General features: G+C 42.4%; 4 protein-coding genes, 1 non-coding gene and 1 pseudogene across 8 annotated transcripts in view; 5 read left to right on the forward strand and 1 right to left on the reverse strand.

Moving 5' to 3' along the window:
- The first annotated feature begins 4,056 nt into the window (after positions 1–4,056).
- On the forward strand, positions 4,057–39,134 carry SLC33A1 (solute carrier family 33 member 1). Of its 2 annotated transcripts, XM_007521084.3 has the most exons (7): positions 4,057–5,366; positions 26,568–26,758; positions 31,488–31,672; positions 32,228–32,345; positions 35,353–35,568; positions 37,141–37,336; positions 38,854–39,134. In XM_007521084.3, exons 1-6 carry the CDS (start codon positions 4,589–4,591, stop codon positions 37,306–37,308), a joined length of 1,656 nt encoding a protein of 551 aa, XP_007521146.1. In that variant the 5' UTR covers positions 4,057–4,588; the 3' UTR covers positions 37,309–37,336; positions 38,854–39,134. The 2 variants fall into 2 exon arrangements, with proteins under 2 accessions (XP_007521146.1, XP_016042739.1); XM_016187253.2 differs by having other exon boundaries at positions 4,058–5,366; positions 37,141–39,134.
- On the reverse strand, positions 11,280–11,930 carry LOC103111756 (ubiquitin-conjugating enzyme E2 B-like; annotated as a pseudogene).
- On the forward strand, positions 29,439–30,159 carry LOC103111746 (ubiquitin-conjugating enzyme E2 N-like). Its single transcript, XM_016187254.2, has one exon. It carries the CDS (start codon positions 29,512–29,514, stop codon positions 29,869–29,871), a length of 360 nt encoding a protein of 119 aa, XP_016042740.1. The 5' UTR covers positions 29,439–29,511; the 3' UTR covers positions 29,872–30,159.
- Positions 39,135–43,894: 4,760 nt separating the features above from the next.
- On the forward strand, positions 43,895–44,001 carry LOC132540554 (U6 spliceosomal RNA). The gene has a single exon (XR_009551752.1). It is a non-coding gene; the product is annotated as a U6 spliceosomal RNA (small nuclear RNA).
- A 3,410-nt stretch (positions 44,002–47,411) lies between these two features.
- C9H3orf33 (chromosome 9 C3orf33 homolog) lies at positions 47,412–66,856 on the forward strand. Its single transcript, XM_007521098.3, has 5 exons — positions 47,412–47,567; positions 49,455–49,514; positions 55,329–55,476; positions 61,531–61,691; positions 66,052–66,856. Exons 1-5 carry the CDS (start codon positions 47,454–47,456, stop codon positions 66,451–66,453), a joined length of 885 nt encoding a protein of 294 aa, XP_007521160.2. The 5' UTR covers positions 47,412–47,453; the 3' UTR covers positions 66,454–66,856.
- A 25,797-nt stretch (positions 66,857–92,653) lies between these two features.
- PLCH1 (phospholipase C eta 1) overlaps positions 92,654–143,764 on the forward strand; it is a 247,157-nt gene continuing 196,046 nt past the window's right edge. For 2 of the 3 annotated variants that reach the window (XM_060197617.1, XM_060197618.1), the window contains exons 1-2: positions 99,650–99,846; positions 120,697–120,815. In XM_060197617.1, the coding sequence (XP_060053600.1) occupies positions 120,737–120,815 (79 nt within the window). In that variant the 5' untranslated portion in view covers positions 99,650–99,846; positions 120,697–120,736. Of the gene's footprint in view, positions 92,853–99,649; positions 99,847–120,696; positions 120,816–143,764 lie in introns of those variants that run through there. The other variant, XM_060197616.1, reaches the window with a different exon arrangement.

A 143,764-nucleotide genomic window follows, 5' to 3' on the forward strand; every position in this document is an offset into this window, starting at 1 on the left:
GATGAGGCTAGTTCCATAGCCCCTCTCAGGTTTTAGCACCAAATGTCAGAATTATGAGATGCTGAAAATGAGTCAAGTAGATCCCGTGGAGTGTAGACAGACAAAGGAAACTTTAATGTGGTAGCCAGGGGGAAGCTGAGGAGCCTCTGTTTGGATCAACTGAGCCCAGCTCGGGGGAGGTAAGAAGCCCCAGGTGAGATCGGTTGTCGGCCTTTATATAGAGCCCTGCTACTTTTACTGGCATGGGAAGGATCAAGGCCTGGGTCATAGGATTTATGATCCATTTCTGGTTGGAGGTGTCCAGTGCAGGCAGGACTTCCTGTGTGGGTGAGGGGTCTGCTTATCCTCACCACATCCCCTTTAGTTTGTTTCAACAATATAAGTTCTTCTCATGAGAGTAGGGGGTCAGGCCTCAGCATATTTCCTTCAATGTGTATCAGAATAATGCTCTGGTTCTCTCTCACTAATATATATATATATTTTTGCCACCAGGGTTATTGCTGTGGCTTGGTGCTGGCACTACAAATCCACCGCTCCTTGAGGAAATTTTCCCCCTCATTTTATTGCATAGGGAAGAGAGAAACTGAGAGAAGGGTAAAGAGGAGAAAGAGAGACACTTGCAGATCTGCTGTGCCGCTTGTGAAGCAACCCCCCTGCAGGTAGGGAGCTGGTGGCTTGAACCCAGATCCTTGTGTGGGTCCTTGCAATTGTATGTACTTAGCTGGGTGTGCCACCACCCAGCCACCTAATAAAATCTTTAAAAAAGAGGTGCCAGGAGGAGGTGGCACAATGGTAGAGCTTTGAATTTACAAATATGAGGCACTGAACTCGATTCCCAACACTGCTACTGATGCTGTTCATCAACAGATGCTATTGATGCTCCGATTCTCCCTCTCTAGTGAAATAAATAAATCTCTAAATATGAAAGACACCAGTACACTGCCCAGCTCTGACATACACCATGTAATCAGGTAAATTCTGTGCTCTACTGTTGAGCTATGCCTCTGGTCCTAGGTATGTTTCACATTTAAAGTACAGATTTTTTCTTTTGTTTTTAGTACTCATGAAACTACTACAAAGAGAGAGGTCTGGGGCAAGTGTGTTGTCTTGAGCAGACTGCAGGAACTCCTTTGCAAAGGGACTACTGCCATGCTAAAACTGAATTTGAAAACAAAAGGGCATATATGATTCAAATTCCCACTTTAGTTCCCGCTTCCCTCACTTTGATGAAAATTAATAGTTAAGATTAACTACAAAGCTAGTGAAATAGTTTACTTGGATAGTGTGCTGCTTTGCCATGTGAGCAAAGTTTGAACCTGCCCTTCCTCACACAGAAGGAAACTCTGTTGCTGTGTTTCATGTTCTCTCTCTGCCTTCCTGTCTCTATTATAAAATAAAATCACAAGCTTTGTTCGAGGAGGTTTGAGGAGCTACTGTCCAGCCAGTAGCAAGATCTGAAGGTCTTCAAATCCCTCCCTGATTGACCCTAAGTCCAATTCCTAAGTTTCCAGTCCTGTATATAAAGCTGACATTCTGGGGTGGGGTCCTGGTGTGTTGTTTTCGCCGCGCTGGCTTCACGGGCGGTTAACAGACGACCAGGGACTCATGGTTGAGCTGTAGGCAGTATCTCTTTATTCATGCAGGACGCAGCACAATCTAAGCTGAGCTAAGCTAAACTAAACTAAAGTACCGTAAAACTCACAATGCTGTCTTTATATATACTTGCCAAGTAGGGTGGAAACAGGATGTGACATAGAGAGGGTGGAGAGAAACGTGACTGGTGAAAATCAAGTGTGACAAGGAGGGGGCGGAGCAGGCGAGAATCCTATCACTGAACCACCAATGCCCTGGAGGGAGGGTGGTGCTTGTTAACAGTGGTTATGTAAATAGAATGCAGTGGTTATGTAAATAGAATAGTGTTAAGCAGGGGGGATTTAAACCAAATGAAACAGAAGGGGTCTCATGCATACCAACACTGGTGCACCTGGTTGAGTACATATAATAGTGTGCAAAGGACTGGGTTCTAGCCTCTGGCCCCCACCTATAGGGGTAAAGCTTTGCCAGTGGTGAAGCAGTGTTGCAGGTGTCTTTCTTATCTCCCCTCCCCCTCTCAATTTCTGGCTATCTCTATCCAATAAATAAAGACAAAAAAATTTTAAAATATATAAATCTGGCACTTTTTAAAATCTTTATTTCTTGGACAGAAACATACAGAAACCAAGAGGGCAGGATTACAGAGAGGGAAAGAGACAGAGAGGCACCTGTAGCACTACTTGCAAAGCTTTTCCACTGTAGGATAGGATAGGGCTAGAACCCAGGTCCTTGTGTGCTGGGCTAGCACGGGGGTGCCTCTTTCCGGGCGTGTACTCTCTGGGTTGGAGAGAACGCTACCGGAGCCAGCCTGGGCTGCTGGGCTGCTACTCACTCAACGAAGCAGGAGAGATGACTCAGGAATAGACTTGTGGAGGCGAGGCAATTCGATTCTTCATTGATCAGAGAGTCAAGGCTTTCAAAGGGCAGACCCGGAAGTGGCAAGTCAGAAACAGAAATGGCTTGTCATGGTTTGGAAAGGGGCAGAGAAAGACAAAAGGGGATTGGGAGAAGTAGGAACTTCCTTAGCAACTGTTGTGAGGGTTTTAACTGGTAGGATGAATACTATCCTGCAGGCAGGGAGGTTCTTGAAGGTAGAAAGAAGATAGATCAAAGGAATGGAATGGGTGGGGATCTTTCAGGCAAAACAATTATTATGTAGATAATAAGTCTGCTAAGACGAGAGGATGAATGTCCCCTCAAATCAAGCCCTGCCAAGCTCAACCACATCCTCACAATTTCCCGACACTTGCGCACTGTAACATGTGCACTCAACCAGATGCGCCACCACCTGACCCCAGAGCTGGTAACCTTTTTTAAAAAAAATATCTATTTATGTGGTCCGGGAGGTGGTGCAGTGGATAAGGCAATGGACTCTCAAGCATGAGGTCCTGAGTTGGATCCCCGGCAACACATGTACCAGAGTGATGTCTGGCTCTTTCTCCTCCTAGGTTTCTCATAAATAAATAAATAAGTAAATAAATAAAATCTTTAAGAAATATCTATTTATTTATTATTGGATAGAAACTGAGAAAAATTGAGGGGGGAGGAGACAGAGGTACACCAGCAGACATGCCTCACACCTTGTGACGCTTCTGCCATACAGGTGGGGACCAGGGGTCTTGAACTTGGGTCCTTGCGCACTGTAATGTGAGTGCTTAATCAGGGGCACCACTACCTGGCCCCAAAGCTGGCGTTCTTTTTCTTTTTAAATGTCTATTTATTATTGGGTAGAAACAGAGAAAAACTGAGAGGCTTTTTTTGTGGCGCTGGGCATCAAACCCATGTTCTGTTTTAGTCAGCCAACCAGTGGATAACAACATCTATGTATCTTTCTATAAACTTCCACAGGTGAAGAATTTTCTATAGAGTACAAACATACTGGTTTCCTAAGGTTATCTTCACTTACTTCAATGTAAGTTTATCAACATAGAAAAAGGAAGAAAAAGGATGCGTCTTACAACTCATTCATCCACTGAGGTTGCTCAGACACCAGTTCCCTACAATCCTCTCATCACAGCAGAGCACAGCTTTTGGGGCAGTTTCATCCGCTCGAGAAATAGCAGACCCAGTTCACTGCTTTCCCCTGTCAGCCAGGTTTCAACCCCCCCTTCGAGGGACACAAAGGCCCTTGCCTGTTCATAAAGAAATTTCATCACCTGACTGTCCTCCCCATTTCTGCCTACGAAAGGAGTGGCTTCACATAAGCCACAGGTGTAGTTTGGACACGGCCTTCGAAACGAGGAGAGGAGTCATTCCAGGTCGGCGCAGCTCCAGAGTCTCAGGGAACCAGCATCCCGCCCTGAGTTTACAGATGCCAACAGCCCTCACATGACAGCGCCGACCAATCAGTACGGCCCACGCCTTCCAGCTCGCCGCGGGCGCTCACAGCGCCGGCGCTCTAACGGTGTTTCAACACGGCGGCGCCGTGCGCCCGCCTCAGTCCTCCCACTAGATTCCGGCCGCTGAGCTTTGCAAGTTCCTACCGATCATAGTGTTCAGAACGCGATCCCGAGAGTGCCACCTGATTGGTTGACTCTGGAGGCGGGTACCGGACCTTTTTGAAGCCTGGAGCGCTTCCGGAAGCACGAAGCAGGAAGTCCTCAGCGCTTCTCCCGAGTGCTGCCGAGAAGGTGCTGTCAGCTCAGGTGCTGCTGACCGGACAGTGGCGGGTCTTTCTGGCCGCAGCCGGGGCCGTCTCTCCACAGCATCACGGCTCGGTCTTCTGTTCCCGAGCCGGGCGCGGCCGCCCCCGGAGCTTCTGCCGGCTCCTTGACCCCGCTTTCCGGGGCACCCACCTGGGGGCATCGCCTGGGCCTCCAGCCGGGGGGACTGGCTCCCGGCTCCAGAGAGGGGCGCCCCGCTCAGCCGGCGCCCTGTCCCCCTCCCTGAGCCCTGGGGATCCCGGTCCAGAGCGTCAGCCTGGGACCTGGGACTCGACGCCTCCAAGACGCTCAGCCCCGACCCCCTCGCGACGGGGCTCTGCATCGTGCCCGCCATGTCGCCCACCGTGTCGCACAAGGACAGCAGCCGGCAGCGGCGGCCGGGGACCTTCAGTCACTCCCTGGACATGAAGAGCGGGTCTGCGCCGCAGGGCGGCTGGGAAGACAGCCCCCCGGACCTGGTGGGAAGGGAAGAGGACAAAGAAGCCCTCCTGCCCGCCGCCGGCTCGGGAGGCGACTTGCCCCGACGCGCTCGGAGCTACCGGGCCGAGCTGAGCAGCATCTTGCTGTTGCTCTTCCTCTACGTGCTGCAGGGCATCCCTCTGGGCCTGGCGGGCAGCATCCCGCTCATTCTGCAGAGCAAAAACGTGAGCTATACCGACCAGGCCTTCTTCAGTTTCGTCTTCTGGCCCTTCAGCCTCAAACTGCTCTGGGCCCCGCTGGTGGACGCCGTCTACTTGAGGAGCTTCGGTCGCCGCAAATCGTGGCTCGTCCCGACCCAGTACATCCTGGGGCTCTTCATGATCTACTTGTCCACGCAGGTGGACCGTTTGCTCGGGAATCCCGAGGGCGGGACCCCCGACGTGGTGGCCCTGACCGTCACCTTCTTTTTGTTTGAGTTTCTGGCCGCCACGCAGGACATCGCGGTGGACGGCTGGGCCTTGACGATGTTGTCCCGCGAAAACGTGGGTTACGCTTCCACCTGCAACTCGGTGGGCCAGACAGCCGGCTACTTTTTGGGCAACGTTTTGTTTTTGGCCCTCGAGTCTGCAGACTTCTGTAACAAGTATTTGCGGCTTCAGCCTCAGCCCAGGGGGATCGTGACTCTCTCAGGTACTGTATTTGGAATGGTTATGCACTTAGGTTGATTATTATTATTATTATTTTACACACGCGAGATGTTTGGGCAGAGTGACTGGAGGTCAGTTTTCTGTTTTCACTGAGATGAGCTTCAGCCAGGCTGACTACTACCGTGGAGCAGTCATAATTGGTCTGTATTCTGCAATTCAGCCAGTAGCATTGTTGGGTCATAGCAAACCAAAAGGAACCGGGCGACCTTGCGGACTACCCTGGTACATACGAGCAGCTTTTTTTTTGTTGTTGTTTGTTTGGTTTTGGTTTAGTTTTTTAGTTTTTAATTTTTTTTTACAGAATTTATTTATTCATGAGAAAGATAGAAGGAGAGAAAGAAGCAGACATCACTTTGGTACACGTGCTGTCGGGGATCGAACTCAGGACCCCATGGTTGAGAATCCAATGCTTTGTCCACTGCGCCACCTCCCGGACCACTGTTTTAATTTTATTATTATTATTATTATTTTTAACCAGAGCACTGTTCAGCTCTTGCTTATGGTGGTGCGGGGGAATTGAACTGTTCAGCTCTTGCTTATGGTGGTGCGGGGGGATTGAACGTGGGACTTTGTAGCCTCAGGCATGAGAGACAGTTTGCCATAACCATTATGCTATCTATCCTCCGCCCTTTGGCCCTTTGTTTTGTTTTTCAAGTACGCCTAGTGTGAAGACAGACATGAATCCAGTCTGCCTCCTGTAGTTCATCTTTTTCCTAGTTGATTTCTAGTTCCGTGTTTTCTGGCCCATTTCCTACATCCAGCCTCCCCCCCCCACCACACACACACCTTTTCCCCCTTTATCTGGTGAATGGGCTCATTCGATCAAACATGAGTGAGTTGCCTAAGTGATAAGAGTTCTGAGAGCCTCCTAATGAGGAAAGCAGAGAAATCGAAAGTAATAGAAGGTCACTTGAGAGGAGCCCAGGATGGCCAGAGCGCCTACAGCTTGTGGGAGTCAGTCTGTACCTGGGCGAGGCAGCAAGTGCGGGCAGCTCCAGGGAGAGGGGGGTTGCTGGGCTAATGTAAAGCAGCCCAGTGAGTGGATCCAAGACTAGAGACTGGGAGCGGGCACTGGTGACCTGGAATATTGAAGTACTACAAGGAGTTGTATGGCTTATCTCCTGAGACCTTACACACCCCCGCATACCACCAGTACACCCTGTAAGACACCCCCTCTTCACGATGATAGCCACTTCTGCCCGTGAAAGAAATGCACGTTAGACTTTTTCTTCAACTTGTTTAAGGACAAAAATGGTTGTAAGATTCTGCTTTGCACCTAAACAGTTTTGTCCCTGCTTGTTCTAGGGTCACACTCCTACGTCCCTGGCTGGCACCACATGTACCAACATAGCACTATGCTGGCTTCTCTCTTTCTTGCATGTTTTTCTCAAGATATATATATATATATATGTATATACATATATATATTCTTATATGTTATATATATTACATATATTCTCTTAGCGAGCAGGATTAAAATTGTGCCAGTGAATTTTGATGTACACTGAATAGCTGTTCTGTAGAATTTGAACTTTGATCTCCAAGGAACTGTAACAGACTTACTTTTTATTTATTTATTTATTTATTTATTTTCCCTTTTGTTGCCCTTGTTGTTTTTCATTGTTATAGTTATTATTGTTGTTATTGATGTTGTCGTCGTTGGGTAGGACAGAGAGAAATGAAGAGAGGAGGGGAAGACAGAGAGGGGGAGAGAAAGACAGACACCTGCAGACCTGCTTCACCGCCTGTGAAGCGACTCCCCTGCAGGTGGGGAGCCGGGGGCTCGAACCGGTGTCCTTACACCGGTCCTTGCACTTGGCGTCACCTGTGCTTAAGTTAACCCTCTGCGCTACCCATCCCACTAGCTTACTTTTTAATTTAATCTTTTATATCTGTAGTAAACCATGGTGTTTATGACGGGTATTTTAGAAAGCTAAGAATTGAAACGTCCCTGTGTTTTCCTTCACTTTTATTTTTATGACTGGACATGTCACATGTGTGGCCTTGTACTTATTGAAATTTTGTGTAATTAATTATAAAGCAGTGTTTTGAGGAATTCAATAGTTACATAGATAATAAAAGACAGCCAAATAGTGAGGTTGATGCTTAGAAAATTAAGGGAAAAATTTATTTATTCCCTTTGTTGCCCTTTTTTTTTATTGTTGTATTGTTGTTGTTGTTATTGATGTCATTGTTGGATAGGACAGAGAGAAATGGAAAGAGGAGGGAAAGACAGAGGGAGAGAAAGATAGACACCTGCAGACCTGCCTCACCACCTATGAAGCAACCCCCCTGCAGGTGGGGAGCCAGGGACTTGAACCGGGATCCTTATACTGATCCTTGCACTTTTTGCCACATGCACTTAACCCGCTGCAATACCACCCAACTCCTCCAAATTTTTTAAAATATTAAAATATAGTCTGTTGCTTTGAATTGAGACACATACAGATAAATTACACTGAGAAGAAATAATTTTGCCATCTTGAGAGCAGTAATTTGAACCCGAATAATAAGATGAAAATAGAATCCTTTACAGACAGAAACTTTAGCTATGCTAAGATTGGCATGCCTTTAGATTATACTAAGATTTAGTACCTTGGGGACCTGGAATGGTCCTGACCTCTGAAGTGGCTTTTTCCTGCCTTGTTCCCTTTGGTTTTCAGAATCTTGTAGTTAAAAGGGGTGATTTTTTTTTTTGTAGATGCAATTTTTAAAATATTTATTTATTTGTTTATTCCCTTTTGTTGCCCTTGTTTTATTGTTGTTGTTATTGATGTCTTTGTTGGATAGGACAGAGAGAAATGGAGATGGAGAGAGGAGGGGAAGACAGGGGGAGAGAAAGACAGACACCTGCAGACCTGCTTCACCACCTGTGAAGTGACTCCCCTGCAAGTGGGGAGCTGGGGGCTCGAACCGGGATCCTTACTCTAGTCTTTGCGCTTTTGCACCACCTGCGTTTAACCCACTGCACTACCGCCTGACTCCCTAAAAGGGATGATCTTTTTAGCTGCAAGAAATGATGAAACTGACCATAAGAACATAGAAATTAGAGCTTGAAATTTCATGATCTGAAAACTTCAAATATTTCTATTCATTCTTATAGAGGGAGAAACAGATCGAGTGGCAAATTAGAGGTAAGACACACACATACAGCTTGGGTTGCTGAGGTTTTCTGACTCCTAAAATGGTGTTTTCCTTATAGTTGGCAGGAAAAGTAGGGAAAACCTCAGGGAATAATATGTGCCAACTGGGTTTTTGGACCAAGGCAAAGTAGCACTTTAACCACTGATGTCTAAAAAGCGTCAGCCCCTCTTAAAGTGCCTTATGCTCAAAAGTGACACTTTTTAATTGACCCGTGTCACTTAGGTGACTCAGCATTGGATACCTGTTTGGTGTGCTAGCCATGTGATAGACGTAATTGATGAAATCACCCTGGAAGCTCCCTGCTCCAAGGAATTCATAGTCTATCACGGAAGATTCAGATTTTTTCCTTAAAGCTAGAGGATGAGAGACAGAATCAGAATAGGACAGACATTACAGCACTACCCTACCTCCTGAAACTTCCCCTTTTCACGTGACACCAGTCTGATGCCCAGAGCTGAGATCTGGATCGTCAGGTAAGGTAGAAATGTGCTCTACCAGGTGAGCTATTTCTCAGGCTTCTGAGCTGCAGTTCTTATTCCTTGAACAGTCTTAGAACTTTGCATTCTTTAATTTCCCTTAATTAAAAAAAAATTTTTTTTCCTGTCACAGGGTGGAAAGAAATGTTTTGTGCTGTTCCCTTCCCTAATTGTTTAAATCTGACATAGCTATGATACAATGTCAAAAAAAAAAAAAAGTGGCTTTGGTATGAGCCATAGAGCTTATTCGGTTTTCACCAATTTTATATGTACTCCTGTGTGTTCATTAGCTCTTCTCCATCTCACCACAACCCAAATATTCAGCTGGACAGTCACCACAGGGCTACTTTGTGTGGACTCTATAGTGACATTTGGCAGCCTCTAGTCTGTTTTCCATCTATGTCACTGATTTCAGAGCTGTAACGTAAGTGAGATGATGTTCTGTGCATCTTTTGGAGATTGCCTTTTTTCACTCAGCATGTTTTGAGACACAGCCAGTCTGTTGCGTGAATCACTGATTTGTTCTTTTATTTTTATGAGAGTACTCCAGCTTTTAGACACAGCAGAGTTTATGTCATCTACTGAAGTCGTCCACTGAAGGAACATTGGGTAGTTTTCAGTGTTTGACTGCTCCATTTCTCTGAAATGCCCAGAGTACCAGTGCTGGTTGCAGTAAGATCATAGTTCTGAGAGGAACTGCCCAATAATTTCAAAATGGTTCTCTCATATATCATATATGTCAACCATATGTGAGTGATCCGGTTTCTCTGATTCTTGCCACTATTTGATGTTATCATTTTTTTGTTTTAGCTGTTTTCATGTACTCTGAATCTTCATGTGATAGTTTGGAGTGTTCACTATCTGAATGCAGTTTCTAAAAAGTGACTTAGGAATGTAAGGATACAGATTGTACAAAAGTTGAATGCAAGAATTTTCCTTTTTTTTTTTTTTTTTTTTAACCAAAGCACAGCTCAGCTGAGGCTTATGGTGATGCTAGGGGTTGAACCTGGGACCTTTGGTGCCTCAGTCATACAGATCTTTTTGCATAACCATTATACTTTCTCCCCAGCCTTGGAAGGGCTATCATAGTTTAAGACTAAATCAACCTGTGGGCCGGGCTGTAGTGCATCAGGTTAAGCGTACGTGGCACAAAATGTAAGGATCCTGGCTCTAGCCCCCAGCTCCAGGGGGGTTGTGTCACAAGTGGTGAAGCAGGTCTGTAGATGTCTTATCTTTCTCTCCCCTTCTCTGTTTTTTCTTCCTCTCTTTGATTTTTCTCTGTTCTGTTCAATAGCAATATCAACAATAACAACAAGGGCAACAAAATGGGAAAAATGGCCTCCAGGAGGAGTGGATCCATAGTGGACTGGCTAAAGGATCCCCGTTCGAGCCCCTGGCTCCCCTTGTGCAGGAGAGTCGCTTCACAGGTGGTGAAGCAGGTCTGCAGGTGTCTGTCTTTCTCTCCCCCCTCTGTCTTCCCCTCCTCTTTCCATTTCTCTCTGTCCTATCCAACAACGACATCAATAACTACAACAGTAATAAAACAAGAGCAACAAAAGGGAATAAATAAATAAAAATTTAAAAATAAAATAAACGTTTAATTGAAAGACAGCTGCTTAGTCAGGTGCATGCTTGAAGAAACAATATCTTCTACCTGGAGGAGACATGATAGTTGGAATTAATGAAAAGGTAAACAGCTTGGTGTGGTATTTCAAACATGGTACCTCCCTACTGTGCTTAACCCGGTGCACCACCGCCCAAATTCCTCCCTACATGGTGCTTCCTAAGGAGTTAGGAAAACAAGAGCTTAGCAAGATTTCAAAATTGGTTTTGTATTTACTTGATTTTTTGCATTACATGCTGTCTTTTTTTTTTTTTTGCACTTTTTTTTACGTATTTTAACAGCTTTACATGTAATATTCATATATTAAAATTTTAAAGTGCTTTTCTCCAATTAAAAATCTAAAGAATTAAAAAATAAGGCATTCAATATTTGAAAAAGTACAGATTTACAAAATGTGTATATTCTGCCATGAAAACTCCACACCAACATTATACACTTGGAAAAAAATACAAACAGGATATATTACAAATTTATGTAAGCAATAACTTAGTTCACACCATGCAATAAAAAATACATTAATCAAGATACACAAGCTTTTGTAGGCTCTAAACTGAAGGACCTTTTCTTTTTTCTGCAGAATCCTTAAAACCTGTGGCACTTAAAATCTGTTAGCCTTTCTACTGAGAGGTTAATTATACACAGCAATGATGAAAAAGATTAACAGACCAGTTGTCTATTATGGATCATTCCAGCTTTGTTCAACAATGGCCGAAACTCTTTTCTCATATTCTCATTTGTTTTTCTGATAAAGCTGTGCTGCCTGGCTGTTGGCTAGACTTTTTGGATTCACTTCATCCAAAAGAGACTGAATTGATGTTAGAATAGAAGATACATCATATGTTGGACTCCATCGATTCTAAAGGATATCTAAACATATGCTACCATCAGCATACACATTTGGATGAAACATTTTGGATAAAAACCTAACAGTTGGTGCTTTATTTGGATATTCTTCAGAAAGTTAAATTACTAGTTTAAAAGTACCATCTTCAAAGGGTGTCCCTTCTGGTCCAAATATAACTGCATTCCACTGCACCATGTTTTCAGATGGTGCGCCACTGACACCCACAGGTGGGTTCTCTTGCAATCGATTGCAATCCTGCATGAGCCTCCTCCAGGCCAGGGTTGACATGCTCCCCAGCTGCCCCACCATCAGTCTGCTTTTTTTTTTTTTTAACCAGAGCACTGCTCAGCTCTGGCTTATGGTACTGCAGGGGATTGAACCTGGGACTTTGGAGCCTTAGGCGTGAGAGTCTGTTTGCATAACCATTATGCTATCTACTCCTGCCCACATGCTGTCTTTTAATCCCCAACTAGCATAAAACTATGTTGTGTAATTAAAAAAGTATTTTCTGGGAGTACTCTTCAGCAGCAGATGCTTAAGGATTTGGTTTGTGGAATAGAAGAAAGATCTCTTTTTGCTAAGACTCAGCTGCAGACCCAGAGCCAGCAGTTGGACATTGTTGGTTTGGACTGGTGGTTGCGTAACAAACACCCTTTCATGCTCTAACTTGTTAAGTAGAGAGCTGCACCAAAGGCATGAAGTTGAAAGGAGCCTGGCAAGTTATCTAGAATGAACTGAGAGTTTGTATTCCCACATGGAATCCTGAAGGACTTTGTAAAGTGAATTTCAGAAAATCTGATTGGAGCCATAGATGGTTGTATCAGACTGTACTAATTGTGTTTTCAGGAATTTTAAACTTTATTTTGGAAAATTGAGGACACCCACATGTTGGAGTACATGTGGGACAGGAGAGGGAGTGAGAGAGAGAGAGAACAAGCGCCTGAGATCCCTTTACTCGCATGATGGCAGGCCCACCTACGCATGAAGAGCCTAATTTTTTAATCTTTCCTTAAGTTTTATCTTTGAAATTTTGCCTTCTCCACAATACTTTTTCACATTAAAACATTTCTTCTTAAATTATTAGATAGAATGAACAATACAAAGCTATACAAGGTGTATTTATTCTATAGCTTTGCTTTCCTTTTTTAAAAAAAAAAAACTTATTTACTTATTTATTCCTTTTTGTTGCCCTTGTTTATCATCATTGTTATTGTGATTGCTGTCATTGTTGTTGGATAGGACAGAGAAAAATTGAGAAAGGAGGGGAAGATAGAGAGGGGGAATGATAGACACTTGCAGACCTGCTTCACCACCTGTGAAGCGACTCCCCTGCAGGTGGGGAGCCAGGGGCTTGAACCAGGATCTTTATACGCTGGTCCTTCTGCTTTGTGCCACCTGCGCTTAACCCGCTGCGCTACCACCCGACTCCCTGCTTTCCTTTTTTTTTTTTCTTTTATTTAAGAAAGGAGACATTGGGAGTCGGGCGGTAGCGCAGCGGGTTAAGCGCAGGTGGCGCAAAGCACAAGGACCGGCATAAGGATCCCGGTTCGAACCCTGGCTCCCCACCTGCAGGGGAGTCGCTTCACAGGCGGTGAAGCAGGTCTGCAGGTGTCTATCTTTCTCTCCCCCTCTCTGTCTTCCCCTCCTCTCTCCATTTCTCTCTGTCCTATCCAACAACAACAACAATAATAACTACAACAATAAAACAACAAGGGCAATAAAAGGGAATAAATAAATAAATATAAAAAAATTTTTTAAAAATCTTTAAAAAAAAAAAGGAGACATTAACAAAACCATAGAATAAGAGGGGTACAATTCCCATAATCCAATCTCCACATGCCACCCCCTCCCCTGATAGCCTTCCCATTCTCTATCTCTCTGGGAGTATGGATCCAGGGTCCTTGTGGGTTGCAGAGGGTGGAAGGTCTGGCTTCTGTAATTGCTTCCCCGCTGAACATGGGCGTTGACTGGTCGATCCATACGCCCAGTCAGCCTCTCTCTTTCCCTAGTACAGTGGGGCTCTGAGGAAGTGGAGCTCCAGTACACATTGGTGGTCTGTTCAGGGAAGTCTGGTCAGCATCTTGCTGGCATCTGGAACCTGGTGGCTGAAAAGAGAGTTAACATACAAAGCCAAACAAATTGTTGAACAATCATGGACCTAAAGACTGGAATAGTGCAGATGAAGTGTTTGGGGGGGGGGGGGGTATTCCCTGCATGCTCTTGTGTACTTCTGCTTTCAGATATATATTTTTCCCCTAGTTTATGGGCACGGGTGAACCTATGCCCTATCTCAGGGGACCTGGTCTATATATATCTAGGTTTGGGGACTTTATTGGGGAGTGGAACACCTGGAATGGAATTAGAGAATACTATGAAAGGAAAGGTCTCACCCGAGTGATGAAGCTGAAGGGTTGCCATTCCACACCTGAAGTCTCTGGTCACAGTCTAAGGTGAAGCATGCTGGGGTGGCACTCGTTGCCTGCTTTCCTTTTTATATTCTATCTCCAGTGGGGAGATGGAGGTGAGAAGGAATACAAGTAGCCAGTTAAAGTAGTGTACTTAAGTGCCTGCATTTCATACTTTGTTTGGGGCTAATATATAGCCTTTTTTTTTTTCCTCAAGTGCATCTGGTGAATAGGAAAGAATGCTGGGGCCGGGTGGTAGTGTCCCCGGTTGAGTGCACATGTTGCAATGCCAAGGACCTGGGTTTGAGCCCTTGACCCCAGCTGCATGGGGAAAGCTTTGTGAGTGGTCAAACAGTGTTATAGCTGTCTCTTTCTCTCTGTGTGTCTCTCTTTCTATCACCCCCTTCCCTCTTGGTTTCTGGCTGTCTATCCAATAAAGAGATGATAAAATAAAATAAAAGAATAATAATAATTAAAAAAAGAGAGTGCTTACTTGCTAGAGGTTTATCTAGGTAACAGAATGGAAAATGTTCTTACTTTATAATCAGACATGAGTTTGATTTCTACCTCTGGTGCTCTGGCTTATGATGCCATTTCACTGTGAAGCAGCAATAGTGAGTGACTCTTGTCTTGGAGAATGAGTTCCAGTGTTTGGACTCATCGTAGGAACCCAGGCACTAGCTTTATCCTTGTTTACTGGTAAATTGTTGCATCCTCTTAAAGTTTGTTTGTTGCCTGCCATCTGGGGGGCTTCACCACTGCAGGTGGCTTTTTATAGAGAGACAGGGAGAGAGGGAAAGAGATAACAGCACCAAAGCACCTTCCAGTGCAGTGGAGGCCGGGCTCAAACTTGGGTTGTGTATTCATTTATTTATTAACAAATACTTTTTAACTTTTTTAAAAAAAGATTTTTATTTATTAAAACATAGAAACATAGGTGGAGAGAGAAAGCCAGACTTCACTCTGGTACATGTGCTCCTGGTGATGGAACTCAGGACCTCATGCTTGAGAGCTTGATGCTTTAGCCACTGCGCCACCTCCCAGACCACGGGTTGTGTATTTAGTGAATAACCTGTCAAGTGAGCTATCTTGCTGGACTTCTTGATTTTTGCATTCTTGGGTACACAGATTAAGATCTAATCACCACATCTGAATATTTAGTTATTTATGGCATAAAACTTGACAATAAGCATTGACTTTTTTTTTTAAAGATTTTTTAAGGGTTTTTTTTTTTTAAAGGGGAGGTTGGTCAGAACATTATTCTGGCACATGTAGTGCCAGAGATCAAACTTGCTTGAGAGTCCAGTGCTTTTCCACTCTGCCACCTTCCAAGCTACAACCATTTTTTTTTCTTCAAATTTGACCTTTTGTATTTACATTATTTTATATGAGATACATATAGAAAGTTTCACATGGGAGAAAGAAGTCAAATCACCACTCCAGCATATGGAACTAGGAAACTTTGACTTGCAAATTATGTTCTGCCGGCTGAGCAATTTCCTGAACCACACAGAGTTATTTATTTATTTATAGCCAGAGACTGCTCAGCTCTGGTTTATGGTGGTGTTGGGGATTGAATTTGAGACCTTGGAGCTTCAGGCATAAAAGTCTTTTGCATAACCACTATATTATCTCCCCAAACCTCCACAAAGATCAATCGATAGGTTGGAGAGAAAGGAATCAGAGCTTCACTCTGCACATATCCACACTCAAATCCTGCGTGCCATGCCTACCACTGAGTCACTTCCCCAATAATTACACCCCCCCCTTTTTAATGGTCTTTGACATTGATTCCTTTTCTCTATTTATTTATTTATTTATTTATTTATTTATTTATTACTGAGTAGAGAGAGAAATTGAGAGGGGAGGGGAGACAAGAAGAGAGATACCTGCAGCCCTACTTCACCACTTGTGAAGCTATCCCCCTGCAGGTGGGGACCAGGGACTTGAACCTGAATCCTTGTGCACTGTAATGTGTGCTCTTAACCAGGTATGCCACTGCCTGGCCCCGGCATTGATTCCTTTTTTTTTTTTTTTTTTTAGTATATTGCTAGAGCACTGCTCAGCTCTGTCTTATGGTAATGTGGGGTAAAGGGACATAACTGATTCAGGCTTGAAAGCCTTTTTGCATAGCCATTATGTTATTTTCCCCACCTTTAAAATTTTTTTTTAATAGTAAGAGACAGAGAGGGAGAGAGAAACAGAAAGGAGAGATACTTGCAGCACTGTTCCACAGCTTGTGAAACTTCCCTACAAGGGAAGCTTGGGGTCCACATGCCTGGGTGGAGTGTGTGTTCTAGTGGGTGTGCCACCATCCAGCTCCTTTTCCCATTTTGATCCTGCATTTTATTTTTATTTATTTTGCCTCCAGGGTTATTGCTGGGGCTTGGTGCCTGCACCAGGAATCTACTGCTCTTGGAGGCTATTTTTTCCCTTTTTGTTGCCCTGGTTGTTTTATCACTGTTGTGGTTATTAGTATTGTTGTTATTGATGTTGTTGTTGGATAGGACAGAGAGAAATGGAGATGGAGAAGGAGGGGAAGACAGAGGGGGAGAGAAAGACAGACAGAAGGGGAGAGAAAGACACCTGCAGACCTGCTTCACCGCCTGTGAATCGACTCTCCTGCAGGTGGGGAGCCAGGGGCTGGAACAAGGATCCTGATGTGGGTCCTTGGGCCTTGCTCCAGTCCTTTGTCCTTGCGCTTTGCACCACATGTGCTTAACCTGCCTGACCCCCGATCCTACATTTTCATATTGTAATGCTTCTGCACAAAAAACCACAATAACCCAGAGTGTTAGGTAAGCAAACATGTTTAGATTATTTTTGGTAATGTCTTTCTTTTTCTTTCTTTTTTTTTTTTTTATAGAGGTTGAGAGACAGCGAAGAGAGACACCTGTGGCACTGTTTCACTGCTGGTGAAACCTTCCTCCTGCAAGTGGGGACCAGGGACATGACGCCAGGTTTTCATGTGTGGTTATCATGTGCTTTACTGCAGGTGGTCCATCACTTAGTCCCTTGGTAATGTCTTTTATTTTTTTGAATTTATTTATTGACTAGAGGCAGAGATTGAAAAGAAGGGAGGAGTGACTAGAGGCAGAGATTGAGAAGAGGTGGGGAGTGGCTTGGGAGGTGGTACGATCGATAAAGTGTTGGACTCTCAAGCATGAGATCTTGAGTTTGATTCCTGGCAGCACATGTATCAGATGTCTGGTTCTTTCTCTCCCCTCTCCTATCCCTTTCGTTAATAAACAAATAATTGAGAGAGAGAGAGAGAGAGACTTGCAGCACTGTTTTAGGGCTCATGAAGCTTTCCCTCTGCGGGTGGGGACCTGAGGCTTAAACTCGGGTCCTTGTGCGCTCAACTGAGTATATACCACCAGCACTTGGACCCCTGATAATGCCTTTACACTGGTTGGTATATCAGACTCTGGATGTTCCCTAGCATTGGAACATTGTTCATAAAACTTCTCATTAAATTTGGCTGACTTTAGCCGAGCCTCTGTATGCTACTAGCTTCATCTGTCTGATGATCTGTAAAAATCCTTGGAGTTAGGGCTCAGTGAGTGAGGCATTGTCACTGTTCCCATCTTTCACGTACTGCAACTTTAGGCTCAGTGCACAAAGAAGTTAGTCATAATCTCACCTGCAAATAATACTGAAATCTTACCTGCAGATAATACCAAAACCTGTTTAACATGCTCTTATTTTTCTTTCTTTTGTCATTAGTGCCAAGTAGCTTCATTCTAGATGATTTTGTTTATTAAAACCGGGAGAATATACTAATAACCAAATTAAAAGTACTTAAAAGATCTGGAACTCAATGGAGTATATAGCTGAAAACATTTTCACTTCACATTTATATGCAAAGACCATGACTTGAAATTTCTGGTGACAGTTTCTTAAACAGTTGATATAAACAAAATGATAAACAAGTGCTTCCTCAATGAGGACAACAGATGAAAGTCTGTAGGCAAGTCGTTTGTCACATTTCACTGAGGAAATTAAGAAAGCAAAGATCTTAGTGCTAGAGGCAACAAAGGTCCTAGGTTTAGTCCTCAGCAGTACCATAAGCCAGAGATGGGGTGGGGGGGGATGCAAAGATAATGAATATTATATTCACTTAAAAATTGTTGTTCATTCCTTTTGAGACATATTCTAAAACAGTGAAAACAAGAAACTACATGGGACCAGGTGGTGGTACATACACCTGGTTGAGCACACACATTACAGTGTGCAAGGACCCAGGTTCAAGCTCCTGGTCTCCACCTGCAGGGGAGGATCTTCATGAGTGGTGAAGTAGGGCTACAGGTCTCTCTCTGTGTCTTTCCCTCTCTACTTCCTCCTCCCCTCTCAATTTCTCTGTCTTTGTCCAATAATAAGTAAATAAATAAATAGAAGGTAAAACTACATTATGATGGAGATTAACTACCGAAAGGTTTTTAATTTTTTTTTAGTTGAGTAGAGACAGAGAAATTGAGAGGGAAGGGAGAGAGAGAAAGACACCTGCAGCACTGCTTTAGCACTCATGAAGCTTCCCCCTGGAGCTGGGGACTGGGGACTGGAACCCAGGTCCTTGTACATTGTAGATTGTGCTCTCAACTGGGTACTGTACTGCCCAGACCCCCTAAAAGGCTTTTATTTTCTTCTTTCTTCCTTTTCTTTCCCTCTTTCCTTCCTCCTTTCTTCCTTTTCTTTCTTTCTTTCTTTCTTTCTTTCTTTCTTTCTTTCTTTCTTTCTTTCACCAGAGCACTGCTCAACTCTGGCTTATGGTGGTACAGGGGGTTGAATCTGAGACTTTGGAGCCTCAAACATGAGAGTCTCTGTGCATAACTATTATGCTATCTACCCCCACCCAGAACTGGAGTTTTGTACAATTTCACTGCACCAGGGTACTTTTTTATTATTCATATAAAAAAATGTAGGGGAACAGACCCCGGCACCTCCCATGTTGTGCCTGTACTCTAACATGGGCTGTACACATGGCAAGGTACATATCCTACATACTGAGCTATTTCTGGCTGTGTCACTATATTAAAATGGAAATCTGGGAGTATGGCGGTAGCTCAGCGGGTTAAGCGCAGGTGGCGCAAAGCACAAGGACTGGCGAAAGGATCCCGGTTCGAGCCCCCAGCTCCCCATCTGCAGGGGAGTCGCTTCACAGGCGATGAAGCAGGTCTGCAGTTAACTTTCTTTCTTTCTATCTTTCTCTCCCCCTCTGTCTTTCCCATCTCTCTCCATTTCTCTCTGTCCTATCCAACAAGGATGACATCAACAAGTACAATAATAAACACAGCAACAATGAAAAACAAGGGCAACAGAAGGGAAGGGAACAACAGAAGGGAAAATACATAAATCTAAAAAATGAAATAAAATGGAAATCTTTGTGTCTAAGAATGTTTTGTCTTGGGGAGGCAGGTGGTGGCATACCTGGTTGAGTGTACATGCTTCAGTGCACAAGACCTGGATTCAAACCCCTGGCCCCCACCTGCAGGGGCAAAGCTCCACGAGTGGTAAAGCAGTGCTGCAGGTATCGCTGTCTCTCTCACCCTCTTCTCTCCACCCCTCTTGATTTTTTTGTCAAATGGAGTCGAGTGGTAGCGCAGCAGGTTAAGCGCACATGACGTGAAGTGCAAGGACTGGCTTAAGGATCCCGGTTCCAGCCCCCGGCTCCCCACCTGCAGGGGAGTTGCTTCAGGTGAAGCAGGTCTGCAGGTGTCTGTCTATCTTTCTCTCCCCTTCTCTTGTCTTCCCCTCCTCTCTCCATTTCTCTCTGTCCTATGTAACAATGACGACATCAGTAACAATAACAATAATAACTACAACAACAACAAAAAACAAGGGCAACAAAAGGGAAAATAAATTTTAAGAAGTTGAAAAAAAAATGTTTTGTCTCTAGGGTCCAGAACATGGCTCACCCAGTAGAGGTGTGTGCCCTAGGCCTCAGACTTGAGCTGTGAGTTTAGGAATACTCCAGCATCAAGGGAAGTTCTGTAAGAGGCAGATTGGTGCAGTGGTGTCTCTTTCCCTGTCTGAAATATTAATGAAGTAATATACCCAAGAGCAGCAGTACATGCATGAGGCCCCAGTAAAAAATGTTTATCTGGGGGCAGGGGTAGATAGCATAATGATTATGCAAAGAGACTCATGCTTGAGATTCCAAAAGTCTCAGGTTCAATCCCCCGCACCACCATAAGCCAGAGCTGTGCATTGTGCTGGTATTTCTCTGCATCTCTCTCAAAAATAAATAAAATATTAGAAGAAGAGAAGAAAGCAGGCCACAAAATGGTCTTTTTAGCAGAAGTTTAATTTTTTTTTTTAAATGTTTATCTGGCGTTTTAGGTTTCCCACAGTGGAAAAACTCATTCAGGGTGGGGGTGGATAGCATAATGGTTATGCTAACAGACTCTCATGCCTGAGACTTCAGAGTCCCTGGTTCAGTCCAGTGTTCTGGAAGAAAAAAGGTGGTGCACCTGGTTAAACACACGTATGAAACACAAGGATTTGTGCAAGGATCTCTTAAGGATATCTGTTCCAGACCCTGGCTCCCCGCCTGCAGGGGGACGGTGGAAGCAGGTCTGCTGGGTGTCTGTCTTTCTCTTTCTTTTGCCTCCATTGTTATCTCTGGAGCTCAGTGCCTGCTCTAGGAATCCACTGCTCCTGGAGGCCATTTTTTCCATTTTGTTGCCCTTGTTGTTATTGTTGGATAGGACAAAGAGAAAACGGGGGGGGGGGGGGGGGCGGGGAGGGAAAGATAGACACCTGCAGATTTGCTTCTCTGCTTATGACCCTCCCATCCTCCGCAGGTGGGGAGCCGAGGGCTCGAACCTGGATCCTTACTCCGGTCTATGCGCTTTGTGCCACATTGCTCTATTTCCCGGGCCCCTCTGCCTTTCTCTATCTACTCTTCCCTCTCAATTTCTCTGTCTTATTGAGAAAAAAAAAAAAAAAAGCCACTAGAAGTGGTGGATTTGTAGTGCTGGCGCCAAGCCCCAGCAACTGGAGACAAAAAAAGGGAGAGGGGGGCTAATTTAACGAGTGTATCAATTTCTGTATGTGTATAAACATTTTTTTTTTTCCTCCAGGGTTATTGCTGGTCTCGGTGCCCGCACCATGAATCCACTGCTCCTGGAGGCCATTTTTCCCCCTTTTTGTTGCCCTAGTTGTTGCAGCCTCGTTGCGGTTATTATTGCCATTGTTGACATTGCTTTGTTGTTGGATAGGACAGAGAGAAATGGAGACAGGAGGGGAAGACAGAGAGGGGAGAGAAAGATAGACACCTACAGACCTGCTTCACCGCCCGTGAAGCGACTCCCCTGCAGGTGGGAAGCCGGGGGCTCCAACCGGGATCCTTACGCCGGTCCCTGCGCTTTGCGCCACGTGCGCTTAACCCACTGCGCCACCGCCCGACTCCCATGTATAAACATTTTAACTTGTGTAGTTTGTATAGTTACATAACAGGGTCTTTGACTTTGGTTAGTCTTATGAACACTAAATAATTAGCCACTTCACCCAGCGTCCCAACTGCTCTAAGTTGTTCTTCAAGCCCGCAAGCTTCTTCTTTTCTGAAATAATATGAAATAATAGTAATTAACCATTCTGTAGATTCTTTTTTTTTTTTTTTTTTTTTTTTTTTACCAGGGCACTGTTCAGCTCTGGCTTATGGTGGTGCAGGGGATTGAGCTTTGGGGGATTGGACTTTGGAACATCAGGCATGGGAATCTCTTTGCATAACCTTTATGCTATCTACCCCCATTCCCATTCTGTATATTCTTATTTGAACATTAATTTAAAAACATTTCTACAGGAAGTATGAAATAATGGGAAGAATATGAAACCTCGATTCAGAAGATTTAGGTTCAAATTTTGCCTCTGCTTTGCTGGAGCTTTTGTGACATACTTTAGAAATACTCTTTTTTTAAAATTAAAAAAAATTTTTTAAATTATATTTATTTATTTATTGGATAGAGACCGGTAGAACTCGAGAGGGAAGGGGATGATAGGGAGGGAGAGAGACAGAGAGACACCTGCAGCCCTGCTTCACCACTTGTGAAGCTTTCCCCCTGCAGGTGAGAACCAGGGGATCGAACATGGGTCCTTGCGCGTTGTAACATGTGTGCTCAACCAAGTGCGCCACCACTTGGCCCCTAGAAATACTCTTAATAGTAATAATGGCTGCTTTGCCTCTCTCATGTTTGCTATGAAAATCAAATGAGTTAGCATACAAGGAAGGAGTAATTAAATACCAAGGTGGACTTAATGTATCCAGGAGTGAAGTTTATGTAAACAAATGCATCATCAGTGAACTGTCAGCTGCAGTGAAACGCTCAAGCTAGCTCAGCACCAGGAACAAGACCAGATCCAAGGAAAAGCATGAAGAACAGTCATGATTCAAGGGTGGCTTGACCCCATGAACAATTAATTGTGCTGCATGAGCAATAAAACAAAACCACGTGAAACCGTACAAATCTAAAATATCAGCACTAGTGAGCACCTGGAATTTTCTGTCCTAGACTGCTTTATTTTTTGGCTGAAGAAAGCGAGATAAGGTTTTCCAGTGGCAAACTAGGATGAATTTCTCAGGCTGATTAGAGTTACCACTTTTAAAATGATGGTTTTACCACTGTTTTAGAACATAACTTCTCTAAACTCATTTCTTTCTTTTTTTTTCTTTTTCTTTTTCTTTTCTTCTTCTTTTTTTTTTTTTTTTTTTGCCTCTAGGGTTATTGCTGGGGCTCCAAAGTGCACCAAAGTAAAGACTTTGGGGTGGGGGTTTCATGTCCTGGAACATGATGACAGAGGAGGACCTAGTGGGGGTTGGATTGTTATGTGGAAAACTGGGAAATGTTATGCATGTACAAACTACTGTATTTTGCCATCCACTGTAAACCATTAGTCCTCCAATAAAGAAATTTAAAATATATATTTTTTACTTAATGGAAAGCAGAGACCATCACTAGCTTATGCAGTGCTGGGAGTCTAACTTGGAATCTCTTGCATACAAATCCTGCCCTCTCACTCATGAGCCACTTTCTCGGCCTACATTATACCCATTTCTTCAAAATTTGGGGCTAATAATAACTTAATCTGTTTAGTATTATCTTAATATGTATTTATTCATTATTGGATAGAGACAGAGAAATTGAGAGGGGGAGGTAGAGAGGGAAAGAGAGAAGAGAGACACCTGCAGCACTGCTTCGCCACTTGTGAAGCTTTCTCCCTGCAGGTGAGGACCAAGGGCTTGAACCTGGGTCCTTGCGCACTGTAATAATATGTGTGCTTAACCAGGTGTGCTACCTCCTGGTCCTTTTAGGTCCCGGAGTCACCTTTTATAGGTATTAAATGCTCCTCAGTGTTCTTATGGCAGATGCTATACACTTAGTAGTGGTCCCTTTGTTGTGACCATTTTAGTTATTATGTAGAGTCTTCCAGAACATTATTCACTGCCTCCACTAATTCTTTTCAAAGTAATAACTCATCTATCTGTTAGAAATAACACAAACTGTCCTCATGTGTCTCCATGGTGTACCTACAAGGATAAGGTGTTGAAAATAGAAGGTTATTCCTTATAAAAATTAAAATGAATTTATTTACTAGGTAGAGACAGAAATTGAGCGAGAAAGGAGAAATTGAGAGTGAGAGAAGGAGATCCATGACACTGCTTCATTGTTCTAATGCTTTCCCCCCCGCATGTGGGGACAGGGTCTTGAACCCTGGTCCTTGTATATGGTCACATATGCGCCACCACCTGGCCATGCGGTTGTTCTTTTTAAACTTTCTCTCTCTCTCTCTCTATTTTTTTTTTTTTAAGATTATTTATTTATTAATGAGAAAGATAGGAAGAGAGAGAAAGAACCAGACATCACTCTAGTACATGTGCTGTAGGGGATTGAACTCGGGACCTCATGCTTGAGAATCCAATGCTTTACCAGTGCGCCACCTCCCGGACCACATTAAACATTCATTTAATTTAATTCATGAGAGAAGCCACCACATCACACTAGTATGCAGTGTTGGGTAACTGGTAACCTGACCCATACTAGTCCTGTGCTCTCCTGGCTGAGCTGTGTGCACATGCATGCATGGTCACACACACACTTAAAAAATTAGAATATTTCAAAACGTTAGAAAATATAACATAAACAGTCATCTGATGTCAAAGTTGTCATTGTTAAATATATATCTATATATGTGTGTGTGTGTGTGTGTGTGTGTGTGTGTGTGTGTGTGTGTTGGGTAGTATGCCAGCTCCCCCCCCTTAAAGCCTCTGCCTCTAATCCTGTTTAACTAAGCACTGCCATGCCTCCAGGGCATTGGTTTGATCCCACTTAAAGCTGCGGTCTCTTTACATAAACCACTGTTAACTAAGCACCGCCCTGCCTTTAGGACATTGGTTTAATCCTGCTGGTTCATACTCTTTTTGCTCCATCCCCTCTCCTTGTCACACCCAGATTTCCACCAATTTCTTTTTGCTCCACCCTCTGTTTCCACCCTACTTGCGAGCATATATACAGCTGCTCTTCTGTTTTAACACACTTGGGATTGCCTTCGGGCAAGAGTTCCAGAGTGTATCTCCTGCGATGCTAGCTTGGCACGAGTTCCTGATCCCTCTCCCACGCAGCAGCTTAGGTTGGCTCCAGTTGAGTTCTCTCCAACCCAGAGAGCACTTGCTCAGGAAGAAGCACCCTTAGGCTATCCCAGCATATATATTATTTATATATTAATAAGAGGGAGAGGAGGAGAGAGAAAGAAAACTCAGGACCTTCTGCCTGAAAGCTCAGCCAGTACCTTATCCATTGTGCCACCTCCCTCCCTGACCACAGACTTGGCATTTTTTTAAAGGCTTATTTTATTAATGAGAGCGAGAGAGGACAGAACTGTAGCACCACTCTGGTACAAGCGATGCAAAGGAATGAACTCTGGACCTCAAGTTGGAGAGTCCCAATGTTTTATCCACTGCACCACTTCCTGGGCTAATAAGCTGTCATAATTTAATAAGGAACTGAAATGGCTTAGGTGCCTGAAATGAATGATGACTCTTACGGCATATGACAGGTATCCTCCACTTGTTCCACTTCCCTTGAATAAAGTGATGCCAGCGACTTTTGTTTCATTCTACTCTGTTGTACTCTGTGTATCTTTCTTATTTTCTTTCCCTCATTAAAAAAAAATTAATACTGTTTGTCTATGTAATGTCACAGGGCTGCCCTGTTGATGCTCTGTGTATGATATAGTGCCTTGAACATAATAGGCATCTAAAAGTTAGTGTTTTTAAAAAACAGATTTTCAGGGTGGTAGTGCAGCAGCCTAAGCGCACATGGCGCAAAGTGCAGGGACTGGCATAAAGATCCCGGTTCCAGCACCAGCTCCCCACCTGCAGGGAGGTCACTTCATAAGCGGTGAAGCAGGTCTGCAGGTATCTTTCTCTCTCCCTTTGTCTTCCCCTCTCTCAATTTCTTTTTGTCCTATCCAACAATAGCAGTGGCAACAATAAAAATAAATACAACAACAAGGGCAACAAAAATGGGGAGAAATGGCCTCTAGGAGCAGTGAATTCGTAGTGCAGGCACTGAGCCCCAACAATAATCCTAGAGGCAAAATATAACTAACAGATTTGCAGTTTAGGAAAAGTTTTATGCAGAATTACTTCATGTTCAGTCCTTAAACAAATAGAATTAGAATTAACCTTATAATCGGCAATACCACTCTTACACATTTATCCAGAGGATACATGAACACTAATCTGAAGGAACATAATGCACACCTGTATTCAAAGCTGCATTATTCACAATAGCTGGAGAGTGGAATCAGCCTAAATGCCCATCAACAGATTGGATAGAGGCTCCAAAGTTCCAGGTTGAATCTCCTACACCACCAGAAGCCAGAGCTAAACAGTGCTCTGGTTTAAAAAAAAAAAAAAAATACGGGATAGAGGCCACATGGTGGCATAGCTATTTAGGTGCATGTTACTATGCTCCAGGACCCTGGTTCAAATCCCTGGTCCCCATCTACAGGGAGAAAGCGTGTCTCTGGCTTCTTTCTCTTTAAATTTTATTTATTTATTAATAGATAGAGATAAAGAAATTGAGAGTGGGAGGGGGGAGATAGAGAAGGAGAGAGACACCTGCAGACCTGCTTCACCGCTTGTGAAACTTTCCCCCTGCAGGTGAGGACCAGGGGCTTCAACCTGGGTCCTTGCACACTGTAGTGTGCGTGCTTAACCAGGTACACCACTGACTGCCCCTTTCTGATGAGGGAATGTGGATAGAGAAAGAAGGCAGAGATGATATGAGAATTGTGAGAACTGTAGTGATTGTCTTTGGGAGGTGGGAGGGTGGGAACACAACTTGGGTGGTGGATGTGGTGTGGAATTATACATTTTAGTTTTACAACCTTCTAACCTATTATTAATCACAAATAAAAAGAATTACTCATTTCAGAAAAGGGCAGGAGGGGCTGAAGAGAATCTTAGGGTTCTGGTACCTGGTGATATAAGAAGAACTAGTTGTAGGGGAGAGTGTTCTACAGAGAACTTTCATGGAGAGATGAGAACTTGTTCCCAGGTGTCAAGGATTACACTGTATACTATTAACCCCATCTCCCATAAGAATTATTTAAAAATTCCTCCATATCAATGAAGATATATATATACCATTTCAAAAACATTAAATATTTAAAATTTTCTTAATTTCAGATTTCCTTTTTTTCTGGGGAACTGTATTTTTAATAACAACAACATTAGTTGCCCTTCTGAAGAAAGAAAACAAGGAGTCATCTGCAGTAAAAGAAGAAACCAAAGGAATCACAGATACTTACAAGCTGCTTTTTGCAATTATAAAAATGCCAGCAGTTCTGACATTTTGCCTTTTGATTCTAACTGCAAAGGTAAGAGACTGTAAAGCAAACTTACTATGTTCTAAGTACCAATTTATGGAATATTTTCTTTTCCTTTTATATTGTAGGTCTACTACCTTCATAATGCAACAATGTGCAACGTCTTCTGTTTGTTATGTATTTTTTAAAAGGTGTGGTATCAAATATACCTTCCTAGTAGACTAAATAGCTTGGAATCCTGAAAAGAATCATCCCACTATGAAGTACTTCTAAGAAATGTGAATTTTTATTTTACTAATGCTAATGCCTAATTAGAATGGAAATTAATGCTGCATTAAAAAAAATAACTTGTTAAAATGTGTTCACAGTTTAATGTCAGAATTAGAGAAATTATTTACTTAAAATGTAATTTGCAAAGATATATAAATATATTAGAAGTATACTAGAGACCAGGTAATGGCACACCCATTAGAGCACACAAGTTACAACGTGCAAGGACCTGGCTTCTTCCGCTGAAGAGGGGGAAGCTTCACGAGCACTGTAGCAGTGCTGCAGGTGTCTTTCTCACTTTTTTTTAAAATCATCTCTGTTTATTGGATAGAGACAGCCAGAAATTGAGAGGAGGGGGCAGAGACAGAAACACCTGCAACGAGCTTCACTACTCGCGAAGCTTTCCCCTTTGCAGGTGGGGACTGGGAAGCTCGAACTTGGGTCCTTGCACATTTGGAACATGTGCATTCAACCAGGTGCGCCACCACCTGACCCCTTTCTCACTCACTCTCTTTTGATGTTTTTTCTTTTTTCTTAATATTTTTTATTTAATTATTTATTATGGGATAGAGACAGAGAAATTGAGAGGAGAGGGAGAGAGACACCTGCAGCCCTGCTTCACCACTTGCAAAGCTTTCCTTCTGCAGGTGGGACCAGGGGTTTGAACCTGGGTCCTTGCGCACTATAATGTGTGCGCTTAACCAGGTGTGCCACCGCCCGGCCCCTCTCTCACTCTGTCTCCCCCTTCCCTCTTGATTCCTCTCTGTCTCTATCCAGTAAGCAAATAAATATTATATTTAAAAAATAAGTATATTTAATCATCAGTTGAATTTTTTTTAGCACTAGAAGGCAATAGATCCTCAAATAAATGGGGACTTTGGTGACTATATTCTCATCTGTATGTTTTCTGTATTGTGATGAATGTTGAAATTCTAAAATAGTGTATTTTCTTAATCATTTATTGGATAGAGACAGAAATCAAAGGGAGGGGGTAGATAGAAAGAAAGATACAGGAGCCAGTCGGTGGTGCAGCAGGTTAAGCGCACATGGCAGGCACGGACCGGCGTAAGCTCCCTACCTGCAGGGGGGTCGATTCACAGGTGGTGAAGCAGGTCTGCAAATGTCTAAAAAAAAAACAAAGAAATACACAGACAGCAGGGCTTGAGTCCAAGTCCTTGTGCATTGAACCAGGGGTACCATTGCCTAGCCCCCCAAAATATTTTTAAGTATTTAATTTATGTATTGGAAAGAGACAGAAGTCAAATAGAGAAAGGGAGAGAGAAAGAGAAAGGAACACCTGCTTTACCACTCATGAAGCCTTCCCCTTGCAGGTTGGGGCTGGAAGCTTGAACCTGGGTCCTTGAGCATGGTAACATGGGTGCTTTACTAGGTACACCACTCTCCAGCCCCTCCTATTTTGAAATAATGAGCCTTTCTTCCTTTCTGACAGGGAGGATTAAACCCTGAGGAACTGTTAAGGTTTGAAATTCAAAAACTCAAGTTCTAACTTTAGAAAATGCTGAAAATTTCAAGGAAAATAATAGTCTATCATCTTATTTAATTTAGATGACCATTGGGAATAGTTTTCTTTTTTTTTCTATTAAAAGATTTATTCATTCAGTGAACTAGAGAGAGATGGGGGCAGGGGTGGTTATTGCAGAAAGGGATGCCAGATAATCACTCTCATGTATGTAGTACTGTTCATTGAACTCAGGACCCCATGTCTGTCTTCAGGTGCAAAGCTCTACCACTACGCCAGCTGCTGGGCCACAGAAACACTCTTTGTGTATCTTCCCGGCTCCCATATCCATCTGTAGATTTGCATGCATGTGCAGCACACACAGATGAGCATGTAAATATAATACAGTAGTTCTAACTGACAAATTACCATACACAGATTTTTTAAATGTTGAATCATACTGTATATACATTTTTCATAGTTTTTGTCTTAATTTTCCCATATTACTGTCATTAAACAGTATTTGAAAGCACATACATGTGTGGCTTTTTGTTTGTTTTTGTCATTTCCAGGGCTTCACTACTCTAGGCTGGCTTTTTCCAGATAGAGAAAAAGAGAAACCACAGTACCCATGCTTCCTCTAGTGTGATAGGGGCTGGGCTTAACCATGAGCCATGCACATGGCAAAGCAATGCTGTTCCAAGTGAGATATTTTGCCAATCCAGCATGGTTTGAATAGCTAGCTGTCTAATTGTCACAGTATATAAATTTGTCATAATTTTCTTAGTCATCTTTCTTCTGTTGTGTATTTTTTTTCAAAGAATTTATTTACTTATGAATGAGAAAGATAGAAGGGAGAGAATGAACCAGACATCCTTCTGGTACATGTGTTGCCAGGGATTGAACTCAGGACCTCATGCTTGAGAGTCTAGTGCTTTAGCCACTGTGCCACCTCTTGGGCCACCTGTTGTGTATTTTTAAGTGTAATCAAGTTATAGAAATGTACTAGTGGAGACGAGAGAGAGCAGAGAGGCTGAAGGTGGGATCTGACAAGATGGCCAGGCTGCCCTGAAGGATGATCAAGGAAACCCAGCATTTGCTGGCAGAACCAGCTCTTGGTATTAAAGCAGAACCAGATGAGAGCACTGCCCGTTATTTTCATGTGGTCATTGCTGGCTTTCAGGATTCCCTCTTTGAGGGAGGGACTTTTAAACTTGAACTATCTTTTCCAGAAGAATACCCAGTGGCAGCCCCTAAAGTACATTTCATGACCAAAGTTTATCATCCTAATGTAGACAGGTTGGGAAGAATATGTTTAGATATTTTGAAAGATAAATTGTCTCTAGCACTGCAGATCCGCACAGTTCTGCTATCAATCCAGGCTTTAAGTGCTCCCAATCCAGACGATCCATTAGCAAATGATGTAGTGGAGTAGTGGAAGACCAGTGAAGCCCAAGCCATAGAAACAGCTAGAGCAGGGGAGTCAGGCAGTAGCGCGGTAGGTTAAGCACCCGTGGTGCAAAGCGCAAGGACTGGCTTAAGGATCTTGGTTCGAGACCCCAGGTCCCCACCTGCGGGGGAGTCGCTTCACAGGCGATGAAGCAGCTCTGCAGGTGTCTTTCTCTCCCCCTCTCTTTCTTCCCCTCCTCTCTCCATTTCTCTCTGTCCTATCTAACAATGACAACATCAGTAACAACAATAATAACTACAACAATGATAAAAAAACAAGGGCAACATAAGGGTAAATATATATATAAAAGAAAAGAAACAGCTAGAGCATGGACTAGGCTATATGCCACGAATAATATTTAAATTGATCTGATCATCAAGTGTGCATCACTTCTGTTCTGCCAAGACTTCTTCCTTTTTTTTTTTTCCTCCATTTAATGGATAGTCTTAGACACATCACAAAATTAAAAAGCCCACATATCTTCAGTGCTTTGGTGATTAAATACACATTAGCAAAAAAAAAAAGTGCTAGTAAATATTTTATGCATAAAATTTTTTGATGTTCTGAATATTCCCAGTTGATTCTTCCCTCAATTTTTTCTTAAACAAGCAATTCATAGACCAGTGAATATAATCATAAAGTTGCTTTTTCAAAAGAATATGATTAATTTATATTGAATAGTGAGGTGTATCAGTTATAAAGTCAGAGTCCATGGCTCCAGAAGGTAGTGCAGTGGATAAAGCATTAGTGTCTCTCTCCCCTTCCCCCATATCTTATTTGTTTGTTATTTGATAGAGACAGAAATTTATAGAGGAGAGGGAGTTAGAAAGGAAAAGAGACAGAAAGATACCTGCAGCTCTGCTTCACCACTCGTGAAGCTTTCTCTCTGAGGTGTGGACCAGTGGCTTGAACCCAGGCCCTTGTGCACTGTAATGCGAGTGCATAACCAGGTGTGCTACTGCCTGGCCCCAATAAAGCAGTAGACTCTCAAGCATGAGGTCCTGAATTTGATCTCTAGCAGCACATGTAACAGAGTGATACCTGCTTCTTTCTTTCCTCATATCTTTTTCATTATTAAATAAAACATAATGTCAGAGTTCCATGTATTTGTTTTATTTATTTTAGGTGTGGTGGGGGGAGAGAACCAGAGTATTGCTCTGGCATTTGAGATACAGGGAATTGAACTAAGAACTTCATGCTTGCAAGTCGAGTACTCTACCCACTGTTCTGCTTCCCAGGCCACTGTGTTGCCTTTTTAAAGTGAACTTCCTCAAAAGTGATACATCTCTTAATTTTTAACAGCATAGACAGCATGTGCTGGTAAGTTCGAATTGGACATTGTTTATAATAAGAAATTAAACTGTTTGAAGTGGAAACTTAAGAGTGCTAACTTGTTAATGTTTTCACTGAATGTTGTAAGTAGGCCAGAAAGTAAAATGTGCCTTCTGTAACTTGCTTGTGCCAGATATAGATGTGTGCTTACTTGTAACTGGCTAGGTTCAGTAATGTAACTGAGGTTCTTGAAGAATTGACATATTCTTGGAGGAAAATATTTCACTAAGTCACAAGCTAAAATATGTTTTTTTTTTTTTTTATTGCAGATTGGCTTTTCAGCAGCTGATGCAGTAACAGGACTGAAATTGGTAGAAGAGGGGGTACCTAAAGAGCATTTAGCCTTATTGGCAGTTCCAATGGTTCCTCTGCAGATAATCTTGCCTCTGATTATCAGCAAATACACTGCAGGTCCCCAGCCACTGAACATATTTTACAAAGCCATGCCCTACAGGTAAAAACTAATACAGCCTTACCAAGTAAGAAAGCTTGCATGAGGGAGGTTTCATTAGTGTCACTCATTTCTGTGTGTGGAGTAGATGTCTGTCAAAGGCTTGACAAATACCTTTATTGGCAGTCATAGATACTTTTATCCGGTATTTATTTATTTATTTATTTATTTATTTATTACTAGCTGTGGGAATTGAACCTGGGACCATAGAGCCTCAGGTGTGAGAATTTGCATAACCAGTAACACTATTTTCCCCACCCTATACTTTTAATCTGTTTTAACTTTCTAATAGATAAAAGCTTCTCCCATTTGGTAGGCCCATAGGTTTGTTTTTATTGTTTTTTTATTTTATTTATCTTTATTTAATTTTTATCAGTGCACTGCTCAACTCTGGTTTAAAGTTGGTACTAGGGATGTTGAACCTAGGAGCCTCAGACAAGAGAGTCTTATTATGCTGTCTTCTTGGCCTTTTGTTGTTGGGTTTTTTGTTTGTTTGTTTGTTTTGTTTATTTTTAAGATAAAGTTGTAGTAGTTAATTCCATGTTTATTTTTCTGTAGATTATTGCTTGGATTAGAATATGCACTACTGGTTTGGTGGACTCCAAAAGTAGAACATCAAGGGGGATTCCCTATTTATTACTACATTGTAGTACTGCTGAGTTATGCATTGCATCAGGTAAGCTTGATATAGTTTCCTCAGGTAGTAAACTGCTGTATGTAAAATAAAGAAAATTGTTGTATAGCTGTCTTCAAATCATGATACATTTTAAGATTTAAATATGAATCTGATTCTGAAGAAATTATTTGCCATTGAACTTTAAACGTTGTGGTTTGAACTATGAAATGATAGTCTAGAAATCATTTGTTTAACTTCGGATTTATATCACTAGAGAATTTCCTAAAGTATAATAATTGAAACTTAGATCAGCCAGGGCAACTGAGAGAACAAGGTGGCTATGCAAAACTTTTTTGCCTTCAACTTCAAGGCCTCAGGTTCAATCGTTGGCACCACCTAAGTCAGAGCTATTTTTGAGCATTGCTAAATAATATTGGCCAGGGCACAGTAGGGGCAGTGATGCTGACACATCCAGTAGAACACGTTACCGAGCTCCGCTTCCCCAGAGCCCCACCCTACTAGGGAAAGAGAGAAGCAGGTTGGGAGTATGGATCGACCTGTCAACACCCATGTTCAGCGGGGAAGCAACTACAGAAGCCAGACCTTCCACCTTCTGCACCCCATAACAACCCTGGTTCCATACTCACAGAGGGATAAAGAATAGGAAAGCTATCAGGGGAGGGGATGGGATATGGAGTTCTGGTGGTGAGAACTGTTTGGAGTTGTACCCCTCTTATCCTAGGTTTTGTCAATGTTTCCTATTTATAAATTAAAAACAGAAACAAACAAACAAACAAAAACACGTTACCATGTATAGCCATGCAGGCTCAAGCCCCAGGTCTCCACCTGAAGGGGGGAAGCTTTACAAGCAGTGGAGCTAGTGTCTCTCTCTTCTCTGTTTCTCTGTCTCTATCAAAGCAGAAAGAAAAAGAAAGAGAAAAAAAACCTGCCATAAGAGAGTGCTGGGTAGATAAGCATGTAGTTATACAAGGAGACTCTCATGCCTGAGCCTCCAAAGTCCCAGGCTCAATCCTCATCACCACTATAAGCAAGAGCTGAGCAGTACTCTGGCAAAAAAAAAAGAAAAGAAAAAAATAAATAAAAGATAGCCACAAGGAACTGGACGGTAGCACATCTGGGTGATTGAACACATACATTATCATGTACAAAGACCCAGGTTTAAGTTCCTGCTCCTCACCTACAGAGGGGATGCTTCATGAATGCATGAATGGTGAATCAGGTCTACAGGTGTCTCCTTTTTTTTTTTTTTTTTTTTTTAATACCAGAGCACTGCTTAGCTTTGGTTTATGGTGATGTAGGGGATTGAGCCTGGAACTTTGGAGCCTCAGATGTGAGAGTATTTGTATAACCATTATGCTATCTTCTCTCTCCTTCCCTATCTCCCCCTTGCCCTCTCATTTTCTCTCTGGCCCAACAAATAAAATAGAAAAACAAGAGGAAAAGATAAAAGGGTGCTGGGAGCAGTAGATTCATAGTGCCAGTACTGAGTCCCAGAGATGACCCTGGTGGCGGGGGGAAGAAGCCCACTAAGGTGGCACAGTGATGAAGTGTTGGACTTTCAAATACGATGCCCCAAATTCAGTCCCACCCATCACATCACAAGTGCCAAAGTGATACTTTGATTCTCTCTTTCCCTTCCACTAATACATCTTTAAAAAACTAAGTAAAAATATTGTTAATGAACCTTGGATAACCCGGTGTTACAAGGCTAAGTATACTCTATAAATAACATTTGACTTAACTTCTCCCTATGTAGCAGCTTAATCACTCCATCAGTAAATATTGTACAACAACAAGGGCAACAAAATGGGGTAAATGGCCTCCAGGAGCAGTGGATGCATAGTGCAGGCACTGAACCCCAGCGATAACCTTGGAGGCTAAATAAATAAATAAATATTGGGGGCTGGACAATGGCACATCCAGTAGAGCATACATGTTACCAGGTACAAGGACCTGGTACAAGCCCCTGCTCCCCACCTAGAGGGGGAAGCAAAGCTGCAGATATCTCTCTTTCCATGTCCCATTCCCTCTCAGTTTCTCTCTGTCTCTATCCCAAACAAAACCAAAAACATATGTATTCATCAGATACCTATTATGTACCAGATACTATTTTTTTTAAAAAAACTCATTCCCCTTTGTTGCCCTTGTTATTTTATTATTGTAGTTGTTATTGTTGTTGTTACTGATGTCGTCATTGTTGGATAGGACAGAGAGAAATGGAGAGAGGAGGGGAAGACAGAGAGAGGGGGAGAGAAAGATAGACACCTACAGACCTGCTTCACCACTTATAAAGCGGTGCCCCTGCAGGAGGGGAGCCAGGGACTCGAACTGGGATCCTTATGCCGGTCCTTGTGCTTTGAGCCACTTGCTCTTAACCCGCTGTGCTACCGCCCGACTCCCCCCCCCCCCCAAACACTATTTTTTATTAATGTTGTAACAGGGACTGAACCCAGAAACTCATGCATAATAAAGTATGTGCCTATCTGAGGAGCCGTCTCTGGGCCCTCATCATAATGATTTATTATCTGTTTTCCCCAGCCTAGAAAAAAATAATGGGCACAGAGTGTCTAATCCGTCTTTGTATTACCACAATTATCTTAAAATCTAACATCTGTAGCTACTTAATACATGTTTGTTGACTTGAATTTAATGAAGATCAGGAAAGTTACTTTTCAGTTTTATGATTTTGATATTCTTATTTTAGGTTATAGGCTTATAAAGTCAAACTGAGGGAGTCAGGTGGTAGCGCAGCGGGTTAAGCATGTGACACAAAGCACAAGAACCGGTGGAAGGATCCCGGTTTGAGCCCCCGTCTCCCCACCTGCAGGGGGGGGTCGCTCTCAAGTGGTGAAGCAGGTCTGCAGGTGTCTATCTTTCTCTCCCCCTCTGTCTTCCCCTTCTCTCTCCATTTCTCTCTGTCCTATCCAACAATGACGACATCAATAACTACAACAATAAAACAACAAGGACAACAAAAGGGAATAAATAAATATTTATTTAAAAAAAAGACAAACTGAACTAAACATGTTTCACATTTTCTCTCTAGGTAACATTGTACAGTATGTATGTTTCCATAATGGCTTTCAATGCAAAAGTAAGCGACCCACTTATTGGGGGGACATATATGACACTTTTAAATACTGTGTCCAATCTGGGAGGAAACTGGCCGTCTACAGTAGCCCTTTGGTTGGTAGATCCCCTCACAGTGAAAGAGTGTGTGGGAGCATCAAACCAGAATTGCCGGACACCTGAAGCTGTTGAGGTAAGTGTTCTCCAATTCTAAACTAACAGCAAGCTAATATTAAGCTGATTTCCTTGTTTTGCTACTAGATGTACTATATCTTTTAATAATAATAATTTGACACTAATGTCTGGTTTAGAGATGTACCCATTCCCATTATAACTGAAGAATGTATTTTACATATGTGTCTTTATATTACTCTCAAAGCTGTTAGAATAGCTCAATTGAAGGTGCCTATCATTGGCCCAAGGGGTGATACAATGGATAAAGTGATGGACTCTCAAACATGAGGTCCTGAGTTTAATCCCTGATTATACAGTGATGCTCAGGTTCTCCTGTACTCCCTCTTTCATTAATAAGTAAATTTCAAAAGAAGTAGAAAGTACATCTCAGCAGGGATGAACAATTTCTTTCATCCAACTCTTCTAAACAGCAGGCACATAATAAACACATGATTAGTGATCAAGTTTTATAATGATATAAAAAAAGGAGAAATAGCCCATTGGCTACATAACAGTTATAGTTAAAACTGAATGATCAAGAAACTGGGCAATAGACCTGGTAGAGCATGCACATTTGCAAGTGCGGAGACCTAGGTTCGAGCCCCTGGTCCTTACCTGCAGGGAGGGAAACTTCACAAGCTGCAAAGCAGAGCTTTAGGTGTCTCTTTTTTTCTTTCTCTCTCGATCTCTCCCTTCCCTCTCAGTTTCTCTCTGTCTCTATCAAAAACAAAGCAAACCAGAGAGAGAGAGGAGAATGGCCATCAGGAACAGTGGATTCATTGCACAGACACTGAGCCCTAACAATAATCCTGGTGGCAATAAAAAAATAAAGTAAACCAAACGGCTAGTATATTGACGAATTATATCTTTAAAAAAATTTTTTTTAATTATCTTTATTTACTTATTGGATACAGACAGCCAGAAATTGAGAGGGAAGGGGGTGATAGAAAGGAAGAGAAACAGAGACACACCTGCAGCACTGATTCACCACTTGTAATGCTTCACCCCAGCAGGTGGGGACTGGGGGCTTGAACCTGGGTCCTTGTGCACTGTAACATGCGCGCTCAACCAAGTGCGCCACCACCTGGCCCCTGATGAATTATTACAATGCAACATTAGCCCACTTATACTTTCAACACAAGGGAATTTCTTAACGTTTCTGAATATGAAAAGGTCAGTCTAGGAAATGAGTATTATCTGTATCAAGAACTAAAAATAATTTTTTAATCCTGTTAGTAGCACTGGAGAATTTAAGATACATTGACATGTTTTCCCATTTGAAGTGGATAGAATTTTTTTTTTTTTTAATTTTTTTTGACCAGAGCACCACTCAACTTGGGCTGGCTGTTGGTGGTACCAGGGGTCGAACATGGAGCTTATCAAATGCAAGTCCTGTGCACTACTGCTGCATATCCTTGTGCTCCGTCTTGCAGCTTGTTAAAGTAGTTTAACAAAAATATTTTTGAGGGGAAAGGGAGAAGAAAAAAAAATTTTTTTATTACTCTTGTAAGTTATAAAACAAAAATTGCTGAATGCTTCCATTGTGAAGTTTGAAACTGTGAAATGTTTATTATAATCTTATTTTTTACAGCTTTGCAAAAAACTTGGTGGCTCGTGTGTTACAGCTCTGGATGGTTACTATGTGGAGTCCATTATTTGTGTTTTGATTGGATTTGGTTGGTGGTTCTTTCTTGGCCCAAAATTTAAAAAGTTACAGGATGAAGGACCATCTTCATGGAAGTGCAAAAGAAGCAATTAGTTCATTCACTACTGAACATTCTAGAAAGGTAACTATAGTTTAGTTTTAATTCAGACCGCTATGATAATCAGAGCACTGAAGCTTGAAATATTAAGAAAATTATTAATATAAAATGCCAAATGGTTGGAAATAGAGACTTCTGTATATTTTATTATATTTTTTTCCTTGCATTTCTGTGTATTTAAAGTTTACTTAAGGCCAGGGAGTTGTTTCTGTAGCAACTTTTCTGACCTTGTTATTTGATTTGTATTTTTTTAAATTTACTGACCAGAGCATGTTTTAAAATGCAGTGCAGTAGTCATGGTTGGTACCATGCAGTCAAGTATTGTTATCAGTACTTACAATTGAGCTGTATTTAAAATCTTGGTAAAATATATTAAATGGAATAGAACTTGATACTCAGGTACTAACTACAACTGATCTGACCCTGTTGGCAGTAAAATATTATTTCGAATTTCAGATTGGTCCAGTTCTATGTGGAATTTGCTGAGAAGAGATTATGAATTACTGAAATTTCATTTCAGTTATTTTCCTGACCATAACCACACTATACTAATGAATCTGTGTTACAAATACTATTTTAAATATATTTCCGGCTTTTGTAAGCGTTAAAGATTTATAAGAAGATTATTCAAACTATTTTTTTATAAAATGAAAGCTACCATTTTTAATTTATTGATTCTCTGCCCTTCCCTCTTCCCCTCCCCCTTTGGAAGATGATTTCTCTCCTTGTTGACATATACCCTAAAGCTTACATATGTTTTTGTCATAAGTGCTTCATGGCACATGAACAAGTCATGAGGGGATCAAATTTAGTGTTCTGTGTATGTTCATAGCAATGTTTTGAAATAAAGATTAAAGATTTTTCCTCAAGTAGTTTTTTTTATTGTTAAAAAGAAAAAAAAACACTAAGGCTATCCAATTCAGTACAATTTAAGTGAGTAGTGATAGTGTAATTTTAAAAATTAATGTTTTAAAGAGAGAGCGACAAAGAGTAGTCTGGGAGGTGGCGCAGTGGATAAAGCATTGGACTCTCAAGCATGGGGTCCTGAGTTCAGTCCCCAGCAGCAGAAGTACCAGAGTGATATCTGGCTCTTCTATCTTTCTCATTAATAAAAAAATAAATATTAAAAAAAAATAAAGAGAGACAAAGACATTTTGTGCCTTTGACTAATTAAATTATGTGGTGGAAGAATGTTTCTTAAGCACTTTACTAGTGAGAAAAGATCTCACAACTACTTTATAGCCAAACCAGGTACTGTATTTCCACTTATTAATCAGCCTTCTATTTGTAAAATATAGTTCCCAGTGGAAAATTGCTATCCCAGAAGAATTAAGCTTTTGAATACCTCAGCAATTTCTATCATATTATGTATACCTGGTAATAGGTTCTTTGCATATTTTGTGTTGTATATTACTCTGACTCTAGAGATTATTAAGAGATCCTTCAAATATTAGGGGGAAAAAAGATTGAGTCAATTTTTTAATAAGTTTATCTTCCTGAGAGAATACATTCTAACTCATGATTTTAATTTTGTAACATAGGTTGGATTTTAGAGTGGGGCTTTTGATAAGTAATGGAGAATAAAATGGGTGGGAGAAAATGGTACACATCAATTGAAGAAAGAAGCACACGCCTTGCTATTGGAAAGCCTGTGTGGGCATCAGTGTCAAATCCTGAAGAACTGCCTAGCAAATCATCCCAGAAAGAAGGCGCTACACTAAACCATGATGGCAGGATTTTGTCACATGGGTTGAGCATTTTCATGTATTATAATCAAAATGTTTACTTGAATAAAGAAAAAAAATAACTCTTATATGTGAAATGTTACTTAGATTCTCGGTTTTTGGATTAAGAAACTCACATTGCCATAATCACCTTTTATCCTTAGCCCCTACCAGTTTCTGTTATTACTAAATACATATAGTTAGTTGCAGACACATTTTAAGTCTATAACTTTTTAAAAGTATTTATTTTCCCTTTTATTGCCCTTGTTTTTTATTGTTGTTGTAGTTATTGTTGTTACTGATGTCATTGTTGTTAGATAGGACAGAGAGAAATGGAGAGAGGAGGGGAAGACAGAGAGGGGGAGAGAAAGATAGACACCTGCAGACCTGCTTCACCGCCTGTGAAGTGACCCCCCTGCAGGTGGGGAGCCAGGAGCTCGAACCAGGATCCTTCCACTGGACCTTGTGCTTTGCGCCACATGTGCTTAACCTGCTGTGCGACCACCCGACTCCCAGTCTATAACTTTTTAATTACTTAAAGTTTTAAGACAGATTTCAACTTTTTACCTAAAAGGTGAAAACATTAATTGCATCTGCTCTAGGAATAGACACTTACTTATGTTACAATGATCTGGCTATTTGGGTGCATGTTTATGTTGTATACTAGAAACAAGCAATTATTAGCTCTGTGCAACTGTCAGCAAGTTGCACATATTGATCGTTGATGGCATCATACAAATTATCCTCCTGAACCTAAGGATTTGTTCCTTATAAATCACTAGTATGAAAAAATGTGTGTGAGGGGCCAGGCAGTGGCGTACCTGGTTAAACACACACATTATAGTGCACAAGGACCTGGGTTCAAGCCTCTGGTCCCTACCTGCAGGGGGGAGCTTCACAAGTGGTGAAGCAGGGCTGCAGACATCTCTCTGTCTCTGTCTTCCCTTTCTCAATTTCTCACTGTCTCCATGCAATAAATAAATAATAATAAAAGAAAGTGTCAATGTCTGTGTCTGTTTGTTGATTGATCCTGCTGACTTCCACCCTCAGGTATGAACATGAATTCCTCCAGTTACTGTAGTATGTATACCATCCAACACCAGATGTGGACATTTGTCTCTTCATGTCAGTGTCGCTGCAGATCAGTTGCAGCATGTATAGGTATATAGTAAGCCATTGATGGTGTCGGGAGGTAGCTCATCCAGTAGATCATCCACCTTGTCTTGGGTGGTGGCCAGTGCTTGGACTTCAGCATCCCATGGGAGTACCATGGCACCTGGGGACTCTCCAGGGCTGTGCTGTCTGTGCATCTATTATACATTTAAAAGGATAAAAAGTTGTCCTACTAGAGTCATCCATGCTTGAGACCTGGTGCCATAAAAAAATTTAAAAAAAAAATTGGAAAAAGTTCTTACAAAATTAGCTGCAATTAAAGCTAGTATGAAAACTTTGTAAATACTTTGATAAGTCATAAAAAGTTGTCCAAAAACTAAAATAGATTTCTCTATTTTTATAGTAAATCTTTGGAATTTAAACTTAACCATCTAAACCTGTTGATTTTTTTTTTCCCCCCTCACTGCAAGAGGTTGTCCCCCACCCCACCCCATTGCATGACACTGCACATCAGTAAGGCTGTGAACCCCCTGAATTATTTGCGAGGTCACACTGTAAATTTTTGTTGATGAGGGGGTTCTTGTTAAGATTATTTGTACACTGTATATAGTCCAAAGTCTAAAATGTGGCCTCTACTGTGACTTGTCAACATTAATTTGAAATGACACTTCAAATAATATTGATTGGAAACCTTAATTGCCTAAAGTTCCCAGAAGACAATATAAAAAAAAGAAAAATCTGTGACAAAATGGGGGGGGGGATTTCTGCATTTATAATACTCTATTTGAATTTGAAGGAATTAGAACTGATGAGACATGGTAGAAAAGGAGACTATAGAGCATACTGTCCGTCATAAAGACGTGTTTCACTCATACAATTCTTTTCGAATGAATAATTTATTGCTTGCCTTAATTGAAATTCACAAATATGTTACTTTTATTAGATGATTGAGATCACTATTGTAACAAGGCCAGATTTGTTTTTGTGTTTTCAGGAATCGTGTTTTTTGTGTGTGTGTTGTTGACAAATAAACCTTCCACAGACCCAACAATAAATAAGGAACCAGTTTGTTGGAAACATTTCATGCAGATTCTCAAATTGTAACTTACCTTAGCATTAGAAATAGAAAACGGGGGAGTCAGGCGGTAGCGCAACGGGTTAAGCACAAGTGTCGAAAGAGCAAGGATCCCAGTTACAGTCCCGGCTCCCCACCTGCGGGGGAATCGCTTCACAGGCTTCACAGGCGGAGAAGCAGCTCTGCAGGTGTCTTTTTCTCCCCCTCTCTGTCTTCCCCTCCTCACTCCATCTCTCTGTCCTATCTAACAATGACAACATCAACAACAACAACAGTAATAACTACAACAACAATAAAAAACAAGGGCAACAAAAGGGAAAATAAATAAATAGAAAACGGATTGGTTTGGTCCGGGAGTTGCTGCACTGGATAATAAAGCACTGGACTCTCAAGCATGAGGTCCTGAGTTTTGTACCTGGCAGCACATGTACCAAAGTAATGTCTGGTCACTCTGTCTCTCCCAACATGCTCATTAGTAAAAGAAAATGGGGGACAGGGGTCGGGCGGTAGCGCAGCGGGTGCATGTGGCGCGAAGCTCAAGGACTAGCATAAGGATCCTGGTTTGAGTCGCTGGCTCCTTAACTGCAGGGGGTCGCTTCACAGGTGGTGAAGCAGGTCTGCAGGTGTCTTTCCTCTTCTTTTGTTTTCCCCTCCTCTCTCGATTTCTCTCTGTCCTGTCTAGCAACAACGACCGCAATAATAACTGCAATAACAACAATAATCACAACGATAGAACAGCAAGGGCAACAAAAGGGGGAAAAAACAGCCTCTAGGAGCAGTGGCTTCGTGGTGACTGAGCCCCAGCAATAACCCTGTCGATAATGGAAAATAAATAAATAAAAAGGCCGGAGGGTAGATAGCATAATGGTTATGCAAACCGAAGCTTATGCCTGAGACTCCAAAGTGGGGGACCCCTGTACCACCATAAGCCAGAGTTGAATAATACTGTTTTTTTTTTCCCCTGCAGGGTTATTGCTGGGCTTGGTGCCTGCACCATGAATCCACCACTCCTAGAGGCCATTTTCCCCCCCTTTTGTTGCCCTAGCCTCGTTGTGGTTATTATTATTGCCATTGTTGATGTTGTTCGTTGTTGGATAGGACAGAGAGAAATGGAGAGAGGAGGGGAAGACAGAGATGGGGAGCGAAAGATAGACACCTGCAGACCTGCTTCACCGCCTGTGAAGCGACTCCCCTGCAGGTGGGGAGGCGGGGGCTCCAACCGGGATCCTTGCGCCGGTCCTTGCGCCACATGCGCTTAACCCACTGCGCCACCCCCCGACCCCCAATGCTCTAGTTTTAAAAATGAAAAATAATGAAAAGAAAATGGGTCAGGTGGTGGCCCACCTGGTTGAGCACATGCTAACAATGCACAAGTACCTGAATTCAAACCCTGGGTCCCCACCATACCTGTGGCCTTGGGAGAACATATGGAGTTTCCAAAGGAGGGGATGGGGACACAGAACTCTGGTGTTGGGAATAGTGTGGAGTTATATATACCTATATAGTCCTATAAATTAATGTTAAATAATAAAATTATTCTTTAAATGCTGGTGTCTAGGAGGTTTAAACTGTAAACATTGATTTCCTCACAGTTCTGGAAGTTGCAAGTTCCAGAGCAAGGTGGAAGGGAACACATTTGGCTTCTCCTAAGGTCTCTCTCTGATTTAGAGATACTGCCTTCTTGCTGTGTTTTCACAGGATTCTTCGTCTGCGCATGCAATATTCTTGGTGTTGCTTCCTAATCATATAAGGACACCAATCCATTAATTACTCCATAAACACCCTGCCACTGAATACTGTCAAAGAATTTTGGAGGGACAAAATTCAGTTCTGTAACATACTTGCTTCTCCACTATGCACATCTCAAGGGCAGATGAAACCCAGAGCCATCAAGAAATCTCCAGGCTGCACAACTTCGGCTCCCAATCTAGTCTTCCTCCTTGGAATATAATATACTTCTAATCTTACCTATTTCCAAAGGATGAGAACCCATGATCCTGGAGAGTCAATTTACATGAGGAGATAGGATTTCTCTGCTTTTGCCTCAAAGAGAGGTGGGTTTCTGTACAACAGACACCCTTATGTAACTGCTCAGGTTCGTATTTATTGTTTTCCATACCTACAGTTCACACCCTAGGATATCTAGGCTTTTATCTAGGATATCTAGGCTTTTATCGGTTGAATAAGTAGCCACCCAACAGGTGAGAATCAAGAGTGGAAAACTGGGGTATTACAAGTAAATATTGATTCTATCCCTGTTCTAGAAAGTTCTTGTGTATTTTTAGTACATGACAAATATAATTGTGATAGATGTGTTTTCTCAGATGTTTCTTGAATTTGTATTTTTAAAAGACTTATTTTTTAAAGTTTTTAATATTTATTTCCCTTTTTGTTGCCCTTGTTTTTTATTGTTGTAGTTGCTGTTGTTATTGATGTTGTCATTGTTAGATAGAACAGAGAAATGGAGAGAGGATAAAAAATGGAGACACCTGCAGACCTGTTTCACCGCCTGTAAGCGACTCCCCTGCAGTTGGGGAGCCAGGGGCTCAAACGGATCCTTACGCAGGTCTTTGCACTTTGCGCCACAGGCGCTTAACCTGCTAAGCTACCGCCCAACTCCCTTCTTGAATTTTTATTATTTAATTCATATTTATGAGAGAAAACCAAGCAGTGCTCACTTCGGCAGCACATATACTAGAATTGGAATGATACAGAGAAGATTAGCATGGCCCCTGTACAAGGGTGGCACACAAATTCATGAAGTGTTCCATTAAAAAAAATCAGAGCATCACTCTAGCATATGCAATATTGAAGACTAAAAGCTCCACATGCCTGAGGGTTCAACACTATATCCACTGTGCCACCTCCCAGACTACCTACTTCATTTTTTGCTATTGTTATATTATGTCCAGAGGCCTGGGATAATGAAAACCTGGGTCTTACAACCAAGATTTCAATCTCAAGTGATTATATTTCCTCTTTGTCTCAAGGGAGTAAATTATCCAAATAATTTAAGGTGATATCAAGTGTCTACTCCTTGGGTAGAGAAAAGTATAAGTAAACTGAGTAGTGAGTTGTGAGTTGCACAGATTGAAAGATGTATGTGGAGTAGTAAAACTAAGAAGTGAAAATATTACAAAGAAAATTCCTGTTCAAAAGAAAATGGTAAAATCACTTGAAAATAACACTTGTAGATTTTCTAAAAAAGATTCATGATTTACTTTATAAGAGAGCACCACTCTGCTTTGGCATATCCAATGCAAAGGATCAAACCCTGTGTCTCATTTTGTTCACAAAGAAGCTTTAGATCATCTCTCTGAAGGGAACTCCCCACACCCCACTGAGACTCTTAAGTCATCAATCTGATTTGGTGGCTGGTGCATTATTGGACGGACATCACCAGCAGCAGTGGGGTCCACAGTCAATTCTTTCACCCGATTTGCTTATCTTAATATATTTTCACAGGATGCCAATTCCTGGAGAGATTTGTGGCAATTGTGCAAGTACGAAAATTTTCACCTATGAATGAATCTCTTAACACCTTCGAGTGAGTTTGCTTGCTTATGGCATGTGAGGTTTATTTCTTTTTCTTTTTTTTAAATATTTTATTTATTTATTAATAAGAAACATAGGAGGAGAGAGAAGGAGGCAGACATCACTCTGGTACATGTGCTGCCGGGGATCGAACTCAGGACTTCATGCTTGAGAGTCCTTTGCTTTATCCACTGCGTCACCTCCCAGACCATGTGAGGTTTATTTCTACATAAGGCTTTGATGCAGTCTGAGTGCTAAAAGGCTCTAATTTCATTTTCTTTATGATGAAGTAAGATTGTGGACCTGATGTGAATAGTAGGGGGGTGAATAGAGGTGAATAGTAGGGGGAAGCCACAGCATTTCCTATTAACGTGGTTCAGTTTTTGGAGAAAGACTGAGCAATTTTAAATACTTTGCGTGCACGCATACCCCATCAGTGATTGTACATACCTTGCCCACTTCTAGAGACAGCTGTTCTTACCTCAACCTGTTCTGTGCCTTGTCTGAGGCTACTGACCCTAAATTTCTGGAGCACAGCCAAGATAAATTACATTCCTTATTTGTTATTGTAAATTATCTTTATTGTGTGTACATTTTTTATTGTATTTGAGACATTTTTGTGCGTGACTAGTTAATTCTGTAGCATGTGCCATATCATTGAATGGAACTAAAGCCTGTGACAGTGGACACAACTGCTGGACCGTTATAGCTTACAGCTGTGCTTACCTCTTCCTGTTCTGTGTCTTGTAAGAAATCTGGAATTATGATTTAAAAAAATTTTTATTTATTTATTTTATTTATTCCCTTTTGTTGCCCTTGTTGTTTTATTGTTGTAGTTATTATTGTTGTTGTCATTGTTGGATACGACAGAGAGAAATGGAGAGAGGAGGGGATGACAGAGAGGAGGAGAGAAAGATAGACACCTGCAGACCTGCTTCACCACCTGTGAAGCGACTCCCCTGCAGGTGGGGAGCCGGGGTTCGAACCGGGATCCTTATGCCGGTCCTTGTGCTTTGTGCCACCTGCGCTTAACCCGCTGCGCTACAGCCCGACTCCCTGGAATTATGATTTTTAAAACCATTTAAATGTAGTTATAATTTTCTTAGCATTTTCTTTGTAAAGAACTGAAATATAAACTAGTTGGTATATAATAAAAAGTAATGAAATTCTGAAAAAAATCCAGTGTCTCATGAATGCAAATCCTGCACTATCTGCTTAACATTTTTATTTTTTAAACTTTTAAAAATTATTTTTATTTTACCAGAGCACTGCTCACCATGGTGCTATGGGGCATTGAACCTGGGACCTCAGAGTCTCAGGTATTAGTCTATTTACATAGCCACTATGTTCTCTCTACCACTCACATTTTTAAGAGCTCCTGACAAAAGAAAAAGTAGCCATTTTATTTTATTTTATTTTTCAGGTGAAGGAGAGTATATTTTTAAGAAACTCAGTTTTGTGGCTGCTGAAATGGTTTGGCAGGTAGATTGTGGGACATGTATGCCTGAGCCCCCTGGTTTTGTTTGGTTTTTGTTTTTCCGTTGTGTTACTGTTGCTGTTGTTGGACAGGACAGAAAAAAACTGAGAAGAGGGAAAGGCAGAGGGGAAGAAAGACACCTGCAGACCTGCCTCACTGCTTGCAAAGTGACCCCCTGCAGGTGGGGAGCAAGGTGTGTGAACCAGGATCCTTCTCACTACATGGGCTTAACCCAGTGCACTACTGCCCAACCCCCTCCGTTTTTTTTTTTTTTTTTTAATGCAGGTGAAGTGTGTTGAAAAAAAATTTTTTTTCCTTTTTGTTTTCACCACCAGAGCACTGCTCAGTTCTTGCTTATGGTGGTGTGGGGGATTAAACCTGGGACTTTAGAGCTTCAGGTATGAGAGTCTCCTTGCATAACCATTATGCTATCTATCTCTGTCTTCTTCAAAATTTACTAATCCTCACTTAAAAACCTGCTTATAAGATGGACCATGAATGTACTGTTATTGGTTTATACCAGGGCAAATACACACACACACACACACACACACACACACACACACACGGCTCATATAGAGGTATACACACAAATACTCAGAATATGAAAAAACTTGGGTTCTGCACATTACATACACTAATTTATTAGTGATTAAATTTATTTTACTGCTCATTTGTAATAAATGAAATTGAAGGAGAGATCAGATAAAAATCTTCAGGGTTAACACCCTAAACTAGAAAGGTAGCACTGGAAAAGGATTAAAAAGTGGAGTCCAGAGACTTCTAGTGGTTCTTCCCGACTCTCACTTCTTCCAGTTCACGTTTATACTCCTCACTACAAATATAAAATGTAGCCAGAATCATGGGGCTCAACCTGACCCTGTTAACTGGCTACGGAAGAAGGGTAAACGCTAGAAGAAGGGACTCCTTTGAAGAGCATCACCCCCTGTAAGAGAGAAAGGCAATCGCCTTCTGACCGCAAGGCCCGCAGATTGCTGCATCACGCCAGAGTGAAGGCAGTGCCCTTGTGTATTCTGCATTCAGATGCGCTGTGGCCTCTCTGGCTCGCTCTTGCGCTCTTGGCGGGGAAACACCTGCTGTTTCAACAGAAAACTTGAATTTTCCTTTCCTGGAGCTAGGAGAGGACAGTGCCGGCCCCGCCGTCAGAGCGCCCCCTGCCGGCCACGGGAGGCCGCGCGGGGCTGCGGGAGCGGGAACATGGCGGCGCGGCCTGGGCTCGCAGCCCAGCCGCCCGACCGCGGCGACTCGGGGCCTCCCAACTTGGTGTCGCGAGTGTCGCAGTGGGCTGACGACCACCTGCGCCTGGTCCGGGTACTGCATCCCCAGCTCGGGGAGTCTCAGTGGGGGGAGGTCGCAGAGTGGAGGGCGCGGGTCGGGGAGCCTGGGGCGCACCGTCTGGGCGCCGCGACCCCGAGAGGATGCGCTGGTTTCCCGGGTGGGGACAGAGTCGGGGTCGGGGCGGCTGACATCGCGGGCGATGGTGCTGACAGCTGTGCTGGCGGAGTTGGGGTGCACACCCGCTAGGGGTGCGGGTGGAAGGGGCCACCCCGAGGGCCGTGCAGCTGTGATCGGCCACCAGAGCACCGCGCTGACACTGCCTGGAGGAAGGCCTGCTGGATCTGGGGGCGCCCTGGCTGTCAGAATTAGGGGAGCCAGCAGAGGCGCCGGCACCGAGGCTGGAGGAAGGAAGCAGGAAGATCAGGGCTCCCAGAGCCAAGGGGCAGAGTGTCTGCAGAAAAATAACCAAGAGGCAGTGTCTGCTGAAGGAACGGTGGTGCTGCTGTGCGCTGCCGGGACACCCCAAGGCCAAGCAGGAGCCCCTGTGGGCTGTGCAAGGTCCTGCAGCCTTGCTGCCATGCCCCGAACTGGCCAGTGCTTACCTCTCAACAAGTGCTAAAGGAAGTTTTTGTGGGCATGAGCAAACAGTAGCTTTTTGTGTTCACTGCCAAGGCCCAGCTTCCTTCAGCTAAGCAGGAAGTGGGGGGCTGGCGGTTGGGAGGTTATTGCTAGTAAAATGATGTCCTCATTGTGCAGAATTGGAGAGGCCATGGAATAAATTCCACTCCAAATAACTCAGTCACACGGATTGTATGTACATTTGCGTGTACTTTTCAACGTGATGTATATATTTACCAGAACACTGTTCAACTCGTCTGTCTTATAGTCATGCTGGGGATTGAATTTGAGACCTTTGGTGCTTCAGGCTTGAAAGTCTTTTTTGCATAACCATTTTGCTATTTCCCCAGCCCTCAACTTGATTTTTATAAGCCTAGTTTTAATTACTGAAGGGAAATAGGCGAGATTATCTCCCTTTTAAAAAGGGAGTTATAGAATTATTTTATTATTCTTCCTCCTCCTTTCTCCATGAATGAGTGATACAGAGAGAAAGAGACAGAGACCAGAACACTGCTCAACTCTGGTTTATGGTGGTGCTGGGGATTGAACCTTGGACTTCAGAACCCTAGCCATTACTCTTGAATAAACAAACATTCTGCTGTCTCCCTTATCCTTGCATCCTCATTTTTATTAGTAAACTAAATTCTATTAAGTCTATTTCAGTTTTAACAGAGCACTTTCAAAACAGCAATACGTTCACCCGGCTCTTATTTCTTATTTCTACTCTCAAGGTTTGGTTAATGAAAATTTTCCTTCAGGGCCGACTGGTGGCACAGCTGGTTGAAAGCATGCTACCTAGAATAGACACAGAGCCCCCTCCTCCCCACCTGCAGGGGGGAAGCTTTGCAAGTGGTGAAGCAATGCTGCAGGTGTCTCTCGGTCTCTCTTCCTCTCTGTCACCCCCATTCCCTCTTGATTTCTGGCTGTCTCTATCCAATAAGTAAATAAAGATAATAAAAAAGTAATTAAAAAAAGAAACTAATTTAAAAAAAAGTCTTCCAAACACTTAAATTCTCACTGCTGTGGACTTTTCACAAGATGTAGTAAACTGATTCATGCATTCCCAGACACTCATGGCTAAAGCAATACACTCAGTAGCTAGCAAAGCAATATGTACATACTTTTAAAGCATGGCAGCTTGTTTAGAAGGAAGAGTTATGGCTGGGTGGCTGGTGAAAAGTTTTTGGAAGAAATGTGTCTAGACAACTGGATAAAGGGCAAATCATTGTTTTCTCCTCTCTAGTTAGTACTTTCACTCTTGTGAATAATAATGAAATTAACTATTAATTCTTTTTTCTGAAGAGTATCAGCACCATAATGGCCATAACTGGGATAACAATACTTCTAAGAAGTGTTCGACTGGTAAGTTAAAAACAGTGGGAGGTGGGGTTATAATGAGCAATAAGTACATTTTTCTTACTTCAGACAGAATTTTCTAACCTCAAAGTGTGCATTATTTTTGTTATTCATGCTAGAATATGTTAAAGTATTTTAGAACAATGAACATTGTTTTAAGGTCTTTTTTTAAAAAATCTTTATTTACTAGATAGAGGAAGCCAGAAAACAAAAAGGAAGGGTATGATAGAGAGGGAGAGAGAAGAGAGACACCTGCAACACTGCTTCACCACTGCAAAACTTTTTCCCTGCAGGTGGGGACTGGGGGCTTGAACCCGGGTCCTTGTGTACTATAACATGTGCACTCAACCAGGTGTGCCACCACACAGCCCCATTTTAACATCTTAATTCAAAAGTAACACATCCACAGGGTTTTATGGAAAGCAGTTGGACAGCTTATATTTCCATAACCACCTTCATGCTTCAGCTTATATTTCCATAAGCACCACCATGCTTCAAAAGGAATCTGAAAAAGATTTCATTTGCTTGGAAGATGACACTAAACTGGCATTTCAAACATTATTGGAGATCCCAAGAGTATTTTTCTTTATTTGTTTTAGAATAAAATCATAGTTAAATTAGGTCTGTTAGGACTGAAAAACTTGTGCTAGAAAGCTAACATGTTTCTCTCCCATCCAAGTACTAACCAGGCCCAACTCTGCTTAGCTTCTAAGATCAGACGAGATTGGGTGTGTTCAGGGCAGCATGGCTGTAGACACTAGTGTTTTTCTTTTTTTTTCTTATTCTTTTCTTTTTCTTTTTATCAGAGCATTGATGAAATATGGCTTATGGTGGTGTGAGGAATTGGACCTGAACTTTAGAGCCTCAGGCATGAGAGTCTCTTTTCGTAACCATTGTATAATCTACTCTGCCTCCTGGTGTTTTTCCTCTATTATAATAATAGACTTTGTTCAAGCCTGGGTGCTAATTCAATATTTACAATTTATTTAAAAACATTATTGATTTTACTTTAATGAGAGAAACATATATATATATATATATACACACACACATACACACACCAATCAGTAGTGAAACTTACAAATGTGTGTGTGTGTGTGTGTTTCTTTTCCTACCAGAACACTGCTTAGCTCTGGCTTATGGTGGTGCTGGGGCTTGAACCTGTACATTTATTTTATTTTACTAACACTACTATTATTATTATGAGTTTAAAGCAGAGTGCTGCTTAACTCTAGCTTATGGTGGTGTTGAAGGTTGAACCTGGGATTTTGGAGCCCCAGCCATAAAGTCTTTCTGCAAAACCATATAGCCATTATGTTATCTCCCCAATTAAAAAAAAATTTAAAAAAAATTTAATGACTCTTGGCTTAGAATGATAATTTCAGTATCATAATGTGAACTAAAGTCTTCTTAGTGCATAAACAAATACATGGGTCAGGGGTGGGTGTTGGTGCTTCCGGTTGAAGACACATGTTACCATACACAAGGAATGGGGTTCAAGTTCCCATCCCCCAGTAACTGCAGTGGGGAAGCTTCGAGAGGTGGGTGATCATGGATTCCTTGTACAGGCACTGAGTCTAGTAATAACCCTGGTGGAAATAAAGTCAAACAAAAGAACATGAGTCAGTTAAGAATTGTTTTAAGTTCTTTGTTTTTTTAGCATATAGTTCAATCTTTGTGGCAATATTAAATGCAGAGTGATTTACTGTTACATTCCTTGGCTTCCATGTCCCAATCCTGCTTTCACAGCATTAGGTACATTATTGATTTGTGCAAGCTACTTATTGGTTAATAAAGATTTGTTAGTGGGCTGGGAAGACAACATAATGGTGATGTAAAAAGGCTTCCAGGCCTAAGGCTCTGAGGCCCCAGGTTTAATCCCCTGCACCACCACAAACCAGAGCTGAGAAGTTCTTTGATCTCTCTCTGTATCTTTCCCTATGGTTCTCTCTCATTAAAATATATAAAGGATTTAAATAAATTTTAAAAAAGATTTGTTAGTATGTTTCAAAGCCATTAATTTCAGAATTTAGTTCTGTTGTCTTTTTTTTTTCCTTCTTAGATTTAAGATGCATGATAATAGTGACTAACCAAAGATGTGAAAGGTAGTATAAAAAAAAACATTAGAGGGGCCAGGTGATGGTACACTTGGTTAAGCGCACACATTACAGTACACAAGGACCCAGGTTCAAGATCCTGATCTCCACTTGCAGGGGGAAAGCTTCACAAGTGGTGAAGCAGGGCTGCAGGAGTCTCCATCTCTTTTTCACTCTGTTTCTTCCACCCGTCTCTATTTCTCTCTGTCCCTATCTAATAAATAAATAATATTTTTTAAAAGAAATGATTTGGACAATAGAAGATATTCATATTACAATAGTATAATATTAAAAGAGGAAGAAAGAAAGAAAACAATTAGGACATTAGTTGTCAACAACTGGAATAGTTTGGCTACAAGTAAAGGAATCCCGACCAAGTCTGACTTAGCAAATAAGGAATTAATTATTCTAGTGTATGTCACAAGAAGTGTGGAGGTTGGAGGACTCTAACATTAGTCTTAGTAACATAAAGTTTAGGTCTATTTGATTCTCTTGGTCTTTCTTCAAGATTTATTTAAAACTTTTAGAACCTCAAGTTCTAAAGTTCAGACAGTTGGGTGAATTCATTGCATTGGGGAGAGACTGCACTTCTACAGAGTCAAATAATGAATAACTAATCAGAAATGTGGGGCCTGTTGGGGCCAGGTGGTGGTGGCACATCTGGCTGAATGCACATGTTACAATGCACAAGGACCCTGGTCCCCACCTACAGGGGAAAACTTTGTGAGTGGTGTGGCAGTACTGTGGGTATTTCTCTGTCTTTCTTCTCTATCTCCCTGTCCATCTTGATTCTGACTGTCTCTATCCAATAAATAAAGATAATTTAAAAAAAAAAGTGTGGTGCTTAAGTAATGTGCTGCTTTGCCATATGCAGACCCAGGTCTGAGCCCAGCCTCCACTGCATTAAAGAAAACACAGTCTCTTTCACTCTCTCTGCCTCTGTCTAAAAAACGAAAAGTATGTTGTTCCAGGCACAGATAAACACTGCTTTTTGATGAATTGTGCTTTATTTTTGAGGTGTAAACTCTTATAAGTTAGGAGTTTGCTTAGTGTTTTAATTTAATTTTTTTTTTTTTTTTTACTTCCACTCTGTATTGTTTACCAGAGCACTGCTCAACTCTGGTTTATAGTGGTGCAGGGGATTGAACCTGGGACTATGAAGCCTCAGGCTTGAGAGTGTTTTCTACATAGTACACTGAAAGAGTGGCTGAAGATTTCTTAACAATGTTCGTATAAGTACTTTTATTATTTATTTATTTATTTGTTTGTTTGTTTGTTTTACCAGAGCGCTGATCAGCTCTGGTTTATGGTGGTGCAAGGGACTGAACCTGGGAACCTTAGAGCCTCAGGCATGAGAGTCTTTTTGCATAACCATTATGCAGTCTACCTCCACCCCCATAAGTATTTTTATTGAATAATGTTAAACTACTAGTATAAAATTAAGAACCAGGGACTGAATGACAGCTTGACTGGTAGAACACACAATTACCATTCATGAGGACCTGAGTGTAAGCCCTTGGCCACTGCACTGGGAACACCTGCAAGGGAGGATGCCGGGGCTATCTTAGTCAGTATTTGAGACCCTTAAGGAAAGATAAGATTAATAACAAATACAGGGCTAGGCGGAATCCTTGTGCAAGTGATTCAGCTTTATTCACAACGTCAGGGTTTATATATGCTTAATGACCAATAACGTACTTTGCTAGTGAGTACGACATGCATTTTGTTCTCAGTAATTATCAGATATATCTTAGGTACATTATATCATAAACTTCCATTGACTGGTGGACTGATAAGTTCTTTTTTATTTTAACATATATTTTAATTTTTTATATTTATTTATTTATTTATTTATTTTCCCTTTTGTTGCCCTTATTTTTTATTGTTGTAGTTATTATTGCTGTTGTTGATATCATCGTTGTTGGATAGGACAGAGAGAAATGGAGAGAGAAGGGGAAGACAGAGGGGGAGAGAAAGATAGACACCTGCAGACCTGCTTCACCGCTTGTGAAGTGACCCCCCTGCAGGTGGGGAGCCGGGGGCTCAAACTGGGATCCTTTCTTTCTTTTTTTTTTTTTTTTTTATTCTTTTTCCTTCTCCAGGGTTATTGCTGGGCTCGGTGCCTGCACCATGAATCCACCGCTCCTGGAGACCATTTTTCCCCCCCTTTTGTTGCCCTTGTAGCTTCGTTGTGGTTATTATTATTGCCCTTGTTGACGCAATTCGTTGTTGGATAGGACAGAGAGAAATGGAGAGAGGAGGGGAAGACAGAGAAGGGGAGAGAAAGATAGACACCTGCAGACCTGCTTCACCGCTTGTGAAGCAACTCCCCTACAGGTGGGGAGCCGGGGGCTCGAACCGGGATCCTTACGCCGATCCCTACGCTTTGCGCCACATGCGCTTAACCCACTGCGCCACCGCCCGACCCCCTAAACTGGGATCCTTATGCCGGTCCTTGCACTTCGCACCATGTGCGCTTAACCTACTGCGCTACCACCCGACTCCCCAATAAGTTCTTTTTTTAATTAAAAATTATTTTTATTATATTTATTTTTTAAAAGATTGTATTTATTTATTAATGAGAAAGATAGGAGGAGAGAGAGAAAGAACCAGATATCATTCTGGTGTATGTGCTCTGGTACGTGATTGAACTTGGGACCTCATGCTCGAGAACCCCGTACTTGTTTTTATCCACTGCACCACCTCCTGGACCCCTGTTATCTTTATTTATTTATTAAATAGAGACAGCCAGAAATCAAGAGGAAAGGGGCTGATAGGGAGATACCTGTAACACTGCTTCACCACTCACAAAGCTTTCCCTCTAGTCGGTCGGTAGCGCAGTGGGTTAAGCGCAGGTGGCGCAAAGTGCAAGGACCAGCATAAGGATCCCAGTTTGAGCCCCCGGCTCCCCACCTGCAGGGGGAGTCACTTCACAGGCGGTGAAGCAGGTCTGCAGGTGTCTATCTTTCTCTCCCCCTCTCTGTCTTCCCTTCCTCTCTCCATTTCTCTCTGCCTTATCCAACAACGCTGACATCAATAACAACAATAATAACCACAACAATAAAACAAGGGCAACAAAAGGGAATAAATAAATAAATATTAAAAAAAAAAAAAGCTTTCCCTCTGCAGGTGGGTGCCAGGGGCTCAAACCTAGGCCCTTGCGCTTTGTAACATGTGTGCTCAACCATGTTACATGGTGCGCCACCACTGATCCCCAGACTGATAATTCTTATTGTCTTCTGAGCCAGCTAGAGAGCATGACCTGCATGCTTATTGTTTACTGACCCAGCTAGAGCACATGCTCTGCATGCCCCAGTGAGAATGTTTATGACTCAGAGACCTGCTGCTCAGTCACTATCGTCTTTCAGCTTTAGCTGAGGTCTTGACTCAAGAACCTAGGCCCCTACAGGGGAAGCCAGTAGGAGAGTGGTAGGATGGTGTAGTGTCTTTCCTTCTCCTCCCGTCATGCACTCCGTTTCTATCTCTCTCTCTGGCTTTCATGCTTTATCTATAAAAAAGGGGAAAAAAATAGCTGTCAAGAATGGTGGAGACATGTAGGCACAGAGCACTGTCAGTAGACCTGGTGGCAACTAAAGACAAACATTAAGGACCAAATTAAAAAACTGGATTATTTACTATTGTTAAATGTTTATGTTATTTGACAAAGTTAATTACAAAACTATAATAATAATAATGTCATGTTTTGCTCCTTGTGAATCAACAGACAACAAAATTTATAAGTTCTTCAGACATCCCAGTAGAATTTATAAGGAAGAATGTCAAACTACGTGGACGCTTACATCGACTAACCGAGAATGGTTTAGAAGTTGAACATATTCCCATCACTTTACCTATTCTATCTTCGTGGAGAAGTAAGTAAGGTACCATAATGACAATAATGTTAACTGACTACTTTAGTGTTCCCTTATTAGAAGTTATCTGTGGGGCCAGGTGGCGGTGCACCTGTTGAGCATACAGGTTAGAGTGGACAAAGACCCAGGTTTGAGCCCCCAATCCCCACCTGCAGGGAAGAAAAGCTTCATGAGTGGTGAAGCAGAGCTGCAGGTATCTCTGCCTCTCTCCCTCTTTATCACCCCCTCCCATCTCAATTTCTGGCTGTCTCTATCCAATAAATAAATAAAGATAACATTAAAAATTTTTTTTTAATTTTTTATTTAAGAAAGGATTAATGAACAGAAACATAAGGTAGGAGGGGTACAACTCCACACAATTCTCACCACCCAATCTCCATAACCCACCCCCTCCCATGATAGCTTTCCCATTTTCTAGCCCTCTGGGAGCATGGACCCAGGGTCACTGAGGGTTGCAGAAGGTAGAAGGTCTGGCTTCTGTAATTGCTTCCCCGCTGAACATGGGCGTTGACTGGTCGGTCCATACTCCCAGTCTGCCTCTCTCTTTCCCTAGTAAGGTGTGTCTCTGGGGAAGCAGAGCTCCAGGACACATTGGTGGGGTCTTCAATCCAGGGAAGCCTGGCCAGCATCCTGGTGGCATCTGGAACCTGGTGATTGAAAAGAGAGTTAACATACGAAGCCAAACAATTTGTTGAGCAATCATGGATCCCAAGCTTGGAATAGTGGAGAGGAAGTGTTAGGGAGGTACTCACTGCAAACTCTAATGTACTTCTGCTTTCAGGTATATATTTTGCAGTAGTTTATGGATACGTGTGCACATAAGCTCTCTCTCACAGAAACTGGTGTATATCTAGGTTATGGGACTTTGTTAGAAAGTGAACTACCTGAGATGAAATTAGAGTGTACTATAAAAGGAAGGGTCTCACCCGAGTAATGAAGCCGAAGGGTTTTTAAAGTTTTTAAGTTTTAAAGTTTTAAAGTTTTTAAAGTTGTCTGTAAAGTAGAAAAAGTGGCATTTTAGGGTTATTTATTTATTTATTTATTTATTTATTTATTTATTTATTTTTGCCTCCAGTTGCTGGGGCTCGGTGCCAGCACTATGAATCCACTGCTTCTGACGGCCATTTTTTCCTATTTTATTTTATTTTACTTTATTTTATTTTATTTTATTTTATTTGATGGGACAGAGAGAAATTCAGAGAGGAGACAGAGGGAAAGACATGTACAGACCCTCTTCACTGCTCATGAAGCTGTCCCTCTGCAGATGGGGAACAGGAGGAGGGCTGGAATCCGGGTCCATGCGCGTATCATTTCCCATAGTACTATGTGCTCTTAACCAGCTCACCATTTTACTATTTATTTATTAACAAGAGCAGAGAAAACCACAGTATTACTCTGCCATATAGAGCGCTGGGGAACAAACTTAGGACCTTATGCTTTCAAGATGAGCACTCTGTCGGCCATAGCATGTCCTGGGCTACAGTGGAATTTGATTTTTAAAACTTTGCACTATGAGAGGAAGTCCAAACTCTTTACCTGATGTACAGCCATTATCCCTTTTTGGAACATGGTGAACTCCTAAAATATAATCTTGATATTAAAGTTAAATATTAAATTTTTATTGAGTCTGAGGGTAAATAAACTTTAGTTCTATGTTATCTTGAGTATAATCTATAAAATTCTGTGTAGAAGTCACTTTCATAAAATGTAAAATAATAATAATAATAATGTGGGAGTTGGGCGGTAGCACAGCAGGTGGTGCAAAGCGCAAGGACAGGGTAAGGATCTCAGTTCGAGCCCCCGGCTCCCCACCTGCAAGGGAGTCACTTCACAGGCGGTGCAGCAGGTCTGCAGGTGTCTGTCTTTCTCTCCCCCTCTCTGTCTTCCCCTCCTCTCTCCATTTCTCTCTGTCCTATCCAACAACAACGACATCAATAACAATAATAATAACTACAACAATAAAACAAGGGCAACAAAAGGGAATAAATAAATATTTTTTAAAATAGTAATGTATGACTGGGGGAAATAGCATCTAGGCTCATGTAACAGACTTTGATGTCTGTATTACCAGAGATTCAAGGTTCAGTCTCTGACACTACCACAAGCGAGACCTGCTCTGTTAAAAAACATGTAGTGGATTGGGCGGTAGTACAGGAGTTTAAGTGCACATGGCACAAAGCACAAGAAACCCGGTTCAAGCCCCCGGCTCCCCACCTACAGGGTGGTTGCTTCACAGGTGGTAAAGCAGGTCTGCAGGTGTCTGTCTTTCTCTCCACCTCTCTCGATTTCTCTCTGTCTTACCCAACAACAACGACATCAAGAGCAACAACAATAATAACCACAATGATAAAACAACAGGGGCAACAGAAGGGGAAAAAATAGCCTCCAGGAGCAGTGGATTCGTAGTCCAGGCACTGAACCAGCAATAACCCTGGAGGCAAAAACCAAAAAAAAAAAAATGCAGGGAGTCGGGCTGTAGCGCAGCGGGTTAAGCGCAGGTGGCGCAAAGCACAAGGACCGGCATAAGGATCCCGGTTCGAACCCCGGCTCCCCACCTGCAGGGGAGTCTCTTCACAGGCGGTGAAGCAGGTCTGCAGGTGTCTATCTTTCTCTCCTCTTCTCTGTCTTCCCCTCCTCTCTCCATTTCTCTCTGTCCTATCCAACAACAACAACAATAATAACTATAACAATAAAACAACAAGGGCAACAAAAGGGAATAAATAAATAAAATATTTAAAAAAAAAGAAAAAAAAAAACCATGTAGTAATAATAATGTTTCACTACTGAAACAGAAAGATGCTCTCAGTAAATTAAGTGGAAACGCAGTTTACATAGATCTACTAGTAGTAAGGGTTCCTATGGGAAAATCAATCTGAGTGGGGCTGGGTGGTGGCACACATGGTTAAGTACACGTAGTACTATGTGCAAGGACCTTCACAAGGACACTGGTTCAAACCCCCCACTCCTCACCAATGGTGAAGCAGGTTTGCAGGTGTCTATCTCTCTCTCTCTCTCTCTCTCTACCTCTCCCTCCCTCCTTGATTTCTCTCTGTCCTATCAAATAAAATAATAGTAGAAAAATCTTGAGTGAGAGTGTTTTGCAGGAACCTATAATGGCAAGATGAAAACTTGTACTCATGTGCCAACAACTGTATTGTAAAACATTACCACCCCAATTTAAAAAAAATGTAACCCACACTCATTACTTTCTTCATTTTAAGATTTTATTATTTAGTTATTAATGAGAAAGAGAAACCCAAAGTATTACTTTATCTACTGTACCACCTCCTGGGCTCTCGTGTATTATTTTTCTTTCTTTCTTTCTTTCTTTCTTTCTTTCTTTCTTTCTTTCTTTCTTTCTTTCTTTCTTTCTTTGTATTATCTTTATTTATTTATGGGATACAGACAGCCAGAAATGGAGAGGGAAGAAGGTGATAGAGAGTGAGAGAGACACCTGCAGTCCTGCCTCACCACTCACAAAGCTTCCCCCCGCAGGTGGGACCAGGGACTTGAACATGAACAACCCAGGTCCTTTCTCATTGTACCATGTGCACTCAACCAGGTGTGGCCCTTCTCACATGTTTTCTAAAGCTTATTGAAATTATATATATATATATATTTTTTTCTATCGACTATATACTTATGTTATTTTAAAATAAAACATGAATATAAAATTAACGGACCGGGAGTTGAGCGGTAGCGCAGCAGGTTAAGTGCAGGTTGCGCCAAGCACAAGGACCAAATTAAGGATCCTGGTTCCAGCCCCCGGCTCCCCACCTGCAGGGGGTCGCTTCACAGGCGGTGAAGCAGGTCTGCAGGTGTCTGTCTTTCTCTCCCCCTCTCTGTCTTCCCCTCCTCTCTCCATTTCTCTCTGTCCTATCCAACAACGACAACATCAAGAACAACAATAACTGCAACAATAAAACAACAAGGGCAATAAAAGGGAATAAATATTTTTAAAAATTAAAAAAAATTAATAGACCAGGTGAGGGTAAAAAACATAATGGTTATGCAAAAGAGACTTTCATACCTGAGGATCCAAAAATCCCAGGTTCAATCCCCTGTACCACCGTAAGTCAGAGCTGAGCAGTGCTCTGGTAAACACAATAAACAAAGTAAAAAAGGAAAGAAAGAAAGAAAGAAAGAAAGAAAGAAAGAAAGAAAGAAAGAAAGAAAGACAAATGGGCCTACATCTGAAGAGCCTGGTTATCTAAGCCCAGGAGGTGGAGCAGTAGCTAAAGCAGTCTACTCTCAAGCATGAGGTCCTAAGTTCAGTCCTGGGCATTGTTGTGTGCTACAGTGATGCTTTGGTTCCCCTGCCACCCCTCCCTTGCCTCTTTATCATAGATTTAAAAAAAAAACTGTTTTTAAATTAGGCTGGTTAGTTACAAATTATACATTTGGGACTTGTTTTGGGCCTGGATTTGAGCCCCCGGCCTCCAACCATATAGGGAGGAAGCTTCATAAGTAGCGGGTGGAGTGGCAGAGCAGTGTTATGTCTGCTCTTTTTTTTTTTTTTTTTTTTTCTTTCTTTCTTTCTTTCTTTCTTTCTTTCTTTCTTTCTTTCTTTCTTTCAATCTTTTTATTTAAGAAAGGAGACATTAACAAAGCCGTAGGATAGGAGGGGTACAACTCCACACAATTCCCACCACCCGATCTCCATATCCCAGCCCCTTCCCTGATAGCTTTCCCATTCTCTATCCCTCTGGGAGTATGGACCCAGGGTCTTTGTGGGTTGCAGAAGATGGAAGGTCTGGCTTGTAATTGTTTCCCTGCTGAACATGGACATGAACATGAACATGAACTGGTCGGTTCATACTCCCAGTCTGCCTCTCTCTTTCCCTAGTAGGGTGGGTCTCTGGGGAAGTGGGGCTCCAGGACACATTGGTGGGGTCTTCAGTCCAGGGAAGTCTGGTTGGCATCATGCTGGCATCCGGAACATGGAGACTGAAAAGAGAGTTAACATACAAAGCCAAACAAATTGTTGAACAAGCATAGACCTAAAGGCTGGAATAGTGCAGATGAAGTGTTGGGGGGTACTCATTGCAGACTCTTGTGTACTTCTGCTTTCAGGTATATATTTTGCCCTGGTTTATGGACACGTGTGAACATGTACTCTATCTCAGCGGGCCTGGTCTATATCTAGGTTTGGGGACTTTATTGGGAAGTGGATCACCTGGAATGGAATTAGAGAATACTATGAAAGGAAAGGTCTCACCTGAGTGATGAAACTGAAAGGTTGTCATTCCACATCTGATCTCTTCTATCTTGCTATCACTATTGACTATTGTCCAATATCTTAAAAAAAAAAAAATGCCAGTAGGAGTAGTGGAATAGCACAGGCACTGGGCCTCACTGATAATCCTGGTGTTTAAAAAAAAGGGGGGAAGTCGGTGGTAGCGCAGCGAGTTGCACGCAGGTGGCACAAAGCGCAAGGACTGGCATGTAAGGATCCCAGTTAGGTGGCGCAGTGGGTTAAGCGCATGTGGCGCAAAGCGCAGGGACGGCGTAAGGATCCCGGTTCGAGCCCCCGGCTCCCCACCTGCAGGGGAGTCGCTTCACAGGCGGTGAAGCAGGTCTGCAGGTGTCTATCTTTCTCTCCCCTTCTCTGTCTTCCCCTCCTCTCTCCATTTCTCTCTGTCCTATCCAACAACGAATTGCGTCAACAAGGGCAATAATAATAACCACAACGAAGCTACAACAAGGGCAACAAAAGGGGGGGAAAAATGGCCTCCAGGAGTGGTGGATTCATGGTGCAGGCACCGAGCCCAGCAATAACCCTGGAGAAGGGAAAAAAAAAAAGGATCCCAGTTAGAGCCCCCGGCTCCCCACCTGCAGGGGAGTCGATTCATAGGTGGTGAAGCAGGTCTGCAGGTGTCTTTCTCTCCCCCTCTCTGTCTTCCCCTCCTCTCTCCATTTCTCTCTTTCCTATCCAACAATGATAACAATGATAATAAATACAACAATACAATACAATAGAACTAAAACAAGCGCAACAAAGGGAATAAATAAATTTTTTTTTAAAAGCTGACTCACTTCTTTTTGACTGTTTAGAAGAACCACAGGGTACTTTGCTCATCAAGCTGGCGGGGGTCCAGCTCTCAGAAAGTGGGAAGGTGTGGTTACAAGAAGAGTTAAAGCCGTCCCAAGAACTGTGGTTCCAGCTTCTGGGAAAGGAGAATTCAGCACTCTTTTGCTACCTTTTAGTGAAAAAGGTGAGTGATATGAAGAAATAATGAGCCATATTCTATTTTTTTGCTTTTGTTATATGGTTTTTATATATTAGACTGAGGGAAAGTAGAGATTAGAGAGGGAGAGGGAAAGGTGGGGGTAGACAATTAAACGGTAACGCAAATAGATTCTCATGCTTGAGGCTCCAAAGTTGCAGGTTCAGTCCCTTGCACCACAATAAACCTGGGCTGTGCCTTTGGTAAAACAACCGAGAGTGGGTATATAGTGCAGTGGGTTAAGCGCAGGTGTCACAAAGTGTAAGGACCAGTGTAAAGATCCTGGTTCGAGCCCCCCGGCTTGGGAATCCCTGCAAGGGAATCCCTTCACAAGCTGTGAAGCAGGTCTGCAGGTGTCTATCTTTCTCTCCCCTTCTCTGTCTTGCCCTCCTCTCTCCATTTCTCTCTGCCCTATCCAACAATTATGACATCAATAACAACAACAATAATAACTACAACAATAAAACAAGGGCAACAAAAGGGAATAAATAAATATTAAAATAATAATAATGTAAATAGCTAAAAATATTTAAAAAAACAAACAAAATGGCTTGTTTAGTGAGGTGAGACTTGTCAACTGGAAACTATATAGTGAGGATGTTTTCTGAAGATAAACATTGCTGAATCTATCCTAATACCGTGTAGACATAATATGTCTTTTTGTTTTGTATAGTTCTATGTACGCTTAACCAGGTGGACTACCACCTGCCCTGTTTTTTTTTGTGTGTGTGTGTATATATGTAAAAGATATTTATTCTGATAATCTAAAATCTGCACAGAAACAGTATTAGAAAATTCTTTTTTTTATTTCTTTATTGGGTGATTAATGTTTTACATTCGACAGTAAATACAACAGTTTGTACATGCATAACATTTCTCAGTTTTCCATATAACAATACAACCCCCACTAGGTCCTCTGTCATCCTTTTTGGACATGTACTCCCCCCCCACACCCCAGAGTCTTTTTGTTTGGTGCAATACACCAATTCCAGTTAAGGTTCTACTTGTGTTTTCTCTTCTGATCTTGTTTTTCAACTTTTGCCTGAGCGTGAGATCATCCCATATTCATCCTTCTGTTACTGACTTATTTCACTTAACATGATTTCTTCAAGCTTCATCCAAGATGGGCTAAAAACGGACATTTTTAATAGCTGAGTAGTATTCCATTGTGCGTATACACCACAACTTGCTCAACCACTCATCTATTATTGGACACTTGGGTTCCTCCAGGTTTTGGCTATTACAAATTGTGCTGCTAAGAACATATGTATACACAGATCTTTTTGGATGGGTGTGTTGAGTTCCTTAAGCATATATCCCTAGGAGAGCAATTGCAGGATCATAGGATAGGTCCATTTCTAGCCTTCTGAGAGTTCTCCAGATTGCTCTCTACAGGGGTTGGACCAATTTACATTCCCACCAGCAGTGTAGGAGGGTTCCTTTGACCCCACACCCTCTCGAGCTTTTGTTGCTACTACCTTTTCTGATGTATGACATTCTCACAGGAGTGAAGTATTATCTCATTGTTGTCTTTATTTGCATTTCTCTGACAATCAAAGACTTGGAGCATTTATTCATGTGTTTCTCGGCCTTTTGGATCTCTTTTGTGGTGAATATTCTGTCCTTGTCCTCTCCCCATTTTTGGATGGGGTCATTTGTTTTCTTGTTGTTGAGTTTGGCAAGCTCTTTATATATTTTGGTTATTAGCCTCTTGTCTGATGTATGGCATGTAAAGATCTTCTCCCATTCTGTGAGGGGTCTCTTGGTTTGGTTAGTGGTTTCTTTTGCTGTGCAGAAGCTTTTTATTTATTTATTATTATTATTTAATTTATTTATTGGGGAATTAATGTTTTACATTCAACAGTAAATACAATAGTTTGTACATGCATAACATTTCTTAGTTTTCCATATAACAGAAGCTTTTTAATTTGATGTAGTCCCATAGTTTTATATTTCCTTAGTCTTCTTTGTAATTGGATTTGTTTCATTGAAGATGTCTTTAAAATTTATTCGGAAAAGAGTTCTGCCAATATTTTCCTCTAAGTATCTGATAGTTTCTGGTCTAACGTCCAAGTCCTCGATCCACTTGGAATTTACTTTTGTGTTTGGTGAAATATAGTGGCTCAGTTTCATTCTTCTGCATGTTTCAACCCATTTTTTTCTAACATCGTTTGTTGAAGAGACTATGCTTTCCCCATTTAATAGTCTGGACACCTTTGTTAAAGATTAGATGTTTTATCTAATAGTTAAATAAAGATAATAAAAATGAAAAAAAAAGATTAGATGTCCATAGATGTGGGGGCTCACTTCTGGGCTCTCAATTCTATTCCACTGGTCAGTATGTCTATTCATGTTCCAGTACCAAGCAGTTTTGATGACAGTGGCCCTATAATACAGTTTGAGATCTGGGAGTGTGATGCCTCCGGTTCTGTTCTTTCTTCTCAAGATTGTTTTGGCAATTCTAGGTCTTTTCTGGTTCCTGATAAACATTTGTAACGTTTGTTCTATTCTCCTAAAAAATGTGGTTTGGATCTAGATGGGGATAGCATTAAATTTGTAGATGGCTCTGGGTAGTATATTCATTTTGATGATGTTAATTCTTCCAACCCATGAACATGGAATATCTTTCCACTTCTTTGTGTCTTTTTCAATTTCCTTGAGTAGTGACTCATAATTTTCAGTATACAAGTCTTTCACTTCTTTGGTTAGGTTTATTCCTAGATATTTTATTGTTTTTGTTGTTATAGTAAGAGGAATTGACTTCTGGATTTTATCTTCTTCTAACTTAGTGTTTGCATAGAGGAATGCCACTGACTTTTGAATGTTAATTTTGTAGCCTGACACCTTACTGTATTACTGATTTCCAAAAGCTTCTTGCTGGATTCTTTAGTTTTTTTCTATGCATACTATCATGCCATCTGCAAATAGGGAGAGTTTGACTTCTTGTCTTCCAATCTGTATGCCTTTAATTCCTTTCTCTGTGTTTCTTCTAAACAGGAATAAATGCGTCAGCTTTAAAAAAAATTATTTATTCCCTTTTGTTGCCCTTGTTGTAGTTATTGCTGTATTGTATTGTTGTAGTTATTATTATTATTGTCATTGTTGGATAGGACAGAGAGAAATGGAGAGGGGAAAACAGAGAGGGGGAGAGAAAGATAGACACCTGCAGACCTGCTTCACCACTTGTGAAGCAACTCCCCTGTAGGTGGAGAGCTGGGGCCTCAAACCGGGATCCTTACGCTGGTCCTTGTGCTTTGTGCCACCTGCGCTTAACCTGCTGCGCTACCGCCTAACTCCTCCCCCCCTTTTTTTTTACACTAGTTTCATTGAGGAGTGAGGTATCCATAACTGAAATTTCCTGAAGGTTGAAGGTGAAGGACCAGAGCTATTTTCACACTAATTATTTTGTGGGAAACTTTTAATTTTTTTAAATTTATATGCCATTGCCTTCTTAAACACTGGACTTCTAAACCTAATTTATACATTTATTTATTTATTTAAACGGTATGCTTTCTTTATATTTATTTAATTTATTTTAATTATCTTATTTATTGGATAGAGACCAAGAGAAATTGAGATGGGAAGGGAAGATAGGGAGAGAGACAGAGAGACTTGCAGTCCTGCTTCACCACTCACAAAGCTTCCCCCCCTGCAGGTGAGGACCGGGAGCTTGAACTCGGTTCCTTGTGCACAGCAACTTGTAAGCTCAGCCAGGTACACCACCACCTGGCCCCCTATTTATCTATTTATTTATTTATTTTGGATTAAAACAGATTTTTTTTTTTTTTTAATCAAAGCACTACTTAGCTTATGGTGTTGCCGGGGATTGAACCTGGGACTTTTGAGCCTCAGGTTCCAAAAGAGTCTCTTTGCATAACCATTATGCTATCTACTCTTAACCTTTAAATCTAATTTAACAGCTCAGTAATTACTTAGTTCATTTTGCATTTGTCTACTTTTGCATTTCTCCCATTTCCTTTGGTTTGCTTTGCTGTGGTCTCTGACATTTACCTGTCTTGTATAGTGTACCTCCTCAAGCAAAACAAACAAGTAAAAAAAAATGTTGAGTATAATTGATTGCTTCTCTGCTTCTTTGGATTGGGAGATAGATGAACCTGTAGAGAACTGTGTGTTCTCAAAGACAGCTTGGAGCAAAGTCTAATTGGCAGTGAAATTCTTGGATTTAATGTCTACTATGTTAAGCTCTTGGGGACCCTTTTGCTTTATATTTTTGAGTTTTCTCTGGATATCTAAAGTTGCTGAATGACTAGTTTTAAATTCAATACAATATTCCGTGTACACTAGCAATTTTCTGAAAAAAATACTTTGCTTTATATTTTCACCCAAGGGGAGATATTTCAATGTGAGCCTGAATGAAGAGATTTTGAGAAGAGGTCTTGGCAAAGCTGTTCTTGTTGAAGGGCTGAAATATGACTCTAAAATCTACTGGAAAATTCACAGAAACTTACTTAAAGCTGAACTAACAGCCGTGAAAAAAAGAAAAGGAATATGGAAGGAAGAATCTGAAAAAGAAAATTATTTGGAAAAATTCAAAGACTCCTGGAGAGAAATGTGGAAAAAAGACAATTATTTAAAGAAAATTGGATCAGATTTCAACTTGAAAAAAGAAAGTTATTATGACAAATTTAGAAGGACTTATGAAACATGGAAAAACAACATGAATAACTACTCATTAATAATGAAATTCAGAGAACTTATGAGTCATATACACTTTCGTAGGAAAAGATGAAGTTTTCCAAGAAACCTGGGAGGTGACCTACTCAGAAAAGTGTAAAATTTATCAATATATGAGTGTTCCTCATTGAGTTGAAATGAAAATTTCCTCAAGTGACCAAAATTATATTCTAATATACTTGAATATATGAGAGACACTTGATGATTATTACAATTATAATATCAGAATAATTTGAACAAATTCTGATTAGTGTAACACACTCTTAGGAAGCATGAAACACTGAAACTGATGAAGTGTATACACGTCATGCTAGAATTTGGGAGTTTTAATTGTTGACTTTTGTGTTATTTGACTTATTTTGGGCCAGCTGTGTTTAACTTTTGTTTATGCGATCGTTGTCTATTTTTTTCCAGTTTTATCAGCTTTCATTATTTATAATACAGGAAATTTTCAAGGAGTCATGTCTGAGGCTACTGTCTTTTCTCTGTGACTGATTTTGAATTTGGGGCAAGACTAAAAGAAGTCACTTTTCCTTTTTCTTTTTCCTTTTTAATTTTTTTAAATTCTTTTTAATTTTTTTAAATTCTTTTTCTTTTAATTCTTTTTCTTTTAATTTTTTAAATTCTTTTTCTTTTAATTTTTAATTTTTTTAAATTCTTTTTCTTTTTCCTTTTTAATTTTTTTTCTTTATTAGGGGGATTAATGGTTTATAGTTGACAGTTAAATACAATAGTTGGCACATGTGTAGTATTTCTCAATTTCCCACACAACACTCTAACTCCCCACCTAGGTCCTTCTCCACCATCATGTTTCAGGACCTGAACACTTCCCACACCCTAGAGTCCATATGGCATACATAGCTGAACCCCAAAGTAGCCAGTTCTTGACCTTTCTTGCCTCAGTTTCATCTGATATGAGCAAGTAAATGTCTTTATTTTCAAACCTAGTTTGAGGTGGCTAATCTCATACCAGTCATAGATATGTGGCCCAATGCTGGCCCTTTCTTTGACACTGTGCGTGGTCAGTTACTGTCCCTGAAGGATCCGTTGAGGCACCTATCATGGTTGCTTGGCGTGGAGATACTCACTTCTTTTTTCCGCCTTCTTAGTTGCCCAGGTAGTTTAATTCACATCCTTTACAGGCAAATCCCACATCTGATGGCAAGGACACATGAGTGTGTTTGTGACAGGGCTTAATCACTGCACTCGGGGTGTGAGCGTGGAGTCCATCAGCATGTCTCCACAGTCCTGCCACTCTACGCGGTGTCAGCTCACCCTACAGGAAATCCAAGTACCCTGAAAGGAAGTCATGGGAATATAGACCTCACATCAAGCCCCTCTATCTTGACTTTTTTTTTTTCTCTAAGAGCTGCATAGATCTTTTTCAACATATTTATTTATTATTATTTTACATAATTTGTATTAGTGATTTAATAATGATTGGCAAGATTGTAGTATAAGAGGGGGTACAATTCCATACTATTCCCACCACCAGAGTCTTACATCCCATCCCCTCCACTGGAAGCTTTCCTATTCTTTATCCCTGTGGGAGTATGGACCCAGGATCATTATGGGGTGCAGAAGGTGGAAGGTCTGGCTTCTGTAATTGCTTCCACGCTGGACATGGGCATTGACAAGCTGATCCATACCCCCAGCCTGTTTCTATGTTTCCCTAGTAGGGTAGGGCTCTGGGGAGGTGGGATTCCAGGACACAGTGGTGAGGTCATCTGCCCAGAGAAGTCAGCTTGGCATCATGGAAGCATCTGCAACTTGGTGTCTGAAAATTATTAATTTTTTTTAACCAGAGCACTGCTCAGCTCTAGTTTATGATGGTGCTGGAGATTGAACCTGGGACCTTTTAGCCTCAGGTATGAGGGTCTGTTTGTATACTGATTAAGCTATCTACCCACGCTGTATTTATTTTTAATTGCCACCAACGTTATTGCTGGGGCTTGGTGCTGGCACTGTGAATCTTCGGCTCCTGGTGGCATTTATTTATTATTGAATAGAGACAGAGAGAAATTAAGAATCGGGGAGAGACAGAGAGACACATGCAGCCCTACTTCACTACCCATGAAACTTTCCCCCTGCAGGTGAGGCCCATGGGCTTTAACCAGAGTCCTTGCGCACTGTAATCTGTTTGTTTAACCAGATGTGCCACTGCCTGGCCCCATTTTTTTCATTCCTAAATTACTATTATTGTTATTATTTTATTTGAAAGGAGAGATTGAAATTGAGAGGAAGGGGAGAAAGAAATATAGAAACCTGCAAACCTGCTTCACCACTCACGAAGCATCCTCCCTGCAGGTGGGGAGTGGGGGCTCGAATTTGGATCCTTCCACATGGTGTGTACTTAACTGGCTGCACCACCACTGGCCCTCTTAATTTTTATTTTTATTTTTATTTTCTTATTGGATAGAGACAGAGAAAAATCAAAAGGGAAAGGGGAGGGAGAAAGGAGAGAGAAAGAGAGACACCTGCAACACTTTCACCATTAATGAAACTTTCCTCCTAGAGGTGGGGTCTGGTGGGTTGAGCCTGGGTCATTGAACATGTGTGTTCAATTGGGTGCTCCATTACCCAACCATTTTTTTTTAAATATTTATTTTATTTATTTATTCCCTTTTGTTGCCCTTGTTGTTTTATTGTTGTAGTTATTATTGTTGTTGTCGTTGTTGGATAGGACAGAGAGAAATGGAGAGAGGAGGGGAAGACAGAGAGGAGGAGAGAAAGATAGACACCTGCAGACCTGCTTCACCGCCTGTGAAGTGACTCCCCTGCAGGTGGGGAGCCGGGGTTCGAACCGGGATCCTTACACGGGTCCTTGTGCTTTGCACCACCTGCGCTTTAACCCGCTGCGCTACAGCCCGACTCCCCCCAACCATTTTTTTTTAAAGTTTTATTTTGAGGGGCTGGGTGGTGGTGCACCTGGTTGAGCGCAGATGTTACAATGAGAAAGGACCTGGGTTTGAGTCCCTGGTCTCCACCTGCAGGGAAAAACCTTTACAAGTGGTGAAGCAGTGCTGCAGGTGTTTCTCTATCTCTATCTCTCTTTATTAAAAAATATTTATTTTCCCTTTTGTTGTCCTTGTTGTTTTATCGTTGTTGTGGTTATTATTATTGTTGTCGTTGTTGTTGGACAGGACAGAGAGAAATCAAGAGAGGAGGGGAAGACAGGGGAGAGAAAGATAGACACCTGCAGACCTGCTTCACCGCTTGTGAGGCGAACCCCTGCAGGTGGGGAGCCAGGGGCTCGAACCGGGATCCTTACGTTGGTCCTTGTGCTTCGTGCCATGTGCGCTTAACCCTCTGCGCTACCATCCTACCCTCTCTCTCTCTTTTTTCTTCTTTATTCATTTATTTACTATTGTATAGAGACAGAGAGAAACTGAGAGGGGAGGGGGAGATAGAGAGGGAGAGAGACAGAGAGACACCTGTAGCCGTGCTTCACCACTCGTCAAGCTTTCCCTCTGCAAGTGGGGACCAGGGGCTTGAACCTGGGTCCTTGATCACTTGTTCCTTGATCACTCTAATGTTTATGCTTAAGCACTTAACCAGGTGTGCCTTTGCTGCCCCCCTTATTATCTCCCCCTTCCCTCTCAATTTCTGACTGTCTCTTTCCAATAAATAAATAAAGATAAGAAAAAAATTAATATATATATTTATTATGAGGCTGGAGGAAGCAAGACAGAGAACTACAGCACTGCTCAGCTCTGGCATAAGGTGGTGCCAGGACTTGAACCTGCAGTCTCTGGAGCTCCAAGCATGCGAGCTGGTGCTTAAACAAGCTGAGCTATCTCCTTAATTCACCTCCTTCCTCCTCCTCCTCCTCCTCTTCCTTTTTTTTTTTTTTTTTAGAGAGAAGGGGAAGACAGAGAGGGGGAGAGAAGAAAGACACCTGCAGACCTGCTTCACTGCCTGTGAAGCGACTCCCCTACAGGTGGGGAGCCGGGGGCTCAAACCAGGATCTTTATACAGGTCCTTGCATTTTGCGCCACATGCGCTTAACCTGCTGCGCTACCGCCCAACTTCTCCGTTCTTCCTTTTAACTGCAACTTCTTTCTGCTTGTCTTGGGGAAACTCACAGGTCCAGTAGCTTAGCAGGAAGAAAATAAAGTAAATTTATGAAAGACTGAAGGAAATTAAAGGGAAATTAAAAATAAAAAAAATTAAAATGTTTAGGACAGAAATACAAGGGCTAGGGAGATTGCAAAATGGTCTAAGCACCAGACTCATGCCCGAGGCTCAGGTTTCCTGGACATGATCGTTGGCACTACCATAAACTGGAGGTGAGCAATACTCTGATAAAGCAAGCACACCAGCAAACTTAGAATAGAAATTTAAGAGAGAGAGAAGGAAAAGGAGAGGGACATATGGCGGTAGCTACAATGTTATGAGTGTCATAGAGAGGAAAGAAAGGATTGAATCAGAAAAAAAAAGAGGGGAGCAGCTATGTATAAATGTGGACAGACAGTTGTAGAGAAGATGGTCGGCCCATGTCTACAACCTTAGGGGAACTGGAGTGGATTGCTGGAGAGTGATGATTCCGAACTCTAGTGGTGGGAATGGTGTGGATTCAACCCCCTGTCAACATGTAATTCTGTAATTTAATATAAAAATTAAAAAATTTAAAAAAAGAAAATTAAGAAATGTTACACATGTAAAAAAAAAAAAGCCAACAAGTAGTTCAGTAGGTAGAGTACATGCCTTGAATACATGAAACCCTAGGCTGAGCTTCAGTACCACACAGGATAGGATAGTGCTCTGGCTTCTCTCTTTCTATTAGCTAAATAAATAAAATCATTTAAACACACACACACACACACACACACACACACACACCACAGAGTGAGTAAGATGGGTTATTGCCGGGGCTCGGTGCTTACACCACGAATCCACTGCTCCTGGAGGCCATTTTTTCCCCTTTTGTTACCCTGGTTGTTTTACCATTGTTGTGGTTATTATTATTGTTGTTATTGATGTCGTTGTTGTTGGATAAGACAGAGAGAAATGGAGAGAAGAGGGGAAGACAGAGAGGGGGAGAGAAAGACAGACACCTGCAGACCTGCTTCACCACCTGTGAAGTGACTCCACTGCAGGTGGGGGGCTGGGGGCTCGAACTGGAATCCTTACACTGGTCCTTGTGCTTTGTGTTACGTGCGCTTAACTCATTGCGCTACTGCCCGACCCCCAAGATGTACTCTTAAGCATCAGGTCCTGGCATCACATGCTCCAAAGTGATGCTCTGGTCTATTTCACTGTCTTTTTTTGTGTATCTATATCTATCTATCTATATATCTTTTAAAATGAAACTACTAAAAGCTAGAAGGTACGAATGGCTTCTTTTGAACCTCCAGAAGAAACTAAGCCTGCCAAGCTGTCAAGTTATTTTAGACATTTGGCCTCTTCAATTAAATGATGTCTATTGCTTTAAGTCACTGAGGTTGTGGTTGCTGGTTATGGTAGAACTAAGAAACAAGTACTGAGGGCTGGGGAGACTGCACAGTGTTTATGTGACTGAAGCTCAGATGAAGTCCCAGGTTCAGTCCCTAGCACCACCAGAGCTGAGCAGTGTTCTGGGGACAAAAAAAACCCCACGTTTATATAACTGCAGACAAAGGAGCAATTGTATTAGATTGATGTTGTTTTTGGAATAAACAACAAAATCACATATAGACTCTAAGAGTTTCCAATACTTTTTTTCTGTGCAGATTTTTGATTCTCAGAATAAATATTTTACACATACAAAAAAACAATAATAATAATAAAAAAACACAAGACATATGTGTCTCCAAAGTAGAGTCAAATTCAGTAATGTTTATCTTCAGAAAATATCCTCACTATACAGTTTCCAGTTGATAAGCCTTACTTAAGTGGCTTCAAATAACAAAATGTAATAGAATATTCTCATGTGGGCGGGGGTAGATAACATAATGGTCATGCAAAGAGACTCTCATGCCTGAGGCTCCAGGGTACCAGGTTCAGTACCCTGCACTACCATAAAAACAGAGCTGATCAGTGCTCTGGTGTTAAAAAAAAAAAAAAGAAAAAAAGAAAGAAAGAAAGAAAGAAAAAAGAATATTCTCATGCATAAAAGTGGGGGGAAAAAGAAAGTACTGAAGTTTTGTCAACGCTCAAGAAGTCACTTCTGTGTCTGTGCTAAGTATTCACAGGCTTTTCCCTCCAGATCTGTCCTCTTATCTATGTTCTCAGTTATCTACCACTATCTCTACTTCTATTTTTACTGGAGACTTTGTTTTCTGCTTTATTTACACCCTTATCTGTTGAACAAACACAAGACCCATAGGACTGTTCTTGTTAGTAATAAAATCATTCTTGGGCCCAGGTAGTGGTGCACCTGGGTAAGCGCACATGTTACAAAGCACAAGGACCCGGATTTAAGAACCTGGTCCCCAGCTGCAGGGGAAAAGCTTTGTGAGTGGTGAAGCAGGTCTGCAGGTGTCTATCTTTCTCCCTATCTCCCCCTTCCTTTCAATTTCTGGCTGTCTCTAGCCAAAAAATAAAGACAATTAAGGGGCTGGGCGGTGGCTCACCCTAAGTACACATAGTACAAAGTGCAAGGATCTGCTCAAGGATACCGGTTCGAGCCCCCCTACTCATCACAAGCAGTGAAGCAGATCTGTAAATGTCTATCTTTCTCTCTCCCTATCTCACCCCCCCCCCTCAATTTCTCTCTGTCCTACCCAATAGAATGGAAAAAAAATGGCCGCCAGGAACAGTGCCGGCACCAAGCCGCAGCGATAACCTTGGAGACAAAAATAAATAAATATGAAGATAATAAAAAAATTTAAAATAAAATCATTCTCTTAGTTGAGAAAAAGGAAGACAGATAAGAAAAGAGGCACGGTGGTGGTGCATCTGGTTGAGCACACAGGTTACAAGGTGCGAGGACCCAGGTTGAATCACCGGTCCTCACCTGTAAGGGGAAAGCTTTGTAAGTGGTGAAACAGTGCTGCAGGTGTCTCTCTGTCTCTCCCCCCCCCCTTTTTAAATTTTATTTATTTATTATTGGATAGAGACAGAGAGAAATTGAAAGGGAATGGGGGAGAAAGAGAGGTAGAAAGACAGAGAGACACCTGCAGCTCTACTTCACCACTCATGAAGCTTTCCCCCTACAGGTGGGGACCAGGGACTTGAACCTGGATCCTTGCACACTGTAGTGTGTGCATTTAACCAGGTGTACCACTGCCTGGCCCCTCTCTCTCCCTTCCTCTTGATTTCTGGCTGTCTCTATCAAATAAATAAAGTTAATAAAAATTTAAAAAAAAGAAAAGAAACAAAGAAGAAAAGCACAAAGCAAAATTTGTTTGTTTGTTTGTTTTTTCCTCCTCCAGGGTTATTGCTGGGTTCGGTGCCTGCACCATGAATCCACCGCTCCTGGAGACCATTTTTTTCCCCCTTTTGTTGCCCTTGTTGTAGCTTCGTTGTGGTTATTATTATTGCCCTTGTTGACGCAATTCGTTGTTGAATAGGACAGAGAGAAATGGAGAGAGGAGGGGAAGACAGAGAAGGGGGGAGAAAGATAGACACCTGCAGACCTGCTTCACCGCCTATGAAGCGACTCCCCTGCAGGTGGGGAGTCGGGGGCTCGAACCGGGATCCTTAAGCCGGTCCCTGCGCTTTGCGCCACATGCGCTTAACCCACTGCGCCACTGCCCGACCCCCACAAAGCAAAATTTGAACTGGGGACCAAACCTGGAACCTTAGAACCTCAGGCATGAGCGTCTCTTTGCATAACCATTATGCTATCTACCCCAACCTGGGTTCAGTGTTCTTTAGGAGACATGCAGGAGGTTAAGTCCATTTCTGGAATCTCTCAGAAAGAGGAATTCAATCAGTTAGGTCAGGAGTATCCATCATGATTTGGAAGCCTGAGGTCAAATGTCAGTGCACCCAATTTATAATGTGACAGAAAGGAGGTTGTCAGTAGTTGATAGAACTTATCACCCTGTAGGATAAGGAGCTGATGAATCCCAGTCCTGGCAGTATGAGTTTCTTTCAATCCAGGTCCCCCAGTTCTGTGTTTCAGAAGAATACCCACAATTCCCATAGCCTCTGCAAAAGTGAAATGGAATGGAAGTGTCCTCATTTATAGAAGTCTCTTTGCTGAACCGGTGGAACAGCTCACTTGGATGGTGCTTTGCTTTGCCTTGTACCTGAGCCAAGTTTGAGCCCAACCCCCACTGCATGGAGGAAGCTTTGGTGCTGCAGTCTCTTTCATTCTGGCTCTCTGTCTGTGTCAGAAAGAAAAAAGAAAGTTCCTTTTCTGTTGATGGGGGTTGGAAAATCTGGAAATGACCAACTGGTTGAACAATCACAGACTTTTTTTCTTTTAATGATTTTATTTATTTTTTAATGAGAAAGATAGGAGGAGAGTGAGAGAGAGAGAGAGAGGGAAAAAAAACAACAGACATCACTCTGGTACACGTGTTGCTGAGGATTGAACTCAGAACCTCATGCTTGACAATATAATATGCTTTATCCACTGTGACATCCACGGACCACAGCTCGCTCTTCCTTCTCTTTCATTTTCAAATTTCTTTATTCGGGGATTAATGTTTTATATTCGACAGTAAATACAATAGTTTGTACTTGCATAACATTTCTCAGTTTTCCCCATAACAATACAACCCCCACTAGGTCCTCTGTCATCCTTTTTGGACTTGTATTCTCCCTCCACCCACCCCAGAGTCTTTTTCTTTGGTGCAATACACCACCCTTCCTTCCTTCCTTCCTTCCTCCTTTCTTTCTTTCTTTCTTTCTTTCTTTCTTTCTTTCTTTCTTTCTTTCTTTCTTTCTTTCTGCTGAGCTCTGGCTTATGGTGGAGTGGTAGATTGAATTTTGGACTTAGATTGAATTTTGGAGCCTCAGGCATGAGAGTCTGTTTGCATAACCATTATGCTAGTCCCTCAACAGAGATTCAATCTTGTATGACTGTGAGATCTGTCAGCTTACTGAGCAGAATGTGTGTATTTGGGGTCCTGCTGACCATAGATAGGATAAGCATCCCCACTAGCACGTGGATTATTTGAACTGAAGTCAAGAAAGTTTATGAGAAACTTTTACTGCTCTTTCAACTACTTAGAGATGGAAATTGGGGCGGTATTACCCATAATTAGAATTTTTACCAAAAAATAAACTTAAAAAAATATTATTATTTATTTATTAAAATGGGAACGATAGAAGGAGAGAGAGGAAGAGCCAGACATCACTCTGGTACATGTGCTGCCAGGGATTGAACTCAGGACCACATGCTTGAGAAGTCAATGCTTTACCCACTGTGCCACCCCCTGGACCACCCAAAGATAAACTCTCAAATGGAGAAACCCATCTAGATGGCAGGGCAGACTTCTAATTACAGAGCATCTGGTCATTGTCTTATGTGTCACTTTTCATTATGTGAGACCCTTTCTCTTTCCTGCAGCTCTAGGACCCCATTCCACTCCTTAACTCAAAAGAGACCCATATTTTACACCACTGAGTTTAGGATCTATATCCATGTAGGTTCTCCAGAAATGTGTAATTAAGTTTGTGCCTTTAAAAAATGGTTCTCTCTGAACTCTCACAAGGCTAGAAATGGACCTACCCTATGATCCTGCAATTCCTCTCCTGGGGATTTATCCTAAGGAACCCAACACACACCCATCCACAAAGATTTGTGTATACCTATGTTGTTAGCAGCACAATTTGTAATAGCCAAAACCTGGAAGCAACCCAGGTGTCCAACAACAGATGAGTGGCTGTACAAGTTGTGGTATATATACACAATGGAATACTACTCAGCTATAAAAAATGGTGACTTCACAGTTTTCAGCTGATCTTGGATGGACCTTGAAATATTCATGTTAAGTGATATAAGTCAGAAACAGAAGGATGAATCTGGGATGATCTCACTCTCAGGCGGAAGTTGAAAAACAAGATCAGAAGAGGAAACACAAGTAGAACCTGAAATGGAATTGGTGTGTTGCACCAAAGTAAAAGACTCTGGGGTGGGGGTGGGGAGAATACAGGTCCAAGAAGGATGACAGAGGACCTAGTGGGGGTTGTATTGTTATATGGAAAACTGAGAAATGTTATGCAAGTACAAGCTATTGTATTTACTGTAAAACATTAATCCCCCCAAAAAGAAATAAAAAAAGAGAGACACTAGGAGAGAAATTCTGCATAAAAACACATTAATTGCAGCAATAAAGAGTACTGAGTATTTTCAGTGCAGAGAGGAAAAAAAAATAATCCACTCCTCTTTCCCCCCTAATCTGTGTGATGGTAATTCGATTGTTTAATTTAATTGAGGAGAATTTTTTAGAGGTGTAGGGGCCAGGGCACTAGGAGTGGGGATTGCCTTTCCATGTCTGTATAACTATACTTGGCTCTGCTCTGAATCAACTGCTTTGTTCCTTTTCATTTTCATTTAAAAATTATTAATGGGGGGGTGTCAGGCGGTAGCACAGTGGGTTAAGCACACATGGCACCAAACGCAAGGACCGGTATAAGGATCCAGGTTCGAGCCCTTGGCTCCCTACCTGCAGGGAAGTTGCTTCACAGGTGGTGAAACAGGTCTACAGGTGTTTCTCTTTCTCTCACCCTTTCTGTCTTCCCCTCCTCTCTCCATTTCTCTCTGTCCTGTCCAACAACATTATCAATGACAATAATAATAATAATAATAATCACAACGAGAAAACAAGGGCAACAAAAAAGGAAAAAAAAATAGCTTCCAGGAGCAGTGGATTTGTTGCACAGGCACTGAAACCCAGCAATAACCCTGGAGGCCAAAAAAAAAAAATTAATGAGGGAAGTTGTGCAGTAGCACAGTAGGTTAAACACAGGTGACACAAAGTGCAAGGACTGGCATAAGGATCCTGGCTTGAGCCACTGGCTCCCCACTTGCAGTGGAGTTGCTTCACAAGCGGTGAAGGAGATCTGCAGGTGTCTATTTTTCTCTCCCCCCTCTGTCTTCCCCTCCTCTCTCCATTTATCTCTGTCCTATCCAACAATGATGACAACAATAACAATAATAACTATAACAATAAAGCAATAAGGGCAACAAAAGGGAATAAATAAATAAAAATTATTAATGAGAGAAATGCACAGAGTTAAATCGAGAGACAGAGAGAACCAGAGCATTCCTCTGGGACATATAGTACTAGGGATGAAACTCAGGACCTTGTGCTTCCAAGTTCTGTACTCAACCACTGTACCATCCTCCGGAAAACTTCTTTGTCATTTTCAAGAGACTTTTTTTTTTAATATTTATTTTATTTATTTATTTATTCCCTTTTGTTGCCCTTGTTTTTTATTGTTGTAGTTATTATTGTTGTTGTCGTTGTTGGATAGGACAGAGAGAAATGGAGAGAGCAGGGGAAGACAGAGAGGAGGAGAGAAAGACAGAGAGAAATGGAGAGAGCAGGGGAAGACAGAGAGGAGGAGAGAAAGTTGCAGACCAACTTCACCGCCTGTGAAGCGACTCCCCTGCAGGTGGGGAGCCGGGATTCGAACCGGGATCCTTATGCCGGTCCTTGTGCTTTGCGCTACCTGTGCTTAACCCGCTGCGCTACAGCCTGACTCCCTTCAAGAGACTTTTATCAGGTAAGAGATTTTTTTTCCAGTTCTAAGTCATGTCAATCATTCTAGGTCATGAACTCCTTGTGACATGTGAATATAGTTTTATGGGTTACCACCAGCAATTAAAAAATAAAAGAATAGAGGGCTAAGGGAGACAGCATAATAGTTATGCAAAAAGACTTTCATGTTTTAGACACCAAAGGTCCTAGGTTTAATCCCCAGCACCACCATAAGCCATTGCTAAACCGTGTTTTGGTAAAAAGAAAGAAAGAACAGAATAATATACCACAGTTGAATTACACATAAGGGAGATAAAATGCTATCTTGTTAAAAGATAGGGGAAGAGACAGAGAGACACCTGTAACACTGTTTCCCTACTTGCAAAGCTTTCCCCCTTCAGATGGGGGTTAGGGGCTCAAACCCTGGGCCCTTGTGCATTGTAACATGTGTGTTCAACCAGGTCCCCAGAACTCAATTTCTAACTTACTTTTATTTATTTGTTTTAATTAGTTATATTTTATTTATTTATTATTGGACAGAGGCAGAGAGAAATTGAGAGAGGAGGGAGGGATAGAAAGGGAAAAAGACCGAAAGACACCTGCAGACCTGTTTTACTGCTTGTGAAGCTTTTCCCCTGCAGGTGGGGACTTGAACTTGTGACCATGTGTATGCTTTACAGGGTGCATCATGACCTGGTTCCTCTAACTTTTTTTTTTTTTAATAAAAAGGAAACACTAATAAAACCATAGGATAGGAGGGGTACAACTCCACACAATTCCTACCATCAGAACTCCATATCCCATCCCCTCCCTTGATAGCTTTCCTATTCTTTAACCCTCTGGGAGTATGCACCCAAGGTCATTGTGGGATGCAGAAGGTGGAAAGTCTGGCTTCTGTAATTGCTTCCCCGATGAACATGGGTGTTGACAGGTTGATCCATACTCCCAGCCTACCTCTCTCTTTCCCTAGTGAGGTGGGGTTCTGAGGAATCAGAACTCCAGGACACATTGGTGGGGTTGTCTGTCCAGTGAACTCTGGTCAGCATCATGGTAGCATCTGGAACCTGCTGGCTGAAAAGAGAGTTAACATATAGCCAAACAAATTGTTGAGTAGTCAGGAACCTAAAGGCTGGAATAGTACAGAAGAAGAGTTGGGGGTGTCTCTGTTCTGTAGATAGCTAGAAGGCATATTTTAGTTATATTCCAAAGGGCCTGTGGCTATACTAATTGTTTTTTTTCCCTGAGAATGAAATCTGATATGTAGGTGGATCCAAGTTATTGTCTGGGGAGATGATGTCATGGCTGGAAAAAGGACCAGAAAGCTGCATCAGGGAAGAGAGTAACTCCCAAATATGGGAAAGGTGTATAAATATTGTTGACTGTAAACCCCATCGATTTGATCTGATCTGGGGCCCATATTCAGCTTAGGAGCCTATGTGACCTCTGCATCCCTCTAGATCTGAGCTCACATCCTGTGGTCATGGGTAGGAACGTTCCAAGCTGCCTTAAAATCAGGACCCATTTTCTTCAGGTGTAGCATAGAGTATGTTGTCCAGCCTCCCTTCGGAGGATGAAACATTCTCTACCGTTGTTGCTCAAGTTGAGGGCAAGGTCCTATGGGGGCCCACAAAGGAGTCTGTTGTGTTGTTCCTGATAGAGATGACTGGTAACAATGGAAAGAGGGATTTATTCGAGGTCTAGGCCCATCATGTCTGTTTGGGAATCTCGGGACTCCCCGACTAGGGCCCCAGCTGATGGGGTGGCTGATAGTGACTAAAGAGTCATTGTTAAAGTATACCAGTCTCTTGCACTTAGATGAATGGATTTCTATAACTTAATGGAGGAAGAATGATTTAGACAGAATTATTTTTTTATATTGTGCTGGGGATCAGCTCACACATGTGAACTACTTCCCTGCCCAAGAGATAATATTTTTTTAAAATTAGGATATTGTTCAGTGCAACCAGTACCACCTTGGCACGCTTCCCTTCAAACTGTGTCCAGAGATGTCAGGCTTGGAATGTCAACCTTGAGCTCCATTACTCTGGTGAGACCTTTCATAGCTCATAGGACTCCTTAATTCTATTTCAGGTGGTGTATTTCTTAACAAAACCTTAAAACTTAGATATAAATCAGGGCCCATGAGATAGGGCATATGTACATGTATCCATAAATTAGAGCAAAATATACACCTTAAAACAAAAGTGCACAATAGTTTGCACTGAGTCAATAAATGAAGCAAGCAAGTAGAAAGATCTAAAAGGACACCTTAAAGTACCTAATGAAACAGTTTCTTTGTTTTTTTTTTTTTTTTTTTAGACACCTGCAGACCTGCTTCACCGCTTGTGAAGTAATGCCCCTGCTGGTGGGGAGCCAGGGGCTTGAACTGGGATCCTTATGCCAGTCCTTATGCTTTGTGCCACCTGTGCTTAACCCACTGAGCTATAGCCCAACTCCCATGAAACAGTTTCTACTTAGACCTAGATACCCTCCTCACCTACCTCCTATTGCATATCCCTCAATCACTCCAAAGCTAACATTGTCAGACAAAGTAAGGACTACACAAGCTGAATAAGGGCAAAAGACTGGCATACTTTAATGATGACTCTTTAGTTATCACCAGGCTACCCCATCACCTGGGGCCCTAGTCAGGAAGTCCTGGGATTCCCACACAGACATGATGGGCCTAGACCTCTAACAGATCCCTCTCTCGACTGTCACTGGTCATCTCCATCAGGAACAACATTGTGGGCCCCTATAGAACCTTGTCCTCAATGTGGATCAACAATGGTAGGGAATGTTCCATTCTCCAAAGGGAGATTGGACAACATACCAGGCTACAATAATTTCAGGACCCATCACCCTCAGGTGAAATTATTGTAGCCTGGAATGTTCTTAGCTGTGACCACAGAATGTGAGCTCAGACCTATAGGGATGCAGAGGTTATATAGGCTCCTGTGCTGAATATGGGCCCCAGATCAAACTGGTAGGGTTTACAGTTAACAATATTTATATACTTTCCCCATATTTGGGAGCTATTCTCTTCCCTGATCCAGCTTTCTAGTCCTTTTTCCAACTATGACAGCATTTCCCCAGGCAATAACCTGGGTCCACCGTATTAGCTGTCAGGCTCAGGCAAAAACTAGTAAAGTCATGGGCCCTTTGTAATAAACCTAAAATAGACCTACTAGCTTTTTCCAAAATGGAGACCCCCCTCCCCCAGTTCTTCATCTGCAACATTCTTGCCTTTAGGTTCATGATTAGTCAATAATTTGTTCTGCTTTCTATCTTAACTCTTTTTCAGCCACCAGGTTCCAGATGCTAACATGATGCTAACTGGACTTCCCTCAGTAAAGGACCCCACCAATGTGTCCTGGAGCCCTGCCTCCCCAGAGCCCTGCCACACTAGGGAAAGAGAGAGGTAGGCTGGGAGTATTGACCTGCCAATGCCCAGGAAAGCAATTACAGAAGCCAAACCTTTCACCTTCTGCACCCCATAATGACCCTGGTTCATACTCCCAGAGGGATAAAGAATAGGGAAGCTATCAAGACGGGGGATTGTATAAGGAATTCTGGTGGTGGGAATTGTGTGGAAATGTACCCCTCTTGTCCTATAGTCTTGTCAATATTTCCATTTTATAAATAAATTTTAAAAAGATTTAGGATATTGAGAGCATCACTTTTATTGGCATTTTTAGTTGTGGGTATAACTACACGTGTTACACTTTAAATGAAGTGGGTAACTAGCTCCCTCTTCTGTTCTTCCACAATGCTTTGCAAGAGTTTTAGCATGTGAGGCATAATTATTATTTATCTACCTCTCTTCTCTCTCAAAAAGAGAACAGAACTCAAGAGTGAGCTTTGTAACTTAAATAAACCCTATTTAGTTTTGAATAATTCTTTGCTCCATCAAAGCATTCAATTCATGTTCTTGTGAATGCTGGAAAAGCTATAAAAGGAATGAAATGAGTGACCCAGAAGATGGCACAGTGGAAATAAAACATTGGACTTTGAAGCCTGAGGTCCCAGTTTGGCCCCTGACATCCTATGTGTCAGAGTGATGCTCTTGGTTTCTCTCTCTCTCTCTCTCCTCTCCTCTCCTCTCTCTTGATAGTGAATAAACATATATTTAAAAAATACTTTATTTGTTTATTTTATTTTAGTGAGAGAAAGAGATACAGAGGTACAGAGAGAAGGACACACAAAGACCAGAGCACTGCTCAGCTTTGGCTTATGGTGGTGCTGGGGATTGAACCTGGGACCTGAGTGCTGCAGGCATGAAAGTCTTTTGAATAATCATTATGCTATCTCCTCAGTCCCAACATATTATTTATTTATTGTTATTATTATTATTGTTTTTGCCACCAGGGTTATTGCCGGGGCTCGGCGCCTGCACCACAAATCCACCGCTCCTGGAGGCCTTTTTTTCCCCTTTGTCACCCTGGTTGTTTTACCATCGTTGTGGTTATCATCGCCATTGCTGTCGTTGTTGTTGGACAGGACAGAGAGAAATGGAGAGAGGAGGGTAAGACAGAGAGGGGGAGAGAAAGATAGACACCTGCAAATCTGCTTCACCACCTGTGAAGCGACTCCCCTGCAGGTGGGGGGCCAGGGGCTCGAACCGAGATCCTTCTGCTGGTCCCGCGCCCTGTGCCACGTGCTCTCAACCCACTGTGCCACCGCCTGAGCCCCCCAACATATTTTTAAGAGAATAAAATGGACTACTAAAGTGCTGCTTTATCATTTTGAGATGTTATTTCCCCCCATACCTCATGGTCCTATACTGTAAAGGTGAATTTACTTTAAATGGTCAGAAAAAAACATTTTCAAATTGTCAGTTTTGGAAATGATACTCATTTTGGATAAACCAAACCCTCTAAATGCACCCTTAGCTTAAATATGCAAATAAACAAAACAAAAATGAATGCAAGTCTTTTTAAATGCAGTTTTTCCCTTTTATTGTGTTTGTGTAGGAAAAATATAACCATTTGTTTTCTGATCAAAACAAATAACAGATGGTAGCAATAAAACATATATCCCATTAAGGTTTCAAATGTACACAAATAGAAGGATTTTCCTTCTGTCACTTGCTGTCTGTGTCCTCAGTTTTCAAAACTTTAGAATTTGTTTGTCTTAGAGTGTTTTTTTGTCTCTTCACTTTTTTCCCTCTGTAATACGATTTGCTTATCTAACTAATCTTTCATTCAATGTCTAGAAAGAAGTTGTTTCATTAGATGACTGGCTTTCATCTGAATTAACTATGACGGTGCCCTTTTATTTTAGTTATACCATGGGATTCTGCAGGAATTATTAATGATGGTATGTGAGGGGGATCTCAGTATACCCCGTAATGGAGATATGTGATCTCAAAGTTTCAATATTATTTCCTAGGCTGGAGAAAGGACTTCACGCAATGTCTTCGGGCTCAGAGTGCTTTGTTTTGACTGCTGTTGATACAGGCTTTGTGGGAGGTCTTGGTGGAAGCAATGCACACACATCTGAGTTGTAAAGTTCTTGAAAGGGAAGGGCAAGGGGCTTGGAGCAGCACTGACAGAACTGTTTCCTCTGGAATACTTCACCTCCCACCCCCAGTCTTTAGGAGAGAGAAAGAGAGAGAGAAAGAGGGAGGGAGGGAGGGAGGGAGAGAGAGGGAGAGAGAGAGAGAGAGAGAGACAGACAGACAGACAGACAGAGAGAATTATCAGTAAACAAGGCGGAGAAAATTAGAAGTGGTGAAGAGTTCACTCTAATGAGCATCATACTTTGCCTTTTAAAGTAATTTTGAACAGTAATTCTGGAAACTGAAAATCTCTTGAGAAATAAAGGAAAAGAAAACAGCTAAATTGATTTCACCCAAGCAGGCACAACTGTCCTATTTAATTTTATTTCCTATTGTCTTTATTTCCACTGAGTGCTCAGAGACTGTTATTTTTTTACTATTTATTTATCTATTCCCTTTTGTTGCCCTTGTTGTAGTTATTGTTGTTACAGATGTCGTCGTTATTGGATAGGACAGAGAGAAATGGAGAGAGGAGGGGACGACAGAGAGGGGGAGAGAAAGATAGACACCTGCAGACCTGCTTCACCGCTTGGCTTGTGAAGCGACTTCCCTGCAGGAGAAGAGTGCGGGCTCGAATCTGATGGATCCTTATGCCGGTCCTTGCGCTTTCGCCACGTGTGCTTAACCCTCTGCGCTACCTCCCGCCTCCCTTCAGAGACTGAAGTATTAAAGCAGGGAACCTCGGGTTTAGAACTCTAGATAACCGGGGTTGGCGGTGTCGCAACGGGTTAAGCGTTGCGGGGGGGGGGGGGGGTCGCTTCAGGAGCAGTGAAGCAGGTCTGCAGGTGTCTATCTTTCTTTCCCCCTCTCTGTCTTCCCCTACTCTCTCCATTTCTCTCTCTTATCCAACAACAACGACATCAAGGACAACAACAATAATAACCACAACAAGGATAAAACAAAGGCAGCAAAAGGGAGAAAAATAGCCTCCAGGAGCAGTGGATTTAAGGTGCACACACCGAGTCCCAGCAATATCCCTGGGGGCAATTTTTTTAAACAAACAAACAAAAATAATTCTAGATAGCTGCTTTTTTCTCTTCTCTGCCATTGTGATGGTGGGCTGAGTTGTCCTTGCCAGGTCTTCCCACAAGAGTTTCAGAATCAAGCGCTTCCTGGCCAAGAAGTAAAAGCAGAACCGTCCTACTCCTCAGTGGATTTGGATGAGAACTGGTAATAGGTACAATTCCAAGAGGAGACGAGAAGAACACAGCTGAGTCTATAAGGATTCCTTTAAGATGTGCACATGTTTAAGCTGGTATTTTGAGCGAAGCACTGTTGTCTTGCACACTTGATTAGAAACCCACTCGGCCTTCTATCTCTTCCTGTTTTCCTGATTCGGTAATAAATATGTGAGCTGTCTGAAGAAAAAAAAAAGAATCCTAGATAACTAGTACAAATTCACCCCCAAGTTTGACAGTCACTTTCACCTGTATAGTGTTCATTATTTGTAAGATGAAATGTACATTTCTTTTCTTTTTCTTTTTTTTAATATTAATTTTATTATTCCCTTTTGTTGCCCTTGTTGTTGTTGTAGTTATTGTTGTTGTCATTGTTGGATAGGACAGAGAGAAATGGAGAGAGGGAGGGGAAGACAGAGAGGAGGAGAGAAAGATAGACACCTGCAGACCTGCTTCACCGCCTGTGAAGCGACTCCCCTGCAGGTGGGGAGCCGGGGTTCGAACCGGGATCCTTATGCCGGTCCTTGTACTTTGCGCCACCTGTGCTTAGCCCGCTGCACTACAGCCCGACTCCCGAAATGTACATTTCTTTGTGTCATTTTACATTTCCCTGTAAATAAGGAAGGAAACAATTAGGGGGCTGGGTGGTGGTGCAGTGGGTTAAGTGCATATGGCACAAAGAGCCAGGACCGAGTAAGGGTCCTGGTTTGAGCCCCCAGCTCCCCACCTGCAGGAAGTCGCTTCACAGGCAGTAAAGCAGGGCTGCAGGTGTCTATCTTTCTTTCTCCCTCTCTGTCTTCTCCTCATCTCTCCATTTCTCTCTGTCCTACCCAACAACAATGACAGCAATACTAATAACAAGGGCAACAAAAGGGAAAAAATAACCTCCAGGAGCAGTGGATTCATAGTGCAGGCACTGAGTCCCAGTGATAACCCTGGAGGCAAAATAAAGATAGAAAGAAAGAAAGAAAGAATTATATAGACTTGTAGAAAAAAATTGGGAACTTTATTTGAAAATAGATTATTTGAAATGTTATAGTTTAAGGGCAAGGGAGACAGTATAACGATTATGCAAAGAGTCTCTCATACCTGGAGGCCTCACAGTCCCACGTTCAATCCCCTGCACCACCATAAGACAGAGCTGAGCAGTGGAAAAGCTGAGAGCTATGGAAAAATAAATTATATATATAAAACTAGTGATCCTGGAAGTGGTGCAGAGGATAAAGTATTGGACTCTCATGCATGAGGTCCTGATTGTATGTGCCAGAATGATGCTCTAGTTCTCTTTCTTTTGTTCTTTCATGTCAATAAATTATATAAATAAATCTTTCTTTCCTTTTTTTTTTTTTTTTACCAGAGCAATGCTTAACTTTGTCATATGATACTGAGGGGGACTGAACCTGAGACTTCAGAGCCTCAGGCATGAGAGTCTCTTTGCATAACCATTATGCTATCTACCCCCGCCTGAATAAAATATTTTAAAAAACTATCACAACTCACTAGTAAGGAGTTTAATCTAATACCTGTCCCCCCACTTCTGCAGGCAGACTTTGCTAGCATTTAAAACTCTAAACTGGTTGCCAGTAATAATGGTGAAAAACAACTGACATTTTCTGAGAGCTCAGTTTGTACCAGGCATTTTGCTAAGATATTTAACGTTAGTTACTTGGAGTTGTACATTTCTCCCATTAACAAGGATCACTGTACAAAAAAAAAAGACGGTTTTAATTTGCTAAATGTTTCAGTGAATTCTTTGTGTCCATGAATAGAAATAGATTAAGTATTGTCAAAATATGAATAGTTATTGAAGCCAGGTAACTAATAATACATAAGGGCTTCACCATTACACAACTCTGCGTTGTATGCAAAACTGTACCTTTTGCTAAGGCTCTCTTCTCTCCATCCCCAACTTATCAAGAGTTGGCCACCTATGAGCCCCTGTCTCTGCAGTGAGGAAGGCAGTCTGGGGCTTACACTGGTGGACCCCTATTCTTTCCAGATTGGCTCAGCACCACCACCAGGCTCCCTCTCATAATTTTTCTTATCCCACTATCGGTTGCTGTGCTCACTGTTCTAGCATTTGATTAAGTCCTTCCTAACACAAGTAAGAATCTGGAAAGTCAAAAGCAGAGTCCTGGATTACCTAGTAATGACGGGAGTGGGGAAAGTACAACCAGGAAGTTGAGTGCACATGTGACAATAAGCAAGGACCTGGGTTCAAGCCCCTGGTCTCCACCTGCAGGGGGTAATCTTCACAAGTGATAAAGCAGTACAGCAGATGTCTACCTCTCCATCTCCCACCATCCTCTCAGTTTCTTTCTATCTCTACCCAAAAAGAAAAGCAGAAAGGAAGTACTAGGGATAGCCCCAGACCTCGGACACATTGGCCTGAAATCCCAGAGGGAAGACAAATCCTGTTTTTTGCTGTAAATAGGTCTATAAGGAAGAATGTTGATTGTCTTGGCTCAATGATTCACAGTCCATGATAAATGCTGTTTTTTTCCTGGACTTCCTGGTGTCTTTATTTCAGGTTAACATTCATTTCCTTCTCTCTTTTGCTTCATGGATATAACTTGAAGATGATTGCTGGTTAAACCTGATTATCTTTTAAAATTTGTTTTTATGTTGTCAAAAGATTTTACTTATCTATTTATTGGCTAGAGACAGAAATTGAGAGGGAAAGCTGGAGAGAGAAAGAGAGAGAGAGAAACCTGTAGCCCTGCTCCACAACTCTTGAGGCTTCCCCCCTTGTGGTGGGGATGAGAGGCTTGAACCCAAGTCCTCGAGCATTGTCATATATATGTACTTGCTATGTGTTAACACCTGGCCCCAGAACTGAGTACCATACATATAGATTTATTTCTGTACTGCTAGAAAAATCTCCTTCCAATCACAGTTCCTAGTGCAGTTTTCTGTATAAGTACTGCGCGCTAACCGATTGCGCCACTGGAGCTCCCTAGTGCAGTTTTCTAAGAACCCCTCTCTTATGGCAGCTTCATGGAGGCCCCCCACAAGGCACATCAATCACTTTACTGAGTATCAGGCCCCTTTTGCAGAGTCAGTATACATTCCATATCAAGGCAGAGGTGATAGGCAGAAGACTGGCAGCGCCACGGAAAGGAGGCGGGCAGTGCTGCATCTGTGTAATTAATGAGAAGCAGCTCTGAGACTTGGGGAAGGAGGGAGGAAGGGATGACATTTTTCACCAGGCAATAGCATTTAAGAAAAATTGATGCTTTCATAGCCCCTTTGCTGCCAGAAGTCAAAGCTCTATAAAGCACTTTCTGTCACTGACTTCTCCCTTACCCCCCACCCTGTGAGGAAGCAGGGTGGTCCCACCCCCAGTCTCATTTGCAGGGCCATTTTGACCTGGATTATAGCTACTCCCAGGAGTCACTTACCAAGGGGGCAAGATTAAACAAAGTAAAAATAATTAGGGGGTGGTGGTGGTGGAAGGAAGGCACTTTATTGCTATCCAGGACTCCAGGACATTTGTTTTAGCTGCTCAAGGAAATATTAACCTAGGTTCCATTTTCTCCAGTTCCCCCTGTAAGCACCAAAGGAAAGGGGGTGTTGTTTTGTTTCTCTGTTGGTTTTGGTAACCATGGTGGGATTTGTGTAACCTAGAGAGGCTGTTTACTAGCTACCCCTACCCCACCCCAATCCCCATCTGATCCCTTTGTTATTATTTCTTCTGATTGCCACAGGCAGGGAGAAATAGTTGTGCTCTATTTCCCCCAAATTAGCAATCTAACAATACTTTTTAGGGTTTAGTTAGTCTTGCTTTTTTTCTCTTAGTTGTACAAAACAAAACAGCTCAGAGAGAAGATATACATTAAAAGATTTGTTGATTATGAGGGAAGACATGAAGGGAGGGGGAGGGAGGGTGTAGGCCCATGGCTTGGGTCTTGTGAAGGAACTCTTAGCAAGCAGTATAGAAACGGGTCAGGAGTGCTTATTGGAAATACACTGAGCAGAGGCCAGAAGGACTCACAGGGGACAGAGGGCATAGAGAAGCCAGCTGTGAAGAGGTAGGAAGAGGTAGGAAATACTAGAGCTGGCTTACAGTGATATCCATGTTCTCTCATCTTGATGGTTTACTTCTGACTTCTTTTGTAAGACATATGCCTCTTTACCAGGAGTCCACTTCTTGAGAGATGATGACATTTGTCTTTGGTATTCTGCTTGGTTAGATAAACATTGTGAAAACAGGGCATGACAACGAAAGACAGAAAAACATTACATAACGGGAAACGTGGAGCACTGTGAGAATAGAGTGTGCTGGGAAGTGTGTAGTCAGAGCGCCTTCTTTGGAATGATTAGTTGAAATTAGCCTTCCACAATATGTACACATGTCCTAAGTTCTTAGGACTATTCTTAAATATGACTCCTCCTACGAGTTTCAGAATTGTTGTCTTTAGGGGAGATGCAGCAGGAGTTGGGGGTCTTGGCAGCATCTGCAAAGTCTTATTTAGACTGGAAGGTGGAGGGCGGGGGGGGGGGGGGGGAAGGGTGAGGTGGGGACCCTCAAATGACAAAGCATTGGGCTTGCATGCCTGAGGTTCCCAGTTCAGTCCTTGGTGTCATATGTAATGGAGTAGTGCTCTACCTGTCCCTCTTTTCCTTCCTTCCTCCCTTCTTTCCTTCTTTCCTTCCTTCCTTCCTTCCTCCCTCCCTCCCTCCCTCCCTTCTTCTTTCCCTTCCTTCCTTCCTTTCTTTCTTATACATAATAAAAGTAAATATTAAAAAAAGAGGGGGCCAGTTGGTGGTACACCCACTTAAGCACACATAGTACTATGAGTAAGGACCGGGGTTCAAACCCCTGCTCCCCACCTTCGGGGGGGGATGCTTAACAAGTGGTGAAGCAGGTCTGCAGGTGTCTATCTTTCTCCTTCTCTCTTCCCTTTCAATTTCTCTCTGTCCTATCAAATAAAATAGGGGGAAAAAGAAGATAATTGGGGCCGGGCAGTCGAGCACCTCATTGAGCACACATGTTACAGTGCTCAAGGACCCACCTGCAGGGGGAAAGCTTTGCAAGCGGTGAAGCAGGCTGCAGGTGTCTCTCTGTGTCTCTCCCTTCCTATTACTCTTTTCCCTCTAGATTTCTGGCTGTCTTTATCGAATAAATAATAAATAAATAAAGATTTTTTTAAAAAATAAAAAGAAAGAAAGAACAAAATGGCTGCCAGAAATGGTGGATTCATAATGCAGGCATTGAGCCCCATCAACTGGAACAAAAAAGAGAGAAAGGGGGAGTCTGGGCGGTAACCCAGCGGTTAAGCACAAGTGGCGCAAAGCACAAGGACCAGCATAAGGATCCCGGTTCCAGCCCCTGACTCCCCACCTGCAGGGGCGTCACTTCACAGGCCGTGAAGCAGGTCTGCAGGTGTCTATCTTTCTCTCCCCCTCTCAGCCTTCCCCTCCTCTCTCCATTTCTCTCTGTCCTAATAAAGATGACATCAATAACAACAATAATAACTACAACAACAATAAAAAACAACAAGGGCAACAAAAGGGAAAATAAATAAATATAAAAACATATTTAAAAAAGGAGAGAAAGAAAAAAGAAAAAGAAAGCAAACAAAGGAAGAATAGTTCATGAGTATTATGACCTTATTTTTGGTAGATTTGGAAAATTGCCTGATTAAAAATATTAAGTTTCACAAAATTATGGAGATCTGAAGTAGAGCAGAAGAGATAGCATAATGGCTGTGCAAACAGACTCTTATGCCTGAGACTCTAAGGTACTGGGTTCAATCCCTGGCACCACCAGGGATTTTTCAAGCTGAACAGTGCTCTGGCTTAAAAAAAACAAACAGATGAATGAATAAATAAATTTCAGACTGGGGAGACAGAAACCGATTATGCAAAAGACTTTTCATGCTTGAGACTCTGAAGTCCCAGGATCAATCTCCATTGCCACAACAAGCCAGAGTTGATCAGTGCTCTGGTTTCTCTTCTCTCTACATCTTTCACTCTGTATCTTTTTTTCATTACATACATACATACATACAATATTAAAAAATAAAAACAAAACTGTCAAAATAAAGCCCACAAAACAAACAAAACAGGAGCATTTGTTAGGAATTTCTTAACTCAGCTAATTTTAACATGCGTCTGCAGATAGCTGCTATCTTTCAGATGTGAGAAACACAAACGGGAGGTTGGGGGTGGATTATTCTGTGATTGTGCAGGGGTTTGTCTTGGTCGGTCCCTCCCTCCCCCTTCCCTGTCTTCTCTCTTTCCAATGCATCATGGAGATTACCAGCAAACCTTTGCAACTGTATGTCTATGAAGTTAAAAGCGATTTAATTACCTACAAATTGGGGATTTATGTGGAGGCATGCTTAGAAAGGAAGGAAGGAATGTAGAAAGAAAGAAAGAAAGAAAGAAAGGGAGAAAGGAAGAAAGAAAGAAAGGAAGAAATAAATGAAGAAAGGAAAAGGTTTCTTTCTCTGGATCCAAAGAACCTCATATATCTTTTTCCTAATTTCTGATTTCTTCCTGGTGGTAAAAAAATTCTGATGTCTATTCTAGCAGCTTTTCCATTTTGGCTGAGAGTCCAGAGTTGTTTTCAGGATAAAGTTTCTTCTTCCCCATGGTGCTTTGCTGTGACATTGTAATTGCCTCTGTTGAAATGAATAATACAAATGGGTTGTTTCTATGGTGTCGGCTAAGTGGGCTGAAAAGGTGAAACCCTAGATGTGGCGCGTAGAGGTCACGGCGCTACGCCCTCCGCGCCCCTCTACCCCAGCAACTGTCTGTCAAGGCGGCCGTGGCCGCGGGAGCTGCAGTGAAACTTCCAAAGCAAATTCACGCATGAACAAGAAAATGACTTTAGTTTATGTTGTCACTAAGCCTAGAAAATTCCTGCCAACCCCTTGCAGCCTGCTTTTCTAGGACCTTCTTATTGGTGGAGGATTTTAAACGGAAGGTGAGTAAATAGCTGCTTCGCCGGCCCTCCAGCCAGGCTTTGAACTAACAATGGGGCAGGTTGAATGAGGCTGAGAAATGCAAATCCTGGAGTCCCCAGCCGGATCGCGCCTGCGGCCTGGGCCAGCTCTCTACCAATCACTCCCTGCTCTTGCTCTCCGTCTTGAGTGCCTACTGTGTGCATAACTCGCACAGCTTGGACGTTGGAACCGCTCGTTTGACCTGATGGGATAATTAGCAGTAAAATTTAGGGGAAGCACCGAAATATGGGTGTGTGTATGTAAAAGCAGGGTGTCACTCAGTTCCCTGGCTTTTACTCCTTGGTGGTTTTAACACCCCTAGAAGGAGCTATTTTATTTTACTTTACACACACACACACACACACACACACACACACACACACACACACACACACACACCTCCGCTCTGGCGTAAGTGGTATTGGTGGTTGAACCTGAGACCCAAGAGCCTCAGGCATGGAAGTCTTCTGCATAACTTATGCTGTCCCCCAGCCCTTAATTAATTAATTAAATTTTAATTAATTAATTAAAATTTAAAAGCAGGGTAACAAACGCGAGGGCTGTTAAATTTTCTTTGAGACGCGCTTTGGACACATTTTTCACCGTCCACGTCCAGCTCCAGTTCCCTGCATCTTCCACTTGCAGCTTCCTTTCGCCAAATAGTTTCTCCAACTGAGCGCCCAGGAATACCATCTCCAACGGAGCATCAGGGATGTCCATGGGTTTGGGGACCTTTGCAGGACAAAAAAAAAAGAGGTGGGGGGAGGCTTTCTTCCCAGCGCTCTAGGCCTTCTCTTGGAGGGAGCCCCGCTGGGGACGCAGGCTCGGGGTGCAGGTGCAGCGCGCCGGCGCCCCCACGCGTTCAGCCGGTGCAGACTGGGCTCCGGTCCAGTGTCGCGGCTCCAGTCCTGATTTCCTAGGAGCTGCGGGCAGGGAGGGGGATGCAGGGCGAGCAGAAGATTTGAATGAGAAAGCAGTGCAGGCAAAGGCAACCCGCTCTGCGTCCCAGCTCTGGGGCTCCGCTGGCTGCACCGAACCATAGGCTCCTGCGGCGGGGAACTTCTTTGCCCGGCTTTTTGGAGTTGGGGTGCCGCGGACCAGTAGCTCATCACTTTGGGGTGCGCTCCGGTGCCTATGACTCCAAGGACTCTTTCCACTGCCGAACACTAAAAGTTGAGCGGGTCAGTGCTTTGGGGGGAGTCCGGAGGGAGGTCGAGGGGGAAACGAGAGAGAGAGAGAGAGAGAGAGAGAGAGAGAGGGAGAGAAAGAGAGAGCGAGCGCTGGCACTCCAGTCTGCAGGTGCAGGGGAGCAGGTGGCTCGCGCTCCTCGCTGCAGTCCGGGCTTCAGGACTGTGGAGTGTGGTTGTGCCTGGGGGCCCCCAACCCACTCCCATTGGAGACCTAGCCTAGGTTAGTTTGGGGGTTCGGGAGCTCAGAGGTATTGAGTAGTGTACCCCTGCAAACTGCAGGGTATCTGGGTGGAATCTGCTCGGGCGCAGGTGGAGCGTCTCTGCAGAATGCTTCACCCACTAGCGGGGTCCTGGGACAACTCTGACCCCCAAGCCCGGGCTTCCCTCAAGGGACGTGCCTATTCCGTGTAGGCTCTTCCTGTCTGGGTGACCCTTCTCAGGACCCTCCTGGGAAGGACCGGGTGCGGCCGGCGCGGGGAGGATCTGCACCATTGCCTTTTCCAGCAATAAGCTTGGGGCTCAGCAGCCGCGCAGCGGGGCGCTACAGCCAGTCTGGGGCACGCGGCCTGTTATGCGCCTGCGCGGTTTCCACGGCGACGGCGCCGCCATCAGGACGCCTCCCGGCGCGAGCCCCGCGCGCCGGTGCTACCGCGCCCTCCTCTCGGACTTCTTTGTCATTTGTTGTCCCAGTCAGTTTTTATGATCTCAGGTTGACTTGCATTCGTCTGTAGCATGATCATCAACTGAGTTGCAAAAGAAGAAAAACAACTAGCCCCATACCTCCTGATTACAGGAGTGAGAAAATGGTGAGGGACTGCTCACTGGGGCAGTGATTTAGATTTGTTTTTATTACCCCCCGCCATTCCTAAAGTAGGCCAGAATAGTATGTACATTTCCTTCCTGGGGAGGTATTGAGGGCTGTGTGTCTGGGTGCTTGCTCTGGGTCCTTAAAGGGCCAGGCCTGGGTCCCTTGCACGCGGGGAGGGAACGTGAGCTAGTCCTCTGCACCCGCGTCCCCCTCGCTTGCGTGACAATGAGCTGAGCTTCCCAGGGACCAAGGTAAAACGCCAGTGTATAAAGAAGCACAACAAAGGCTTTCCCAGAAGAACTGATTTTTTTTCCCCCCAGTTGCCTGTGCACTTCAGTCGCTCCTGGGGATCTTTGGCAAGGAAATGTCTCAAGAAGCCTTGACACGAACCAGTCAGATGTCTCAAAACCAGTCAGATGTCTCAAAGCTCCTTTAAGATTAATATTTCTTTTCTTAAAATCATGTTTTGACAGCTTCGTACCCTTTTAAAAGTGCCCTCTCTCCCTCCCTCTCTGCTTACGGATCAGCAGCTGTCAGGGGTACACATTTTAGGGGGCATGTGACGGTTTGTTGCTTCTTTTTTCTTAAGCTGCATGGATATACGGTAGCATGGTGGATAGATCTAATTGCTACTAACTAAATATTGGTTAAAATTAAGTAACAGCTAATACATTTAAAACCGAGTTACTCTTAAATTTAAATGGATAGAGTGTGGCATAAAGATATTTTGGATGAAATCATATGAGGGGAGTATCTTACTGTATTTTTTTAAAAAATAACTTTGCTGCAGGAATAGCACATGTTTACTTTTCTTTTTTACCCTTAAAGGCATGTCAGCACACATTTTTCAGTGGTGAAAGTTTTTTTTTTTTTTTGCCTCCAGGGTTATTGCTGGGGCTCAGTGCCTGCACCATGAATCCACTGCTCTTGGAGGCCATTTTTCCCCCTTTTGTTGCCCTTGTAGCCTTGTTGTGGTTATTATTATTATTATTGTTGATGTCGTTCATTGTTGGATAAGACAGAGAGAAATGGAGAAGGGAAAGACAGAGGGGGAGAAAAAGATAGACACCTGCAGACCTGCTTCACAGCTTGTGAAGTGACTCCCCTGAAGGTGGGGAGCCGGGGGCTTAAACCAGGATCCTTACGCTGAGCTACTGCCTGACCCCCGTGAAAGTTTTAAGATAACATCTCTTCACAATTGGCAAGAGATGTCACTACTTTTCAGAGGCTTAACAACTAATAAGTTGTTAAGATTCTTTTTCCCATTTCATTCACTATAAGTGCCTGGGCACTGCAGTCTGCCTAGCTCTAATGTTTCAAAATGTTGTTCCCCCCCCCCTTTTCATATAACTAAAAAAAAAAAAGAATGAAGGGAAAACTAATTTTCAGGTTCAAATGCTTTGTGACCCTTATTTTTTGGTTTGTAACTGGCTCCAGTTCCCTACTTCTTGGTGATATGTGTTTCTACTGGTTCCAGGATGTAAACTGCAGTTTAGCAGATCTTGGGATAATGAGATTGAAGAGCTGGGGGAGGGTCGGGAAGAGAGGTTGGGGAAGAGACAAAGAGAGGGAAGGTTGAGGGGCAGAGCCAGGATTTATAGCTGCACCAGATCCTTTATAAAAAGCTGTTAAAGTCATTGCTTCAGTTGAGGCATTTTCCACATCAACCTCAATTATACTTAGTTTCAGCATCAGTCTTCTGATTCTGAGGAGAAAATGATAAATTAGGATAAAGGCTCTTTGTGTTAGGGTTGCCATATTGAAGTATACTGTGAAGAAGCCTTAAGTATCTTCTACTTAATTTATTCATTTAGTCAATAGACACTTCTTGAAAACTAATTCTATATAAGGTTTGAGAAATGAATCCTGGTTCCTGTTCTCAGTGTACTGACAGCTGTGACTTTTGAAGATATGCTTATTCAGATTTTCAGGGTAAAGATACTATATTACCCTTAAGTCACTTAAGGAGAGAATAGTTGGTTTAGCTGAGCAACCAGACTTGTAGATTCACAAACAAATGTTAAAAGTTGAGTATAAAAATCCCATGCATGCTGTCTTCCCACATTTTAGATGTGGGTGTCCATGCATGGTCTGTGCATGTCTAGCTTCTGCTTTCTTTTTTTTTTTTTTTTAAATTTTTCAATTTTTTAAATTGCCACTGGGATTATCACTGGGGCTCAGTATCAGCACTATGAATCCACCATTCCTGGTGGCCATTTTTTTGTTCCTCTCTAATATTTTACTTGACAGCACAGAGAGCAACTGAGAAGTGAGGGGGTAGAAAGAGAAGGAGAGAGAAAGGCACCTGCAGACCAGCTTCACTGATCCTGCAGGTGAGGAGTGGGGGCTGGAACCTGGGTCCTTGTGCCTGATAATGTGTTCACTCAACCAGGTGTACCACTGCCTGGCCCCCTAGCTTCACTTCCCTTATTTATAGTGTAGTTGGGTCCCTGAACCTGCAGTCTTGGCAAGAGCAGCTCTGAGCTTGGGAGGAAGAGAGAAACCCTGCAACTCTCAGGTTTCTTAGATGAAGATAAGGTGAGCCTTCAACAGCCCTTTGTTGTGCTTCTGTGTTTCAAGTCACAGTAAGCCTCCTGCACTCCCTTCTAAGAAAAGTGTTGGTCTGCATGCTTGAAGGATCATGACTGTTATTTTTCTGGGAAAAAGAAAGATTGTGGGGCACATAAAAAAATGATAAGGCATTTAAACTTTTACCTTTTGTCCTGGGATTATTTCTAGGCATTTGCAATGAGAATAGTATCAGGAAATCCATTGCTATTATGATGAACCTCTGGCATAGTATTGACCAAAGATGACACACATCTCCTCTTGTCATTCCTCTGATAGAGAAGGTTGTGTAGATTGGAGTCTCCTTGCTCTCACCTCCTCCTTGGTCTACTAACAATGCTCAGCTCCCAGGAGCTCACTGAAGAGCACCCCCAGTTGGTTATTCCTCTTTGTCTAAGAGCATCAGACTCTGCTGTAAATTGGGGACCAAGTGATGCAGAACTCATTACTTTGAACAAAGCCTCCTGGCCTGGGAAGTGTGCCCTCTTCTCTTCCTTGAGGGGGCTGACTCCAGGCAGGCTGTGCTCACCAGGAAAATCATTTAGACACAGTTCAGTGGACACTTGCTCACATCTCGTTGACATCCGTGACCATGTCTGTTGAAGGAGAAATCCAGTACTTCTGTGGCGGGGGCTGCCACATCAGAAGTGCACTCCTGGGACGCCTGTGAAGAAGTTTACACGGCACTGTGTTTTTCTCATCAAGGCCTTTGTCTTCTGCTCTCAGAGTGAAAGAGCAGGTCAGATGCATGGGAGGGCCTGGGGAATTTTTATATTCAAGCAAAAAAAAAAAATCTCACCGACTCTGTGCTTTGAATGCATTAGACTGGGTACTGGTGCCTCATAAAATGACAGGGCAGAAAGACACACCTGCCATGTGGCTGAGACAAGTCAGGAAGCCAGTGCCCAAGATTAGTAAATAATTTTTTTCTTAAGTTACACAGTGAGCACATAGCAGAATTTGGATGAAAGTGCTGAGTTTGTGATTCTAGTGGTCCTGCTGTTTCCGGGAAATCTGGGGATAACAGATATGAAACCGGAAGTCATTAAAAAAAAAAGGTTTGTTATTTGAAGCTATTTAAAATTGTTGTGCTGCACCAATAAATGGTCCAATCCCAGAAGCTTCACATGCTTTAACCAACTATCACTGAGCTTAATTGGCAGTGGGCAATTTAATTTAATTTATTTTAATTTAATTTTATTTTTTTTCACCGGAGCACAGCTCAATTCTGGCTTATGGTGGGGATGGGGATTGAACCTGGGACTGTGGAGCCTCAGGCATGAAAATCTCTTTACACAATCAAGATTTTATCTATCCTGACACTTTTGATTTTTCACTGTCTGGTGAAAAGACAGGAGTTATGGAAGAGAATAAACATTAATTGTTCTCCATTGTCGTGCTTGGGCATTTACTTTGTCTCTTTGTTTCATTTTATTTTAAAGACTTATTAATTGGGCTGAGAGACAGCAGAATGGCTATGTGAAAAGCTGCCTGAGGCTCTGAGGTCCCAGGCTCAATCCCCATTTCCCCCAGCTGAGCAATGCTCTTCCCTCTCCCTCTCTCTCTCTCTCTCTCGCTCTCTCTCTCTCTCTCTCTCTCTCTCTCTATATATATATATATATATATATATGTATATATAATTAAAATGAAATACACTGTTAAAAATAAAATAAAAGTTAGGTGGGGGAGATAGTGTAATATAGTTTTGCAAACAGACTCTCTTGCCTGAGGTTCCCATGTCCCAGGTCCTGGTTCAATCCCCACACCACTATAAGCCAGAGCTGAGTAGTGCTCTGGAAAAAAAAAAATCAAATTAAGAAATGTAGGAATTACCATCCTATGTTACTAATGAGACTCAGAGGGACTGGTTTTGTCTAAGAATGAGATCAGTGTAAAACAGACTTGAAATTTGTACCTGAGTCTCTGTCTCTTGCTCTATGTAACACACACACAAAAACAAGACTAAATTTACTGAAGGCACTGAATGATGAGTGTTCTTTTCATATGTACCATTCCATCTCAAGGGCAGGCAGAAGTGTTTCTGATCAACTTTTTTTTTTTTTTTTTTTTTTTTTTAACGGAGAAGCTACAACCCCTGTGTGAAGTTAAGGAGGTTATAAATTCAGTCCTGGCTCCAGAAACACATTGGCAACTTTGTTTATAAACCATGTTGACTCTTTGTTTAGAAGTGAGTGGTGTTTAGATTCTCTTGTGCAGAGGCCTTCCCACATCAAAGTGACCCACGTATCACTATTAGATTGTTGTCAAATGATCTTGAGTCTATGAGGATGCCTCTTGATTTCAATGTCTGTTTTTCTGGCATCCCAAGTCTTAGATATGGGTTTTAACTTATAGGTATGTTATCATCGACTTATTATTATTTTTTTTCTAGAAATAGTATTATGAGCCATCTTATTGCGTTGGACCAGAAATGGTGTCTCTCTTGGGATACTTTTTAAACTGGGACTCAGAATGACCTTGGACAGTTGCAAAAAATCTCTGAGCCTGCCAGATGCTGGTGTTTTGTTCCCCACCTTGTCACTGGGAAGTTGGAATTGAATGGTCCTGAGTTTGTTAGAGATTTGAAGTATTTTTTGGGCAGGTTTGCCCATGGACAAACTGAAGCTTAGGACTCTCCAGGAACAGGTAAGCTGCAATGGGACATGATCCTGGACATGCCAGCAGATGTCCTTGATAGCAAACCACACCTTCCAAGCACACCTCTTTCCTGATCCTTCTTTCCTTCCTATGTCTCTTGACTCCAGGAAAGAAGTAAAGATTTAGGGTTTTGGAAAACTGCCTGCTTGAGAATCCAGCCTCTATGGCATCACTCAAATTGTATGCAATGTTTCCCTCTACTTGAGTTTGCTTTTTTTTTTTTTTTTTAATATTTATTCCCTTCTGATGCCCTTGTAGTAGTTAATTGTTGTTATTGATGTCGTTGTTAGGACAGAGAGAAATGGAGAGAGGAGGGGAAGACAGAGAGGGAGAGAGAAAGCTAGACACCTGCAGACCTGCTTCACCGCCTGTGAAGCGACTCCCCTGCAGGTGGGGAGCTGGGGGCTTGAACCGGGATCCTTCCGCCGGTCCTTGCGCTTTGCTCCACGTGGAATTTGCTTTCTTGTGGCTTCACCAACTAGAAGCTTCTCCTCCTCCTCCTCTTCTTTCACCACCTCTTACTCCACCTCCTTCTTCTCCTCCTCCTTTGGTTCCTGTGGTTGATTCTTCTGAACTTAGCAACGGACAAATCAACTTCTCCAGCCTCTTGGACTTCCAGGCATTACCTGTGCAATCATTACTGGGAGGCAGACGACAGGTTAGTGCTACAGATATGAGTTACTGATTAACTGAGCCAAGTTAATCTTGCTTTCTCTTTCCTCCGCCTTCATTTCCTTGTTGATGGGTCCTCAAAAGCCAAACATCTGAATTCAACTTCCCACTTCTCCAGTCTCTCCTTATTTATTTGAATTGAAGGGACCTCTGGACTTGGGAACTCTGGAGCTTACTGTGCAGTGTTAATGGGACAACTGAACAGCTATCTACCCCTGAAGGAACTTGGAGGAATTTATATCGTTTTGTCAGGGGTCGGAATCCTGAACCAGAAGTTAAGTGAGTTGATTTTCTTGTGATCCGGTACAGTTTAACTCTCTAGACTGCTCATTTCTTTTTGCCAAACAACTCCTAACTTTGAGTAATCTGGGAGCTAGATATTACAGAAACATTTTAGCATTATTTTATTTCTGGAAAAGATGTTTAAGAAGTTGGGATGATGTTCATGTTAGGGTCCTTTTAGCTTTTATTTCAATTTAAAGACCAGTGGGTCCACACCACTGTCTGTGTAAAAGAGAAACCACAGATAATTTGTGGAGTTTTTTTTTTTTTTCTTTTTCCCCAGAAAGATTGTATTTGAGTGCACATACACTTTCTGGAAGGATCCTTAAGAGACTAGTCATATTGTTCACTGGAGAACAGATACCAGAGGTAAACTATTCCATCCTGTGCTCTTTGGGATTTGAAAACTTCCACTTAGAATACTTGAATTTCAATTATATTATTGTAAAAGAATTAAATAAGTGACCACCTTCTGTCTCCAAATTGCAGACTGGAAAGTAATTTTAAAGATAAGGAGAACAATTTTCTCACTATCTTTCTGATTCTTGCCAAGGTTCACAGTCAGTGATTTTTTTTTTTTTTTTTTTTAAATGCACTGCACTCTCAGATTTTTGTGGCTTCAATAACAGGCTAGGGAAGGCTTTTTGAATTGAAATTTCAGTTTTCTCTCTTCTCTGGAAACAACACTATTGGCTGCAGGCTGGTGGTGGACCAATGGGCTCTGACTTTGTCCTCCCGCCCTAACCTGTGGGCAGGCAGGGATAGCCAATGGAGCTCAGGCCAGGCCGTTTCTTTTCTTTCTTCTTCTTCTTCTTTTTTTTTTTTTTGAGAGACAGGGAGAGAGAAAGAGAGAGAGACAGAGAGAGAGCGAGAGAGGAGAGAGAGAGAGAGAGAGAGAGAGAAAGTGTGTGTGTGTGTGTGTGTGTGTGTGTGTGTGTGTGAGAGAGAGAGAGAGAGAGAGAGAGAGAGATGGAGAAAGCCCCCAGGACTGTGACTGTTCTTTTTATTTTTTGGAGCAGTATCTGACTGCCAAAGCCAGTGGACACTTTTTCCTTCTCAGATTGAAAATGAAACAAGCTTGGGTCCAAATGTTTGCTTCCAAAACCACAGCTTTTCTTGGTTTAAGTAGACTGTGAATTGGAAATACTTTGCTGTCTTTCCCGGGAAATTGTTTAAACACAATCTTGAAAGACAGTAGATGCAAGCTGTGTACCAACTCCTTTTTCATTTGCTAAATGGGAGAAATTTGAAATCTATTCTCTAGAGTCCAAGTTTCAGTCAAGAGTGAAAACTGAAGTCAGCACTGGTTCTTAGAATGTCTTGAAAATCACTGCTCTAAATATCAGTGCTCTGGCTATTCACCCCGACCATTACTCCACCACTGGAAACCAATAATCTCTTTACTTATTATCTCTATAGCTTTGCCTTTTCTTGAGTGTCATATAGTGTATGTTCTACTGGATGTATCTGTCTCTCCCTTTCTTTTCCTTTTTCTTCCTTTCTTTTTAACTATCGTTATTTATTGGATAGAGATAGCCAGAAATCTAGAGGGAAGGAGGAGATAGAGAGTGAGAGAGACAGAGAGACACCTGCAGACCTGCTTCACCACTCACAAAGCTTTCCTCCTGCAGGTGGGGACTGGAGGCTCAAACCTGGGTCCTTGTGCATTGTAACCTGTGTGCTCAACCAGGTGTGCCACCACCTGGCTCTTTCTTCCTTCTTTCTAATAATTTTTCATATTATATTTATTTATTGGATAGAGATAGGCAGAAATCGAGAGAGAAGTGGGAGGTAGAGAGGTAGAGAGACACCTGTAGCACTGCTTCACTGCTAGCAAAGCTTTCCTTAATTTATAAAGCTATTGCACACTTTTCCATACATGATGACCTGAATTTGAGCCCCCTTGTGCCCTATAGGAACACCGTGCACAGAGTACTGTGATATTTCTCCATTCTGGCTCTTTCTCCCTCTTTAACTCTCTCACCTTCTATCTTAAAAAAATGAGGTGGCAGTGTTAGGAGCAGTGGAATCATGGAGGCTCCAAGCCCCAGTGAAAATCTTGGTGGAAAAACAAAAAACTTGTGTGGAGGTAGATAGCATAATGGTTATGCAAGAGACTCTCTTGCCTGAGGCTCCGAAGTCCCAGGTTTAGTCCCCTGTACCACCATAAGTCAGAGCTGAGCAGTGCTCTGGTAAAAAAAAAAAAAAAAAACTGCTGAAAAATGCTATTATCTCAGATTTTTGGAAACTTGGCTCTAATGAACTTTCAGGATTACAGTTGGCAAAATGCACAGTACCAGCAAAATGCAACAAAGCAGGTCATGCTTGTAGTAGGGTCCAGTGCGTACGTGTGGGTTACTTGATTCATAAGTTGATTGGGGGTAGTTGGAGCACCCATGTTGGGTCACAAAGAGGAAGGCACTTGCCTTCCTACCCTGCTGTGTTATTAAGAAGGAGAGGAGACTTTGGTCCCAAGTGAAACTGAGCCATTCAAGGCAGGTGTGTCTCATTGGAGCTTCCACCTTCACTGCTGCATGGGGGGAATGTCCCAGGGGTCCCCTGAGATAACCACCCTTTGTCACTGTTGGGTGGGAAGGGTGGACTGGGAGGAGGATGACCTGACACAATCTGGGGTAGCTGCCCTGATCAGAAAGGAAACCTGGTGTCCTTTCTGATACTGAATTTTGGGCTTTCTTCTCTATAAGGAATTGAGGACGTGGCTATTTTGCAAGGCATTCTTATATTTAAGACACTTGGAAAGCACTGGTTGGTTTAGAGACAATTTGGATCAAGGATTTTATTATTATCGTCATCATCATCATCATTATTATTTTTTATTTTTCTGTCAGACCTGCACACGAGTAGATAAAATTAGAGTTGTGGGGAAAAGACTGTTGTTAAGTTTCCTTAGGACAGACTCTTCAAATGTGATCAGAGATATCAGAATTGAACTAGATTTCAAAACTGATCATCTCTGAGAGCTGACATCTGGTTACTTCCATTACTCTTTTTGGATGTTCTTTCTCAATGTGGTCCTTTGAAATGAAACTTTAGGGGCCTGACAATGTTGTACTGAGTTGCTAGAGATTGAACTCAAGGCCTGGAGCAGGGGAGGCCTCTCCCTGTTAAACCACCTCTTGGCCCTAATATAGTAGCTTAATGTGAAATTCCCCAAAATCGGGGATACCTGTACTTATAAAATGTTGACCATGCTCCTTGGAACATAGGAGGAGCTAAAAATACCATCAGTGCTAGATATTGCACTACTGTAGTTTGGGACTAGATCAGGTCCTGATTTGGCAGTTAAACTGCAAGACTCTGACTTTGAATGTGAATTGCCTGTGCTGAAAACCGTTTGTATCAATATTCAACATCACAACAATGTGGTGTGCAAATGGTCTTGATCCCAACCTGATGATTCGCCTCAAAGGATATCAAAAGTAAACATTCATCAGAGGGAGGGTATGCTCTCAGGGGAGTGGGATTTTATAGGTGTCATGTTCTTCAAGCTCCTACCAGGGAACCAGACAATCAATTGAAATGTATACTGTCAGCAATTAGGCAGTTTGAATGAAACCATCATCCAGAAATGTCCAGAGCTTATTAATTAATCTTACAGGAGTTGTGTTTCATCACAATTGGAGAGCACACACAAATCTGATCAGTCATCAGTTAGAAATGATTGGAGTGGGGAGTCGGGTGTTAGTATAGCAGGTTAAGCCCATGTGACAAGAAGCGCAGGGACCCACTTAAGGATCCCAGTCTTAGTGAGCCCCTGACTCCTCACCTGTAGGGGAGTCGCTTCACAGGCAGTGAAGCAGGTCTGCAGGTGTCTATCTTTCTCTCCCCCTCTCTGTCTTCCCCTCCTCTCTCCATTTCTCTCTGTCCTGTCTAAGAACAATGACATCAATAACAACAATAAAACAACAAGGGTAACAAAAGGGAATAAATCAATAAATATTTAAAAAAAGATGATTGGAGCTTAGATGGGATGTGTTGCCACACCCACCATCCTCACCTGACCCTGTGTGGTCAGATACCTACTTGTTTTACTCTCTTCAACTCCTTACATGCTACAGTGTTCAGTTCAGATGAGGCTGTTGGTCAGTACCTTGTTCATTTTTTTTTTTTTTTTTTGCCAATAAAGACAGGTCCTTCTATGAATGCAGCTCACTGAAAAAAAAGCTTATCAAACAAAATGGGTAATATGTCATTGATTAATCCTTGTTCTTTATATAAATAAATTAACTTTGAAACATATAAAAAAAATAGATCATGACTTTTCCGACAACCCAGTAGTTTACCTACAGTCCCCGAAACAGTGAAAAATATTGGACACCATAGGAAGCTCATTTTCTTTCTTTCTTCCTTCCTTTACTTCTTTTCTTTTAAAATTTTTATACATATTCTTTTAAAAAAATAATTATTTATTACCTTTTGTTGCCCTTGTTGTTTTATTGTTGTAGTTATTATTGTTGTTGTTATTGATGTCATCATTGTTGGATAGGACAGAGAGAAATGGAGAGAGGAGGGGAAGACAGAGAGGAGGAGAGAAAGACAGACACCTGCAGATCTGCTTCACCGCCTGTGAAGCGACTCCCCTGCAGGTGGGGAGCCGGGGGCTCGAACTTGGATCTTTACACTGGTCCTTGCGCTTTGCACCACCTGCGCTTAACCTGCAGCACTACCGCCCGACTCCCTATACATATTCTTTTTTAAAAGACATTTTTTAAAAGATTTTATTTATTTATTCATGAGAAATGATAGGAGAGAGAGAACCAGACATCACTCTGGTACATGTGCTGCTGGGGATTGAACTCAGGACCTCAGCCTTGAGAGTCCAAAGTCTTATCCACTGCGCCACCTCCCAGACCACAAAAGACATTTTTATTAAGGAATTCTTTTAAAAATTTATTTATTTAGGATTGAATAGGGAAAGCTCATTTTCTTAAATGCCATGAACCAGTAAGAAAGTAATGATGTCCAGGTGGTGGTGTACCTGGTTGAGAGCACATTACATTGCCCAGGGATCCAGGTTTGAGCCATGGGTCCCCACTTGCAGGGGGAAAGCTTTGTGAGTGATGAAGCAGGGCAGCAGATGTCTCTCTTTCTTTCTATCTCCCCCTATCCTCTCAATTTCTGGCTGTCTCTATAAATAAATAAAAACATATATGTATATGTATATGTAAGTAAGTAATGACGATTCTTGGCCAAGACAGAACCAAGTGAAGGGGAGGGGGGGGGTCTACTGAGCAGTGAAGCAGGCTTTTTGCCAAACCAGGTGGACAGACCAGGTTAACCAGAACATTTGCCAGACCAGGGTAACTTGAATTTCTACTTTTATGGCCTGAGGACACACAAAGGACAACAGACAGTGAAGACATCTAAGAGGAACCTTTTTGTTCCTTCTTCTGAAGCTGGGACTTCAAAAGGGTTGTCCCTGAGTTTAAGGGCTACTTAGAATAATAGCAAAATGACACACTCTTTTCCTAACTCTAGACAACTGTCAGAAGAATCACCTGTCAATATTCTTGGTATTGAGCAGATGCCTGGTCGTTGAGATCCTGAACCACTTTTAATACAGGTGTGTTTGTGGGTTCACACTCACTAAGTAGCCGAAAGACCTTCAAGACAAAAATTTCAGTGTGAGATTTATTACCTTGCAAGTACCCTTGTTATAGGAGCCTATTTTAATTTGTTTATTTATTCCCTTTTGTTGCCCTTGTTGTTTTATTGTTGTAGTCATTATTGTTGTCATTGTTGTTGAATAGGACAGAGAGAAATGGAGAGAAGAGGGGGAAGACAGAGAGAGGGAGAGAAAGATAGACATATGCAGATGAGGAGCCGGGGGCTGGAACCAGGATCCTTATGCCGGTCCTTGTGCTTTGCGGAACATGCTCTTAACCCGCTTTACTACCGCCTGACTCCCAAATACATCTTCTTAGTAAGAATCTGGTAGAGGAAGTCTAGCGGTAGCAGCGGGTTAAGCGCACGTGGTGCAAAGGGCAAGGACCATCCTAAGGACCCTACAGGCGGTGAAGCAGGTCTGCAGGTGTCTATCTTTCTCTCCCCCTCTCTGTGAAGCGACTCCCCTGCAGGTGGGGAGCTGGGGCTCAAAACAGGATCCTTGTGCAGGTCCTTGTGTTTTTGCGCCACCTGCGCTTAACCTGCTGCGCTACAGCCTGACTCCTAGGAGCCTATTTTAAATCCCAGGCTTCAGAGCATCACCACCAGTAAACTCAGATGAAAAAAATTTGCATTTCACAGCAAAACAAAACAAAACAAAAAACAAAACAAAACAAAACGGGGTACTTACAGAAGAGAGGCGAGAACAAGAAACTACTGTTTATAATGTTTTTTATTATTGGATAGAGACAGAGAGAAATTGAGAGGGAGGGGGAGGTAGGGAGGGAGCGAGACAGAGAGACACCTGCAGCCTTACCACACCACTCATGAAGCTTTCCCTTGCAGGTGGGGGCTAGGGGTTTGAAGCTGTAATGTGTGTGTGTGTGTGTGTGTGTGTGTGTGTGTGTGTGAGCTTAACCAGGTGCACCACTGCCTGGCCCCGAGAACAAGAAACCACTATAAAATTTACTGGAGTAATAACATAATAGAACTTGAACAGATATATAGTCAAAAATAGCTGGGGGGGCTGAGTGGTTGTGCACCACGTTAAATGCACAGAGTACTAAGCACAAGAATCTGCGGAAGGATCCGGGTTGGAGCGCCCAGCTCCTCACCTGCATCTAGGATGCTTCATAAGCAGCCAAGGAGGTCTGCAGGTGTCTTTCTCTTTCCCTATCTCCTCCTCTCCTGTCTTTCTACGTATCTCTCTCATTAAAATAAAAAAGTTAAAAATATGGTTAAAAACAAGGACAAAATGATTACAAAAAACTTGAGTGTTCTAGCAGATTCTTTTAAAAAAATTTTAATTAATTTTTCCCTTTTGCCTTTTTTTTTTTTTCCTCCTCCAGGGTTATTGCTGGGCTCGGTGCCTGCACCATGAATCCACCGCTCCTGGAGGCCATTTTTTTCCCCCTTTTGTTGCCCTTGTTGTAGCTTCGTTGTGGTTATTATTATTGCCCTTGTTGATGCAATTCGTTGTTGGATAGGACAGAGAGAAATGGAGAGAGGAGGGGAAGACAGATAAGGGGAGAGAAAGATAGACACCTGCAGACCTGCTTCACTGCCTGTGAAGCGACTCCCCTGCAGGTGGGGAGTCGGCGGCTCGAACCGGGATCCTTACGCCGGTTCCTGCGCTTTGCGCCACATGCGCTTAACCCACTGCGCCACTGCCCGACCCCCCCTTTTGCCTTTTTTAAAAACTGTTGTTGTAGTTATTATGGATGTCTTTGTTGTTAGATAGGACAGAGAAATGGAGAGAGGAGGGGAAGACAGAGAGGGGGAGAGAAAGATAGACACCTGCAGACCTGCTTTGCCCCTGTAGGTGGGGACCAAGGGATTGAACCTGGGTCCTGCGTACTATAATGTGTGCACTTAACCAGGCACACCACCACCTAGCCCCTCCTTTCTCCCTATTTATTTAATGTATTTTTCATCATTTCCATCACCAAAGGTCTGTGTCTCCATCCTCACCCCCATAGATAACCACAGTAGTTCTCCTACATTCTTGAAAATAGGTTGATATCTTATTTTTTTTTTTCACATTTGTATATTCAATTGTTTATATTCCTCATGTGAGTGGAAACCATTCTGTAGTTGTCCTTCACCTCCTTACTTGCTTCACTCAGCATAATCTCCAGTTCCATCCACTTTATCCCAAAGGACACAATATCATTCCTTTTTATTACTCTGTTGAGTGTATGTCCCATGACTTTCTTATCCAGTCCTCTGTCAAAGGGCATTTTGGTTGTTTCCAGGCTTTGCTATTGCTAATAAAACTGCTACAAACACGGGGGTGCGTAAATCAGTGTTGTTATGTCTTTGGGGTATATGCCTAACAGTGGAATTGCTGGATCATGTGGCATTTCCATTTGTATTTGTTTAAGGATTTTCCATACTGTTCTCCAGAGTGGATACACCAGTTTACATTCCCATCCCATCCCCTCTCCCTCTCCGTTCTCCTGTATTAAAAAATAAAAGACAACAAATAAAACAGGAATAGTAGAGAGATGAAGGTACTGAGACTCAGCAATAACACTCAGGGCAAAAAAAAAACAACCCCAAAACAAAACAAACAAACAAACAAACAAAATAAAAACAAGCATGGGCTGGCAAGATATCTCACTTAAGCAGTGCACTTGCTTTGTTATGCATACAACTCAGGTCCAAGCCTGGCCCCCACACCAGGGAGACTTCTGTGATTTGATTCCTTTCTCTCTGTCTCTCTATTTCTGTGTTTTTATATCTGAAAATGTTGTCCTGGACTGGTGAAACTCAGTGACAATTGAACAAACAAATAAACGGAAGTGAGAGAAATAAATATCTTCTAAAGGTCTGGTCTAGTTTGGGGAGAAAGTTATAGATTTTGGCTAAATTTAGATATTGAGCAGAGTATGCAAGTTGATATTTCTAAGGACCATCTTTCTTGTTTGTTTGTTTACCAGAGCACTGCTCAGCTTTGGCTTATGGTGGTATGGGGATTGAACCTGGGACCGTTGGTGCCTCAGGCATGAGAGTCTCTCTGTAGAACCATTATGCTATCTACCCCCACTAAGGACCATCTTCCTTCCTCTCTTCCTTTCTTTCTTTTCTCTCTCTCTCTCTCTTTCTTTCTTCTTTTCTCTTGTTGTTAGGAGCTCAATTTCACTGCTGCTGAAAAATTTTCTAATTCATAGTCATGGAGAGAGACAGAGAGAGGGAGAGACACAAGAGCTTCTGGTGTTGTAACACCTCATATATGGTGTGGGGGCTTGAACCTGGGCAATGTACATAGCAAGGCACACAACCTACCTGACGAGCTAGCTCTCTGCTCCTCCAGGATCCAACATGATATATATATATCACGTTGCTTTTCAGGGTTAACGTCAATCACATTCTGTTTGTGCACATAGTATTCTGTCATGATCTCTTTCAAGTCCATTTGTGAAGTACAGTTGTTCATTATCTCCATGACAATCACTAGTACCACAATAGTTGGACATTCAATGCTTTGATTTTTTTGTCTTATTAAAAAAATGATGGCACTGAATAATGTTCATGTGTACATTTTGGTATTTTTGATATAGTTCCAGGTGAATTACTAAACCAAAAGGCAGGAGCTGTTTTTCAAGAGTTAGATAGGTACTATGTGTTTTAAACCAGCTCTTTCAAATGAAGCATTCAACTATCTTTGGTGGGTGGGTTCTGTCTTATTATTCAACTGGCCATAGAATATTTTTGAGCTCCTGATAGCTTTAAAGCAAATACGCCATGTAGAAGGCCCTGGATTTGATCCTTGGCACTAAAAGCAAACAAAAACAAAAACAAAAGCCACACCAGGAACTTGGGTTTAGTGGTATCTACTGTGAGCCTTAAAAAAAAAAATGAACAAAGTACTTCTTTATTTCTTTCTTTTTGTGTGCATAGCTGGAGGGGGAGAGCTATGGATTCAGGCTGTTTGCAGAGTCTTTTAACAACCCTTTTGGCTGTGCTTGGAAACCTTTTAGAAGTCCTGGAAGGAGGGGGGGCAAGAGGGAGGCTGTCCTTAGCTGAGCATTGTGAGGCCCCCTCTGAGACCAACCCAGGCATCTAAACTGCTTTAGAACTTGCTGCTCTATGTCCAGACCCTTCACTGTGCAGTTCTCTTAATTTACCTTAAAATGAGCCATGGAAAGAGAGAGGAGCTGCTTGCTTTGAAAGTGTGGATTTTAAGCTAGGTTTAGCTTGAATTCTCAAGTTTTGGGAAATACCTGTGAGAGAAATCCAGGTTGTCAAGAGTTCTGTGAGGTCCAGGACCCAGATTGGGGCCCTTTCCTTCTGTGCCTTTCTGTCTCTAAGCACTTGTTTGCAGCATTACTGTCAGAGCCTATTAATTATGCCTTTTATCTCTCAGCAAGCTTCACAGAGAAGGAAATCAGCACTTCTCCATAGCAGTTAAATGTTGTGCTAATGGGCCTTAACTCTGGTTAACACTGTGATTTCTCAGGGCTATTTTAATTTATAATTAGAGAGGAACAGATTGGGATATTAGGGTTTACCCATCATCTTTATTAATAGAATGTAGGAGGCTGGTTGGAGGCTCCAAGAGGGATCCTTCCTGAGTGTTGTCTTACACTCAGGGTAGGGTGGGGATGGGGGCCCTGAGTTGTGGAAAGACTCACCTGGCACAGGTGAGGTAGACGCTAACCTGGGCTGTATGTCTGGCCTCTTTCTTTTAAAATATATTTTCTTGTTTATTTATTTGTTTATTTATTTATTTTGGATAGAAACAGAGAAATTGAGAGGGGAGGGATGATAGAGAGGGAGGAAAACACTTCTCTCCTCTCAATTTCTCTCTGTCTTACCCAGTAAAATGGAAAAAATGGCCACCAGGAGCAGTGGCAGTGCTGGCACTGAGCCCCAGAGATAACCCCGGAGGCAAAAACAGACACCTAAAATAAAACAAAACACCCAGATAAAAGGTAATATTTAAAAAAATAAAGAGAGATAGACAGAGAGACACCCGTAGCACTGCTTCACCACTTGGGAAACTTTCTCCCTTGCAGGTGTGGGGACCCGGGGCTTGAACTCGGGTCCTTGTGCATTGTGACATGAGCAGTCTACCAAGTGTACTGCTACCCAGCCCATCTCTGGACTCTCGGCTTCAGGTCAGGCAAGCATTTCCCATTGCCCCTTGACACCCGAGACCTCATTATTCTTTTGTGGCAACGGGTGAGTTTATGTACTTAATTCAGCTGAAAATAACCATCGCTGTGAAGTTGCCCAGTAAGAGCTTCCCTCATGAGAGTTAAGAGGAAACTGGAGGAGTCAAACTTGAAGAGAACATCTGATTCCTGTGACTCCTGGTCTCAGGTGTATACGGTTTATTCAGTCAGACTGTATGCACAGAAAGATGTATGGTCCTTCTGGCAGAGATAAAAAGGAGCCTCTGAGGAGGAATGTCATATAGAGTATCAAAAATGATTCTTTACTCTGCAGACTTAGACGTTATCTGTTGGCACTGCACAAGATTGGAGGCTTGTAGAGATTTCTTTTGATCCCAGAGAGTGCTCCTGCAGACTTTAAAACCAGGCAGTGTGGCTTATCTCTGGCCCCTTCCTCCAGCACTTCACAGTATGATGAAGGGGCCTGACTTGGCCAACAGTATCTTCACCGCAAAACTGTCTTATCTAGATAGACTTTTCTTTCTTTCTTTTTCTTTTTTTTTTTTACTAATGACTATCAGTCTTTTTTTTTTAATTGGGGAATTAATGTTTTATATTCAACAGTAAGTACATTGGTTTGTACATGCATAACATTCCCCAGTTTCCCATATAACAATACAACCCCCACTAGGTCCTCTGAATCCTTCTTGGACCTGTATTTTCCCCACCCACCCACCCCAGAGTCTTTTACTTTGGTGTGATACGCCAATTCCATTTCAGGTTCTACTTGTGTTTTCTTTTCTGATCTTGTTTTTCAACTTCGGCCTGAGAGTGAGATCATCCCATATTCATCCTTCTGTTTCTGACTTATTTCACTCAACATGATTTTTTCAAGGTCCATCCAAGATCGACTGAAAACGGTGAAGTCACCATTTTTTACAGCTGAGTAGTATTCCATTGTGTATGTACCACAACTTGGTCAGCCACTCATCTGTTGTTGGACACCTGGGTTGCTTCCAGGTTTTGGCTATGACAAATTGTGCTGCCGAGAACATATGTGTACACAGATCTTTTTGGATGGATGTGTTGGGTTCCTTAGGATATATCCCCAGGAGGGGAATTGCAGGATCATAGGGTAGGTCCATTTCTAGCCTTCTGAGAGTTCTCCAGACTGTTCTCCACAGAGGTTGGACCAATTTACATTCCCACCAGCAGTGTAGGAGGGTTCCTTTGATCCCACACCCTTTCCAGCATTTGCTGCTGTTACCTTTTCTGATGTATGACATTCTCACAGGAGTGAAGTGGTATCTCCTTGTTGTCTTTATTTGCATTTCTCTGACAATCAGAGACTTGGAGCATTTTTTCATGTATTTCTTGGCGTTTTGGATCTCTTCTGTGGTGAATATTCTGTCCATGTCCTCCCCCCATTTTTGGATGGGGTTATTTGTTGTCTTGTTGTTGAGTTTGGCAAACTCTTTATATATGTTGGTTATTAACCTCTTGTCTGATGTATGGCATGTAAAGATCTTCTCCCATTCTGTGAGGGGTCTCTTGATTTGGGTAGTGGTTTCTTTTGCTGTGAAGAAGCTTTTTAATTTGATGTAGTCCCATAGGTTTATACTTGCCTTAGTCTTCTTTGTAGTTGGATTCATTTCATTGCAGATGTCTTTAAAATGTATGCGGAAAAGAGTCCTGCCAATATTTTCTTCTATGTATCTGATAGTTTGTGGTCTAACACCCAAGTCCTTGCTCCACTTGGAATTTACTTTTGTACTTGGTGAAATACAGTGGTTCAGTTTCATTCTTCTGCATGTGTCAACCCATTGTTTCCAACACCATTTGTTGAAGAGACTCTGCTTTCCCCATTTAAAAGTCTGAGCCCCTTTGTCAAAGACTAAATGTCCATAGATGTGGGGGCTCACTTCTGGGCTCTCAATTCTATTCCACTGGTCAGTGTATTCATGTTGCAGTACCAAGCAGTTTTGATGACAATGGCCCTATAATACAATTTGAGATTTGGGAGTGTGATGCCTCCGGTTCTGTTCTTTTTTCTCAAGATTGTTTTGGCAATTCTAGGTCTTTTCTGGTTCCAGATAAACATTTGTAGCATTTGTTCTATTCTCCTAAAAGATGTGGTTGGGATCTTGATGGGGATAGCATTAAATTTGTAGATGGCTCTGGGTAGTATATTCATTTTGATGATGTTAATTCTTCCAACCCATGAACATGGAATATCTTTCCACTTCTTTGTGTCTTTTTCAATTTCCTTGAGTAGTGACTCATAATTTTCAGTCTACAAGTCTTTCACTTCTTTGGTTAGGTTTACTCCTAGATATTTTATTGTTTTTGTTGCTATAGTAAAAGGAATTGATTTCTGGATTTCAATTTCTTCTAGCTTAGTGTTTGCATAGAGGAATGCCACTGACTTTTGAATGTTAATTTTGTAGCCTGACACCTTACTGTATTTCCTGATGATTTCCAAAAGCTTCTTGCTGGATTCCTTAGGTTTTTCTGTGTATACTATCATATCATCTGCAAATAGGGAGAGTTTGACTTCTCTTTCAATCTGTATGCCTTTAATTCCTTGCTCCTGCCTGATTGCTATGGCAAGAACTTCCAACACTATGTTGAATAGTAATGGTGATAGTGGGCAGCCCTGTCTAGTACTTGATCTGAGTGGAAATGCTTCCAGTTTTTCACCATTGAGTATGATGTTGGCTATCGGTTTGCTATATATAGACTCCACTATCTTCAGGAATTTTCCATCTATTCCCATTTTTTGTAGTGTTTTGATCATAAAGGGATGTTGTATTTTGTCAAAGGCTTTCTCTGCATTTATTGATATGACCATGTGGTTTTTGGTCTTGCTTTTGTTGATGTGGTGGATCACATTGATTGATTTGTGTATATTAAACCAACCTTGCATGCCTGGGATAAACCCCACTTGGTCATGATGAACAATCTTTTTGATATACTGCTGTATCTGGTTGGCTAGAATTTTGTTCAATATTTTCGCATCTATGTTCATCAGAGATATTGGTCTGTAGTTTTCTTTTTTGGTTGTGTCCCTGTCTGCTTTTGGTATCAGGGTGATGTTGGCTTCATAGAAGCTGGCAGGGAGTATTCCAGTGTCTTCAATCTTCTGGAAGACTTTTAAAAGTAGAGGTATTAGTTCTTCTTTGAAGGTTTTGTAGAATTCATTTGTAAAACCATCTGGTCCAGGACTTTTATTTTTGGGGAGATTTTTGATAACTGTTTCAATTTCATTGGCTGTGATGGGCCTGTTCATGTTATCCGCTTCCTCTTGACTTAGTTTTGGAAGTTGGTAGGTATCTAGGAAATTGTCCATTTCTTCCAGGTTCTCTAGCTTGTTGGCATATAGTTGTTCATAGAAGCCTCGCATGATATGTTGAATTTCTGCAGTGTCTGTTGTGATATCTCCTCTTTCATTTACTATCCGATTTATTTGGGTCTTCTCCCTTTTTTGTTTTGTGAGTCTGGCTAAAGGTTTGTCAATTTTGTTCACTCTTTCGAAGAACCAACATTTACTTTCGTTGATCTTTTGTATGGTTTTCTTATTCTCAATGTTATTTATTTCTGCTCTAACTTTAGTGATTTCTGTCCTTATGGTTGCTTTATGGTTCCTTTGTGCTTCTTCTTCTTCTTCTTCTGGGTCTTTAAGTTGTGCAGTCAGGCTATTTATTTGTGCTTTTTCTTGTTTCCTAATGTGTGCTTGTATAGCTATGAACTTCCCTCTCAGTACTGCCTTAGCTGTGTCCCAAATATTTTGATAGCTTGTGTCTTCATTTTCATTTAAGTCTCGAAACATTTTGATTTCTTCCTTGATTTCCTCTTTGACCCAGAGGTTGTTAAGAAGTGTACTATTGAACCTCCACATTTTGGGACTATTACTAATCTTTTGTTGATTGTTAAGTGTTAGTTTCATTCCACTGTGGTCTGAGAAGATGCTTGGGATGATTTCAATGCTCTTGAATTTGATGATGCTGTCTTTGTGGCCTAACATATGGTCTATCCTTGAGAATGAACCATGTGGATTTGAGTAAAATGTGTATTCCAGTTTCTTGGGATGAATGACTCTGAAAATGTCCAATAGTTCTAGTTTATCTATCTCTTCATTTAGCTCCCTTATGTCTTTATTGATTTTCTGCCTGGATGATCTGTCAAGTTGAGAGAGTGGGGTGTTGAAGTCCCCTACTATGACTGTGTTGCTGTTAATATATTGCTGTAGCTCTTTCAGTAGACGTTTGATGTATTTAGATGGATTCTCATTGGGTGCATAGGTGTTAATGATTGTTAATTCCTCTTGATTGACTGATCCTCTGAGCATTAAGTAGTGTCCATTCCTATCTTTTTAAATCTTATCTATTTTAAAGTCTATCATGTCAGATATGAGAATAGCTGTTCCTGCCCTTTTTTGTGGGCCATTGGCTTGTATGATAGTTTTCCATCCTTTCACTTTAAGTCTGTGTTTGTCTTGTGGAGTTAGGTGGGTTTCCTGTAGACAACATATTGTTGGGTTGAGTTTTCTGATCCATCTTCCTACTCTGTGTTTTTTAATAGGTGAATTCAGGCCATTGACATTTATTGATATCAAAGACTGAAGATATTTTAACGCCATTCTTGTAGAGTTTTAGAGTGTTCTGATATATGTCCTATTTATGATGGTCTGACTGTTTATAGAAGACCTTTCAGAACTTCTTTCAGGGCAGGCTTGGTGATAGTTGATTCCTTCAACTGCTGCTTGTCTGAGAAGGTTTTGATGCCTCCCTCTAGTCTGAATGACAGTCTAGCAGTATATAGTATTCTTGGTTGAAAGCCTTTCTCATTGAGCACTCGATAGATATCTTGCCATTCTCTTCTGGCCTGTAGTGTTTGTGTGGAGAAGTCTGCTGCTAATCTTATGGGTTTTCCTCTGTAGGTGACTCTTTGTTTTTCTCTTGCAGCCTTCAGGATCCTTTCTTTATCCTTATTCCTTTCCATTCTACAAATGATGTGTCTTGGTGTCTTTAAGTCTGGGTTAATTCTGCTTGGGACCCTCTGGGCTTCTTGAATCTTTATGTCTTTGATGTTGTCTAGACTAGAGAAGTTTTCAGTTATTATGGCCTGAAGAATGCTTTCTTCCTCTCCCTCTCTTTCTTCCTGTGGTAAGCCAATAATGGGTATATTGTTTCTTTTGAAGTCATCCCATAGGTCTCTGTTGTTGTTTTCAGCATCTCTTAATCTCTTTTTGAGATCTCTTACTTCTTTTTTAGTTGTCTCTAATTCATCCTCAATCTTGCTAATTCTGTCTTCAGCCTCATTGATTCTATTCTCTCTGCCCTCTACTGCTTTCTGGAGTTCATCTATTTTGTTGCCCTGCTCTGATACTGTTTTAGCTTGTTCAGCTAGTTGTGTTCTTAGCTCAGCTATTTCTGCTTTCAGCTCTCTAATAACCTTGAGATAGTGCTTTCTTCCAGAGTCTCATTTGTTGTTCCTATATTTCTGACTACAATTCTTTCAAATTCTTTACTCACTCCTGTGATTATTTCCTTAGCTAATGTTTGTGCTTTACCCTTTGGGGGGCTTTTAGCTGGACTGTTGTCCTGGTTAGTTTCTCCAATATTTCTTCTTGTTGGTTTACCCATTTTATATATTATGTTATGAGTTATCTCTCTTAGTACATTTCAAATTACTGATCACTATTTCCTGGATTGACTTGTGTAAGTAAGGTAATTAAAGGGTTTGCAATGATGGAAGTTAACAGTTGTTTTAGTAGTCTTAATCCCTGAGTTGGAGCTCAGTGATTTAAAAGCCTCTTTTTTTTTTCCTTCTCTGTAGGCTATAGGAGCCTGAGGGCTTCTAAACTATAAGTAGGTTTCTTAGCTTAATCACTGACTCCTGACCAAGAGATAAGGCAGGGTGTGGCAGAGATAGTCCAGTGGTTATGCAAAGAGACATTCACAGCTCCACAGCTATGCCACTGAGGTATAGGTCTTCTCCTGAGTTTCCTGGTTAGATCTCTGTCTCCAGGTGTCCCTCCCTGCTGCTGCTCCAGATTGTGAGGGCAGTAGCAATGGAGACTCAGAGTTGTACTTGGTGAGTCACCGGGGAGTCCTTTTCTTCCTTTCAGCTGTCCCCTTGTTGGTGGAACAGACTGGAGGTGGTGTCTCAACTGGTAAACCGCCGAAATGTTACCAGCCACTTAGTCTCTTCCTAGGCTCCTCTCTGTCACCAGCCATGTGTGTTTGCACTTTCCTGTGATTTGTTGGGTTCCTGTAGCTGTTCTAGTCCTGTCTTGTTTCAGTCCCAGGTGGTCTCCTTTGGTATTCCTCGTTGATCCAGGAGAGGAGAGGAGAGGAGAGAAACAGATCTGCTGCTGCTCGTTCATGGTTTTGAAATTTAGAAAATAATGGTCTACATTTTCTCAGTTCAAAGAAAGTCCGTTCACATTAGCAGAATGCCCATAAAAGGAAAGAAGTATGATGTTGCTGTGTAGTCTAAAGCAGGCTCTGAGGCTCTTAAATCATTTGGTGTTGGGAAGTCTCCTCTTTCTTTTTTTGGTGTGTGGCCTCTGTCGCCTCTGTCTCAGCAGTTCCCCAGTATCTGTACATTGCAGTTGAGTGGAAGGAGAGTAGGATTTTCCTTCAGTTTATCATGCATCATGTTTTTTTAATTTCTAATAGTTACCTCCTTCTCTGTTCGTAACTTTGGAGAATACTTGAGTTCTTCACAGTTTTCATAGTGATGTCTGGCTAGAAGACTTGGCCTCTGTGGTTTCAGAGCTTGGTCAGAGAAGGTTCATTCAAATTTCACTGCAAAGAGAGCTCTCATTGGATACTGAAAGAACTGACCTCCCACACCACCACCCTCTCTACTTTCATGTCTCCTGCTGCTGGGAGGGAGGATATGCAGCTTTAAGTAAGGTCTTCTGTGCTCTCCTGTAGCTTCTTCTTCCCCTTCCTCTTCCTCTTCCGCTTCCTCTTCCTCTTCCTCTTCCCTTCCTCTCCTCCTCCTCCGCCTCCTCCTCCGCCTCCTCCTCCTCCTCCTCCTCCTCCTCCTCCTCCTCCTCCTCCTCCTCCTTCTTCACTGGCCCAGAGTCAAGTGGGAGGAGTGAGTGAGGGGCTAGGAGGCACTTTTCTCTTCTAGGCCCTTTCTATAGGCAGCAGCGTGTTAGGACAGAGCACTGCTGTCACAGCTGCTTTGTGCTGGTGATAGTGGCTTAGATAAGAAGATAGGAGTTTGTAGCCTGCTATTTCTCTCTCTCTCTCTCTCTGTCTCTCTCTCTCTCTCTCTCAATGTTTCACATACGTATGTGTTTATTGGATAGAGATAGAGCAATTGAGAGATAAGGGGAACATAGAGAAGAGAAAGAGAGACACTTGAAGAATTGCTTCACTCTTCATGAAGCTCCCTCCCTCCAGGTGGGGACTAGGGGTTTGAACCTGGATCTTTGTCCATGTAACCTGTGTGCTCAACTGGGTGCACCAATGACTGGCCTTTCAGCCTATTTCTAGTGAGCCTGCTTGAACTTTTCTCTCATGGGGCCTAGGGTGAAGTCAAGATAAGGATGGAAATACTGCATTTCAAGAGATAGCCAGCCACAAGGAAGTGGGGGGGGGGAAGAATAGGGGACTTAGAATAAAAAAAAGCAAATATTTGAGGTTTAAAAGTGGCTGAGCATCTATAAACTGAAAATACTTATTAAAAGACGAGAGAGAGAGGAGAGAGAGAGAGAGAAAGAGAGGGAGAGAGAGAGAGGTCCTTACAGTATGCAAGTATGCAGTACTGGGCAAAGAGAGGACACCCTGGGGGTTGCCTCAAAGATCAGCTGTTTCAGGGCATATTTTACAATCAGTCTGGGAAAGTGATTTTTATCTTAGCCTGCTGGAACCTGCCCTCAGCCTGAGGGATTGGAAGAGCAGCAGCGAGCCAGGTTGGGTTGAGGCAAGAGGAAGGGGGAGTCAGGCAGAGAGCTGGTGGGTGAAAGAGCTGGAGAGGTTGGCATTAGGTTAAGATTCCTATTGGGGAGGGAGCCAAAGGGAAACTCTGGGTGAAGCCGTAGGAAGCCCCACCAGCTATGGTTTCTTAAATACAGACACACCTCTGTGATTATTGTTCTTGAAGCAGTGACTTCATCCTGGATGGAGTCCCTTTACCAAGCGCTCAACTTACGTGGTGGGTTGCTTAGGACAGGTGACACACTGCTTCCCACCTGTGGCTTTGCCTCTGTGCCAGCCTGGCTTGGCTGAGTGTGGCTTTGTTCTGCACCCAGAAAAGATGCTGAAATTCTGAAGAATTGTTCCAGCCAAGTCCCATGCACAAAGGGGGCCTTGTTCAGGGTTCTGCACATCAGTATCGGAAGCTCTTACCTAATCAGCTCAGATCTCCTCTGCCTTACTCTAGTCAGGCTTATTTCTTTGTCTCTGGAGGGGTCTGCATGACTTCTGGCTCACCCAGTGGAGACTGAACCTAGTTCTAGTTACAACAAGAGGTCTTGATTGTGCAGATGGAGTCTTGGGGGTGGGGGTGGGAATGGGGGTGGGGTGCTACACAAACTCCCATAATGGATCCTGTAGAGAGAGGTAAACTTTACATCTGCTTTGGCTTCTCCATAGCCACACTTCTCTCTCTCTCTCTCAAGTAATTTTTTAAAAAATAATTTATTATTTGATACAAACAGGGAAATTGAGAGGGGAGGGGGGAGATAGAGAGGGAAAGGGACAGAGTTATACCTGCAGCCCTGCTTCACCACTCATGAAACCTCCCCCCTGCAGATAGGAACCAGGAGCTTGAACCCGGGTCCTTGTACACTGTAGTATGTGCGCTAAACCAGGTGCACCACTGCCTGTCCCCCCCCCCCCCCCCCTCACCACCACCACTCCACTCCAGCCATACTTCTTTCTCTATCACTGCATGGGCGCTGTTGTCACTTCTGAGATAACCACAGATGGATCAAAGTCCACAAGTGCAAACCTGACACAGTCCAGGAGCTTGGAATGGTGCTCAGCCTTCTGTTAGTCCCTCCTCTCCTACAATGGACAGTTCCTGCCAAGTTACCTGTATTACCAGGTTAGGGTCCTGACTCCACCGTGGTGAGGTCTGGGACATATAAACCTGGCCTAAAAACTCATTCCCTTGCTGGTTTTACTTTCTGTAGGCACAGACCTGGAAGGGAGTGTTGGAATAAGTTATGGTTGGACTGGCAAAATAGCTTGTTTGGATAACACGCTGTTTTGCCATGTGCGTGGCCACCTACATTCAAGTCCAGCCCCAGCCACATTGGAGGAAGCTTTGGTGCTGGGGTTTTATTCCACCTCTCATTCTGTCTCTGTAAGAGTCAGCTCAGAATGGTGAAGCCCCCCCCCCCCAATAATAAACGAACAGAATTATCTCATTAAGGTAAAAAAAAAAACCTCAAAAAGTATCATATTTACTTATTTTTGATTAGAAACAGAAGGAAATTGAGAGGAAAGAAGGAGGTAGAGGTAGGGGTGGTGGTGGTGGTAGATAGCATAATGGTTATTCAAAGAGACTCTCATGCCTGAGGCTCCAAGGTCCCAGGTTCAATCCCCCGCACCACCACAAACCAGAACTGAGCAGTGCTCTGGTAGAGAGAGGGAGAAAGATGGAGAGAGGGAGAGAGAGAGAGGGAGAGGGAGAGGGAGAGGGAGAGGGAGAAGGAGAGGGAGGGAGGGAGGGAGGGAGAGAGAGAGAGAGAGAGAGAGAGAGACAGAGAGAGACAGAGAGAGACGTGTAGCCCTGCTTCATTGCTTGTGAAGTTTCGCCTCTGTAGGTGAGGACCAGAGGCTTGAACCTGGGTCCTTGGGCATGATAATGTGTGCGTTTAACTGGGTGCACCTCCGCCTGCCCCCCACCAAAGAAATGTTTCAAAAGCTACCATGCTGGTATGTGTGGTGACATGCTACCCTCTGGAAAGCCTGGTGGGAAATTTCTCAGGCCTGGGACATCCAGCCTTCCTGCTTGGAGAGCTGTGTGCTGGTGGTTGCCCCGCAGTGCCAGGCCGCCTATGGCATTCTGCTGCCAGGCTGAGCGTGTGGCTGCCACTTCCCTCATCTGGATCTCCTTCTGTTTCCCCTGACAGAGCAAATTGGTTTTGATGCCGTGCCAGCAGCCTGCTGACAATGAGTTACTGGAGCTCGGAGAAAAGGAGCTGCGTGCAGTACCGTAGGCATTTCCTGGTGGACAACGGCGCGTTTCATGGTGAGCTGCCGCAGGCACTTACCTCGTGGGGCCTTTTCTTTCTGTTCTGACAGCACTTTGATTCTCACACTCTGGGAATGGTGGGGGTGGGAGCAAAAGCTGAGTTAACTTGTTTTTGAAGGGATTATGCAGAAGCCTGCTGGAATCATCCCCGTGGGTGTCAGCAATGTAGCCCCCTTCAAAAACATTGGCATGGGGGATGTGCCCCACCATGTCTCAGGCCCTGGCATCACGTGGCAGCACGATAGGTGGCACCAGGTGAAGCTCCGTGGATGGTGGAGCAGTGCTGCGGTGTTTCTCCTCTCTCTCTGTCTCACCCTGGAAAAACAAAACAAAACAAAACAAACAAAACCAACCAAACAAAAACAATGAACAATCAGGCCAGGAAGACCATTTCAGCAGTCTCATGCATGAGTGCAAAACTGATTTCGTTCTGTAGTGCCATATTAGGACAAAATTAAAAAAAATAATAAAAGAAACATAACTGCTGAGTCAGTTTTCTTTCCTTTTCTTTCTTTCTTTCTTTTTTTTCCCTTTTTCTTTTTCTTTTTTTTTTTTTTGCCTCCAGGGTTATTGCTGGGGCTCAGTGCCTGCACTGTGAATCCACTGCTCCTGTGGCCATTTTTTCTCATTTTGTTGCCCTTGTTATTGTTGCCATTGCTGTTGTTGTTGGATAGGACAGAGAGAAATGGAGAGAGGAGGGGAAGACAGAGAGGGGGAGAGAAAGATTGACACCTGCAGACCTGCTCCACCATCCATGAATTGACCCTCTTACAGGTAGGGGAGCCATGGACTTAATGCTGGTCCTTGTGCTTAGTGCTGTGTGCACTTAACCCGCTGTGCTACCGCCCGGACCCCGCTGAGTCACTTTCTAACTTATAGACTAGCTGATGGCAATGCTGACCCGCTTCCACTATACTGCCAACTTCACTAATACCCCTTTCTGGTGTTTGAGGTTTTCCTTTCTTTTCTTTCTACCTTTCTTTCTCTCTCTCTTTCTTTTTTATCAGAGCACTGCTCAACTCTGGTTTATGGGTAGGGGGTATTGAACCTGGGACTTTGTTGCCCTTGTTTTTTTTTTTTATTGTTGTAGTTATTATTGTTGTTATTGATGTCATCGTTGTTAAATAGGACAGAGAGAAATGGAGAGAGGAGGGGAAGACAGAGAGGGGAAGAGAAAGACACTTGCAGACCTGCTTCACCGCCTGTGAAGCGACTCCCCTGCAAGTGGGGAGCCGGGGGCTCGAACCGGGATCCTTACGCAGGGCCTTGTGCTTTGCGCCACGTGCGCTTAACCCACTGTGCTACCGCCCGACTCCCGAACCTGGGACTTTGGAGCCTCAGGCATGAGAGTCTCTTTGTATACCATTATGCTATCTAACCCTCACTCAGGGTGTTTGTGATTTTCTTATGGGGGTGACCGAAGGCCCACAGTAATTGTTTAGTTAATGTTTGTGACTATCCATTCAGTGATTGGTCCCAGCATGTGGTACACCTTCTGCCAGGCCGCAATGTGCAAACAGCCTGCTCTCCACCACCCTCAGAGCGCATTACTGCAGCTGTAAGTCAGAGAGCGATCAATAGTCATCATTCTCATGGCAAACGAAGACAAATTGCCCTTCCCCTGCTGGGTGTTTGTTCTGCAGTATATAGTGGGGATAAGCTCTGTCAGCTCTGCTATCAGGATACCCTTGAGTGAAGTGTATTTAAGAGTCAATGATTCATGTGTGGCTAGAACATTTGGGAAGCCAGAGGAAAGACAGAGTACACAAGGAGTGGAGTGGTGTTTCACAGAACCCTGGGATTTAAGCCCCATTCCTTCCTTCTTTCCTAATATTTTATATATATACATATATATATATATATATGGAGAGAGAGAGAGAGAGAGAGGGAGAGAGAGAGAGAGAAATGGAAGGGATGGATAAAGCAGGAGAGAGAGACAGAGAGACTCGTAGTATTGTTCCATGGATCAGGAAACTTCTCCTCTGCGGGTGGGGATCAGGGCTTGAACGTGGGTCCTTGAGCATAGTAACATGTGTGTTCAAGGAGGTGCTTCACCATTTGGCCCTTTCTTCCTCCCCTTCCTCTTTCCGTCTCTCCATCCCTCCCTCTTCCTTACTCCCTTTTCTTTCTTTCTTCCACCTAAGCACGACTCAGCTCTGGCTTATGGTGGTGGGCATTGAACCTGGGACCTTGGAGCTGCAGTCGTAAAAAAGTCTATTAGGAATAAAATGGTGTTTGCACACAGCATACCACCCACAAAGTTCTGGAAGGGTGGAAAGGATGAACAGGACATTGAAAAATATCTTTTTTTTAAATGTCTTTGCTGGGGAATTAATGTTTTACATTCGACAGTAAATACAATAGTTTGTACATGCATAACATTCCCCAGTTTTCCACAACTCCCACTAGGTCCTCTGTCATCTTTTTTGGACCTGTATTCCCGCCCCCCTCCCCCCCCACACACCCCAGAGTCTTTTACTTTGGTGTAATACGCCAACTCCAGTTCAGGTTCTACTTGTGTTTTCTCTTCTGATCTTGCATTTCAGCTTCTGTGTGAGAGTAAGATCATTCCATATTCATCCTTCTGTTTCTGACTTATTTCACTTAACATGATTTTGAAAAACATCTTAAATTCTGCCAGGAAACTATCAAGCTGTCTTCACCTAAATTTGGTTTTCCTCCCCCCATATGATGACAGATTTACTGTTGATTATTGCTTTTAATTGAAAGAATACATTTCACCTTTCTTTTTCTTTTTTTAAAATAAAAAAATTTATTTATTTATTCCCTTTTGTCACCCTTATTGTTTTATTGTTATTGATGTCGTCGTTGCTGGATAGGATAGAGAGAAATGGAGGGAGGAGGGGAAGACAGAGGGGGGAGAGAAAGACAGACACCTGCAGACCTGCTTCACCACTTGTGAAGTGACTCCCCTGCACGTGGGGAGCCGGGGGCTTGAACTGAGATTCTTATGCTGGTTCTTGTGATTTGCGCCATGTGCGCTTAACCTACTGCACTACCGCCCGACTCCCTCCTTTTCTTTTAAGACTTTATTTATTAATGAGAAAGATAGGAAGAGAGAGAAGGAACTAGTCATTACTTTGGTACATGTGCTGCCAGGGATTGAACTCGGGACCTCATGCTTGACAGTCCAATGCCTTATCCACTGTGTCATCTCCCAGACCATGAATTTCACCTTTCATACTTTATTAAAGCATGTTAGTTTACAGTGATTTTGAAGTTCTTATTTTTTTAAAATTTTATATTATTATTTATTGGATAGAGACTGAGAAATCACGAATGGGGAGATAGAGAGAGGAGAGAGGGAGAGGGGGAAGGGGAGAGAGAGAGAGAGAGAGATACAGCATTGCTTCACAATTTGTGAAGCCTCCCCTCTGCAGGTGGGGACCTTGAACCTTGGTCCTTGTGTACTATAACGTGTGTGCTTAACCAGGTGTTCCACAAACCAGCCCTTATTTTTGACATTTTTTAAAAAAAATTTCATTTATTAATGAGAAAGATAGGAGGAGAGTAAGAACCAGACATTACTCTGGTACATGTGCTGCTGAGGATTGAACTCAGGACTTTATGCTTGAAAGTCTAGTGCTTTAGCCACAGCACCACCTCCCGGACCACTTGACATTCTTTAAAAATGTTTGTTTACTCGACCTGCCAATGCCCATGTTCAGTGGGGAAGCAATTACAGAAGCCGACCTTCCACCTTCTGCACCCCATAATGAGCCTGGGTCCATGCTCCCAGAGGGATAAAGAATAGGAAAGCTATCAGGGGACAGGATGGGATACAGAGTTCTGGTGGTGGGAATTGTGTGGAGTTGTACCCCTCTTATCCTATGTTTTTTGCCAGTGTTTCCTTTTTATAAATAATAAAAAAAAATGTTTGTTTACTTATGAGATGGGGTGGGGGGGCAAGTGTTGTGCTTCAGTGTGTGCAGCATGGGATGGGACCCGGGGCCTTAGCCCTGCAAGCCTTCTTTTTCTTTGCACCAAGGTTACAGCTGGGCTGCGGTACCTGGGCCACTCTATTGCTCCTGCTGACCATTTTTTTTAAGAGTCAGAAGTCAGAGAAGTAGGGAGTCGGGCTGTAGCGCAGCGGGTTAAGCGCAGGTCCCGGTTCGAACCCCGGCTCCCCACCTGCAGGGGAGTCGCTTCACAGGCGGTGAAGCAGGTCTGCGGGTGTCTGTCTTTCTCTCCCCCTCTCTGTCTTCCCCTCCTCTCTCCATTTCTCTCTGTCCTATCCAACAACGACAACAACAATAATAACTACAACAACAACAAAAAAAAAAACAAGGGCAACAAAAGGGAATAAATAAATCAAATAAATTAAAAAAAAAAAAAAGAAGTCAGAGAAGTAGAGATAGGGAGAGAGACAGAGAGACATAGAAATACCTACAACCCTGCTTCACTGCTTGTGAAGCTTCCCCCATGCAGGAAGCTTGAACCCAGGTCCTTACTAATAGCCATGTGTGTGTTTTTCAAGGTATGCCATCACCTGGGCCTTTAAGCATGCAAGTCTTGTGGGCTAACATTCAGCTGCCTCTCCAGCCCTTTTTCACATTCTGTATGTCACCTCATTATCGGATGTTATTTGTTTGTTTTTGAAAAAATTATTTATGGGAGCCGGGCTGTAGGGCAGTGGGTTAAGTGCAGTTGGCACAAAGTGCAAGAACTGGTGTAAGGATCCCGGTTTGAGCCTCCGGCTTCTCATCTGCAGGGGAGTCGCTTCACAGGCGGTGAAGCAGGTCTGCAGGTGTCTATCTTTCTCTCCCCATCTCTCTCCATTTCTCTCTGTCCTATCCAACAATGATGACATCATTAACAACAACAATAATAACTACAACAATAAAACAAGGGCAACAAAAGGGAATAAAGAAATTTAAAAAATTGTTTATTAATTTGATAGGACAAACAGAAATTGAGAGGGAAAGGGGAGACAGAAAGGGAGAGAAAAAGGGAGACAGGAAGAGAGACACCTGCAACATTTCTTTACCATTCGTGAAGCTCTTCTTTTGCAGATGGGGACCAGTGGCTTGAACCCGGAACCTTGTACACTGAAAATTGTGTGCTTAACCAGGTGTGCCACTGCCCAACCCCAGACTTTATTTAAGTAGAGTGGGAATTTATCTGACAAGTCAAGAAGGAGAAGTAGAGGTGAAATGAAGAGTCTAATTATTTGTTTGTTTGTTTATTTTTATCAGAACACTATACAACTCTGGTTTATTAAACCAGGACTGGATTAAACCCAGGACTTCAGAGCATCGGGCATAAAAGTCTTTTGCAGGGAGTCGGGTGGTAGTGCAGCAGGTTAAGCGCAGGTGGCACAAAGCCCAAGGACCGGTGTAAAGATCCCGGTTCGAGCCCCTGACTCCTCACGTGCAGGGGAGTCACTTCACAAGCAGTGAAGCAGGTCTGCAGGTGTCTTTCTCTCCCCCTCTCTGTCTTCCCCTCCTCTCTCCATTTCTCTCTGTCCTGTCCAACAATGACAACATCAACAACAGCAACAATAATAACTATAACAATAAAAAACCAGGGCAACAAAAGAGAATAAATAAATAAATATTAAAAAAAAAGAAAAGTCTTTCGCAGAACCATTATGCTATCTCCCCAGCTGCAGCCTAATTGTCAACAAGGTCAGAACTCAAATTGCTGCTTCTAGCCAGGCTGGCTGTCCTGGCATTGCCATGGGCAGGGGCCCTAGTGGAGGGCACAGGACTGTGACTGAGCACAGTGGCACCAAGGCCCTATTTGTTCTTCTGTAAAGGGTTCTGCTTAATGCTTTTCTTTCATTTTGTTTGCCCTCTGGGTGCTTTCCGTTACAAGGTCATTTGTATTAAAAAGAGAATAAAGATGACAACCAAGCACAGGAACTGGAAAAGCTAGTTTTACAGTTCTAAGTTTTATTTTGTGTCAATGTTCTTTTTTTTTTCTTCTTTTTTTTCACCAGAGCGCTGCTCAGCTCTGGCTTATGGTGGTGTGGGGGATTGAATCTGGGACCCTAGAGCCTCAGGCATGAGAGTCTCTTTGCATAACCATTATGTTATCGACCCCCCTGCCCCCAGTGTTCATATTTAAATACTTTATTATTTTGAAATGCCTTTATTAAGAGATTTCCAAAGATTATACTCACTAAAAACCAATTTCCTATGTGTCTTTAAATTTTTTTTTTTATTATCTTTATTTATTTATTGGCTAGAGATAACCAGAAATTGAGGGGAAGGAGGAAGTAGAGACAGAGAGACATTTATAGTACTGCTTTACCACTTGCAAAGTTTTCCCCCAGCAGGTGGGGACTGGGGGCTTGAACCCACATAGTAACATGTACGCTCAACCAGGTGCATCACTGCCCAGTCCCATACTGAATCCTTTCAGTATCTTTACAGTTATGGGTGTCTATCCCATTTTACGAATGGGGCAACTGAGGCTTAAAGAGGTTTTTAATTGATGATCTAAACTTCAAACTGATCTGCATAATCTCCAAATTTCTTTTCTTTCCTTCCTGTCCTTTCTCCTCCCTCCCTTCTTTCCTTCCTTGCTTTCCAGGTTGTAATGTTCACTTTTTAAAAAATATATTTTGTTTTAACACCTTTTAAAATCTATTTAGTTAATTTAGTTACTTTGGCTAGAGACAGAAATTGAGAAGGGGAAGCGTGATAGAGAGTGGGTGTGAGACTGAGACACCTATAGCACTGCTTCACTGCTTGTGTAGCTCTCCCCCTGCGGATGGGGACCAGGAGCTTGAACCTGGGCCTTTGTGCACTGTGCTGCGTATGTTCAATCCAATGTGACACTGTCCAGCTCCACAATATCCATTTTAATAGAGAACAGAACATTGAGAGGTTTAAATTCAACTAACAGTATCTGCTCTACTACTATCTAGCAGTGTGTATCTTGAGCAGGTTACATACCCTTTAAGATCTCTTGTTTCTCCTTAGTCTCTGATTTTTGAGATTAGTCCTAAATATAATCTCCAAGATGTCATTGAGGTATTCCTGAGAATTACAGTTACTCTGGATTGCCATTTCATTAAACAGGAGATACACAAGGGGGCAGTAGAATACTTAAAATATGAATTGGTTATGTTTCACACTCAAGAATTAAGCTTTTGAAAGGATTTAGATATCAAATCTTTCCAAGAATAAAAAGACTAATACCAATTTGAATTATGGCTTGATTCATTTATAATAAAGCACTAGCTTTAAGTACTTTTGAGAGGATAAAGTATCATTTTTGGATCTGTGTGCCTAAGGACATGTCATGCAAGAAGAAGTGATGCCTCTGCTCTTCCTCTTTATTTGTCTCTGCAGAAAATGAATGTCTGCCAAGATGGGGACTTAACTTAATGGAGAGCTGTGTGAAGTCTTGGTATATATTAAGCCAATGGTGCTTTAGTGATCATATTTTTGTAGAGGCTTTCACAACTTTTCTGAGAGAAAGCAGGGACAGGAGACATACTGAGTCAGAAATGTCAAGATTTCTATTATTGTTATTATTATTAAAATGAACACACTACTCATTTCTGGCTTATGATGGTACAGGGAATTGAGCCTGAGACCTCGGAGCCTCAGTCACGAGAGTCTTTTTGTATACCTATCTCCCTCACTCACTTTTTAAAAAAATTTTTGAGAAGCTTTTTGGACCCTGGAAAGAACATTTGGATACTTTTTTTTTTTTTTTACTAGGTGGCCTCTCTTTATCCTTCTTGGTGACTTCTCTTACATAACCAAATCCACCCAAACAAAAAGAAGTGCAAGTTCTCTCATTATGAAGAGAAAAGAACCATTTCCTCTGCCAGATTATGCAGACTTGGATATGCATATTTCCTGGCCAGGTGCTGTATTGGGGGGAGGGGCCAGCTACATTAAAACAAGGTCTTCTGGGCTGAAATGGCAAAAAAGAAAAGAAAGACAGAACAATGTTATCCTTTGAGTACAGTGCCACAGTTCACAAAACATAGAAGTAGCTGCATTTTTTGATTATACAGATGATCTCTTTTTATTGGAAGCAAGAGAGACAAGTACCCAGAATCCAAGAGGAACACTGTTAATAATTTCTTTCTAGGGCCTGTGAGTTTCTGGACTTCTGGTCCAGAGTTTGATCCCTGCTACTAACTGCCAGAATGCTGCTCTGGCCTCTTCTTTATGTACCTATCTCTTGTGAAATAAATTGAGGAGGAAAAAGTCTGTTTCTGTTTTGCCTTCTACCTACCATCTCGTCTTTACTACTGTCCTGACATGGGAGTGGACTGTCTGGAAGAGTCGGGAATTGTGGCATGGCCTTACAGAGAAGACCTGACTGTAGTAAGGAGGTAGCACAGCGGGTTAAGTGCACATGGCACAAAGTGCAAGGACCAGTGCAAGGACCGGTATAAGGATCCCGGTTCGAGCCCCCGGTTCCCCACCTGCATGGGGTCACTTCACAAGTGGTGAGGCGGGTCTGCAGATGTCTATCTTGGGAGTTTGGTGGTAGCGTAGTGGGTTAAGCGCAGGTGGCGCAAAGCACAAGGACTGGCTTAAGGATCCTGGTTAGAACCCCGGGCTCCCCACCTGCAGGTTGCTTCACAAGCTGTGAAGCAGGTCAGCAGGTGTCTATCTTTCTCTCCCTCTCTCTGTCTTCCCCTCCTCTCTCCATTTCTCTCTGTCCTATCCAACAATGATGACATCAATAATAACTACAACAATAAAACAACAAGGGCAACAAAAGGGAATAAATAAATGTTTTATTTTTTTTAAAAAAGACCTGATTGAACTGGTTTAATCCTATGTTCACTGATGAGAGGCACCCTGTTAGGAATTAAGATAATCTGTCACTCATATATCCTTTGCTCAGATTTTCAGGCAATCTACTGAATCCAGAGGAACTGTAAACCTATCAAAGAGGTTCATAGGAGGTGGTAGGAGTGTTTCTCTACATCGTTTGCATTTTCTTGACAGTTTGAACAGGAGGAAACACTTGAGTAGAGACTGTTTCATGTAGGATGAAGTGTTGGGGTGGAAAGAAACCATCCTATTCCCTCCAGGGTTCTTTAGAGGCTAGTCACACAGCATGAGGCAGACTGATAAGAGAAAAAGAAAAGGAAAATTTAGTAAAATGCAGGCCTCCTGTTCACATCATGGGAGAGACCCCAAAGATTCTGACTAATCATTTGGCCCTAGATTTGGTCTTAAGTAGCTCTGCTGAAGCAGATGACTATGGGAAGAAGAGAGAAGGAAGTTAGGAAGTTTACCAAAGAAGTTAGAAGAGGGTCACAGGTAAAAAATAAAATAAAATAAAGGCATGAAGATTAAGTCTTTCCCTCTTCACACACCTTATCCTCCCTAGGATAAACCTTTTTCTCTTAGATAATCTTCATTCTGCCTCCAGGGCTCCTCTTATGAAATTAACCTTTTGCCAAAGACTCATGCGGGAGTGGGGGAGTTTGTGACATATTTTGCTTCCTTACAGGCAGACTCATGCTATAATGACTTCTACTTCCGTGAATAATTCTTACTTGAAAATTGCTTGCACCATCAGCTGTTTCTCTTGGTTGCAGTGAATTACAGCATTTATTATTATTATTTTTCTGACCCAGATTTTTAAAACAGTAATCAGTGTATTTACAGTATATATATGCAACTTCTTGTGCACATTTTTTTCCAAAGATTGAATTCCTTAATAGAATAAACTTGGAAGTGATTTAATTCTGGTTTTCACGCCCTGCTAAGTTACAACTGAACTGTGCTACTGGAAAAATTATTCATTTGCTTTTCGACAGGTTATTATGCTATCATCCTGACTTGTTACAGTGAAATTTATTTCTGTTGCTAACATGCTATAGGAATGTTTCTGAATGCCCACCACAAATCCAGACGAGAAAAGGTTTTGGATTATGAGCGTCTCTGCCTAAGAATAGAATTAAGAATAGTACTTATTAAATATTTACGTGCAACATTTTTTCAAAAAGTGCTTATACGCACTTTCACTTTGCAATGGTCTTTTAAGGAAACTAATTAGTTTAGTTAGTGAATTGGGTGAATTGCTTTTTTTATCCTGTCTCTGCTTCCTGGCCAGAACCCACTCAGTGCTGGTGGGAGGACAGAAGCTTGACTGCTGGTTTCTGAGGGAAGGTGGGCTGGGTTGGGATCCTGGACATTTGTTCTAGGCCGGTTTTACCATTTAAATTTGTGGCTTTTGTCATGTTAGGCTCCTTAACTTTAAAGATTTATTGACTTATTTTAAATATTTTTATTTACTTATTATTGAATAGAGACAGAGAAATTTAGAGGGGAGGAGGAGATAGAGAGACAGACACCTGCAGCACTGCTTCACCTGGTGAAGCTTTCCCCCTGCTGGTGTGGACCAGGGGCTTGAACCTGAGCCCTTGTGCACTGTAATTTGTGCACTTAACCAGGTATGCCACCACCTGGCCCCTTAATATTTATTTATTGAGAGAGAGAGAGAGAGAGAGAGAGAGAGAGAGTCTGAAGCAGAACATCACTCTGGCTTACTCAGCACCAGGGATCAAACTTGTGCCCTTATGCATCCACATCTCACAGTCTCATCTCTTGAGGTTACTTTTCCAGCTGCCAGGTCCCCTATCTCTGAAATGAGGCTTTTAGCCAGATTCTAAGTGTCCCTACTAGAAGCAACATTTAAAGTCTGTGTAGGAAAAAATAAAATAAAGTGTGTGTAGGGTCTGGGTGATAGTGCCGCTGGTAGAGTGCACATATTACCATGAATAAAGATTCAGGTTTGTGAGTCGGGCTGTAGCGCAGCGGGTTAAGCGCAGGTGGCGCAAAGCACAAGGACCGGCATAAGGATCCCGGTTCGAACCCCGGCTCCCCACCTGCAGGGGAGTCACTTCACAGGCGGTGAAGCAGGTCTGCAGGTGTCTATCTTTCTCTCCTCCTCTCTGTCTTCCCCTCCTCTCTCCATTTCTCTCTGTCCTATCCAACAACGACAACAACAATAATAACTACAACAATTAAAAAAAAAAACAAGGACAACAAAAGTGAATAAAAAAAAAAAAGATTCAGGTTCAAGGACCCTGGTCCCTACCTGCAGGAGAAAGCTTAATGAATGGTGAAACAGTGCTGCAGGTGTCTCTCTTTCTTTTTCCCTCTCTATCTTCCCTTTTCCTCTCATTTTTCTCTTTATCTTTATTAGAAATAAAAGAAGGAAGGAAGGGAAAGAAGGAAAGTGGCCATAGGTGCAGTGGATTCATTGTGCAGTTACTGAGCCTCAGTGATAACCCTTGGTGGCAAGTAAAAAAAAAAGTCGGTAGTCGGTAGTCAGCCTCTAGGATGGGTGTGTGGTGGTACTGGGTGAATCCTACAACAAAGTGCTATTCTCTTTGCACTAGCAAAGAAACTACAATTTCCTTTGGGGAGGTGTGTGTAGGCTCTTATGTGTTCTTCTTTATCATTTTTGACCATAGAGTTCCTACTAGCTAGGACTGACAAGCAAACTTTTGGGACATGCCAATATGAGAAAAAATCATGAGGAAGTTCCTTCACCAGAATTCCATTCTGACTGGAAACAGAAGAATGCCCCCCACTCCTGCCTGTTAGATGTGACAGGAGGTGGCAGTAAAGTACAGCTCTCATGACATTAGGTCATTTTATTGACAAGTTATGACTTGAGAAGCTTGCCTGTCTTAGGGTTGTGAAGGTGGACTTCACTGGGTTCTTCTCTCTCCCTTTCTTTCCTTCTTCCTTCCTTCCCTTCCTTCATTCCTCTTTCTTTCTCTCCCTTCCTCTCCCTGCTAGGGCCACCAGGCAGAAAGTAGGAGAAGTAGGGGTCTTTCCAGTCTGTTTTCCAGGTGCAGTTTGCAAATATGCTGAAGGCTTTGGGGGAAGGGCCTGACCTTGGTGAGGGGTCCCTTCCAGCTGAACTGTTTTGGGGTGACCTTTCCAGCTGATTGCATTGAGGGGGGCCACCCTCCAACTGTGCTTCTTTGGGAGAGTTGTTCCTAAGGGATGGTACATTTCCATGTGAGCAAAATTCTGTGATTAATTTATTTACTTTTACTATTTTATTAATTTAATTATTTATTTCTTTATTGGGGGATTAATGTTTTACAGTTGACAGTAAATACAATAGTTTGTACATGCATAACATTTCTCATTTTTCCACACAACAATACAACCCCTACTAGGTCCTCTGCTATCATGTTCCAGGGGCCCCACCCCCAGTCTTTTACTTTGGTGCAATACACCAACTCCAGTCCAAGTTCTGCTTAGTGTTTTCTCTTCTGATCTTGTTTTTCAACTTCTGCCTGTGAATGAGATCATCCCATATTCATCCTTCTTTTTCTGACTTATTTCACCTTAACATGATTTTTTTCAAGCTCCATCCAAGATGGGCTGAAAATGGTGAAATCACCATTTTTACTCTGAAAATGTCCAATAGTTCTAGTTTATCTTCATTTAGCTCTTTTGTTTCTTTGTTGATTTGATACCTGGATGATCTGTCAAGTTGAGAGAGTGGGGTGTTTAAGTCCCCTACTATTACTGTGTTGCTGTTAATATATTGCTATAGCTCTTTCATGTTTGATGTATTTAGATGGCCTCTGCTTGGGTGCATAGATGTTGATAATCATTAAGTCCTCTTGATTGATTGATTCTCTGAGCATTAAGTAATTAATGTCCATGCCTATCTTTTAAAAATTTTATTTATTTTAAGGTCTATCATTTCAGATATGAGCATAGCTGTTCCTGAACTTTTTTTGTGTGTGTGGTCCATTGACTTGTATGGTAGTTTTCCATCCTTTCACTTTGAGTCTGTGTTTATCTTGTTGAGTTAGGTGGGATTCCTGCAGACAATATATGGCTGGGTTGTGTTTTCTGATCCATCTTCCTTTTCTGTGCCTTTTAATAGGTGAATTCGGGTCATTGACATTTATTGATATTATAGACTGAAGATATTTTAATGCCACTATTGTAGATTTTTAGAGTGTTCTGTTACATGGCATGTTTATGGTGGTCTGGCTGTTTATAGGAGATCTTTCAGAACTCCTTTTAGGGCAGGCTTGGTGATAGTTGATTCCTTCAGCTGTTGCTTGTCTGAGAAGATTTTTATGTCTCCATCTAGTCTGAATGACGGTCTAGCAGGATACAGTAGTCTTGGTTGAAAGGCTCTCTCATTGAGCACTCGATAGATATCTTGCCATTCTCTTCTGGCCTGTAGTGTTTGTGTGCAGAAGTCTGCTACTAATCTTATGGGTTTTCCTCTGTAGGTGACTCTGTTTTTTTCTTGCAGCCTTCAGGATCCTTTCTTTATTCTTATTCTTTTAGGAACCCCTCTTTCTGTCTTCCCCTCCTCTCTCGATTTCTCTCTACCCTATCCAACAACAACAACAGCAATAACAACAATAACAACAACAACAATGGCTACAAAAAGGGCAGAAAAATAGGAAAAATGGCCTCGGGGCAGTGGATTCCTAGTGCAGGCACCAAGCCCCTGTGATAACCCTGGAGGCCAAAAAAAAAAAAAAAAAATTAAAGATGACCCCACCCCCCAGGTCCATTCATGTTGTCTGTCACAAGTGGCAAGGTTTCATCTCTTATAGATGAATGTAATATTCCACTGTGTTGTGTACGTACACATCTACATGGTCCATTAGGCTGCACGTAGGCACTCAGATGGCTTTCATATCGTGCCTATTATGAAAAAAATGCTGCAGTGAACATCAGGATATATATCTTTATAAATTAGTGTAAGTGGATTATTTGGTATTTCTTATTTCAACTTTTTGAGGAATCTCCATACTGTTTTCCAAAGTGGCTATATTAAAATTCACTCTTACCAATGGTGCACAAGGGTCCTTTTTCTTCCTTCCTTCCTTCCTTCCTTCCTTCCTTCCTTCCTTCCTTCCTTCCATTCTTTCTTTCTCTCTCTCTCTCTGTCTCTCTCTCTCTCTTTCTTTCAAAGATTTTATTTATTTATTAGTGAGAAAGATAGGAGGAGAGAGAGAAAGAACCAGACATCTCTCTGGTACATGTGCTGCTGGGGATTGAACTTGGGACCTCATGCTTGAGAATCCAATGCTTTATCCACTGTGCCACCTCCTGGATCACAAGGGCTCTTTATTTTATTTATTCATTTAATTTATTTTTCTTATTAAAAATTTTTATTTATAAAATGGGAAGACTGACAAAAACCATAGGATAAGAGGGGTACAACTCCACACAATTCCCACCACCAGAACTCTGAATCCCAACCCCTCTTCTGATAGCTTTCCTATTCTTTATCCCTCTGGGAGTATGGACCAAGGGTCATTATGGGGTACAGAAGGTGGGAGGTCTGGCTTCTGTAATTTCTTCCCAGATGAACATGGGCATTGACAGGTCAATCCACACTCCCAGACTGTCTCTCTTTCCCTAGTGAGGTGGGGCTCCAGGGAAGGAGGGCTCCAGGACATACTGGTGGGGTCGTCTGCCCAAGGAAGTCAGGTTGGCATCATGATAGCATCTGGAACCTGGTGGCTGAAAGAAGAGTTAACATATAAAGCCAAACAAATTGTTGACTAATCATGAACCTAAAAGCTAGAATATTGCAGATGAAGATTTGGGGGTCTCCGTTTTGTAGATCGTTAGTAAGCCTATTTTAGTTATATTCCGAAGGACTCATAACTATATTAGTTTTTTCTTTTCTTAAGCCTGACATCTTTTTTCTTTTTAATTTATTTCTTTATTGGGGAATTAATGTTTTACATTCAACAGTAAATACAATAGTTTGTACATGCATAATATTCCCCAGTTTCCCATTTAACAATACAACCCCCACTATGTCATTTATCATCCTTCATGGACCTGTATTCTCCCCACCCACCCACCCCAGAGTCTTTTACTTGGGTGTGATACGCCAATTCCATTTCAGGTTCTACTTGATTTTCTTTTCTGATCTTGTTTTTCAACTTCGGCCTGAGAGTGAGATCATCCCATATTCATCCTTCTGTTTCTGACTTATTTCACTCAACATGATTTTTTCAAGGTCCATCCAAGATCGGCTGAAAACGGTGAAGTCACCATTTTTTACAGCTGAGTAGTATTCCATTGTGTATATAGACCACAACTTGCTCAGCCACTCATCTGTTGTTGGACACCTGGGTTGTTTCCAGGTTTTGGCTATTACAAATTGTGCTGCCAAAACATATGTGTACACAGATCTTTTTGGATGGATGTGTTGGGTTCCTTAGGATATATCCCCAGGAGAGGAATTGCAGGATCATAGGGTAGGTCCATTTCTAGCCTTCTGAGAGTTCTCCAGACTGTTCTCCACAGAGGTTGGACCAATTTACATTCCCACCAGCAGTGTAGGAGGGTTCCTTTGATCCCACACCCTCTCCAGCATTTGCTGCTGTTCCCTTTTCTGATGTATGACATTCTCACAGGAGTGAAGTGATATCTCATTGTTGTTTTTATTTGCATTTCTCTGACAATCAGAGACTTGGAGCATTTTTTCATGTGTTTCTCGGCCTTTTGGATCTCTTCTGTGGTGAATATTCAGTCCAAGTCCTCCCCCCCATTTTTGGATGGGGTTATTTGTTGTCTTGTTGTTGAGTCTGGCAAGCTCTTTATATACGTTGGTTATTAAACTCTTATCTGATGTATTAAAGCCTGATATCTTATATGCAGGTGGATCCAATTTATTGTCTGGGGAGATGATGTCATGGCTAGAAAAAGGACCAGAAAGCTGGATCAGGGAAGATAGTAGCTCCCTAATATGGGAAAAGGGTATAAATTTTGTTGACTGTAAACCCCATTGAACTGATGTGATCTGGGGCCCATATTCAGCTTAGGAGTCTATATGACCTCTGCATTCCTTTACATCTGAGCTCACTTCTGTGGTCATGAATAGGAACATTCCAAGCTTCCCCAATTTCAGGACCCACCTTCCTCAGCCATAAGATAGAGTATATTGCCCAGCCTCTTTATTGCCACTTGGATTCAGTGCCAGCACTAGGAATCCACTGCTTCCAGCTCCTTGGTTGGGAGTTTAAATTTATCGGTGGGGAGGGGAATCTCACTGGGTAAATTGAACCATCTGTGCTCTCTTCTGTTTCATACCTTCCATGGCAGTGCCACTCCTGTTCTGTAGTGAACAGGTGGAGCTGATGGAGAGGTTCCAGCAGAGTGCAGAACAGTGACAAAATCCAAGAGGTAGGGACTGGGTGGTGACAAACCTGGTGGAGCGCACATGTTATAGTGTGCAAAGACCCGGGTTTGAGCCCCTGTAAGGGGAAAGCTTTGTGAGTGGTGAAGCAGGGCTGCAGTTATCTCTCTGTCTTTCTCCCTTCCTATCACCCCCTTCTCTTTCAATTTCTGGCTGTCTCTATCCAATAAATAAATAAAGATAAAAAAAAAAAAAGAAAAATCCAAGAGGTGCAAACCTAGCAGACTCAAGTGGGTGAGATGGTTATCAGAGCTTTAACTTTAGTTGTTTGAAACAAGCCTATTGCCACCCAGAGTGGTGTCCTATGCTGGCCTTTCCTATTTGCCCCTCCCCCACCCCACCCCCATTTCTTTCTCTTAAATTTGTGGCCACTGGGATCCAGCCAAGCAGGAAGGTCTTTGATTGTTCTGCTCCGGAGTACCAATTTTCTAATTACTAAATTAGAGAGCAAAGAAATGGGCCTAATGAGCAGTCAGCTGTTCCATCAGATTTGCAGACTTCTCACGTTTTAAGTGGTTACTTAGGAAAATTATTTCCCCTTAGACCTGTGTTACAAATTTAAGCCTTTGTTCCTCCAGCTGCATTTCCATAATTGTAATTAATTTTCCTCTGTGCTCTCATTGTCCCCATTGTCTTTTCCTCCTGTGTCTGTGTGTGCACAGAGAGTGATGGGGGTAGGGGGATGCAGGGTCTTTCCTTTAGTAGTTTCAGGCTTCCTCCAGGGCCATATCTTTACATAGTTTGCTTACACAAAAGATCCGGCTTCCCCCCCCCCCCCACCCTTTGGACCCCAGTAATACTGATAATAATGACAGCAACTAAAAACTACCCTCCTCTCTCTCACCTATCTGGTCAGAGATTAAAGAATTGCACTCTTTTTAAAACCAAAACTAAAAACAAATTCACTAATTTTTTTAAAACTGTTTATTGGATCGAGACTTTCAGAAATGAGGGAAGGGGGAGATAGAGAGGAAGAGAGACAGAGAGATAGTTGCAGCACTGCTTCACCACTTGCAAAGCTTTCCTCCTGCAGGTGAGGAGACTGGGGGCTCGAGCCTGGGTCCTTGTGCATTGTAACATGTGCGCTTAACCAGGTGCACCACCACCTGGCCCCAAATTAAGTCATTTTCTTGGGGCTGTGTGTGTCAGTTGTTTATAGAACAGTTGTTCACACATGGATACAATTTCTCATCTCCCTGTGATAGGTGTCTGCAAAACGTTCTCTCCCCCAACTTAGACCCTTTGCCACCATTATGCGCCGGGACTCCAAAACCTTCTATCCTCTCCCTTTCCCAGAGTCCTCTGCTTTGGTGCAATACATCACACTTGGTCCCTTTCTACTGTGTAAATGAAAAGTCACCCCAGTAGACCTGTGATTATTTATATTTTCTTGGGACTTGTTCCTCTCAGCAAGTGTATTTGAATCATTACTCAGTATAAACTCTAGGTTTCAAAGGGATGCTTAGACTTTTTCCTGAAAACCCACAGCTTATTGAAACTGCCTGCTCCTCCTCCCCTCCCACTCTCTCTTTCTGCTACTCATACCTGTGTGTCTCCTTTTCAGGTTGCCTCTCTGTCCCCCATACCCAGATGTCTGTCTTACCTGCCACTTCTACTGGTGCCTTCTGGATCCACAGACTTCACATGCTAGGGCAGCATTATACTGCTCCATGAACAGTCTGCCTCACCAGCCTGCCCTCCTCAGGTCCCAGCCATGCTCACCTTTGCTTGCTGTGTCTAGACCTGACCCTTCCTTCTCTGCAATTAAAAAAAAAAAATTCTTCTTAATTTGATAGGACAGAGAGAAATCGAGAGACCCTTGTAGCACTGCTTCACCACTTGTGTAGATGGGGACCAGAGGCTTGAACCCGGGTCCTTGTCCATGGTAATGTGTGTACGTTTTAATTCACCCTTCAGACGCAGAGATGTTTCTCATTTCCCAGACCAGGCCCATTTTTCTGTCCACCTGTCATTGTAGCCTCATTGCATCATCAGATTGTTGTTGTCAGACAATTTCACGATAGGTAAATATTTTTGCTTTTTAAAGATTTATTTAGGGGGCCCAGTGGTAGTGCACCTGGTTAAGTGGACATAGTACTAAGTGCAGAGACAAGTGCAAGGATCCAGGTTCTGGTTCAAGACATTGGCTCCCCACATGCGGGGGGACATTTCACAAGCACGAAGGAAGTCCGAAGATGTCTCTCTCCCTCTTTATTTCTCCTTTTTCAACTTCTCTGCCCTACATATAAAAATAAAAGGCCATCAGGAGCTAAGGATTCATATTCGTAGTGCCAGCACAGAGCCCCAGCGACATTTGGAGGCAAGAAAAAAATATTTATTTACTGTGAGGGGGAGGGAGAAAGGAAGGAGAGGGAAAAAGGACCACAGCACTGCTCAGCTTTGGCATCAAAAAGTGATATCAGGGAGTGAACCATTCATTGACCTCAGGAACCTCAGGCATATAAGTTATCTCTCTGGCCCTAATAATCCCTATTTAAAAAAATTTTTATTAATGATTTAAGAAAGATTTACAAGATTATAAGATAATAGGTGTATAGTTCCACACCACACCCACCACCAAATTTCTGTGACATCCACCCTCCATGATAATCACCAGCATTCTCTCAAGATCTTAGAGATGGTTTGATTACTTTTTTCCACCCCCAAGATCATATGTTTCAATTCTCTGTATTCCATATATGAGTGAAACTATCTGGCAGTTGTCCTTCACTTCCTTGTTTCACTAAGCATAATGACCTCCAGTTCCATCCATTTCATCCTGGAGGATATATTGTCTTTTTTAATTGCTGAGTAGGTGAATCTATGCCCCATAACTTCTGTATCCGGTCACCTGGTGATGGATCTTTAGGTTGCTTCCATATTTTGGCTATATTATGAAGAATGCAACTGTGAACTTGTGAGTGCATAGAGCCCTTTGAATTAGTGCTTTCATGTCTTTTGGATAAATGACTAGGAGTGATAGTCCTGGATCATGAGGTATTTACATTTTTATTTGTTTAAAGATTTTCCGTACTGCTGGCCCTCCTAATTTAATTTCTGTTCTCTTCTAAGTTCCAAGAGAGCAAAAATGGATCTGATTTCTATCTCCAGTGCAAGGAAGGTTACATTGCACACAGCAGGTACACTCATTGTCTTTAGAAGGGTCCTTTGGAAAGTAACACCTCTGTTGTTCACTTATTATTGTTATTATTATTTCCTTTGTCTCCCTGTTAAGTTGGTGTTATCTTTTTCCTGTGGAATCTGTCAGTTCTCTGCATGCCCTTGGTCCTCTTCTTTCATCCTTGCTCCTGCCTTGAACAAAAGAAAACCCAACCAGCCAAGCAGGCAGGCTTTCCTGAGAGTGAGCAGGAAAAGGCCACTTGTACTGATAATCCTAGTGTGCTTTAGACAGCATCCTTACAGATATATAATGCCTGAAATGGAAAAGGACAAGCCCACTTACAATTTTTTTTTTGTTTGTTTGAAAAGAATTTCTTAGATGCATTGCATTCACTTGTAAGACTTCCCAGAATTTCCATGTTGGTTCCATATGTGTTTTATCTTAGTCAACTCTGAAGAGGGAGGTTTGGTTCATTAAAATGACACTGAGGAAAAGCTGTTTAATTGCAGCATTTTGCACACTATTAACATTCTCTGTTGCTCCAGGCTGAGCATTCCTAGCCAGGGAAACGAGTGATGTCTGTGGAGTGGTTCTCACCCTCAAGAGCGAGAGAGTGAGAGAGCTTCGACTAGACTTGGACTAAGACAAAAAAAAGCTCCTGTTTCCTCGGTGAGATGTGGAAGAAGGGAGGCTGGGGATTGAACTCAGACCTCATGCTTGAGAGCTCAACATTTTATTTCCTGTGCCAACTCCCAGGCCACACATTCCCTTCAAAATATTTATTTTAAATATTTGTTTTCTTTAAAACTATTAAAATATTTATTTTAAAATTTATTTGGGGGTCACACACCTGGGTGAGCACACATGTGTAAGAACTCTGGTTCTAGTCTGCACCCCACCTGTAGGAGGAAGCTTCACAAGCAGTTAAACAGGTCTGCAGGTGTCTGTCTGTGTTTCTCTCTTTCCCTCTCTATCTGCTTCTTTCCTCTCAATTTCTTTCTGTCCTATCAAATAAGATAGAAAAAGGAAAAGTTTTTTTAAAAAAGAGGAAAAAAAATGGCAACTGGGAGCAGTGGATTTATAGTGCAGGCATTGACTCCCAGCGATAACCCTGATGGCAATAAATATTTTTAAAAATTTTATTAAGGAGGGGCCCCAGTGGTTACATACCAGGTTAAGAGCATACATTACAGTGCGCAAGGACAAGTACAAAAGTATGAAGCGCAAGGACCTGCTCGAGGATCTTGGTTTGAGCCCTGGCTCTCCACCTGCAGGGGGTTTCGCCTTACAAGTGGTGAAGCAGTTCTGCAGGTGTCTATCCTTCTCTCTCCCTCTTTACCACTCCCTCCCACCTCACTTTCTCTCTGTCCTATCCAATTAAAAAAAAAAAGGCCTCCAGGATCAGTGGATTCGTAGTGCCAGCACAGAGCCCTAGTGATAACCCTGGAGACAAAAAACAGAACCTCCCTCCCTCTCCCTCCCCAAAGTAAAGAAAAAAGGGAAGAAAAATTAAGGGGGGGGAGGGAAAGAGAATATGAGGCAGAGCACCACTCTGATACATGCGATGCTGTATATCAAACTCAAGACCCCATTTCTTTAAGCCCAAAGCTCTTGCTCTATTCTTTTTAATATTATACCTTATTGGTACCTTTAAAATTTGATTTGTTGAGGGCCAGGTGGTGGTGCACCTGGTTAAGTACACACATTACAAGGATCCGGGTTCTGGCCACTGGTCCCCATCTGCAGGGGGAAAGCTTCATGAGTGGTGAAGCAGGTCTGCAGGTGTCTCTCTGTGTCTCTCCCGATCTATTTCCCCTTTCCCTCACAATTTCTTTCTGTCTCTATTCAAAATAAAGAAATAAAGATTAACTTTTTAAAAAAATTTTTCTTAACTTTTTAGCTACTGTCTCTGGGACATGATAATAAAGCTAGCTCTTTGAAGGGTAACTGATCCCACAATATTATTCATGGCCTGCCTGTGGTAAACAAACACTTAGGCAAGGTTCTTAACAATAGCAACAAAGAATGTGTTAGTGGTGGTTCATTCTGACTATGTGATAATGACGAATAAAGACACCTGTCACAACCATAGCAGGTCAGTTTAAGGAACCAATCCTGGAATAAATGAGATGTAGGCTTTGGGAGGATGGTACCATCCTTTGAAGTCTATCACTGTGTAACTTTGAGTATCATAAGCTGTTTACCTCTCTCTCTGCTGGCAGGACAAAGGGCACTGGAGACATGGAGAAACACACACATTTTCTGATGGAAGGCACACTTCATCCCCTGCGGACTTGTTACACCTCCATCACACTGCTTGTGTGAAAACCGACACCCAGGGTCCCTGTGTTATTTCTAGAAGTTTCAGAACTGTGAAGGCAAATCTTGCCTTCTCAGAGGGCTCTTACTTTACATGATTCCTCTTCCTTTTTGCATGGAATCATGGGTGTGTGTATGGGGGGGTTTGGGATGAGGTACATCAATGAATTTGGGGTTTATGTTGAGAGAATTGATTGAGTTTGAGATAACTGGTGGATTCTTTATTAAACAATCCCTGGGTTCTCACCCAGGGATTATTTAATAAATAACTGGGTGGTGGTGTACCCAGTTAAGCACACATTAAGTGTAAGGACTCAGGTTCAAGTTCCCACTCCCCACCTGAAGGGAGTCTGCTGCCTGAGTGGTGAAGCAGGTCTGTGTTAGCGAGCATAAATCAAACCACCATCCACTGTAAGGAAGCAAAGATGTTTATTGACGAATTGCAATCCGGGCCGAGATGGTGACTGGTGTTAGTCTACCAAGCTCGACCCCGAACAGGGCTCAAACCATACAATTTATAGGAATTCAGACTACACTCAGGGAGGGGGAGCACATCACCTTATCAACCTACATCCAATAACAGGCTATAGCAAACACAAGATCCAATCATTTCAAACTTAGCAAAAGCATGATCCATTCAAAGCAAAGCGCGGGCTAGTTTCAAATATAGTAAGATCACACAACCAATAGAATTCAACCAGGCAGGGTCGCCACATCCTCCTGCCATCGGCTATGACCACCCATCCGGTAGGCAGCACACCACAAAGTCTGTTCAAAGGTCCTGATAAGGCTTGTCCCCATGTAGGGTCCTTCAAACAATGGGTGGCCTTCACTGATGAGGTCCTGATAAGGCTTGTCCCCAGGCAGGGTCCTTCGAACAATGGGTGGCCTTCACTGATTAGGTCCTGCTTATTCAAGGGGGAAGGGGCAAGGAATTTTCCACCTCATACTACAAGCAACTCATACTAAAAGCACTTAACAAATAACTGCATAAAAAGGGAATTTCAAGGCTACTGCCTTTTACAGTCTACAGGTGTCTATATATTTATCTTATCTTATCTTATTTATTTATTTATTTATACCAAAGTACTGCTCAGCTCTGGCTTATGGTGGTTTAGGGGTTGAACCTGGGATGTTTGAAGCCTCAGTCATGAGAGTCTGTTTGCATAACCATTATGCTATTTCCCCTGCCCTTAATGTTTATTTATTGGATAGAGACAGCCAGAAATTGAGAGGGAAGGAGGAGGTAAAGGGGGAAAAGAGACACTTGTTACAATGTGTATGGACCTATGTTCAAGCCTCTGATCCCCACCTGCAGGGGGAAAGCTTTGCAAGT

This window comes from Erinaceus europaeus, chromosome 9 (assembly GCF_950295315.1).
Source record: "Erinaceus europaeus chromosome 9, mEriEur2.1, whole genome shotgun sequence".
Classification (NCBI taxonomy): domain Eukaryota; kingdom Metazoa; phylum Chordata; class Mammalia; order Eulipotyphla; family Erinaceidae; genus Erinaceus; species Erinaceus europaeus.

Coding starts and splice junctions, on each gene's coding strand:
- SLC33A1 (XM_007521084.3), top strand. CDS start 4,589: ATGTCGCCCACCGTGTCGCACAAGGACAGCAGCCGGCAGCGGCGGCCG. Junction 26,759..31,487: donor TTTTGATTCTAACTGCAAAG/GTAAGAGACTGT, acceptor TTTTTATTGCAG/ATTGGCTTTTCAGCAGCTGA. Junction 31,673..32,227: donor TACAAAGCCATGCCCTACAG/GTAAAAACTAAT, acceptor ATTTTTCTGTAG/ATTATTGCTTGGATTAGAAT.
- C9H3orf33 (XM_007521098.3), top strand. CDS start 47,454: ATGGCGGCGCGGCCTGGGCTCGCAGCCCAGCCGCCCGACCGCGGCGAC. Junction 47,568..49,454: donor ACCACCTGCGCCTGGTCCGG/GTACTGCATCCC, acceptor TTTTTTCTGAAG/AGTATCAGCACCATAATGGC. Junction 55,477..61,530: donor TATTCTATCTTCGTGGAGAA/GTAAGTAAGGTA, acceptor TTGACTGTTTAG/AAGAACCACAGGGTACTTTG.
- LOC103111746 (XM_016187254.2), top strand. CDS start 29,512: ATGATCAAGGAAACCCAGCATTTGCTGGCAGAACCAGCTCTTGGTATT.